This window comes from Eucalyptus grandis, chromosome 7 (genome assembly GCF_016545825.1).
Source record: "Eucalyptus grandis isolate ANBG69807.140 chromosome 7, ASM1654582v1, whole genome shotgun sequence".
Taxonomy (NCBI): Eukaryota; Viridiplantae; Streptophyta; class Magnoliopsida; order Myrtales; family Myrtaceae; genus Eucalyptus; species Eucalyptus grandis.
In genome coordinates, this window is record NC_052618.1 from 29,800,845 (window position 1) to 29,945,023 (window position 144,179).

A 144,179-nucleotide genomic window follows, 5' to 3' on the forward strand; every position below is an offset into this window, starting at 1 on the left:
ACTAGAGGTCAATGGTTTGTCCCGTAAAATTTCACACATTTTTTTCTTTTCTTTTCTTTTTTTTTTTGTGCACAAATCAATTTCAATACTTGAGAAAACTTTTTGCAGTGTAAGACTGCGTATGAACTCACTCACCTCTAAGCATAAAGCTGATGCTGACAGCTGGACAGTCCGCCGGCATTGGAGGACTGGACTGGATGGCATCTCGGGAAATCAAAAATTAATGTCGCTATAGATGGGCCCGAAGGGGACGCGCGCGGGCGCGGGCGCGGGGGGTTGTGTTGTGTGTGTGACATAGTAACGCTGCCCCATATATCAAACAAACTTGAAAAATTGTCAACTCTCATTATCGATGATTGCTTGGCACTTTCCTATTTTAAAAGGCTTGGTGAAGTTGAGGGACCTGCAAATTACTAAGTGAAAAGGCCCCATAAGGACACCTAATCTGTCGTGCTACAACCCTTGGACCCCTCTCAATTACAAAGACCTATTGAGACTCAAGGTTTGCAGGCGTTAGGATCTTTGTTGCACCTAACAGTTTCCTATTGTGATTCAATCGAAAGATTACCTAATCTATGCAAGTTGGGTGTGTTGAACTGAAGGATTGTCCCAAGCTATGAGCCATGGAAAGCCGCAATAGCCCAGAGTCTATAGAGTACTTGGAGACCAAAGGTTATAGATCTCTCGAAATCTCGAAATGTGCCGCCCAAGGTGTCGAGATTGACCAAAAGAGAGACGGATTAGATGTCTCTAGGAGCCACCACCTAGAAGGTGCAACTTATGAAAATTGATTCCTCACGAGGTACGTCATCAGTTTGATAGTTGATCTTAATTTGGACATATTCTAATTAAGCAAGTCTAAATTGTATTCATGGTATGAACAGAAAATATAAGAAGCACAAGTAATGCATAAGCAACTCAGTGGAAGAAATTCATATATTGACGTATCTATCTACTCTTGGGATTAATATTTAATAACATGTTTATCCTTGAATCAAAATTGGTGATTGATGGTAAGAAAATGAGGTAATGGTTCTTTGGTGGTGGTGGTTATTGTCGTCGTTGTAATTGTTAATAATGGGATAATTGTTCAAAAAGTGTTAAAACTAGTGTACGACAGTTAATTTAGTCATAAACCTTTCAATTATACCAGTTTAGTCTTAGTTCTATTAACGATTTGTCAATATAGTAATCTTGACCATTTTAGATCAGAAATCGATGAGGTAATGGAAAATTCCTGCAGTTTTTTTTTCTGATTTTTATTTATTAATCTCTTAAATTGTCTATGTGTGGAACAAATGTCAAAATCAGGTGGGAAGAAAGATATTCTCCAATTATCTCGAAAGTAGAGCCTGGCAATGTTAAGTTTCAAACCAAACTCTATAGAAATGATCTGACCGATAATGAACTATAGTATAGTTCTGATGAAGCGAAGTAATGGATAGTGGCCCTAATTGAGGTGGTGCATATAGCGTTACTTGCTATTGAGTGTTGAGCCACAAGGTTTAAACTAAATGCAAAATGGCCTCTTAGCTAGAATGTGTCGTTATCCGATTTCCATAGTTTCTAGAAGTTTACAAGTATTTATTTGAGTGAATATCACCTCTTTTGCAAAGCAACAACCACATTATAGACAACTCTAGGTACAATAAAAGTCAATAGCTGAACAACCTGTTACACGTTTTTATTCAATTTTCTAAGGTCACCAGAGGAGTCGATGCCCCATCGTACCTTATCGAGCCGAAATTTAGTATTGCAATCTCTGCACAAGTGTCATACCACACAAACAATTAGAGATTTTCAATCATAGTTGTTCATGTGGTATGACAAATTATTGTGTTCAGTAACGGATAAAGCTTATAAAGAAGAAAGTCAAATTCTCCTGAGGATGGGTAGAGCTTATTATATCCGACCCCAGTACTCGAAGATTGTGGAGAATTGCATTGCATTGCGTGTACAGGAGATACCATTGCACTTTGACTTTCCACAATTCAAGTTAAAATACAATATTTTCTTGGATGTTGTATAAAATGTTAATTTTTTTGGTTCTCCAGTTGACTTGTTTTGGCAATTCTTCTACTATTGTGCAGCTATATTAAAGCTGATACTTTAAAAGCTCGTGATGGGACTAAGGTTGGAGAGCATTCTCTGAATCGGAATCTAGACTATACTATTGAATGTATGCCCTAAAGCTACTATGTAATAGTTACATATTAGGGATTTCAATTGTACTTTCATTATTATTATTTAATTAATAGCAATGACGTATTCATTCATTTGTCCAATTATTTTATATTTATGAATGATTCCATAAAATCAGTTGCAACTAGACCTATTCTTGAGACGTCAAGAATATATGTGACGGGTTCATAGTTAAATTGAATCTTTAAATCGTTCCCTGTTGATGGATTATTGAGTGGATATTAATAATCATGTTGAGATCGGTGTGTTCATAACTTCACCATTAAGTATTGGATACTTTAGGGAATGATGAGTCACAAGTTATTGGGTATTGTGATGCCTGAGTTAAGAACACAAGTGTTTGTAGACAAATTCACTGAATGTGATGCATATGGAATGATTAGCGATATGGAAGCTTTTAGCGTGGTCAATGTCTAATTGTTCATGCTTTGGTCTTGTGTAAATAATCCTTATACCTAAGGCACAGTGTTAACTAGTGTGTCGAACAACTATGGTTCACAAGTGCACGTAATGCCGGGTCGTTGATCCGTCTTTATACCTGATTACCGTATTTTGTTCATATACGAAGTTGCACGTGTGCGCAATATGAAATCTGTCTCATTGTTACATGCAATGTATAATAATGATGTCCTATGCGATCTAATTATGACACTACATTGAAATCCTCGGCCGGAGTTGTAACTGAGAATAAATTGTTTATGTCTCAAATAAAATGCATGTCAATTAGATTTGTGCATATGATTGAATTGGTGACTTGACAAATATTCCATGGTCTTTGTTTGATCGGGACATAGTAAGATATATGGATTGAATTACACTATAGCCAAAGCTGACAGGTTCATTATGTTCTTAAAATATTCACACCATCTGGGTAGTCATGACATATTGATAGATGTTAATCATGGCTTGTAGGACCTAAAAGATTAATTGGGACAATTAATTCTTTTGGGAGTACTAATGTGTTAGTACAAGTCTTACTACCAGCTTAGTGATGAACCTAGGAATATCACACACCATAAACAATTAGGATAACGTGGAACAAGAGAGAAATTATATTGCAAATGTATTTGCAATTACTGCAATCGAATTGTCTCGATTTGAAATTAAATTAAATGAGATTTAGTTTAATTTGTATTATAGTCACGAGCCTATTTGCATATGATGCACATACATGCCCATTGTAAATACATGTTAATGTATTCTCAAATGTACATATAAAGAGTATGTTCTTTTTTATTTTTAAAAGGGATTGATTAATTAATTATTTATTCATTTAAAATTAATTAATTAATTAATTCATTCATTCATTTTAATAACTAATAAAAAACAAATTGAGCTTCATGCATGTGCACGAATTCGTGCACATGCACGAAGCAATGATTGCTGACCATCATGCCAAGATTGTGCATGAGCAACCGCTCATGCACGAACATGCACGATTGTTCGTGCTTAGCGGACGATCAGCAACGGTTGCTGATCGTCCATCAATTAGCAACCGTTGCTGATCGGTTTTATTTTTTTTAAATTAAAAATGCTGTTTTGAGAACAAATTGAAGGGCTGCTAAAATAGAGAGAAATGGGGTTTTTGTTTGGTGTTTGAGAGACGCGAAAACGAAAAGGAATTCTCTCTAGTTTGGGCCGTGACTAAAACATCAAGCATACGACGGATTGTCTCCACGAGATTGCTAGCACGATCATGGTGGTGATTATCTGAAAGTTCTCTCTTCCGTTCGACGCCTATTGTTAGTGTGTCTGAACTATAGGTCCGACGCTTGTGGGACTCGAATTGTAGAACATCCGAACCGACTTGTTTAAAGCGCGCTTCGAGAGGTAATTCGTTTAACACCCTTTTATATTCAGATTTTTAATTAAAACGCACGAACAACGCCTTTGGAGAATCATGTATAAAATATATTTTTGTTTCCGTTGCGTTCTTTTGTTAATTTTACCTATACATGATTAATGAAACCCCAACAGTGATATTAGAGCCAACCTTAGGCGTTTTTCATGCGTTTAATTGATTTATAGTTCAAATATATTTTTGCATTCTAATGGCCAATTTATTTTTGTTAAGAGAATTGGTTCTCTTGCTCTTATGTGGCATATAGAAGTTGATTAATTTATGTGATAAATTTAATCAAATAAGCAAAAATTAGAACTAAATCAATTTTGAATCAAAAATCCGTAACTTGTTATACTTTATGTTTATATTTTGCGAATGATTCATGATTGTGAATTTAAAGTTGACAACGTAACTTCCATTCGGAATCATGCTCGTGAAATTTGTTTCATCAATATTGATTTCTTGATATGGTTTGCGTTGTTCGACTTTAAATTTGATTAAATGCAGAATTTTATCTTTACCTTCCAGAGCTTTAAATTTTGAATTTATGGCTCATAAGGAAGGGTGGTGATCATGGAAAAATCCATAATCGTTATGATTGTTGTATGGATGAATGTATGATAATTATAGGTATTCATTTTTGGGGTTGTAATTATTAAATGGAGGCTGCGTCCTTCCTTTTATATTTATTTTTATGAAATGTAATTTTAGTATAGTGTAGTATTTCAATTATTGATGTAAATACTACAAGAGAGGAGAAGCCATTGGAGGAGCCATTAAACCGGTGAGCTCTCTGGGTCTAGTCTTTGAAGAGTTCAAAGAATGAAGAAAAAGTGAAGATCAAGTCCATATTATTAAAACATTAAAATGGCTAAATGGGTCTCTTTGGCTCGAGACTCATTGAACCATAATTCCATGATCACCACGTAGGATAGATGTTTATGTGATATCCATTTATTTATTGTGTTTATGTTATCGTGCATGTTAAACCTGTTAATGTGCAAAGTGAGACCGTTAATAACGACCAAAATCTCATTATTAATAATATTAAGTCGAAACGGGTTTCGGACTCGTGGCCTTCCATCATCGTGGTTTGATCCAATATTATAGTGGTTAACTGACTGGCTATGGATACATAGGGGTTAATTACCATTCATAATATTGGACCACTCCATTATGCATGTGATGCTATGGGGTTGGAGCCAAATGATTTCTAATAACTGTTAGGTGAGAAAATCGTTTGTGTTTTCAATACTTGCATGAGACGATGGGCATGACTTAACTATGATCATAATGCCAATAACTGTTAGGTGAGGCTTTCATGGTCTAAAGGCTGAAGTTATGATTGGGACTCGCATATGATGCGTTGAACAAGTTGGTTCACTCACTAAGTTCATAGAACACCAATAACTGCTAGGTGAGGTGGGCTTTGGATTAATGGGACTCCAATCCCCACTAGTAATCTTTACCCTACAAAGATTACCACTTCCCATCTTAAAGAGTATGGGATTCGAATATAAATTTAGTGGGAGGATCTATTTCATTTAAAGGCCAAAATGAAATAGTTATTTTGAAAGATACAACGGCTAACAATTTATTTTCCGGAATAGATATACTATTACTCTAAAAATGGTGACCACAAACCCACTCGCTTCCATACTTGACAAGAATTGTTTGACTGGACCCAACTTCACTGAGGTGAGGAATTTGAGAATTGTTCTCAATTCAGAAAAAATTGGGTATGTGCTTGATGAAAAGATGCCAACCTCTTTTCCTAAGGGTGGGACCCAAGAGGAGCGTGTCACTTATGATAAGTGGCATGACGATGACTTAAAAGTTAGGTCATATATGCTTGCTTTGATGAATAATGAATTACAAAAGAAGTATGAATCTATGGAGGATGCTAGGTTGGTTATTTTGCATTTAAAGGAATACTTTGATGAGAATGGTCAAACCTCTAAATATGAGATATCTAAGGTATTGTACCGTATGAGGATGGCTGAAGGATCATCAGATAATGATCATACTTTGAAAATGATCTGGCACATTGAAGAATTGGCTATGCTGATACTCGTTATGGACAATGAGTTAGCTGTGGATTTGATCCTCCAATTTTTATCCGATTCCTTCTTTGGTTTTGTCCAAAACTTTCACATGCATAAGATGGAGAAAACTCTTGCTGAGTTACATAGCATGCTGGTAGTTTATGAGAAGGAAATGCACAACACGAGACCAAATGTAGTGACTATGGCTAAGGCTTATTCTTCAAGAGGCAAGACTATTTTAAAGAAAAAGAAATGGAAGAGGCCTATCAAACCTGTTGTGCAACCAAAACCCAAGATTGATAAAGGGAAATGTCATTACTGTGGTGTCAAGGGCCACTAGAAGAAGAATTGTAGGAAGTACCTCGCAAGCTTGAAGGTCAAGCCCAAGGACCAACCTTATGAAGGTATGGTGTCTATGCTTATTGAAACTAATCTTATGGTTAGTGCTGAATCCAGCTCATGGGTTCTAGATTCTGCTACAACTTCACATATTTGTATGTCTTTGCAGAATCTAGAAATAAGCAGGATGCTAGGGCGCAATGAGATTGTCCTGACATTTGCCAATGGAGCAAGAGTTGCTGCATTAGCTATAGGGACTTTTCATTTATGTTTGCCTTCTAGACATGTATTGGCTTTAAAGAACTGTTTGCATTATAAGAATGCTGTTAGGAACATCATCTCTATACCTGGTTTGGGTAAAGAGAATTATGAATTTTCTTTTGCTGATGATGTATGTTCTATTTATCATGATAGAAGATGTGTTGGTTCTAGCTTATTAACCAATAATCTTTATACTATTATAATGTCCGGTAATGCGATTACCGATGTCAATAAGCAAAATAGAATTGATATAAATGCCATAACTAATAAACGCCCTAGAGATGGTCCAAATAAAAAGTATGTTTGGCATCTCCGATTAGGTCATATTGGAGAAGACAGAATTAACAAGTTGAGTAATGATGGATACATTGATCCATCAAATTTTGAGTCATACTCAACTTGTGAGGCATGTCTTCTAGGAAAAATGACCAAAGCGCCCTTTTGTGGGACAAAGTGCGCGAGCTACTGACATATTATGATTAATACATACAGATGTATGTGGACCAATTAATGAAACTGCTAGAGATGGTTATAATTACTTCATTACCTTCACTGATGATCAGTCACGGTATGGTTATTTATACCTCATGAAGTATAAATCTGAATCATTTGAAAAGTTCAAGGAATTCAAGGCCGAAGTTAAGAAACAAACAGGAAAATGTATTAAGGCTCTTCAATCAGATCAAGGAGGTGAATACCTTAGTATTGAATTCCTGGACTATCTTAAAGAGAATGGCATTTTATCACAATGGACACCTCCTGGAACTCTAGAACATAATGGTGTACCTGAACGAAGAAATCGTACTTTATTAGATATGGTGCGATCTATGATGAGTTACACCGATTCGCCAATATCCCTTTGGGGATATGCCCTTGAGACAACTGAATATATACTTAATAGAGTGCCATCCAAATCTATTCCAACTACGCCCTATGAGATATGGCATAGTAGGAAACCTAGTCTTAATCATATTAAGATTTGGGGTTATCTAGCTTTCGTGAAAAAACTGAAAATGGAAAAATTGGAGGCAAAATCTGAACAAGGTCGCTTCATTGGATATCCAAAGGAAACTCTTGGATATTACTTCTACTTTCATTCAGACCAAAGAATTTTCATAAGCAAGCACGCTTCTTTTTCGGTGAATCAATTCGTCCAAGAAGGTGGTGCTGGGCGGAAAATAGTCTTACAAGAAGAAAATAATGAAGTACCAAACAACCGAGTTCATATACCAATCTCTAATTCAGTGGGAGCTTCTGATACACAACCCCTTAGGAGAAGTACGAGGACGTCTCGCCCACCTACTCATTATAGACACTCGGTTGATCATATTGAACCATTATTCATTGTGAATGATAGTGATCAACATGGTGATCCTAAAACCTATGAGGAGGCGATGTCAGACATCAATTTTGGTAAATGGCTAGAAGCCATGAAATCTGAAATGGATTCAATGTATTCCAATGAAGTTTGGACCTTAATTGACCTACCTGATGGTATTATACCAATTGCCTGTAAATGGATCTTCAAGAGGAAGATGAATGCTGAAGGTCAGATTGGAACTTACAAAGTATGGCTGGTGGCGAAAGGATATCATTAGAAAGAAGGAATTGATTATGACGAAACTTTCTCACCTGTGGCCATGCTAAAATCCATTCGGATTATGTTGATTATAGCTGCATACTTTGATTATGAGATATTCCAGATGGATGTCAAAACGGCTTTTCTAAATGGTTTTCTTGATGAGGACATCTATAGGGAACAGCCACGGGGTTTTGAATCCAATAGTGAAAAACAGAAGGTGTGTAAGCTTAAGAGATCCATTTATGGACTCAAACGAGCCTCCAGAAGTTTAAATATCCGTTTTGATGAGGTAGTCAAATCGTTTGGCTTCATCAAAAATCCGGATGAACCTTGTGTATACAAGAAGATCAGTGGGAGTGCAATTGCATTTCTAGTTTTGTATGTCGATGATATACTTTTGATTGGAAATGATGTACCAATGATATCATTGATAAAATTATTCTTGTCACAGAAATTCTCCATGAAAGATTTAGGAGAGGCAACCTACATTTTAGGTATCAAGATCTATAGAGATATATCAAGACGATTGATTGGCCTCTCATAGTCTACTTACATAGACAAAGTGTTAACACGGTTTAACATGCAATGTTCCAAGAGAGGATTATTACCTTTTAGGTAGGGGATCCGTCTTTCTAAGGAGATGTGTCCAAACACTCCTGAAGAAAGAGAGCAAATGGCAAAAATACCATATGCATCCGCTATTGGAAGCATAATGTATGCTATGCTATATACTAGACCTGATATTGCACATGCTGTAAGTATTACTAGTAGATATCATTCTGATCCAGGAGAAGAGTACTGGATAGCAATCAAGAAATTCTTAAGTACTTGTGAAGGACTAAGGATCTATTCTTGATATATGGAGAAAGAGAATTTAAAGTTGTAACTTATACTAATTCCAATTTTCAATCTGATCCTAATGATTATAAGTTTACGTCTGGGTTTGTCTTTATATTCAATGGTGGTGCAGTTAGTTGTAAAAGTTCCAAACAAAGCATAACTGCCAATTCCACCACTGAGGCAAAGTATGTAGCCGCTTCTGAAGCAGCAAAGGAAGCCGCTTAGATGAAGAATTATTTCTGAACTTGGAGTCGTTCCTTCAATTGAGCAGCTGATTACATTATTTTGTGACAACAATGGAGCGATAGCTCAAGCTAAGGAACCAATGTCTCACCAGAAGTCCAAGCACATTGAGAGACGCTTCCATCTCATCGGAGAAATTGTTGGGAGAGGTGATATTGCCTTGCAAAAAATTGCCTCAGCGGAAAATGTGGCAGATCCCTTCACTAAGGCCTTACCTCAGTCTTCTTTTGAAAGGCATATTGACAAAATGGGTTTGAGGTACCAAACAAGTTGGCTTTAGTGCAAGTGAGAGATTGTTGGATGTATGCCATAAAGTTACTATGTAATAGTTATATATTAGGGATTTTAGTTGTACTTTCATTATTATTATTTAATTAATGGCAATGACGTATTCATTCATTTGTCCAATTATTTTATATTTATGAATGGTTCCATAAGATCAGTTGCAACTAGACCTATTCTTGAGACGTCGAGAATATATGTGACGGGTTCATAGTTAGACTGAATCTTTAAATCGTTTCCGGTCGATGGATTATTGAGTGGATATTAATAATCCTGTTAAGACCGGTGTATTCATAACTTCATCATTAAGTATTGGATACTTAAGGGAATGATGAGTCACAAGTCATTGGGTATTGTGATGCCTGAGTTAAGAACACAAGTGTTTGTATTAGACAAGTTCACTGAACGTGACGCATATGGAACGATTAGCGACACGGAAGTTTAGTGTGGTCAATGTCTAATTGTTCATGCTTTGGTCTTGTGTAAATAATCCTTAGACCTGAGGCACAGTGTTAACTTGTGTGTCGAACAACTATGGTTCATAGGTGCACATAATGCCGGGTCGTTGATCCGTCTTTATACCTGATGGTCGTAATTTGTTCATATACGAAGTTGCACGTGTGCGCAATATGGAATCTGTCTCTTTATTACACGGAAGGTATAATAATGATGTCCTATGAGATCTAATTATGACACTGCATTGAAATCATCGACCGAGGTTGTAACTAAGAATAAATTGTTTATGTCTCAAATAAAATGTGTGTCAATTAGATTTGTGCATATGATTGAATTGGTGACTTGACAAATATTCCATGGTCTTTATTTGATCAGGACATAGTAAGATAGAGGGATTGAATTATACTATCGCCAAAGCTGACAGGTTCATTATATTCTTTAAATATTTACACTATCTGGGTAGCCATGACATATTGCTAGATGTTAATCATGGCTTGTAGGACCTAAAAGATTTATCGGGACAATTAATTCTTTTAAGAGTACTAATGTGTTAGTACAAGTCTTACTACTAGCTTAACGATGAACCTAGGGATGTCACACACCATAAACCGTTAGGATAACGTGGAACAAGAGAGAAATTATGTTGCAAATGTGTTTGCAATTACTGCAATCAAATTGTGTCGATTTGAAATTAAATTAAATGAGATTTAGTTTAATTTCTATTATAGTCACAAGCCTATTTGCATATGATGCACATACATGCCTATTGTAAATATATGTTAATGTATTCTCAAATATACATATAAAGATTATGTTCTTTTTATTTTTAAAAATGATTGATTAATTATTTATTTATTCGTTTAATTAATTAATGAATTCCTTTTAATAACTAATAAGAAACAAATTGAGCTTCATACATGTCACATGCACAAAGCAATGATGGTCAATGGTTGCTGACCATCATGCCAAGATCGTGCATGAGCGGTTGCTCATGCACGATTGTTCGTGCTTAGCGGACGATCAGCAACGGTTGGTGATCGTCCATCGATTAGCAACCGTTGCTAATCGGTTTTATTTTTGTAAAATTAAAAATATTGTTTCGAGAACAAATTGAAGGGCTGCTAAAATAGAGAGAAATAGAGTTTTTTGTTTGGTGTCTGAGAGAGCGAAAACGAAAAGGAATTCTCTCTAGTTCGGGCCATGACTAAAACATTAAGGATACAGCGGATTGTCTCCACGAGATTGCTAGCACGATCGTGGTGGTGATTATCCAAAAGTTCTCTATTCCGTTCGACGTCCATTGTTAGTATGTCTAAACTAGAGGTCCGACGCTTGTGGGACTCGAACGTAGAACATTCGAACCGACTTGTTTAAAGCGCGCTTCGAGAGGTAATTCGTTTAACACCCTTTTATATTTAGATTTTTGATTAAAACGCATGAACAACACCTTCGGAGAATCATATATAAAATATAATTTTATTTCCGCTGCGTTCTTTTGTTAATTTTACCTATACATGATTTTTGAAACCCCACCATATACATCGGTCCTTAGTGGAGATTAGTGTCTCGCTGCTACAAAATGCTGGATCTAAGCATGTGTTAAACGGTTGATGGGTGATGATAGCGTGTGGCACCCCTCAACGGTCCCCGATCCGATTAGGGTCGCCACAATTCGCTTACCATTCACTTTTCCTAATAACATGTCACTCTAATACGATTTCAATTGCAGCGGGTCCATACAACCTAGGGGTTTACATCTTTTAGATCGGTCCCTTACGCAATTTATATACGGAAGCATATCCAACAACTCCCTTCACTATATTAAGAAAACGATGCATACCAACTAAACATTTATAGGTAAAAGCCACACACTTTTATTTACTTAAACCAGATGGACATCATTCATCGGTACATCAAAATGCCGCAGTCTTCTATACTCGGCTATACTTCAAAAGATGACCAACTTCTCCTCCCACAATCGTATGCTTAAGGTTCATCAACCAGTGTCGGCGTCCAAAAGTTCCCTCCTTTGCTATCCTCCTCCTCGCAGTCATATCCAACCGCTCAATCCATCTACTAATCTAAAATGTTGGTCCCCGAAGGGGTGAGTATAACCACTCAGCAGGTAAAGGACCAATAAACCACTCAATGTATCATGCCACACAATCATCACAATCATAGCATTACATGTTATTGAAGTATCCATGCACAATTTACCTTGATATCATGCACATGTCATCATACCTCATGTACATACATCATCATATAGTCATCACCATCATGTCATACACTTACCATCATCATGTCACATGTACCACCATGCCATAGGTGCACATACATCCATGCACTTACCATCATCATGCATCCATGCACTCATCATCATCATATCACATGTACCATCATCATTGCCATGCATCCATGCACATATCATCATCATATCACATGTATCATCATCATTGCCATGCATCCATGCACATATCATCATCATATCACATGTACCATCATCATTGCCATGCATCCATGCACATATCATCATCATATTACATGTACCATCATCATTACCATGCATCCATGCACATATCATCATCATATCACATGCATATACCATCATGCATATTTCAATTTCAATTTCTCAATTTCATCCTTTCATATTGGACCGCCACATTTCTCTTTCCCGGGACCAATGTTTGCATCCCACATTCATCACTTGCGCCCAATCCTGGTGTCGCGAGAACCCTCCGACACAATACCTGCCGGGCATCCGGCACCCCCACGCTCCGGGCATCTCGTACCCCAACTGGCATCACGAGGACCCTCCGGCACAATACCTGCCGGGCAACCGGCCGTACCCTTCTAGCCAGGCATCTCGCACCCCAACTGGCATCGCGAAGTATCCCTCGGCACAATACCTACCGAGCTTCCGGCTCCCCATGCTCCGGGCATCTTGAAACTCCCGAGGACCCTCCGGCATCCGGCCATTCCAAGCCATCGAGCAACCGGCCGTACCCTTCTAGCCAGGCATCCCGACACTCCCGGGGCATCGTCGGCTCACACCTCCGACGGCCTTCTCATTTATCTCAATTCACATCTTCAATTATAGTTCAATTTTAACATGGCATGTGATGTGATGGCAATCAAGATCATTTTCATCCTTTGAATTCATACATGCATCTCAAATCATCATCATACATGCAGCAAGACACAATCACTCATAACAATACAATTCATGGAGTCCATGCAATTTAGAATAGTCCATATCACATGCCTTTTGAAGTTTACTAAATTCCAGCTTGTACCATTTTAGAAAATATTTAAATTAAATATCCATATGATTCTCAAAAATCATGAAATCAAGACATGTCATAGACAAGTCAATAAGATAACAATTTCATGAAGAACACATGCCCAAAAGAGTTTCACACAAGAAGGTATAATTCACACAAATACAGTATGCAATTTCGGATAGAAACAGATTGTGCAGTTTTTGAAATAATTCAATTAAAATACCCGAATGACCTCTGAAAATTATGATATTTTACCAGGTTATAGATAAGACACTAAATTAGATTGTTCATGAAGACATCTAGGCGATATTTGTTCTAGATAATTTTCTATATGCGTCCGAAGCTCCTGATTCTAGAACCAAAACGTCCAGTATAGCTATCTCCGAAATATCAAGTTTTCACCCACTTATTCTTCTTTTTTTCCTCTGAAATTTGGATATGTTTTACTTCACGAGGTCCCCTACAACTTGCATCAAGATATCTAAGCAAAATTTCCAAATAATAGTCACCATATGGGTCCAAGAAGTCTCGGGTGTCCAGTACCGTGTTTCCAGATTGACCGTCTTCAAATGTAAGTCGATTCACTAGGCTAAACTTGCTTATTTTACCTCAAATTTGAGTATGTTAGTCTTTAGGATGTTCTCTACAAGTTGGATGAAGAAGTCGAAGGGAAATTCTCGGTAAAAATCAACATGCAACCCACAAAACTACCAAAAGGTCAGTAAAGCAGTTCCAGATCTAGTGTCTTCGTAGGAAGATAGTTTTTCCCCTTAAATCTCAACCATTTTGTCCCAAATTTTAGTATGTTATATTTTGAGATGTTTTCTACAACTTTCATGAAGGAGTCGAAGTCGAAATCCAACTCGAAACATGCATGCAAGCCTCCACAAGTTTCTGGGTCAGGCGGTTTACACGAGATCAGCAAGCATTTTCAAAAACAAACCACACTAGCTTCGGTTCCTTGCCTCTAAACATCCAAGATTTCAACCACACATGCAAGACATACATGAAAGAGTAGAAATTGATCCTAACTTGCCTCCAAAATCGAGCAAACAACGGCACACGGATGGCGACGAACAAGCGGATGGACGGCGACGGACGAGCGGACCTCCTCCCTCGCTCGGCTTCTCCCTCTCTCTCTCTCGGTTCCTCACTCTCTTGCAACTCTCTCTCTCTCTCTCTCACTCTCTCAAAACCAGCCACTCCCTCTCTCTCTTTTGGCTTGGCCGAATTCTCAACCGGTCACTCTCTCTCTCCCCCTTTTGTTTCCCCAAAACTCCATCATTGGCAATCATGATGTGCCTCTCCACAAGCCAATGCATGTAATCCTCTTTTGCCACTTGGCAAAGCTCATGCAAGGTGGGCTTGGGCTTGGGCTTGGAAGAAGTGGGCTGGCCGCTCTTCCCCTCCTTGGTCGATGGTCACCTCTTCATGGGCCTCAATGGGCCGGCCATTCGGCCCACCAAGAGCTCAAGCTATTGGGCCTAAGGCCCAACCTAATTAAAATCAATTTTAATCCCCTTTTTAAATACTAATTAAATCTTATTGAACTATAGGGTAAAATTAAATAACTAAACACTTAAAATTACAAATCCATAGATTCTAATTCACGATACATATGGCCAAAGATAAGTCATCCTCTTCCAAGATCTATCCATTTAAACTCGGCCATAGATTTCAATACAAGACACTAATTGGAGCACCCCAAATGGCTAGCAAGGAATTTCAGAATGCCACATAGCGGTAGACAGCCGTACTACCGTCGCATTCCCCAAGCAAAGTGGGCGAAGGCAATTTTACTACAAAAGAAATCGCGGAGTGGACCCACTTCTTTTTAATCAGCGTCTTTGAGGTCAAGCATAATCAAAGGGAGGCAATTCTTTCATTTGGAGAATTTATAGATGCTGTATAAGATATGATTAAGATGACAGCCCCGTACAGCCTGTGCACACAGGAGGACGAGAGGGACATTTTTGGGAACTAAGATAAAGTGACCGCACCTATATTAACGCCTCGCGCGATACACGCCTGCTGCTTGAAGCGCTCTCTCATTCACCTAATCTTTCGCGTTCTTATACTTGGAACGACCGTGTGTTCATCATATTGAATCTTTCCCTTTCTTCGGTCAGTTCGTTTCTGGATTCCATCAGTTTCACCTTCCTCAGCATATATAGATTCTTAACTTCCATTTCTCCACGAAGAAGAAGGGAAGAAAACCAGAAAGAATTCAAAAAGTGGGAAAATGGGGGATGTTTTGTCGGTAGCTTCCAAAGTGGCAGGGTACCTGGTGACTCCGGTCGGTCTTCACTGCGGCTACGTGATATTCACCAACAGCTACGTTGGCCAACTTAGGGAAGAACTTGAGAAGCTCCATGAAGTGAAAGTTGGGGTGCAGCGTTCCGTCAATGATGCTAAAAACAACATGATGGATATAAGACTCGAAGTTGATAGATGGAACATTGATGCAGAGAACTCTGCCAGCAAGGTGCGCGGCGTGCTGAATAACGATGGAAGAGCCAATGAAACTTGCTTTTGCGGGTGGCTTCCCAACCCGAAGGAGCGTTATTGTCTTGGCAGGGACGCGAGCAAGATAGCCCAGGCCATCTAGAAACTCATTCAGGAGGGTCGACTCAAGATGGTCTGCTACGAGAGAACTCCATCAGGGCATGCACCAGGTGCTTCCGACGGGAATTTATCGGCCACTGATGGGGGCGACACTATCACCAATTCCGCGAGCTTCCATCTTTCGGGACATAATGAAAGCTCTGGATGATGAGAAGCAAAAAGTGATTGGGGTCTATGGGCCTGGTGGCGTGGGGAAGACTACTCTGTTGGAGGAAGTCGAGAGGATGATATAGCTAGTATAAGTACCTAGAGGGGAGTGAATAGGTATATAAAAGATTTTTCTCAATAATTGCACAATACTAGACAGTTGATAGATTTGAGACAAACAATAATCAAAGTAAGACTGAGAGAAGGGAAGAGAAAATTGAACACGCGGTTTATAGTGGTTCGGCTTATTTCAAGCCTACGTCCACTCTTCTGCACTGACAGCCTATTGGCTGGATTCCACTATGAACAAAGAGATGTTACGGCGTTGTTCTCCCTTGATTTCTCGGTGTAGATGATCTACCACACTCGCTCAAGGTATCACTAAGTATAGACACTCTTTGTGTATACAATTTCGCTCAAAATGTATCGACTAATAATCAAGGTGCTTCGGACTGGAATTTCTCTATCGATCATGCACTAAAGCAACTAGAACGTCTTCCTTTTATACTCCTTTATGCCATCATACCCGTTGGCACATACCAAAGGAATTCCTCCAATCTACCCATTGGACGGAATCAATCAAGAAGATCATTCGAGCTATTAAAGGAACCTGACGATAGCCCATCAATCTTGTTCGCCCATACAACCAGGATCTTGGTTTCCAAGAATAGAACCTTCCAAGAATATTTCGTCGACCATCGGATCTTCAAACGATCTTGATTACGAATAAAAGAATCCGTTATATTTATCCAGCCAAGAGATCTTCTCCAGAGGATATGACTAAATCCTCAACCAAATACTTCGGCTCTGGATTGCCTTCGTCCTTTGGATTAGAAAAAACTGTCAATGAGTGCTTGAGTCTGGTGATCCGAAAGTCTTCGGACTCTAAACGAAGGTCCGCAATTATCCAGACTAGACTGATAGAAACGTTTTGCCAGGGTAACAGAAGATGCTTGTCCAGCATTCTTCAGGACTTGAAGTTCACAGTCCAGAGCATAGATTTCACCCTGCATTTCCAGAAGAACATCAAGGATACAACGAAAATCTGCTGTATTGTCTGTCTGTGTGCTCGCATTTTCTCTCTCAGATGGAGTGAAGGCAGACGATGGAACTTCGGTGTAATCGAGCAGATTTGGTGTTGACGTATCATGTCCTTCCTTAGGCATTTGAGAATCTTCTAGATTTGCTGGTGAGCGACTCACACCTTCACTGTTGACAGCATGTGGTGTAGTCCTTCCTTGCTCGCCATCTCCCCCTGTCTATAAGACCTCAATTGGGGAAGAGTGATGGTCATGCTCTTTAGCATCTTGATTCCCTTTCTCTCCGGCTTCATCTGCAGACTTTTCTTTCACTTTGTTTCTCCTTCTTCTTCAGCTTCTTTTTCTTCATCTTCTTTCTCTTTCTCTTGTTGCTCCTCTCCGCTTCTCTCGTTCTTTGATTGTCCCTCTTCTTCTCTCTCGTTCTTTTTCCTCTTTGCTTCTTTTCCTTTCTTCGTCGTTCGTTGATTCGGTGCGAACGTCCGGTCCTTTTCAATGCAAAGATAGTGAGATCTTCCTCTTCATCTTCATCCTCCAAGATAAGAGTTCTTTTCTTTTGGATGGAGCACACATGGGCTCCTTCCCTTTTCTCTTTGATGCGAAGATACCGGAGTCTTCACTTTGAACTTCTCCATTGCCTTATTAAGCTCGTCGGACGCATTTTTGTCAGCATTTTCAAACCCACCACCATTTTGTCGCATGGTCGAACACAAAGAGTATGTGGAGGTTCAATGTTCAAGTGTCTGAAGATCTTGGTCACAAGACCTGGATAAGGCAATTGGCCCTTGTCCTTCACCATTGCTCTGTACATGTGAAAGAGAATGGTGTGAGGGAGAGAGAACTTCTTCCCTGAATTGATCGCGTACATCAATTTCGCCTCGGAGTTAGACACGTCAGTCTTGGATGTAAACTTTGGCCTGATACAGTTGATCACAATTTTGTGCAGTAAGATGTTGATGGCATGCATTCTTGTGTAGGTAATTCTTCCCTCTGTATCCCTGTCTTTGACAAGCTCCAGTGTGGCACGAGCAATCGAAACTTTGATCGGTTGATAGCGTTCTCTTTCAACTCCAATTATATCTGCCAACATGTCCACATCTACCTCAAAGACTTGGTCTCGAACACTGAAGAATATTCTATTCGCATCTAAAAAGCTAAGATTCAAATAGAAGTATGCTGTCAATTGAGCATAACCGTCTGTGGTATCGGAGCAAAATTGCTCAAGTTGAAGCAGATTGAAATTCTCCCTTAAGTTCACATTAATGGCATCCAAGAAATCGAAATCAACACTCCTAGGGTTTATCACCCCTCGTTTCAACAAATCAAGAACAGATTCTCCTGTTCCTTCGATTTAAACAAATCCATCCTTTTTCCCTTCACCTTCGTAGCAACACCCATTCTAGGTTGAAATTCACTGAACATTTTATCATCATCGTTCCCGTCAGTCGGATTCAGTCCCGATACACGAGGGTCACTTGGAATGTTCGCAAGTGCTTCCTCAGCCTTTCCTTTCGGAGCAATTCCCAAATCGGGTCTGCATCCTCGATTATTTCTTCCTCCGGTTGTTGACCCGCACTTTGTGGGGTAGATGGTGAAGAGTGACGTGGTGGAGAGTGAATCGGGCTCTGTTGCTGACTCGGTAAATCTTCCTCTTCGGTGAGATCGAAATAGGTAGGCCCCTCCCTCATTCTCTATGGTCCCCTGTTCGCGATTCTTGAAGACTTTCTCGAAGAAGACATCCTTCATTGTCGTTGAAAGATTCCTTTATTTGCTTTCCCAAGAAAAGATGACAACTTTCTCGAAGATGAACACGAAGTAGAGACGAGTTTGGGAGGAGAATGCCTTTTTAGGGTTTTGAAGTTTAAGCGAGGAAAATCTGTATATATATAACTCGCTTTAAAAGGAAAAACCAATCGGCACAAAGGAAAATGAACAGACGCCTCTTTTAAAATCGATAACTGCCAAATAGAAGTTAATCTTTTTGAAAAGACAAGATTCCGTTTTTCACGAAAATTATAAATTAACTGAACTAATGATCGTACCTTTTCGAGATTGAATATAATAACAACTTACGGTATATAGCCATGAATGTCTGAGTCTGAGGGTTGGAGAGTCTCTAGACTTTAACTTCCTCAAGCTTCAAAATGTTGAGTTTGGAACGGATAAAATCGAATTGATTTTTCTCCAAAGGCTTTGTGAATATATCCGCTAGTTGATTTTTTGAATCAACAAATTGAATCGAGATTTCTCCATTTTGAACATGATCTCTAATGAAATGATGTCGAATCTCTATATGATTTGCTCTTGAGTGAAGGATTGGATTTTTAGTGAGATTGATTGCGCTGGTGTTGTCACATCTAATCTCTGTGCATGAGTCTTCAATTCCAAAGTCTTGTAGCTGTTGTTTTATCCATAGAATTTGCGAACAGCAACTTCCAAGAGCTACATACTCGCTTTTGTTGAGAGAGCCACGTGCTTTGTTTCCTTGAAAACCAAGACACATCCCCGTTCCAAGCAACCGGCAAGTTCCCGAAGTGCTCTTTCTATCAACTCTGCAACCGGCCAAATCTGCGTCAATATCCCCGGAAGATTAAAGTCTCCCTTCTTAGGATACCAAAGACCGATGCTTGAAGATGAAGCAACGTATTTAATAATACGTTTCGCAAAGACCGAGATGGGATTCTCTAGGATCGATTGAAACCTAGCACAAATGCAAACACTCAACAAAATGTCGTGTCTAGAAAGGTAAGATAAAGAAGTGAACCAATGATGCTCTGTACGGCTTTTGATCAACTTTCTTCCCTTCTTCATCTTTGTCTATCTTCAAAGAACTTGACATCGGTATGTCGGTCTTTTTGCACTTTTCCAGTCCAAACCTTTTGACAAGATCATTAGCATATTTTTCTTGATAAATAAAATTTCCTTCCTTCAATTGTTTTACTTGAGGACCAAGAAAGAATGTTAACTCTCCCATCATACTCATTTCAAACTCATCCTGCATAGACTTAGAAAATTTCTTGCACAGACTTTCATTAGAGGATCCAAAAATAATATCATCCACATATATTTGAACAAGTAAAAAGCTTTTGTTTTCCTTTTTGATAAATAAAGTAGTATCTACTTTACCTTTGACAAAATCATTATGTATTAAGAACTTACTTAGTCTGTCGTACCAAGCTCGAGGTGCTTGCTCTAAACCATACAAGGCCTTTTTCATTCTGAAGACTGAGTCTGGCTTCTTTGGGTCTTCAAACCCTAGTGGTTGTTCCACATAAACTTCCTCATGGATAAATCCATTTAGGAAGGCACTTTTGACGTCCATTTGGAATAACCTGAAATTTTTATAACAAGCAAACGCAAGTAATAGTCGAATAGCTTCTAACCTTACTACTGGTGCGTAAGTCTCATCATAGTCTATTCCTTCTTCTTGCGTATATCCCTTGGCCACGAGTCTTGCTTTGTTTCGTACGACTTTTCCTTTCTCATTCATCTTGTTCCTGAACACTTATTTAGCTCCAATAACAGTTTTACCTTTTGGTTTAGATGTCAATTCCTAGACATCATTAATGTTGAACTGTCTGAGCTCTTCTTGCATAGCTTCAATCCAGCTTTCATCAGATAAAGCTTCTTCTATGCTCTTTGGTTCAATTTCATAAATGAGAGCCACAGCACTAGACTTTTCACGCCTTTTGGATCTGGTGCGAATTCCTTCATTAATTTCGCCGATAATGAGATCTTTGGGATGACCGGACTTATGCTTCCATTCTTGGTTGATTTGTCTCGTTGATGATCTCTTTCTTTATTTGAATCTTCACGAACAGCTTGATGTTGGTCTTCCGAGTCGAGATGCTTCTTGAGTTGTAAGCTTTGGAGGGTGCAGGAGCGAGTTCGGACTATTCATGATGAGTCTGACCGATTCATCTTGCGTAGAGTCTTGAAATTTGACATTCATTGACTCCTCCACGACTAGCTCTTCTTGTTATAGACTCGTAGGCTTTGCTTGATGTAGAATATCCAAGGAAGATGCCTTCATCTCGATCTTTCTTCAAACTTACCAACTCGATCTTTTGCATTTTTCAATATAAAGCATTTGCAACCGAACACATGAAAGTATGAAACAATAGGCTTATTACCTTTGAATAACTCATAAGGGGTTTTCTCTAGAATAGGTCTTAAGAAGACTCTATTGATGATATAGCACGCTTGTTGAAACGACTTCAGCCCAAAATCGTGAAGAAATCTTACTTTCAATTAAAAGAGTTCTAGCCATTTCTTGAAGAGATCTATTCTTTCTTTCCACAACTCCATTTTGCTGAGGAGTATATGGAGAGGAGAACACATGCTTAAAGCCAAATTCATCACAAAATTTTGTAAAACCTTGATTTTCAAATTCACCTCCATGATATGTTCTTATACTTGAAATAACACATCCTATTTCATTTTGAACCTTTTTAGCAAATTTTTCAAAGTACGAGAAGGTTTCGGACTTACTTGCAAGGAAATATACCCAAGTAAAGCAGGGAGTAATCGTCCACAATTACTAGGCAATATTTCTTACCTCCTATGCTCTGGGTTCCGGTTGGTCCGAAGAGATCCATATGTAGCAACTGCAATACATGATTAGTAGAGACATGATTTATTGGCTTAAATGCATTTCTTACCTGCTTTCCCAGAATACATGGAGTGCATGGATCAGACTTTTGGTATGGTAATTTGGGTAGACCTCGAACAAGCTGCTTTGATGAGATTTTGGCTAATTGCTTCATGTTGACATGACCAAGCTTTATGTGCCATAAGCTTGCTTCGTCTTGAATTGAGATTAGGCATTGCGATTCATTTGGTTTTACATCCAGAAGATAGATATTTCCATGTCTTCGACCCATGAAAGACTCGAGTAGAGTCTTTAATGGTTTCAACATGTTCCTTCTTGAAAGAATATCTTAAAACCAATATCACACAATTGGCTAATGCTGAGAAGATTGTAATTGAGTCCTTCCACTAGGGAAACATTACTTATTGTGAGATTTCCAATTTTCACAATTCCAAATCCCACAATACTTCCTTTGTTGTTTCCTCCAAATGAAACTTTTCCACCATTTACTTGAACAAGCTTTATGAAGCAATTTGAGTCTCCCGTCATGTGTCTTGAGCATCCACTTTGTCAAGATACCACTTTACATTTTCTTGACGGAGACCTGCATTTAAAAGAGAGTCTTAAGCTTTCTTTGGTACCCAAATTTTCTTGGGTCCTTTGGTGTTAGTAAGATAAACAATATTAGCCCATGTTTTCTTAACAGGTTTCCAAACCATAGGACACTCTTTTTCAAAGTGACCCGGGCTATTGCATTTTGAACACCTGAGAGCATTTCGACCTACGGACTTTACAAAAACTTTCTTGAAATGATTTTTGTAAGCCTCTCTCGATGGTCTTTCCTTAATTCTTTCTTTTACTTTAGGAAAATCAATCAAGGGAATTGTTTCTGCTATCATACCTAGACCGGACTTATTGAAGTAAAGTCTTTGAGCTGAAAGAATTTTTTCAAGTTTTTCGGACCCTATTGAAAATTTCTTTGAAATATTTGATAAGTCAGTTTTTAAAAGGGCATTTTCTTTCAAAAGACTATCTTCATTTTCTTTAAGAGTGGAAACATTCAAGTCTAAACTTTTAACTCTTTCTTCTAAAACGTTTTCCTTTTGTTTTAGAGTTGAGTTTTCCTTTTTAAGTTCGGAAATTCTTTTGAGAGAAGTCTTAAGACTAAAACACTGTTCATCAATGTATTTAGAAACCTTGATAGGAATTTTAAAATTATTTACCTCAAATTCACTGTCGAGTCCGATTCGAGTGCGAGTCCGAGTCGATTGCGCCATCGACATATGTTGGCATATTCATCATCACTTTCTTCACACTCTGTATCACTCCAGGTTTTGGCTTTGAGAGCTTTTCGAGACTTTTCAGCTTTTCCTTTCTTCTTCTTCAGAAGAGGACAATTGGGTCTGATGTGTCCCTTTTTCTTACATTCAAAGCAAACTACATCTTTGTTTGGCTCCTCATCATCAACAGAATTGGTCTGATGTCTTTAAAATCTTTGTTTCTTTGAGTTGAACCTTCTTCCTTTTCTATTCAGTTTTCTGAATCTTCTTATCATGAGAGCAACTCCTCATCGTCCATATCATCTTCGAATCTGTATCATCGAATCATCATTTGATTTTAATGCAATTGATTTCTTACCTTTTGGATCTTCGTCTTCATTAATTCGTTCCACTTCATAAGACTGAAGAGTTCCAATCAGCTCGTCGACAGATAGTGGCATAATTCTTTGTGTCTCTCTTATTGAAGTCTTTATGTGATTCCAATCCTTGGAGAGTCCACGCAAAGAGCTTGTTTACCTTCATGGGATCAGAAATTGTTTGTCCTTGATTCTCAAGACCATTGACAATATCTATAAAACGGCTAAACATGTCGGTTATAGATTCTCCTAGTTTCATTTTGAAGGCTTCATATTGACCGAGGAGAATGTTAATTCTGGTTTCCTTCACTCGATCTGTTCCTTCATAGGTGATATGTAATCTATCCCAGACTTCTTTTGTTGTAACACAAGAAGATATTCTGTTATATTCAATTGGTGACAAAGCACAATATAAAGAGTAAATTGCTTTTGCATCGAGTGCTTGTCTCTTGATTATCTCTTCCTGAGTCATTCCGCTGGTCTCAACGGTTTCTTTCCCTCTTTCGGACTGATGCAGTAGGAGTAATTCCTTTTTCTACAACGTCCCATTCCGAGAGAATCCTTTGATCGTAGGAAAGCTTTCATCTTGTTCTTCCGGATGTTGTAATCCTTTCCATCAAAGTAGGGTGGTCTGGTATTGCTTTGCCCTTCCACCAGCCCTGGTGCTAACATACTAGCCATGGATCTTTTACTCTGAAGTAAAACACTTCAAATAAAGTGAGTACACGAGCTCTGATACCAATTGATATAGCTAGTATAAGTACCTAGAGGGGGGTGAATAGGTATATAAAAGATTTTTCTCGATAATTGCACAATACTAGACAATTGATAGATTTGAGACAAACAATAATCAAAGTAAGACTGAGAGAAGGGAAGAGAAAATTGAACATGCGGTTTATAGTGGTTCGGCTTATTTCAAGCCTACGTCCACTCTTCTGCACTGACAGCCTATTGGCTGGATTCCACTATGAACAAACAGATGTTACAGCGATGTTCTTCCTTGATTTCTCGGTGTAGATGATCTACCACACTCGCTCAAGGTATCACTAAGTATAGACACTCTTTGTGTATACAATTTCGCTCAAAATGTATCGACTAATAATCAAGGTGCTTCAGACTCTGGAATTTCTCTATCGATCATGCACTAAAGCAACTAGAACGTCTTCCTTTTATACTCCTTTATGCCATCATACCCGTTGGCACATACCAAAGGAATTCCTCCAATCTACCCATTGGACGGAATCAATCAAGAAGATCATTCGAGCTATTAAAGGAACCTGACGATAGCCCATCAATCTTGTTCGCCCATACAACCAGGATCTTGGTTTCCAAGAATAGAACCTTCCAAGAATATTTCGTCAACCATCGGATCTTCAAACGATCTTGATTACGAATAAAAGAATCCGTTATATTTATCCAGCCAAGAGATCTTCTCCAGAGGATAGGACTAAATCCTCAACCAAATACTTCGGCTCTGGATTGCCTTCGTCACTAGATTAGAAAAACTGTCAATGACAATAGTCTTGAGTCTTGAGTGCTGAGTCTGGTGATCTGAAAGTCTTCAGACTCTAAATAGAATGTCTGCAATTATCCAGACTAGACTAATAGAAACGTTTTGTCAACTTCAAAATATCCTGGAAAGATTTCTCCAACAGAGGAAACTCAGGAATCTCAGGAAAGAAGAAAGACCGTTCCACATGATCGTCAAAGCGAATGTATCGCAGACTCTGGAGTTGAAAAAAATCCAAGATGATATTGCTTACTTCTTCGGTCTAAAACTGAAGGACGAGCCAAGTGAAGTAGGAAGAAAAGATCATTTGTGTCAGAGATTGCAGAAGGATCCGAGATCATTTGTGTCAGAGATTGCAGAAGGATCCGAGTGAGAAGATTCTCATAATATTGGACGATCTGCGGAATAAACTTGATTTGAAGGCAGCCAGAATTCCTTCGGGAGACAAGAGCATGAAATGCAAATTGCTGCTAACATTGAGATATAAAGATGTGCTGGAGAAAGAGATGGGTACCGATCGAACATTTCTTCTTCAAGGTTTAAGGGACGACGAAGCTTTCAGGCTATTTGAAAGCGAGGTCGGCGACCAGCTCAATGAGGAATTGAAACCACTAGCGTATCAAGTGGTCAAGAAGCTCGAAGGTTTGCCTCTTTTGATTATCTCTGTCGCACGCACTTTGAAATATAGCCAATTGCCCGCATGGAGAAACATGTTGATAAAAATAGAGGACTCAAATATAGAAACCATAGTGCAGTTGAGTTACGAACATTTGGAGAGCAAGGATGCTAGGTCTTTATTCTTGCTCTATGGTCTCATCGGCGGGACCATTCCGGTTGAACTTCTACTGGGACTAGGCATGGGCTTGGGCTTGTTTGAGTGTTACAGTAAGACTATAAAAGATTCAAGAGATAGACTGAAAACTACGCTCGATAGCCTCCATTCCATTTGTTTGTTGCAGGATGGCGACGATGACAAGGAAAACGTGATCATACATGATCTTTATAGCGAGGTGGTTGTCTCAACTCCATTTAGCGATCAGAATTCTTTAATGACGAACAGCAAATATGGCTTATGGTCAAAGGAAAAGCTTGAGAAATGTTGGGCTAGATTCCTAGCTGATGTTGACAAAAAGAGGCTTGATGAACTAATGAAGTGTCAGTTTCTTTACTTGAAGATACTCATGTTGTCTCAACCAGAAGACTGGTTTCGGGTGCAAGAAGATGAACATGAAGTGGAAGATTGCTCGGAACTACTAGATTTCACATACATGAAGGAGCTCCGTGTCCTATATTTTCGCTCCATGCATATCGCTAGTTTACCTTCCTCGATTGGAATCCTTGGGGACCTCCACTCTTTATACTTAGACGATTGCAATGTGGAGGATGTGACAATTCTTGGCAAGCTCAAAGCATTGCAAATTCTCAGCTTCGCACGATCCACCATTCCTAGGTTGCCTAAAGAAATTGGGAAACTTACAAATCTGAGATCGTTGAATCTACGCGAATGCTACAAGCTTAAAACAATTGAGTCTGGTGTCCTGAAAGGCTTAACCAACTTGGAAGAGTTACATATTTACAGCTTTTCTCAATGGATGGTTAAGGATCGTATACCATCAGAATCATGTAATGCTAGGCTTGCCGAGTTGAAGAGCTTGACTAAGCTATCCGCTCTGGCAATATCAATCCCTAATCCAACCATACTCTTGAAGGATGGTGACCTGCCATTTGGGAACCTGGATAGATTTGAGATCAACATAGGACTTGTTGTCGGGTTGAAATTTAAAGATTTAAGAATCATGGAACTCAAATTGGAAGGTTGTGAGAGTATTCTTTCAAAAGAATGGGTTCAGAAAACTCTGCAAAAGACTCAGCACTTAACTTTATGCAAGTTGAGTGAGTTCAAAAGGAGTGCTCACGAATTGTGCACCCAAGGATTCGAAGAACTGAAGTACATCAACATTGAAGACAGGCCCTCAATCAAGTACTTTGCCAATTCATCCGACGGCCTCCCACTCACTGCTTTTAGGAAGTTAGAGTCTTTGATGCTCAAAAATCTTATTAAGTTGGAGAAGATATGCAATGGTCTCGTCACACTAGAGTCCTTCAGCAAATTGAGAGTCATTGGGGTCACACAGTGCGACCGATTGAAATATTTGTGGTCTCTTTCAGATTGGCAAAGACTTGTACAACTGGAAAAAATTGAAGTGTGGAAATGTAACTCAATGCAATCCATTGTCACACATGATGTGGGAGAAGGTATAGTTTCTACCAATAACAGAGTTGAGTTGCCTAAAGTACGCCATCTGAACTTGTTTGAGTTACCAAATTTGACAAGTTTTTGCACCAAAGTTGAAATCACATCAGAGGATACTCCAGTCCAGGTAAGTTTTTTTTTTTTTTCCAATTTTTTTTCCCTCTGTCAATTTGTCAATTTGTCATGTTAGGATGATATTGGTATTCACTCAACGCCAGTACATATTGCATTTAACTTTGACTGTTTGTACAATTTGATTCACGTTTTGATTTACAAGTGAAAAATCCTCTCAATTAGAATAGAGACATATTATAGTTAAGGGGAAGCCTCTTTCCACGACTGATACTTTAATTTTTTTAATTTTTTTTAACATTAGATATTTGCACTGCTAACTTGGGTTTCTACCGTGACTAATTTATTACTGATTTAACATTCTTAATGAAATGAAAAAAAATAGTATGCTAAATGAATGAAAGTGAGAATGAATCTTGAATGAGTAAATAAATTTCAATAATTTCAAAATGAAGAAAGCGACATCCAGAGATTCAATAAATGGAGATTCAATAAATGGATGACGAGCGACGAGCCATGTAACAAAGAAAGTCCCCATAAGTCATGTCCCGCCTAACATGCAATTTGCAACTAATTCCAACATGTCATGCGAAGTTGCCAACGTCACCGTGTTTGTGCAATTGAGCTGCATTGACAGCATGATAGCAGTGAAGATTTCCTTATGAAGATGATTTCACTTATCACAAAAGAGAAATTCATTTTTCTTTTTTATTTCAGCCCGAGAGTTCCACTTATTTTATTGTGAATTTAGCTTTACTTGTAACAGACTCACCTTTAATGAGCTTCATTGTGGTGCCACGTCAGGTTTCATTGCCTCGCTTGGAATCCTTGACAACGGTTGGGCTCCTTGGCCCATAAAAGATACTCAACAGTGAACCTTCATTAAAATACAGCAATCTAAGATCACTAGTGATAGAAGAGTCTAAATCCACGCCGAAGAGTATTCTGAAATTAGATTGGATATTGAAGTTGCCGAATTTAGAATCAATGTCACTTGGGAGCTCTCCATTAGCAGAAGTAGTTTTTGACCTGGAGGAGCTAAAGGTCACCGGAGATGTCGAGATTCTCTCTCAGCTAACTAAAATTGACATTAAAGCAGTTACCAAACGTAAAGTGCATGTGGAAATGAGATGTAAAATTACAAGGAATATCGATACTTCAAAACCTGAGGAAGCTCGATGTCTATGGAATGGGGCTATCATCTCTCTTTTCGATGTATGTGGCTAAATGTTTTAGAGAAATTAGAGCCATTGAGGTGTCGGACTGTCCAAATATGAAGGCTTTCATTGTGGATGAAGGAAGAAATGAAGGGACATATGATACTATAGAGTTCCCACTGCTGGAGTATCTATCTATAAAGCAATGTCCCATGGAGAGATTCTTCTCATATCCTTGTGGAAAGAAAGAGCCACTAACCACTACTTCAGATTCACAAGATGCTAACTCCGATTCCTTCTTTGATTGAAAGGTACAAATCCCTTCTCTTGAGGTTATACCTATACTACAAATTTTTATTCACATTCAACTATAAGTCAAGGGAGGCCTCTTTCCACGACTGCTTTTTTATTTCTATTTTTTTTTCAATTTTAAATAATTGCACTAATTAATTGGGCTCAAGGGTTTCTAATATGACTAATTGATTACTCATATAACATTTCTAATGAGTAGAAGAAACAGTGTATTGAACGAATGAACCTTCAAAGAATGAACGAAATAAGATAATTTCCAAATGAATAAAGCAACCTCCAAAGATTAGATTAACGGAAGGCGAACGAAGAGCCACGTGACAAAGAAGTCCACATAATTCACGTCCCAACTTCATGCAAGTTGGAACTGATTCCAACGCATCATGCCAAAATAACTGTGTCAACGTAAGCTATTTTGGGGATATTTTGGAGATATTTCCTTCTCCATTTTTTCAGGCTCAACAGAAGATTTTAAGCTTTCGCTTTCCATTCAATTGAGTTATAAATATTTGATATTGATTGATTAAGTTTTCGACGTTTTTAAAAACAATAAGCCCATTCGTACACTTTGGGTCCATTCATATTCTTTCAGGCGGAGATTGTGGATGAAGGAGGAGGAGATGAAGGGACAGAGTTAGTAACCACCACTTCAGATTTACAAATACTTATTCAGATTCCTTCTTCGGTAGAATGGTAAACATCCCTTCTCTTGAGAATTTACCTACAATAGCCGTAGATACTCGGTTTGCTAGGGCAGGTAACAATATCTCTTTAAAGATTCTTATTTGGTTTTATTTGTTAAAATGTGTTCACAATATAACTACATTTGTCGGAGAAACTTAATTCTTCCATTGCATTAGATAGGTGGTTCGGATAAGGCCAAATTGTCAAAATTTTCATAACCGTAATCTAACGCATAACTCTTATGAGCAGGTTAGTTTACCAAACTTGGAGGACTTAGAGTTTGACTCGATCGGATCCTTCAAAAGGATATGGCATGATGAACTTTTCGAAAGTTCCTTCTACAAATTAGCCACCATCATCGTTGAAAATTGCTCCGACCTACTCCACATCTTCCCTTTGACAATCATAGGGAGATTGCACAACCTAAAAAAATGTCAAGGTTAAAAAATGTCCAGCCTTGAAATCATTGTTTGATTGTGGATCCTTGGATTCAAATACATAACAAGCAACGGTGTTGCTCCCCATATTGGTAAGCATTGATGTTGAAAGCTGTCCCTCTTTGGAATCGTTGTTTAATTGTGGGTCCCTTGATTCAAATGTGAAACACAAAATTATATTGCTCCCCAAGTTGGAAAAAGTGAGAGTGAGTGGAGCAAAAGGGCTAAGATATGTGATCATGAGCCACTCCCAAATAGTTTTGGGTTTTCCTAGTCTTGAAACTGTCAGTGTTGAGAATTACTCTGACCTAAGATATCTCTTCCCCAGTTATACAGCCACAACTCTAGTGAAACTAGAGAGTATAAAATTACTAAATGCGAACATATGAAAGAAGTGATTCCCAATAAAGAAGTTGGTCAATCAGAGGCAAAAGTGATGAGTTTCCCTTGCTTAAGTGTATTAACACTTGAGGAACTTGATAACCTGATTTGTTTCAGCTCAGGAAGTTGTTCATATGATTTCGCCTCCTTAGAAGATCTAAAAATTGTGGGGTGCCGTAACTTTGGAGCTTTCATCCTAAGTCCTACAAATGTCAAGAGACGGTTAGGCGAGATGGCTGAAGAAAATGATGAATTGCCACAACTGTTGTTCAATGAGATGGTTCGTTCTATCCTTTACTGTGATCATTTGTATTCTCACATTATCATGTTTTATAATGAAGAATGTAATAAATTTGTTCTACTTATCCTCCTTTCTCACATTATCCTCATGCAGGTTACATTTCCTAATATAACAAGTCTAGAAATTAATGGCCTTCGATGCAAAGAGCTATGGAACAATCAAATTCCCCCCGAATCCTTTCAGAAGTTGGAATCTCTTGAGTTGAATAACTGTGATAATCTCCAACGTATTGTCACTTTTTATATATGGAAGAAGCTGCAGTGATATCTTGAGGAACTAAAAGTGATTTCATGCCGTTCAATTGAGATCATATACGAAGGTTATGAGATGGGTACAGTGTGACATCCTGATTTTCAGGTTCTGATTTCAATCGGATAAGTCGGGCCTTTCATCAACGTAACTATAGTGTTCTTCTCTGAGATGGCCACTCATGAGATAACTGACCTATCAGATGAAGCCGTTAAGGGATTCTAATGCAATAGACTTGAGAATTCGACCAGGAATCGACTGTTCGACCGTGCTAGTCTGCAAGGGTCATTGTGGCACAATTAAAAATCGATCAGAGATCGGAGATAGGTCGATTCGACTAAGATGGTGATCAAAGTGTGGGTGATGCCACATGATTGCAAAATTCTCATCGATTGGCACTAAACCAATTTTTTGTCGTTTTGGGTACCCTGTGTCTGTATTTGAAACCTTGAGATTTTCGCGATCATTGAGAGTCGCCAATGTGTCGGATGGGCTCATTGTGGTTCGAAGAAAATCGACCACGGGTCAATTGTGTTGGAGAAATCCTCTTGAAGTGTTTTGAAGTTGACAAAAACGTTTCATCGAGTCCCATCTGAGGCTTGCGGACTCTGCTATTTAAAGTCAAGACCTCCTGGACAGCCCGACTCAAGACTCAAAGTCTATCCTCATTGACAGCTTTCTAATCCGTTGAAGAAAGGCTATCCATAACTGGATGTTTCATTAAGGATGTGGCCTTATTGACTGGAGAATATCTCTTGGCTGGATATGACATAACGGAATCCTTTGTTTGATCATAATTGATTCAAAGATTAAGGATCCGATGATTGGCAAAGTATACTTGAAAGGTTCTACTTATGGAAACCGAGATCCTGATTGTATGGGTGAACAAGATTGATGGGCTATCAACATGTTCCTTTAATAGCTCGAATGATCTTCCTAATTGATTCCGTCCAACGGGTAGATTGGAGGAATTCCTTTGGTAAGTGCCAACGGGTATGATGGCATGAAGGAGTATATAAGGAAGGCGTTCAGGTTGTTCGAGTGTGTGCACGATAGAAGAATTCCAAAGTCGAAGCTCCTTGTTCTTAGTCAATTCATCTCGTTGAGCAAAATCGTGTAAACAAAAGAGAGTCTATATTCGTGAGAAACCTTGAGGAAGTGTGGTAGAACATCTACACTTTGTGGAATCAAGGAAAAGCTGTGCTATAACTTCTCTTTTGTTCATAGTGAAATCCAGCCGGTGGGGCTCGGTGCGGAAGAGTGGACGTAGGCTTGGAATAAGCGAACCACTATAAATCTTGTGTTCAATTTTCTCTTCCCTAACCTTTACTTTACTTTGATCGTATTTTCCTTTCTATCGTTTGCCTAGAATCGCTTCCGTATCTCGAGAAATTGTTTGTGCACCTATTCACCCCCTCTAGGTGCTTATACTAGCTATCTCAAATTGCACAAAAAAATTCCTAAAAGCTACCCAATAGGTAAGGTCACACTAAAAGTGCGTTTGATTGAAAATAACTGTGAATTTGAATTCGATTTCAGAAATTGGAAGTCCTATCGTGTCACGAGTCATTCTGGGAATGTCAACTCACCTTATGAGGAAATTCCGGCAAGTTCGAGATTTTTACGGAAAACCGGATCGGACGATGCGAAAAACGAATGGAGATTCAGAATGGCCGATTTAAAGGGATTTTTGACATATGGTGTTAGTGAATTAGTAAATGAAGTTGTTTGGCTTTTTTGAATTCAAATTGGACTTCGACCGGATTTGTCTGTTCAGAAAATCGGATTCCGAAAAGAAAATGAATTAAAATTCGGAATTGAAGAAAATAGCCGTTTGTTGCCCGAAATTTATTGTTCGAGGGAAATTTGATGCAAGAAAGCAAGTAAGGATCAAATACCTTAGCCTGAGAATTTTCAGAGATCAAATTGGACTAAACAAAAGCAAGTGAGACCAAATTTGAATTAGTTTGGGAGGTTTTATATAATTTGTCTTCCTCTCCTTCGGTCCCACAGGCACTTTCTCTTTCCCTCCCTCTCTCGCACACGTTCTTCCCTAGCCGACCATCCCCTGCGAATTGGTCTCCATTGCTTTTCAGTTTTGATTTTTAGTTTGATCTTATCCCATTCCCTGTCTCATCATTTCTCTCTCATTCGTCTCTCTTTCTCGCAAAGCCTCTCTCGTCTCTCTCAAAGACCCACGCGAGAAGGCCCCACCACCTACCGACAGCCTCTGCTTGGTCTTCAAATGCCTCATCTTCTTTTACTGTACATTGCATTCTTATCTTCACTTTTGCTTTTCAATTTCACACGTCTCCTCTGCCTTTGAACGACACCCCCTTCCTCACTCTTCTCTTTCATTTTCCTGCGTTTCCTTTTGATTCTTTTGGGTTCGGTCGATGAAGCCTGCACGCTTCCCTTATCACCACCGACAGCCTTCTGCCCCATTTCCCCACCGATTCCTCTCTGCCACGTCCGAGTTTCCTCCAAGCTCGGTCGACCGAAGAAGCGCCCCCCAGCCGTGTTGACTCCCCTGCCAGCGAAGCTCACCTTCGTTTGTCTCCATCCTCTGAGCAGCCCCGCACCTTCGGTCCCTCATCTCTGCCTCCACCGAACACCTCTCATCTCCTGCCATTGTTCGCGCCTGCCCACCTCACGCCCACGCGTCCACAGCTTCTACCTTTGAAGTCACCGTTGCCGATTTGTTGACCCCGAGTCTCCTCGGCCAACCGTTCGCGTGAGACTTCCATGGAGCAGCTCCCATCTTCACTCGTGGATCAGCCCTGCAATCCTTTCCGCTAGTTTGTTAATCGTGGATCTCCGCTCGTCCAGCGTCAAGAGACCGAATCAGCCGCGTCTTCTCTCTCTATCGTCCGAGGCAGTCCCTGTCCGTGTCTTCGAGCAGCCGTCTTCAGCACGTCCATTTCAGCCCATAAGAAGTCAGCCCAATTCAGCAGCTCCATTCAAGCCCACGAGCCCAAATGAGTTCAGTCCATCAAAAGCCCAGCGAAATTTTGAGGCCCAAGCCCGTGAAGTCAGGCCCACCGAATCAGTGGACTCAGCCCAGCTCGAGCAGCGAGCTTGTAGGCCGATTTCGGCCCCGATTTGACCCCGGTTGGCGGACCCGCTTCGGATGGGATTGACCCTTGTCGCCTGCTCGTCGATTTGGTCCGATTGGCTCGTTAATCAAGTGAGTTTTACTCACTAATGCTTTATTAGTTTGCTAAATATGCTTAGGGGTTGGTTAGATTTAATTAAACGCAATTAGGTGGTTAGATTAGTTTAGATCAATTAAATTAGAGACTTAATGATGCATGTTAGGTGGTTAGAAATAGACATTAGCAAGTAGGCATGCCATGTTATTTATGGAACGAGTCCCGGTAATTTTCCGGGCTCGTCTCGGCGTCCAATCGGGCAATACGGGCCTAAATTGGATTTTTAGTATTTATTTATTTATTTTTCGAAATTAATTATTTATTTATTTATTTTTCCGGAAATTCAACCTAGATGGCCGGTGACCGGAATTTCGTGCGATTGTCGTGGTGCAGTCCGTTTATTTAATTGAGCTTCAATTTATATGGAATTGATTTAAATTGTGAAATTTGAGGATTTGTCCTAAATTGAATGAAATCGAATAATTGATTGGTTGATGGCCGAGTATTGTTATTTAGCATCGATAATGCTGTAATGATCTGTAAAGCGAGGGAACTGTGAAAGTGAATTGGGGAAATTCTCACTGAAACCAATCGAGAACGATGTAATGAGACATACGTGGTTCGGTGATTAAAAGATATCACTGGTGAAAACGGCGCCTTAAAGAACGCACGAATGCTGTCTATTACATGCAGCAGTATGGACATACGTGGTTCGGTGATTAAAGGATATCACTGGTGAAAACGGCGCCTTAAAGAACGCACGAGTACTGTCTATTACATGCAGCAGTATGGACATACGTGGTTCGGTGATGGAGGATATCACTGGTGAAAACGGCGCCTTAAAGAACGCACGAGTGCTGTCCATTATACACGTCACCTTGGCGAAAAAGACGCCCGAGAGCATTAATGAGGCTCTGTGACTAAGTGTACTGCTGGAGATTATCGTGATCGGTAATTGGTACGTCACCTTGGCGAAAAAGACGCCCGAGAGCATTCATCTGGCTCTGTGACTGAGTACCCGAATGGAGATTATAAAGTATGGTGTTGATGTGACCAAGAGGTGGTCCGAATGACATGTAATCGACTAGGTCGATTGATCATTGTTTTGATCTGATGTTGTGAATTGGTTGATTGAATGGGAATGGCCGTGAGTGGTCTTGTTGGCATGTGATCGACTAGATCGATTTGATCAATACTTCGATCTGTGATGTGATTGCTTGGGTGCCTATTGAATTGTGCTATTGAATTGTGCTAATATGCAGGTGAAATCTGAGGCCAAGGTAAGTCCTCTGACTCACGTTGTGCATAGGCAGCCATAAGGTGTATTAGTTTACTAATCGGGTCTTAGGGGGTAGAACTTGTTGAGACGTAGTCTCATCCCGGTTTGGGGAAAATATTTCAGGACTCTGATGAAGAACCTGAGGAGAAAGAACTCGAAGAGGAGTATCTGAAGGAGAACCCCGAGGATGATCTAGAGTAGGATCCTGATGACTGTTGCTGTAGAATCTAATTGAGTGTAAACCAACATTTTTAGCATGGTTTGTATATGTACATGTATGACTGAGTCATTGTAGGTCTACATAAGGGTGTTGGTTTTCATGTTCAATTTTCTAGTCCTACTTATATATCCCATTGCTTTATGGTCTAGGGGTTTTTATAACTGCTTCCGCATGTGCTATTAAAAGTAAAGGGTCAGCGATTTGTAGTCCTGGGATGTCGCATTTTAAAATCGACCAAAGGTAAGGGATGTGCGCGTGCCTGAGGATCGGGGCGTGACATACAGAGAGTGGTAAATTGAGGTTGCTGGTTTTGCGTGATCTCGAAAACTTGAGGTGCATTTGGTAGTCCGATAGTCTTCGAAGCATCCCGTTCCCAAATTTGATAGATGTAGAGGCCATGAGGTGCCCCCATTTGGAAATGCTTTTTCCTACCTTCACGGCGAGATTTCTCAAACAAATTGAAAGGCTGGTGGTGGAGTCATGTGAAAATATGGAACTAATTGCTGACCATGAAAAATGGGAAGAAGCGACCGATACAACAATCACCTTCTCTAAGTTAACGAGTTTGGGACACCTGGAGTGCCATAACTTGGCACGGAAGAATACTTAAGTGTCATAACTTCAGAAATGTATACTTAAGTGCCAGTTTCGGAGTAAAGTGGAACGCTTAAGTACCACTTCAGCCAAAATTCAGCCAAATGGCCGACGTGGCAATTTTCCTATGAGTTGAGTGCAAAAACGTTGTTTTGCATGCTGATGTGGCGAGAAAATGCACAAACGATGTCATTTCGTATCGATGTGTAAATATTAATATAAAAATTAATTAAATTAAATTTAAAATTAATTTTATCTAAAATATTCTAAAAAATAAAAACTTAAAAATAAAAAAAAAAAAAAACTTAAAAAATAAAAAAAATTAAATTAAAAAAAACTTTAAAAATAAAAAAATTTAAATTAAATAAATTTAAAATAAAAAAAAACTTAAAATTTAAAAAATTTAAAAATTAAAAAGTAAAGATTAAAAAAATTTAAATTAAAAAAACTTTAAATTAAAAAACTTTAAATTTTAAAAACTTTAAATTTTAAAAACTTAAAAATTCAAATTAAATTAAAATTAAATTAAATTAAATTAAAATTAAAATTAAAAAAAAACTTTAAATTAAAAAAATTAAATTAAAAAATCTTAATTTTAAAATTTAAAAAACTTCCATAATTAAATTTTAAGTTTTTTTAATTTTAATTTTTTTTTTTTGATTTAAAGTTTCTAAAATTTTAAATTTAAAAAACTTTAAATTTTAAAAACTTTAAATTTTAAAAACTTAAAAATTAAAATAAAATTTAAATTAATTTAAATTAAATTTAAATTAAATTAAATTAAAATTAAAATTAAAATTTAAAAAAAAAACTTTAAATTAAAAAAATTAAATTAAAAAATCTTAATTTAAAAATTTTAAAAACTTCCATATTTAAATTTTAAGTTTTTTAATTTAAATTTTTTGATTTAAAGTTTTTAAAATTTAAATTTTTTTAATTTTAAGTTTTTTAATTTTAGAATATTTTAAATAAAATGAAGTTTAAATTTAATTTAATTAATTTTTATATTAATTATTTACACATCGACAAAACGTCGTCATTTTTGCATTTTCTCACCACGTCGGCGTGCAAAACGAAGCGTTTTGCACCCAACTCGCCGGAAAATTGCCACATCAACCATTCGGTCGGATTTTTGCCGAGTGGCACTTAAGTGTTCTACTTTACTCCGAAACTGGCACTTAAGTGTACCTTTCCGAAGTTATAGTACTTAAGTGTCCTTCCATGCCAAATTATGACACTTGAGCTGTTCTTCTACCCTAAGTTAACCACCCTTAGCCTTCTCAAGTTGCCGAAATTCAGGAGGTTCTTCTTACCTGAGAAATACTCTATGATATTCCCGTGCTCCGAGGACTCCCCATCCTTGCAAGTCTTGAGAATACAGAGCTGTGGAGTAGAGCCAGACCAAGTCCTAGGTGGCGGGCGTTACTACGAAGTGAAAAGAATTATGGTATTCCTTCAATATTTCATTGCTTTGGTTTGGCTCTCTGTTCCTTTGAATCGAAAATTAGTTTGTATTATTAGCTAAGACACAATTCTCAATGGGAGCCACACGTGTTCTACATCACGTGGCCCTCTCTCTTCCTTTCTCTCTCTCTAGTTCTCTTTCTTACTCTCTTCAACTAGCGATCTATCTATTCCATTTTATCCATCCAGCAACAGTTGCCGCGGAGACTCCGTTTCAAGAAACAGAGAGCATCGAAGGCTCTCGGTGATTCTAGTTGAATCCTTTCCTCTCACTTGGCTGCTCGTCGTCACCGCTTCCCAATCACCACTTGTTCCACTGCCGCGAAGAAGTTCTATAATGTCGGAGTGCTTGAACTTCGGTCACGACTGCCTACTTCGACGATTCCATCCCTTGATGTTGCTTCTGTTATTTCTTTACTCATATCCGATCTCAATTACTATAGCTAATCGTTCTCTATTCAACTAAACCATATATGCTCTGTTTTTTCGTTCCTATTCTACTGTCTGTGTGCAAATCGACTATGATTGAAGGGTTGTATTAATAATTTGAAGCGGTGCTCCTCGGCCGAAATTAATGTGTGCAACCTGTTTGATGAAATTCCTGAACTAAGTCAGTGTGTATTTTTTATTCAGTTCTTGATCGAGAATTCCCTTGATTACTAGATTGTTGATCTATTCTGGTCATTTAAGCATATTTGAGTTTTGTTTTCTTCATTAAAAAAAAAAAAAAAAAACCATAGGTGTTCAATTTCAAACTTGTTTGGAATCTGCTGGAACCTTGTTGATACTTGTTGATTCGCCACTGTTACGGCCCTGAGCTAATGTCGATTGGTCCTTGATTTTATGCTATTCCACTTAAGTAAGCATGTGCGGTGATATTAGATTGTCTTATGGTGAATTTCATGTTTGCTTGGAAAAGAAATTATGTCATGAATGAATGAAATTCTACTGGAAATTGATCCGTGTATGCTGACCCTGTCTTGATATCCCTGATTGGGTGTGCTTTTGAATCCAGCTTGAGGCTAGTTTGGTTATGGGATCATATATGTTCATGCTAGGAAAGTAATAGGGTGAATCTCATGCCATTTAGCGAGAATTGGGTTCATCTCCGAACTTGAATATGCTAGAATGAAGTATTGCATGCTCACCGTGATTGTTTTGTGGCACTAATTTGGTCTTGGATTGATGTCATTTTGATCAAGTAGACTCATATGCACTTATAGGAAGATATGGCTTCTATTCATGGCAATAAGTCATCAAAAGATCATGATTTGTGGTCTTTATGCTCTGTTACAATTTTGAGCGTGTGTCGGAATTTTTGTCTTAGTTTGGTTGCCTTCTTTATTGCTCGTGGATAAGTGATATGCATGTGCATGATTAAATTGATGAGATGTGTGCTTGATATTGCCATGAGAATCTTGGCCTAATAAATAATTTAGACGAGTCTGATGTTAATTGAAGTTTAATTCCATAATTCTTGTGATTCCAAAGGAAACCCTCTACTAGTACACATATTTTGAAGGTGATCTGGTAGACTAGTCAGATCTGAGAAAATCTCTCAACAAAGCTAGTCAATGAGGCCCTTCGATATATCGCATGCATGATGCTTGCCAACAAAGTACATGTATTCTCTCCCTCTCCTTCGACGCTCATCATTCAAGGCTTATTTATAAGAGCTATTGCTTAAATCTAGTTGATCCTTCAAGTGTGTGTGTTTGTGCCAACATACCATGCGCAACAACAATTGCAGCCTACTCATTCATGATGTCTTTTCTTTCCTCGGAGTGTTCACTGGTTACTGCTGTTCAGAAAGATGTTTCAAAGATACACTTTTGTTTTCCTCCCTCCCCCACGGAATTGCAAAAGCATGTCACCGGCACTACTGGTAACCCTTGAAATCCATAAGGACCCTGCCCATATGTTCCACCAGGAGTTGGTCCCTAGCTCCAATTGTCCCTCCTATAAACTATTCTGCAATGGAGGTGCAGAGCTCCATCTATCTCCTTGCAACGGGTCTCTTTGTTGATGAAAAAGTTGATGAAATTATGACCCTGCTTATTGGAGGTCCCTTGATCAGAAAAAGTTGAATCTTTTCCCTCTTAAGAAGTTTATGCTATAAATCTTGAATGGAAAACACTTAGCCAAGAAGAATTTGATGAACCATATGAATTTATCTTTATGTCCACACAATAACATCAACTCATCCGACGCATTTTATACAACAATGGCATCGTGTGTCCTTTCCACAACTTACTTTAATTAGTAGAGAGTATCCATTTGTATCACAATTTTGTCCTGCTCATAAATGCTCATTCTACTCACATTTCTCAATTTCAGTTGCTCAAAACACTGTGATTTAACCCAAAATCACTTGAAATTTTTGTTACATATCATCGAATTTGCACACTCTCAGAATCAAATGCCACTAACTTTACATAGTGGATCATGTCGTGAGAGCATCGGGAAGAGTGGTGGGCGATCCGAGGATTCTGCCACCCACATCGGGAAATGTTTTGAAACCGGCCAAAGGACCAACTTTACCGTCTCTGCTCACATGGATGGGATACTGCATCAGGTGGCCTCTCATTTCCTTGGGATTATGTTGGTCCTCATCCACATAAGCTTTCCAATTCCGTTCGGCTATTTTGTTCACCCTCTTTACACATTCAATGCTTTGAGGTTCCCTGAAGCTGTCCTCTAAATCTCCCAAGTGCTCCGCCTAAAGCAACATCCTATAAACGTAAACCTGCATAGCGTAAGTCAACATAATTATACACAAACTTAAGTTTTTGAATGAATGTCGTTGCACTCGCTCGAGCATATGCTTTGTATATGCTATTCAGATGAGAGGCTAACCTGATGTAACTAACCTGGCCACGCGGATGTCTCTTTTTCCCAGCCCAAGTGTGACGCGGCTGATAAGCTCTCATTGCAATTTCGGTGTCTCTTGAGCCATCCAGAGATCTTTGGTTGATATTTGCCGATCCCATGATCACATACTCATCATCTACTATCATTCCTGGCATGCACATATATCTACGAAAACTTTTGAACCGACACCTGCATGGATAGAAACAACAGCACGCTTCAGCCAAGAGTCTTTTTACCACTCATGCTCTTGATGACTTTTTTCATTTTGTTTTTTTAACGGATGAATCAAAGGAAGAATCCATGAAAAGAGTCTAGACATATACTGCGGCGTTATTTTCGGATTGTTGATTCATTGCTTGGGATGAAGACTTTGAAGAGGACCAGGGCTCCCGCTTGCCCAGTTAGTAGAAGTTCAAGTAACCCAAGGGATGGTACTTGTGTGACAACCCAGCTTTTTCGAGAGCTTGGGCAATAATTTCATACATCATTGTCATGGTTTGTCCCTGTCCACATTATCAATACACATACAAGAATAGTGAATGTTAATCTTTTTACATCATCATATCTCCTGGAGAAAAATAATAAAATGATTGAAACGGGGTTGAGTCCCAAATTTCCCCTTTAAGTAGCTCGGCTTAGTCTGCTTGGATCACTTCATTTTCTGCTTAATTCCATTGGCATGTTATTTAGTTTTGACTTGCTTGGACATCATCGATTTACATGTGTCATCACTATTTCTTTACAAGATGAAAGAGTTTATCCTTGATCTGACCTGCCAGAAGAGAATTTCCTGCACTGTAGCACTAGTAGGGACACCCTCCGGCCACATCAGTATCACTTTATACACAGACGTGCTCGTCTGCATTGATCTTGCTTTCGATCTTCAACGCTAGCTCCATCAGCACTAAATTATTTGCAGCTGCATGTCAAAACCAAATCAAGCATTGGTTGCCATCAAAAATTGAACTCAAGATAAAGCATTTAAAAAGTTCGGAGAGTCGGTCTTAAAAATATAACATATTGAATCAGAATGCAGTCTTCATGTTTTATACAGTGAGTTCTAGCGATTATTAGCTGATACACAATCCCCAGAGGGAGCCAAATCTGTACACTCTTTACTGGAGGCGTTGTTGCTCGCTCAACTCAGTCAGTCAAAATGAATAGAAATGGGCAACTTATACCTGCATTTTTGTATGATGGCCAACAATAGCAAGAGCCGAGAAAATATTGGTTTTCAATGTAAAGGAAGTGTTGTGCCAATCTAATTGCTTTCACGTACGCCGTGTGAATACTCTTGTCTACTTTCAAGTTCTTTCCACATATAAGATTCTGCAACCATGAAGAGATTGAAAGAAGCAACATTATCAATGTGGAATTCAATCTCTACTCAAAAACACTAAAAACTCTGCATAAAAAAAGAAGAGTAACTTTCTAATGTAAGAACACTTTTCAAGTTATACACATATAACAGCCAATTGCAAATCTACCAGCATGGTATTAGCAGCTAAAACTTACTTGGTTTGCAGCTTCTTCAACGCTCTTCGGGAATCAATTTACAGAACCTAGATCAATCGATCTAAAGACCTACACCAACATAAAATATAAATGAAAGACGGTTGTTACACTTCATTTGTTTACAATTGAAGTCCCTTGAAAATGGTAATTAATTTGAAGTAAATTCTCCCGACTTGCACATGCCAATTTTCCAGGTCGTCGTCGTCACTGACTTATTCTATTTTGTTGCCATTGGGGCTTGTCGAGGGACAAAGTATCCACGAAATCCTGTCGAGCCTTAAGAGAGCATTCTCATGCCAATGCCTAAAATTTTTCAGCTTAAACTCGTGCCACTTTGCCGCCTTTCTCCATCTCTATGCAAGATTCTTCATTTTGTCGTACACAGCTTGTCCCTCAACTTTGCAATGTAGATCATGCCACGTTGCCTTGGGACATTGACAGTGGACTATAATCAGCACAAAAAGCAATTTCTTCTTATGATTAGAACATAACATATACATGTTATTACAATGCTAAAGGTAAACATTAGCATACTATCGTGAACGCGGGGCTGTGAATGTTATTCTTAAAGACGGTATCAAGATCGCTATAGAGTTTGTGCTCCAGATTTATATCGGCCATTGCATAGGTCTAGCTGGCCAATGAATGCTGTTATTTTGCACTTGTTTCTTGAGGCTTGAGTGTCAAGAACCACGCACTTTTGGTGGTGCGAGTACAAGGTCCCCACCACTTGGACTACAGAAGATCCATACACCAATAAATCAAACCAAACATTTTCGTAGATTTATCTTGGATTTCAATCGAATGGGTAGCCTTTGCAATATTGTAAAATTCCCTTTTAGAACTATCCTAAATTCATGTCATTAGGTTAGAAAACACTTAGGTTAGAAAACACATGATATGATCTAGGACAGCATGTGATAGATCAATGAACTTTTGCGGATCGCCCGATGAGAGAAAATCTTTCCTATAAAATTATACCCGATTGGAATAATCAGGTAATATACAACAAAAGCGGTGCTTTTGATGCAATCTAACGATTAGATTTTGATTAAGAACTGACCTAAACATTTAAGGATACATATCTGTTGCTTGAAAATGTTGAGTTTGGTACTTTCGTAACGAGGACCAAGCACACAATCGACGCCAGAGTGTGGGATACATATCTGTTGCTTGAAAATGCTGAGTTTGGTACTTGCGTAACGGGGACCAAGCACACAATCGACGCCAGAGTGTGGGACAAACTTTTTCGTCTCTTCGTCATGAGTTTGCATCACGCCATCCTGCGCCACAACATGGCACATGCCAAGTCTCAGTGATGGGAGATCTCAATAAAGAACTCTCCTTTCCTAAGTCATGGATTTGAAATTTTTTGGCCAAACGGTGCATTGCACCATAAATGAGGATACTTATTCAAGAAAGAGCCATTATATAACATATTCTCCAATTGCATCTTGGAAAGGCAAGCCGAAAGAAAGAACTATTAGAGGTCAAGAATTTGTGTAAAAAAAAAACAGAAAACTTCTTATATTGTAAACGTTCATTAAGCCGACAGAGTGACGTGCGGGTGACGGAGGAGGGTGTGTCTGTGCGCACGCGGGAGTGGGGCTGTGAGCGACGAGCCGTGACGAGAGCGAAGCCAACGCCTTCTAAAATCTCAGAGCCACGGCTGATCGACGTCGTCAGCTTCCTCCCGAGCACCATCCGCTCGTAGCCGTTCATCGTCGTCGCTGGCCCCATCTTCGGAGAACTCTAGACGCGCTCTGTTTTGCATTCAAAAGCGCACGCCATTTCTTGCACAATCGGTTCTCCGACGGTATCTAGATTCATGGTCGATTCATGTCCACTTCATTAGTTGTTGAACTGAATCTGAATCTGTGTTTTTCCCTTTCGTTCATGTTGTGCTCTTGCGATTCCTTGTGCTGGTCGTCTATGGACACGAGTTTGGAGTTGCTATTCTCAACCTCGTCGCCAGTGATGCCCACCGCTCGAGGCCGCCAAGTCAGTGCATTCTTTGCTGTTTTAGTATGCTTCCTGTGTAATTCTTATACTGTTTTAGTGTTTTGTGCGATTTTGGAGCTCATAATTTCCTTGCCAGAGTGGCTCGGTCTTGGCCGGAGTTGTGGCTGATGGGGGAACATTTGGACGTCAGGTATTGTCGTCGGACCGATAGGGATTCCGGCGTGAACTTGTGTACTGTAGTTCAATCGAGTTCGTCAATGGTGGTTCTATACAAAGGAAATATGGATTGTTGCGAGGAAAGATAAAACGTTCGAGAAAGAAGAGAGCGTGATCTGAGGGAAAATGACAAAATTGGGAAAAAGACAAAAAGGGAAAAACAAACTGTGATTCAATTGAAAGATTACACGAGCCCCGCAAGTTGAAGAATTTAAGGTGTGTCAAACTAAAGGTTGTCCTCAGCTAAGAGCCATGGAAAGCCTCAATAACTTCAAGTCTTTGAATTGCTTCGAAACCGAAGGTTGTAGCTCTCTAGAAATGTTTTGCCCAATGCGTCGAGATCGACCAAGATAGAGACCAAACTGTAACAATTGTAGTATGTGATGCGGTTGTGGTAGAACTTGCAGTATTTTAATTAATCTTTAGGTGTCATAGACTCCACTCTTTCATCTTAGGCATCATCTTCTTAGCAAATGCACACATTAAAAACTCAGTTGGGTTATTAATAACTTGACCGATTCGAATTCGCAAGTGTTTTTGCTTAAGTATTGAATGATGAATCGGGAAATTTTTATCTTGTGTCGTCAAAATTCAGATATTCAAAGTTAAATTTGATTTTTTGGTATAGCAAATTGAATGTCATAGCTTCATATCGAATATATACCTCTTAAATTAGAAATTTTATTGTGTCCGCAGTCCATGGAAGAACAACTTCCCTTGTGGCAATACACTATTTATAGGTGCATGTTAACTATTTGATAATATCAAGCTATTTAAATTTTGGATTATATGGATACGTATATTTTACCATCGATTGAAACTATTTTTCATTCAAGGTGATCGACTAAATTAATAGGTTGTTAGTTTTTTTAAGAATATTGTTACTGTTATTTGTAAAATAATTGATATAAATTTGGGACTAGATATATAATCATTATATGGTGCCCACATTAACATGATGAAGTGAATATTAATCTTCATATAGAAGGAGTTTGAATGACACATAGGACAAAGCCGCATGTTAGCTTTCACATTTATGGAGTCGAACTACAATTTGGAGCGTGACGTTGATATAACCCAATTCTTGATAATTGCTATGTTCGGTTATGAAAATTGAATTAAGTCATGAACTACCGACATCAAAGCAGATACATATTAATAAAGGGTATCTACTACTAGAAGTAAATATTTGCTTGTGTATGAAGTCACTCACCTCGATAGTACTACCAATACTATCGGTTAAGTTTCTCAACTCAGGCTATGTTTTTCATCAACATTATAGCTCGTCATTCACTTAGGCCCATCAATCTATAATAAGAAAAGAAGAAGTAGAGATGAGTGGTGAATGATTTGCATAGACAAACAAAGTGGACGAACGAGATGTCTTTATCCCATGCACGGTGCATGGAGATGTATTATATAGGGGTAGGAGGTTTTCTATCTATCTAATTTCACTAATTAATATCTTCTAATTTATTCTTATGCCACCTGTCTTTGGTGTAGCATTTGAATATCACAGCTACATATAGAATATATACCTTGTAACCTAGAATTTCTTTTACGCCTGCGGTCAATAGAAAACATCTTCCATTGTGGCACCACACTATTTATAAGTGCATGTTGACCATTTGATTGTATCAGGCTATTTAAATTTTGGATTATAAGGGCAAGTATGTTTTACCATCGATTGAAACCATTGTTTGTTATGGGTGATCAAATCGAATCAAGAGGCTGTTATCGTTTTTTTTTTTTAAAGAATATATTATGCTTTTATTTGTCAAATAATTGGTAAGAATTTGCAACTCGATATATAATCATTATATTGTGCCCACTTAATCTGATGAAGTTAATATTAACATTCATATGTATGAAGTATGAATGACAAATAGGATAATACAATGGAGTTGTGTCCCCCACCAATTCACCGAGGCGTCATATTAGCTTTCGCGTTTATGAAGACGTACCGCCATCTGGATCGTGAGGTTGACATAACGCCAAGGTTAATAATTGCTTTACTCATATATTCAAAATTGAATTAAATCATGAACTGCCCATGTCAAAGCGGATATATACTAATAAAGGGTCTCAACTACTAGAGGGCAACATTCACTTTTATAATCACTCACCTTGGTCATGCCTTGGACATAGGCGGTCGAGCCCAAAGGCAGTTTTAGTACCAAAGAAATGGTGGAGTGGGCCTCTTTGTCTTTTACTACGGAGTACAGGACATAGGACTTCAAAAAAAAGGGTTTCCTTGTGACTATTTGCAATTTTTAGTTGGAAACGTCCGTGAATGTTAACCAACAAATTAAAGTCAAACAATGATAATACTTTATTGGGATAATGACTTAAATGATTTCTAAATTTTGGCTTAATATACATTATGATCCATGAACTTTAAGTTTGTTTAACGTGGTCTTTAAACTTCAACTAAATGTGTAATATTGTCCTTGAAATTTTAATTTATTTAAAATTATGTTTATGTTATGAAATACATGAATGAATGAAATACATGAATGAATATATTCATCTTATCTAATGTACTTATTATGGTACATTTGTATCATACATTCTAAGTACATCTCCCTATACAATGAATGTTCATCTCCCTATCAAATACATGTATCATTCGATACATTGATATTAATGATAAGTATATTCTTGTTTTTCTATAAATAGGAGCTTAGTTTTTGTTGTGAACAAGAACGGTGATATAACACTCATATACTGGAAATAAAATTCTCTTCTCTGACTTTCTCTACGATCTTGGTGTCTAATTTTCTCTATTCAATCTATCTATTCTTTCTATTATATATTTGCAACGCAATATTTTACAACACGTTATCAGTACGAAGATCTACCGACTAAGTAAGTAATTTTTGCAAGGTAGGTGTTCTTTTATTAATCAACTTATACTTCATATTTTTCTATCAATTCTTCATTTTTATTTTTCTTGGCCCGAAGACAAATTTCAAATCTAAAAGTATCATTCTGCTCCTGAAGTAGCGGTGGATATTTAGAAATCATTTTAATTAATAAGGATTTATTTTTGCAAGGATTATGACAAATATTGAAAAGCCCAAATTCCACATCTTGGAAGTGAGTGGAAAGAATTATCTATCCTAGTGCCTTGACATGGAAATGCACATTCAAGGGCAAGGTCTCACTAATGCAATTACAAATGATGGAACCTCAAATGAAAAGGATAAAGCAAATGCACTAATTTTTATTCGCCGTCATTTGCATGAGAGCTTGTAGACTCAATATTAATCCGTTCAAGACCCTCAGAACTTGTGGAGGAGGTTGAATGTTATGTATGATCATACCAAGACTGTTATCCTCTCTTAAGCACATTATGACTGGTAAAATCTCAGATTGCAAGATTTTAAATCAGTGTCTGATTATAATTCCGTTTTATTTTATATTATTTCTCGGCTTGAGTTATGCAGTATCAAACTCACTAATGCAGAATTGTTAGAGAAAACTTTCTCTATCTTCCATGCTTCGAATATTGTATTGCAATAGTAATACCGGCAGCGTCAGTTTGCCACATATTCTGAATTAATTTTTGTGCTCCTCATTACCGAGCAAACTAATGAATTATTGCTCAAAAATCATGATCTTAGACCTGCTGGTTCAAAAGTATTGCCTGAAGCACATGCTAACTTTGAGAAAAATACTAGTCATTTTAAGGGCTATGAGTGCAGGCAAGAACATAATCCTAAAAGGGATGGTAGGAAATTTAACCGCCCTAGGAAATCTAACTTTGGCCTAAATCATGGCAAAGAAAAGAAGTCAAATAAGGTGATTAATGAAAGTATTTGTCATTCGGTGGCATGACTAGGCATTGGTCACATACTTGTCGCATGCCAAAGTACTTTGTTGACCTATACCGGGTATCTTTAAAAAATACGGGCAAGCGTGGTGAATCTCATGCTATTGAAATCAATCCTACCGCCATAACCACTGTTGAGACCAACAATATTTCCATTGGTTGGACTCCTCTTGCTCCTAAAGTAGCAAATGCATCCCTGGATGTCTCTGATTTCTTTGAGGACCTCTGATTACTTTGATGAGGCATCAGATTGATGGATGATAATTTGAACTTCGAACTTTATGATTCTAATAATTTTTTTTTTAGTTGTTCCGCTTTAAATGTATTACTTTTTATTGTTCTTTCATATGGTTATGAAATGCTTATGAACCTTATATAATATTTATTTGATTCTATAACTAAGATGCAAGATTGATTAGCCCTAGAAGTAGTTATATGACTCAATTGAGGGGGATATATTATGAACTATGTATTGCAGCATTGGTATACGGCGAGTTCACAAAATGCAAGATTGATTAGCCCCAGCAGTGGCTATATGGCTCAATTGAGGGGGAGATAATAAGAACTATGCATTGCACTCTTATTTCTTTTTGTCCAGTTTTTTTTACAGGATTCTTCCGGCTTAAAGTTTTTAACGGGTCAATTAATGCATTTATAAAGATACCATAAGATGTGTGTTATGCACTCTTTTTCCCTTTTGTGTGATTTTTGTCCCACTTGGTTTTTCCGGCTTAAGGTTTTTAATGAGGCAGTATCATTCGATGCACATTCGTAATAAATACAATGAATATTCAAGATGGAGTGTTATGAAATACATGAATAAATATTCATTATATATATCTTATCTAATGTACTTATTATGGTACATTTGTATCATACATTCTAAGTACATCTCTTTATACAATGAATATTCATCTCCCTATCCAATACATGTATCATTCGATACATTGATATTAATGATAAGTACATTCTTGTTTTCCTATATGATCTTTGGAAATAAGATTCTCTCCTTTGACTTTCTCTATGATCTCTGGTGTCTGATTTTCTTTACTCAATCTCTCTATTCTTTATATTATATATTTGCAACGCAATATTTTACAACACTTTAGAACTTTTTGTATATGTTCAATTTAATCCCTAGAATGTATAAAGATATTTAATACTATTTTTTTTATTAATTTAAGTTCAGTGACAACATTAAATATTTTCATTAAATTAAACTTGCACTGAAAATTCTTGCCATCACTGGCAAATGTTTGATTGGCAATGACCACGAGCACATGAAATTATTATTATTTCCCTCATGTAACGAGAGGGAACCAGATAAGCAAAAATCATAAAATCAACAAAAACTCCAGAAATCTTCAAGTGAAATTAAACGTTACAAAAGAAATTGAAAGTAACGGGAGGGGTGGAGTAATTAGTGGAGAGTATTTGAGAGGCCACAAAGGAATTCGCTACCTCGGTGTAGTGGATGCCATCCCAGTTCACGTGGCGTGATGACTCCTCGCACACGGTGCCGTTGTTGTAGCACGCCATTAACGGGTTCTCAAATCCTACTCATATTGGAATGCAAAAAACACACAAACTTAAGTAAATCGAATATCATTGTAAGTTTGTAACCACTCCTAGGGCACAAAACAAATGAGGAGCAAGATACTCTCGCTAACTCTTGAGTTTCAACTTGACAATCGGCCCTAACAAAACTTGAGGGGACTCAGATTAGAGGCAATGGAATCCGTACCATGTATAGTGTAATTGGCGATGAGATCGTATTTGATCGCGAAGACGTCGACGTACACGATCGTGGCATTCTTCATCTGACTCCTCAGTTCTTCGCAAAGGGACTGCAATAGCCGATTGAATTCCCGAGCAGCATCATTGCGAGATCGGAGGCATCCGAGCTCATCAATGTCGCTCGCATCATGGGCGGTGGTGACCAATATATTAGGCAAACAGCCCAATGGCCCAGTGTTGTGCACCCAGAAATTCTTCCCTCCGCTTTGGTATATGCTCTACAAAAAAATTAGATATACTCTACAAAAAATTAGTTATATAAATTAAATTTACATAGATGGGATTATGTCTAATCTTTTGGTAATTGTTGACTGACCCATATGGCGAATCTGATTTCTTCGATGAAGATTGGGATGTTCCCGACGACCTGCAAATACGGAAGGTTGGTGAACTGAGCTGTGAGGTCGTTTTGGCCGATGTCAATGGTGTAAGAGCGTCGGCAAAGCCATCCTTGCCGACCAAATTTGCATGGCCTGAAATTCAGGACACCAGATCGAGATATCTTAATTTTGCCTTCTTGTAGAGGTTAATTTTGGTCCTATGCAAGACCTTAAAAGGCTTTGACCACCGAGAAAGTCCAGGTAGAGACCGAGATCCGGGCCTCGATAAATATACCGGCCCATAGGGTCCCGTTGCACAGGCCCCCCTAAGGGATGGGCCAGGGGAACCCCCTCGGATGGTCGCGATGCCGATCCCGGGTATAAATTCCCGGCAAGGTACAACCAAATGAAGAGGCCCGGCTGGGGAAACTCGGCCATCCTTTGGTAATTGTTGACTGACCCATATGGCGAATCTGATTTCTTCGATGAAGATTGGGATGTTCCCGACGACCTGCAAATACGGAAGGTTGGTGAACTGAGCTGTGAGGTCATTTTGGCCGATGTCAATGGTGTAAAGAGCGTCGGCGAAGCCATCCTTGCCGACCAAATTTGCATGGCCTGAAATTCGGGACACCGGATCGAGATATCTTAATTTTGCCTTCTTGTAGAGGTTAATTTGTCTAGTTAAAGGATAGATTACCTCTCGAGAGAAGCAACGGAGAGCGAGATCAGAAAAGGAGGAACTGGTGGAGTTGGACACCCAAGCTGAAGGGCTGGTCGCGAGGGATGGTGGCTGCGCCGGACACAGCGAAATTGGTACCGTTGCTGAAATTTGGGCCCAATGATTCCAAGTATGGACTCAAGAAGCTTATGTTCAGGCTCTCACCTATTTTGGATTTCATGCAAATCTCAACAAAATCTCATAGTATGTACTTAAGACACTCCTGTTTTAATAGATATAATCCAAAAAGATTTCGGCATTTACATGATTTGGTCCTCCAATGAAGTCACCTAACCTTTTGGATTTATGCGATTTGATCCTTAAATTTTTATCTTGCGTAATCTAGTAATGATTCCTATCTCTAGCTCAAATACTTTTTGTTAGACCTAAAATTAACATTACAAAAAAAGTATTTTTTTTCATGTATTTCTTCAAAGAACATCGAAAGAAATGGTTCGAACTAGTACTCATCATGCGTTGAAGCCCCTCCTCCCTAGGGAGGACGCCTCGGGAAATCATAGGATACAGAGAGCGAGAACTCACAGAGGAAATCAATGCTCAACTGCCTGTCGCATAGCCAGCCGGTGGCCTCATGAAAGAAGGTGTGCCCGTTGGGCAATGCGACGTCGATCCCGAGCCCCGGTGACCAGCCGCCGATGTCCAAGTTGGAGTCGCCGAAGTTGAAGATGACGGGCTTCCTCTTGCACGGAGAAGCAGCCGAGCTTGGAAGGCCAAGACAGAGTCCAAACATCACGGCGTAGCACCTCAAAGCACGGAGGCTGGGAACGCAGGAGCCCCCTCCTCTCTTCTTTGCCATTTTCTCTCTCCTCCCCTTTCTTTCTTGTCGCTAGATTGACTGTAAAGGTGCAAGAGAGAAGCTGTTCATGTAAAAATTCAGAGGGCTCTAAGTTGTGGATCTCGAGACCGGGCAGAACGGGTTCTTGCAATTTGGTCCCATCCCTTCGTGGAAATCTTGTGATCGTCTTCTACTGTGATTGCTGACAATTTGAATTGTCCCACCAGAGACCATCTAGAAAAGAAAATATCTTGGGAGTTCATTTTCTTTTTTGACAACTTAAATGGAGAAGCAAAAAATATTGACTAGTCAAAATCTAAGCAAGTTGGTCCATGAACCGTGTTCATTTTCATTAGATGAAACACGTGACTGTTGACTAAGTAATATCGACATCAATACGTGACACAACACGCCACAATACGATACACCAACACGTCGTTTCTAAAAAATCAAAGAATTTTGATACATTGGGACACGCTGTGTGTGTGTGTGTGTAATAAATTATCATTTTTAAGATTATTTCAATCAAATTAATTTAATTCAAATTCATAAATAAATAAATAATATAAAAAAATTCTATAATGAATTTACACTAATAATATTAATCTATCATTTATTAATATCATTTTGACAAATTCAACTCCATTCCAATAATCTATAAAATTTGAAGGAAAAATACAAGCAATTCACATTTTGGACTCATGTGTCGATATGTTGGAAGAGAGAAAAAAAAACTTGGTGGTGAATTGTGTATCACGAGAAGTGAGAGTCAGAGAAGAGAATACTAGGTTTTTTTTTCTTTTCCAATTTATTATTATTATTATTATTATTATTATTATTATTATTATTATTATTATTATTATTATTATTATTATTATTATTATTATTATTATTATTATTTATATTTATTCACATATATATCTTGTATGTCAAAATCATGTGTCAAAAACTCGCATGTCAAAATTTCAACTCGAGTGCTAAAGAGTGTCGATAAGTTAACTAAGTCTCGGATTTTCCAACATGTATTGACCGAGTGTCAAAAAGTGTCCGAAAGTGGTGGAGAGCGTTTGACACGTGTCGGAGCGTCCGACATAACACAAAGACTCTCGAGAGTGTTGATACTTCCTAAACTATTGACACCTTATATTGGTTACTTACCAAAAAAAAAAAAAAAAAAAGGTAAAAAAAGACCAAAAAAAGCTATAAGGTAATAAAAAGAAAAAGGAAAGCGAAAATACTATAATTGCTAACAATTTGAATTGTCCTCACTAAGGATCATCTAGAAAAGAAAATGTCTTGGGAGTTCATTTTCTTTTTTGATGACTTCAATGGGGAACAAAAATCATTGACTAATCAAAATCTAAGCAAGTTGGTCTAGAACTATGTTTATTCCCATTAGACGAAAGATGTGACCGTTAACACCTTATTTTTGTTACATAAAAATAAAAATAAAAATGGTAAAAACGACAAAATAAAAAATAAAAAAAGGAAGGCAAAATACTACAATTGTTGATAATTTAAAGGGAAAATTTCAATTAAAGGCCTAAAGTGGAACCGTTTTCTCAAAAAATGACCTGAAGTGACCAACTTAGTTTCAAATAAGGGCCTCAACTTAAAAGCCAACCAAATCTTTTTGCATCTAGGGGTATTTTGTCTAAAGACTTTTTTTCCTTCTTTTTTAATTTATTTTCTCATTCTCTTTCTTTTCTTCATCATCATCGTGCCTTCGCCTTTTTCACTCTTTAGATCGCGTTCTCCAAAGTCCATCTCTATCTTCCTTACCGAATTAGCCATCAACACCCTCAACCTCATTTGTCATTGCCCTCAACAATAATTCCAGTACCTTTGTTGAAAGATGGAGGTCAATCCAAGCCCTAGATCGAGCATGAGTGGACCAAGATGTGACACTCAGCTCGATTTGATCCCCATATCTTGTGGTCGTGGTCAAGCACGATGCATGATGAGGTGTAAGCCATTAGCTTGCTGCCCTCCTTGTCATCGATGCTTGAATTCAAATCGGTTCTCACATAGGTTATGATCGATCTTAGTGAGGAGAAGCCAAATTGAAGTGCCTAAGCCAAATTTATTAGAGGTTTTTGAGGAATCTATGTGATACTCATGCGCATTGATTTGTTAAGTGAAATACGTGGTTTTGGGAATTTCTGAGCGATTTTGCACTTTTTTTATCTTGTTATTCTCTCTCAAATATTTGTAGATAATATTTCAAAGTTAGAGAGGCAAATTTGTTTGAACATGTGTAGACCGAGTCATTGGTTTTTTAGATTGGGTGGTGTCTGTTTCGAATCGCCACCAAAGGTAAGTATCTTCAATCACGGGTCAGAATGATTCAGCGGCTTTTGAAAGTAAGCAACATGCACGACACAATTGGACCCTCTCAAGAAGCCACATATTCCACCTCAATGTAAGCTGCGTCTATGAATGTTATGAATAATCCAACCCGGACCCAATAAAACATTCCCAAGAAGCTACGAGTGAAAGTTATCATGGCATAGGCAATTTCATTGGCGGGGAGAGCATGAAATTGTTACTTTAATTGCCATAATAAGTTTTTACAAGCAAATTGAATAAAAACAAAATCCACTTATGGATATTTCTTGATTTTCAAGTTCATTATCGTCATCGGAGAAGGTGAGTGGTGGCGAATAACTTAAAAACCGGCTTATGCCGAAATCGATGAGTTCTTGGGTGAGGATGCAAAATTGCATAATGTAGAGAGCATGTGCTTTGAAGTTTGCTGATGGGGAGGCCGCAAAAATGAAGCACGCAATTTGCAGTTTTGCAAAACTACATAACTTCTTGAATATCTTTTCATTTTCTTCTTTTCCTAAATTGTTCAAATTGTTTTGCACCTATGCAAGCTCGTGCGTGAGGAGTCTGATGCATTTGTCAAGAAGGAGGTGAGCAAGATGAAAAAAGAAATAAAAGAAAAAGAAAAAAAAGTCTTTAGATGAAAATACCCCTAGCTGCAAATAAGATTTGACTCGCTTTCAAGTTGAAACCCTTATTCGAGACTAAATCGGTCACTTGGCCCTTATTTGATACAATGTCCACATTATGCCCTTTTTTGAGAAAACGGTTCCACTTTAAGCCCTTAATTGAAATTTTCCTAATTTAAATTGTCCCCATCGAGGATCATCTAAAAAAAGAAAATGTCTTGGGAGTTCATTTTCTTTTCGATGACTTCAGTGGGGAGAAAAATCATTAACAAATTGAAATATAAGCAAGTTGATCCATGAACCGTGTTCATTTCCATTAGACGAAACACATGATCGTTGACATCTTATTTTTGTTACATAAAAATAAAAAAAAGGTAAAAATGATAAATAAAAAAAAATTATGTAGTAAAATAAATAAATAAAAGGAAAGCGAAAATACTGTGATTGCTGACAATTTGAATTGTCCCCATTGAGGATCATCTAGAAAAGAAAATGTCTTGGGAGTTCATTTTCTTTTTTTGATGACTTCAATGGGGAGCAAAATTGTTGACTAATCAAAATCTAAGCAAGTTGGTCCATAAACCATGTTTATTCCCATTAGACAAAACATGTGACTATTGACACATTTTTTTTTTTTTACTACATAGAAATAAAAAAAAAATGGTAAAAACAACCAAAAAAAACTATATAGTAATAAAAAAAAAGGAAAGGAAAATACAAAAAGGGGGGGGCTATAGTACTAAGCATGGATAAATAGAAGAGAGTAGAAATTTTTTTGATAAAAATTAATATATAAAAAAAGTAAAAAATAACAAAAGCACTAATAAAGCTTGGGTGGGCCATTTATACCAGGCCCGTTTTCTTTGGTAAAATTTTCAGTCCAACTTTCCGATTTTCCTTTTTTTCTTTCAGCCCACAATTTGAGCCCAAAAAGGTGAGAAACAGAGATAAAAAAAACTCATGAAACTCGTCCGATCCAGAGTACTTTGCCGGAGTTTCTTTGAATTTGGCCGGAAATAGCTTTGAATCTTTTGGTTGCCGGTCATCGTATCTCTTCACGGCCGAGCGACGTAGATACTTTCTGAAGCCGTTCGCCCGATGGACGACCTTGTGGAGCTCAGTTACCTTGATCCTTCGTTCTCAGTCTTGCCCAGGTAAGGCGAGCTTCCTCTTTCTCGAACATGCTCTGTCTTAGCCCTGTCTTTCAAGAGCCTGAACTCGATCGGCAAGTTAATAAGTAAATCATGATAAGCTGGGATCGATTGGCTGCAAGTGGCATTGATCTAAGTCTCTGTATACCATGATTAGGCCGAGAGCCGCTGGAAAATTAAATTGGAAAATCATTGTCGAAGTTGCACGTCACTTGTTCGATAAAATGCTTAAGTGAGATTTTGATATAGATTGCGTGTGATTCGCTTTTGACTTTATTTTAGTCCGAATTTGATCCCTTTTCATTGTATTGCTTGCTCATACTGACGTTGTTGCCTCGTTTTGTTCTTTTTATGTTGCCATTTACACATCACCGAGTCGGCCATGGACGAACTTCTTGCCAGAAAATCCATACCCTTAGCTGCAGTAGTCGGTCCTTTATTTTTGTCTTGTGGTAATGCTTCTGAAATGGTTAGACCTGGCCTTTTATTAGCTGAACAGTTGCTGTTGCCTGTTGCCACTTAACAACCTGGGACTACTCTAATTAAAAATCGAAAAAAAAAATTGCAAAAGTATAATCCCAAAAAAAATTGAGATTTTTGTTAAGTAATCAAATAAACAAAAAACTCCAAAAATCTTCAAGTGAAATTAAATGTTACAAAAGAAATCAAAAGTAATGGGAGGGGTGGAGTAATTAGAGGAGAGTATTCGAGTGGCTACAAAGGAATTGGCTGCCTCGATGTAGTAGATGCCGTCCCAGCTCGCCTGGGGCGATACCTCGTCACACACGGTGTAGCCACTCTGACCACAAGTAATGTTGAGATTGTAGTTGTACGGTGGCTTGCCATTGCCGCAGCACGCCATTAACAGCTTCTCAAATCCTACCCATATTGCAATGAGAAAATATTATGTGGGTGAGATGTGCCACGTCATCGTGCACCCACCCAATCAAGATGCGACACGTGTCGCCATGTGGTTCCACCTCGAGTCGGGGCCCACCATTATTTTTTCAATCAAATTTTTGTTGCTTCTCTCTCTCGTTAAATGTTTCCTCCTTCTCTGCATCATTTCTCTCATTCGCACGCAAGGAAGCATCCCTTCCCCTCCCATTTTCTCTTTCAAAATTGTTTCTCTATGTTATGCATCTTTCTCCATGAAAACCGCTATGCCTGCTCTCTCTTTGTTTTTCAAAAATCTCCCTCAACCAAAGGCCTGCCAGTCGTCTCCAAGATTGGCCACTTTTACTGTCGCCGTTAGGAGCCACTTGCTCCCAAGAACCCTGCCAATCGTGGCTGGGTCCCAAACTCTGACCAACTCCACCTCAGCCTCTTTGGCGAGCGCGGACACCCAAAAGCCCACTAGTTGCCTCCAAGCTCGGCCGCCTCCGCCATCACCCCAGGAGCCACTCGCTCTGAAGAGCCTTGCCCATCATGGTTGGGTCCCAAGCTCTGACCATTTCCGCCTCGGCCTCTTCAACGATCGAAAACACCAAAAGCCAACCGGTCACCTCCGAGCTCAATCACCTCTGCCAGTCGAGCCAAGCGTGGCCGCCTCTGCTGTTGCCGTCAAGAGCCACTCACTCCCAAGAACTCCGTCGATCGTGGTTGGGTCCCAAACTCTAACCATCTATGCCTTGGCCTCTTCGGCGAGCATGGACACCCAAAAGCCCGCCACTTGCCTCCAAGCTCGACCGTCTTTGCCTTCACCACCAGGAGCTACTCGCTTTGAAGAGCCCTGCCGGTCATGGCTACGTCCCAAGCTCGACCATCTCCGCTTCGCCTCCTCGGTGATTGCGGACACCCAAAAGCTCACCGGGTGCGTCCGAGCTTGGCCGCCTCCACCGTTGCCACTTGCTCCCAAAAACCCCGCAGGTTGTGGCTAGGTCCTAAGATGTGATCATCTTTGCCTTGCCTTCTTTAGCAAGTGCAAACACTCAAAAGCCCACTGGTCGCCTCCGAGCTGCAAGGCGGTAGGTGAGTTTACACAATTGTGCCTGTGGTTTATTTAAATAAATAAATAAATAAAACTTGCAACATTTTCTATCATGTATTGCAATGCATTTTTAGCTTGATCATATTTGCACCTCAAGAGGTATGCATGGATCCAAGACATGTTAGATAGCTATGGCAAAACCTTGTACATCATTCATGTGTCATGACACTTCCACATTTTGGGTGATGCAAACAGAAAAACAGATGAAAAAAGAGTCTAATATCAAGAAGAATTGAAAAAAAAAAACTCAGGCTTGCAATTGCATCTCGACATTCTTATATAAACAACCATTTACTGTTAAATAGAGAAAGATTGGGCTTTTCTAAAATGCCTATGGTGTTTCTCAACAAACTAAAATACAGCCAAAAGAAGTTATCAATGGAAGGAAAGAAACAAATCATATTCTGCAAATTGCTTCTTGTCGCACATTTCTTGGACAAAAATGAAAATGATCACATGATATGTTTCCATGCTGCTATAAGGTGCTAAAGAACTCAAAGTGAGTAGCGACGACATTGCGATCGCTATTGTGAATGATTTTCAGCTTTGACAGATCTTGATGTTGTTGGACAACTTGACTAAATGTTAACTAAGAGAACAATATGTTTGAACATTAATGTTTGTTTCTTATATTTTATCTTGTTCCCTTGATTAAGATGCTTTAATAGTATTGTTTTATTAAAGTTTCATATTTTGAATGTTTATGATTTTTAATGTTATTTGGTTTGCAATGCAGATTAAAATGGACTTGTAATTAGTTCTTGGAATATTGTGGAGGTTGAGCAATTCCATTTTAAACTCATCGCGACTGACATTCAGGTTAGGTGCTTTCATTTTTCTTTATTTTCTTGTGCCATAATGACTCCCAAATTAGGTTGAGCAATTCCATTTTAAATTCTTTTTTCTTTTTTCTTGAATGATGTTGTTGGTTCCATGTTATATCATTTAGAGCATCTTGTGGATTGTTAGGTATCAAGGAAGTCCAAACTAAGCTTGTTGTATACCTCTTTAACACCAATTGATTATTTAGAATGTGTTGTGAAATTTTCGTTTAATATTAGGAAATTGGAAATGTCTATATCAAAGTAAAAAGCATTCTATTGTTTGTGATTACATTTACACCACAGAATCATATCCTCCTAGATTAAACAGGTGGACTGCAATAATATTTTTTTAGATATGAAATTTTCGATTGCACTTAATAGGGGGAGGTTTTCTAATCTATCCAAATTTTAAGTCACTAGAATCTCGTTGGGTTGACATATATTTATAGGTCTACAATTAAATTCTTTGTTTTTCTTTTGTTATAATATCTTCATTTGAAATGACCTTCTCAAAACTTTGTTTACCATGCTTATCATGTTATGATGGATCATGAAGATCTCAAAAAGCTCCATAATTTTTAAACTTTTTTTAGTTTCTTTTTTGTTGTTTCTACTATTTTGTGGAGTTTTATTTTCTTTTATTGGTGGGTAATTGCACAAGTTTAGCTATTGAGTTGGTAGTTTTGTCCTTGAGTGTCTAGTGTTGTGATTTTTTGGAGGTTTGCTTTGTCTATGACGGCACTGAATTCCAAAGTTCAATCTCTCTTCAATTTGGCAAAAACTCCAACGGACAAAGGTTTGCTCGTGATCAGTCAATTAATTCGCATGTGTAAGGTTATTCGATGGCTGAATCGGAGGTAATCTTGAAGTCATGCTATGTAAAAGATATTTGCTTTTTCAAAAATGGATGGGATGTTATTTACTTGTAAAAGTATTGTGTTGATCATTTTTTGTTCTTTGTTTGCAGCATGAAACTACTCATCTAGCACATGTTATTCGTGATTTGAAAAAATATTTTGAGTTTACAATAGGAATGGTTTTTGCAAATGAACTTGAAGCATATCATAAATATGTGGCTTATGCTATAGGTAAAGGGTTTGGAGTGAGGAAGTCTAAGATTAGAAAAAACGATAAAGGAGAAATGACTCGACGCACTTTTGTGTGTAATTGTGAGAGATATTCTATCAACTCATTCGATCAAGAAAAAAAATATGAAAGACTTGAAGTTAGATATGGTTGCCCTGCATTTATTAGATTTAAAGTTGAGAATGTCGCTTATGAAGTCATAGACTATGTTCCTAGGCATAATCATGAATTTATGTCGGAACATCAAAGACATTTGATAAGATGTAGAAGAATGATTTCTAACACTTGTAATAGTGTTTTAGTTGTCATGGAAAAAACTGGCATTGTGGGTACTATGGCATATAAGTTTTTGGCAAATGAAGCAAGAGGAAGTCAAAACTTGAGTTCCATCTTACGTGATTGTCAAAATCTTTTGCAAAGTTAAAGATTAAATTATATAGATGGGGGAGATTGTCAAAGTCTTCTGAATCATTTTCATTGCATACAAATGCAAAATCCAATATTTTTCTATGCACAACAAGTAATCAAGATACTAAATTGACCAATATGTTTTGGAAAGATAATTTGTCCAAATTTGATTATGATTGTTTTGCTGATGTAATGGTTTTTGATACCACATTTTGTACTAATAGGTATAACTTGATATGTGCACCTTTTGTTGGAGTTAATCATCATTGGAAGAACACTTTGTTTGGTTGTGTGTTTTTGTTGGATAAGATTGCAAATTCATTTATCTGGTTATTTGAGGTGTTTATGAAGTCTATAGAAAATAAGGCTCCAAAAACTATTTTCACTTATCAAGACCAAGTCATGGCAAAAGCTATCGAATAGTGTTTCCGAACACTCAACACTACTTATGCACTTGGCATATCGGGAAAAATGCCAATCAGAATGTGAAGAAGTGACTAGTAAGACAATCACCTTCTTTGGGTTAACTACTCTTAGACTTTACAATTTGCCAAAATTCAAGAGCTTCCTATCAGAGAAATATTCTGCGGAATTCCCATCCTTAGATGTCTTGAGTAGAACAGAGCTGGACCATGGCAACCGAAGTGCGGGGGAAAGTGAGGACGAAATTGAGCAGTTAGAATGCGCAATTGAGAAGGCAGACCACGAAATTGACGTGGAAAGAGAGGGGGAATAATTAGTTTTATGAAGTGAGCCACAAAAGTTTGTGAATATTGCAATGAATGGTGTCTGGCAAAACAAAATGGACGTGTCTGGTAATATGAGATTTTGTTTTTTTCTTCTGTATTCTCTTCTACACTACCTGCGAAGTGTGTGTTTGTTTTCTTGGCTATTCATTTCTTTGGTTTGTCTCCTAGGCTACAATGATGATATTAGAAAATGTATGTGCTATAAGCATGTTCAACAAAACCACAAAGTTCTTCATATTTGAAAAAACTTTATACCTGTCTAGTTTTTGTGAAGAATCAAATTTTCATGATGATCATTGTCCACACATGCATGCCCATCCCCCAACCAATAAGTTCTCCATTATGAATTTGCATTTTGGAGGGAAAGAAACTTATATTTAGAACTTCTAAGAGTCCTTAATTTGCCCCTCCAACGTTGACACTTTAGTATTGGACAATGTTGTAGACAAGGATTAGACATTAGTCAATAAACTCTGAAAATTTTAGGACTCAAGCACATTATTGTGACAATTTTTAGAATTTGTGCTTTAATTTTCCCTTTTTGTTTACATTAAGTGAAACATTATTATAGCAACCTTTGGCACGAAATATTGTAAGATGAAAAGGAGTTAGATTTCCGCATTTAGCATTCTCGTGCTTTCACATTCTACAACTTGTTTGTACTTTACTTCAATATATTTCAATGAGATGAGTGCATCAGAAATTCTAAATTTTATTATGAAAGTTCATTTGAGCTCAAAACTTTCACCCTTTAGTTTCATTAAGTTAAATAACGAAAAATGCTGATATGATTTTTATTAAAAATATAATTTTTTAAATAAAAGAGGCTTGTTATATATATATATATATAATACATGAGTTCCAACTTCCAGCAACGGGCTTTGACGGTGGGATTTGCTCAGCGAGATACTGATCCCCACTCTTCCTTCCCGCACTCCTTCACGCTCATCCAGGCCAACGCCGCTCGGAGCTTCTCGTTCCACCGCCCTCCAACCGCAGGCACCGCCACTGCGGGCGGCACCACCGCGCAGCCGCTGTCGGCCCCGGAACTGGTGCCCAAGGCACATCTTGAGGCCACACGCCTTGCACGTGCTGGCGTCGGAGAACGTCGGCACCTCCCTGCACCGACAGTTGGGGCACACCGACGTCTTCTTCTCCCTCTCTTGCCTCCGCAAGATCGTCTTTCCGTCTTCCCCAGTGGTCCCGATCGCAGTCAAGCAGGCTTCGCAAGTAACGAGCCGCTGGTTCAGGCGGTCCGAATTCGGGCACTTGAGGCACATGTGGATCATGATTTGTTTGTTTGTATGTAAAAAGGTGTGATTCAGGGTCGAAAAATTATTGAAGAAATCTTTCTTTCCATACAAATTTATAATGGACTGGCCACCAAAATCACAAACTAGATTGCTTCATGACCCGACGACAACCGTCACAGGAGGAAGAAGGAGATCAAGGAGATTGCAATCTGGGAAAGCCCATGTTCCTCCTCCCATCTCTCTCTCTCTCTCTGTGACAATTGATTGAGGCTGAAACCGTTTGAGTTTGACGGATAGTGTTATGATTTTGAGTTTGGCGAAGGTTCAATGTGAGTTGGAATCGGAGATGACGAGGATTTCTTTGAGTGGGTTGAGTATTTGAATAATCATGATTCTCATCAAGGTAAACTTCGCATGCTAGAGGAGGGACCAAATGCTTGATTCGGCTGGCGTGAAATCCGCTTGAGTCCGAGACTGTCCTGATGAACTCACACATTTTTCGATGATTCAGTGATTTTTTTGGATACGAACCTTTTCCTTATCATTGTATTTAGGTGCCCTTTACTGAAACGCCTACCACTTGTTTGATTGAATTCCTAAACGGCACATTTTGCAAGTATTCTTGCATCATGATGATTGTCTGGTAATGGCGTGCTTAAAGTGAGAGTTCTCCAGTGTATATGACAAATTATCTTTGTTAATGTTGGTTGAACTTCTAAGGCTGTGCTCAATGCTCTCACAACTGAGAATTTGAACATGCTCTGTTGGCTTAATTTACTCAAAATTATGTTATTTATATCAATCTACGATGTTTGCATATGGCTATTCTAACATTTGAGACAATTACCGTCTTTGAATTGGAAATGGTGAGATCCTTCTTTGAAATGTGCATCATGTATTGTGTACTTCAGTGAATTCCTGTCCGAACTTCATCCTTTGCTTGATCTCGAAAGTAATTGGTTTAGTATGCTTGGATGATTATGCCTTGCATTTCTTGATCCGTTCATTGATGCCTCAATACCTTCTCACTGTCAATGATATTTGGCTCTTTCTTTTTTGGCGAATGCATAGGCCTTCAACTATTTGATTTTCTTCGTTTACTAAAGATTCTGAAGTTCATTCCTCAATGTCATTTGCTTGTATCTTTTCTGTAAATGGCATGCGAGTCCCTGTCAAAACTGACATTCGATGGCTGAGTGCATAATGAGCTGTTTATGCCATGACCGAATGCTTTGCTCGATTCATTGTCCACATTGCCAATTTGTATGCATGTTCAGTTGTTGCTGAACAACTCTCATCCATGGGAATTGACAGTAGAATGTGGCTCAATGCTGTTTTCCTGTCTTTATGTTGCTATGCGTTTCGGTTTTTGCAACATGATGTTCTTTGAAAATGTCTCTGCTGGAGCCGCCCATGAGCAATTAGAATGTGGTCTTTAGTATTTGGTCCCTAGAGTTCCTGTTGTGTAAAATCAAAGTTGTTTCCAAGTTATTCAAGTCACATTAGCAATATATGTTGGATTCATGTCAGCTCCATGTTGAATTCTTATAGAGTTCAATGTGTTTTTTGCATCATATGTGGGCTAGGAGTGGATTTGATAGATCTTGGTTTCATAGGAGGGTTAATTTGGTAGCACATCATGGTACATCGACATGCAGATGACGTCTCATCATTTTTTAGTTACTAGAGAGTCTCTGTCTATCCAAATCACACAACTTACTTGGTCATGCTCATGCATCATCATTCTACTCCTCTTATTTCTCAATTTTTAGTAGTTGAAATAACCTCGATACCTTGAGCCATATTGCTTTAGAATTGAATGCAACTAATTTACATATTTGATCATGTCTTAATCGTATTGGGAAAAGTGGTGGGTGATCCGAGAATTTTGCTGCCCACTTGAGGAAATGCTTTGAAACCGCCCAAAGGACCGACTTTTCCATCCCTGTTCACATCGATCAGATATTGCATCAGGTGCCCTCTCATTTCCTTGGGATATTGCTATTTTGTTCACCCACTTCATGCATTCAAGTTGGATTATAAAATTCTACGAAAGACCTTTGATTGTATGCAACGACATGATACTCTCCGACGGCTATGTTCGCAAACCTTCAGGGGGAAGCTGTGCAGCTAACTAACGCGAGACAAAGGATGCAGCGTTCTGTCGATGAAGCTCAATACAACATGAAGCCAATCGAATCCAACGTCTAGAAATGGGAGGCAGACAGAGAAATCCTCGCTGATGAGGCGCGCGGCATGCTGGAAAACGACAAGAAAACTTGCTTCCGCGGGTGGCTTCCCAACCTTAAGGCGCGTTATTGTCTCGGCAGGGAGGCAAGGAGGACAGTCCACGCCGTCCAGGCACTCGAATCGCAGAGTGAATTCCAAAACGTCTACCGTGAGAATCCTCGGCTATATATCAATATATAAGGACTTAAAAGATGGTTTTAATCCTCATGATGTACTTAGGGATTTTTAACTGACCATATTAAAATAATAACCCGTTTCTTTTAGAGATAGTTGTTTAGTTCATCACCTACGAGACGATATTTTAAAGCTTTGGCTATCGAGGGCGACTGATTTGTCAGACCTCAATGAGTTTCTCAGGAAAGTCTGTCTCTATTGGTAATCTTTTGCATGTACTTAGTAAATTCTTAAGTAAAAGTAACTTTTATTCGGCATCTGTAGACTTCATTGTTCGCTTTAAGTTTTCTCTAGATAAGTTGTGGAATTCATGACAAGACTAGATTTCCTATTTGATTTTTCACCTATACTTTTGATTTGCTTGCAATTTCAGTTTTCCAATGATAAGTCTCTTTAAATGACGGAGGTTGCAATTCTTATTTGTCTGTTCAATTTTTTACCTGCATTGCTTGAGCTAGTTCAATTAAGGAGGATTGCTTTTGGGGTATGGACTGACAGATGGCACTATTGATTAGTAATTTAGACAGTAGCTAGTTTACTTTTTATCTACTATATTTTGTGGATTCGCGAAATCTGGTCAATAGCGCAGAATGCGGAGGTTGTGTTATATTGCAAGTTAACATATTGAAACCTTACTTTCTTGCATAACTGAGCTCCACGGTTTCTCACTTTGCCTTATGTTGTCCTTGGCAGATTCCGGGAAATACTGGTTGCATTGCAAGGATAAGTGCTGCGTCGACCATGGACTTGCATCTTGTTGGGGTGCTTAGTTTGTCCAACCACTCGAGCTTTTCTTTTGTGTACTTTGAAGGCATTCCTCAGTAAAACACATGTTGACAAGCCGCTGATGATTTGTGATCGTTGCATCACCATCTAGTTTCTTTTGATGCCTTTAAAGTAGTGAGCCATGTTTTAGTAATATATTACTACTTGAATTCTTAATCATACCAGATAAAAGTATCATATTACTACTTAAAATCCAGATCTTACCACAATGGTGATGAAACTATTAAAACTTTGTATGGAGTATTGTCAGGCCACAGGCTATCTTGGATAAGTGCTGGCATTTAGTATGTATAAACCACTGCTATAAGAACAGTACTCATCGATGCATCACACGTAACAATAATCATGGACGCGACATTTCGATATAAGCAAGATCATCTAGAAGCAGTTTTTCAAGGACCGTATAAGAAGCAACGGCAGGACATCAGTTGGAGCTTGAATCCATGGAAACAAGCGGCGGTGTCTGCATCTGGCGCACCTGAAAGTCTTCCGGACAGAGACATTGCTAGTCGGTCAGGTCGATTGTGACGTCCAAGCTCAGCGTCAAGGCAGAGCGAGCGGCTCCTTTCTTCGGTCAGGTCGATTGTGACGTCCTCGCAAGGCGGAGGAGAAGGGGAGAAAAGGCCAGGCCAGGGGAAAAAGCTGAAATGTTGGGGTGATGGGCTGATGGGTTTGGGCCGTGGATAAAACCAATGGGTTTGCTCTTGTTGGCCGTGCCAGTTGGACCAAATTGTCCTTTTCCATTTGTTATTTATTTATATTTTTTATTATTCTTTTCATTTTGTTCTTTTTACTACCATTCATTGTTTTTATGTTCTTTTTTTTTAATTACAAAAGCGCATGCTTAATTTTTGACTAAATTTCAGGGGTCGACAATTATGAATATATTTACCTTAATATATGAAGAAAAATACCATTCCATCCGAACAAATTACAAGATGTTGTATGCTGTATTGCGTCAAATATTTAATTACCAAAGGCCATATTCGTTTCTTGATCAATGGGAGAAGTGGGCCTAAAAATATGGCACAACCCAATTGAGTAGAACATATATGCGTTGATGAAATATTGACCCATTTAAAATAACTTGATTTATGAACCAGATTCATATTAAGCCTAGAACTTATTTTGTCCATTTGTGGGGTCAAAGTCCCAGAAATCGTTGTGCAAGATTAAACAAAAAGCAATACAAGTGAAGAGAGAGATTGAGAGGAAAAGAGAGATGGCAAAGATCTTTAGTGAAAGGTGATTCTCTCATCTTTTTCTTTCCCTCTTTCAAGGATTCTTTTTACTTTACTTAGAAGGTTCCGAATTGAAAAACTGATGAAAATATCAAGAATTTAAATTTTATTTGGAAAATATATGACTGCTAACTTACTTATTAAATCACCCTCAAGTAAGTTGTCATTATTATCAGGATCTTGTCAATGTCTAAACATAATAGTAAATTATCTCTTCTTCTGAAATTTCACGAGCGTCTTTTTCTTTGTTTATATATTAGTAATATGATAAAATTACCTATATTTCACTACTACGGTGATTGATCAATTTCTTTGAATTTTTAAAACTTTTTTTTGGTAAAATACCAATTCAATAAGGAATCTACCAGCCTCTCAATAAATCAGCGAATTATCAAGTTTTTGCTAATTATTAAACTAACAAGATAATATATAAAAATAAAAAAGGAACAAATAAAGATGAGATAAGTAGGATAAAGACATGGAAAAGAGTCCTGGAAAAGGCAAATATGTAGTGGGCCCACGGAGTCGTGTAAGGGAAGAAGTAGGGATGAGCGTAGTTCCCGGTAGAACTGGCAACCGGAGAACTGAACCGGAGATTCGGTTCGGTTCTTGGTTCTAAAGGGACCAGTTCCGGTTCCCATAAGAACCGGAACCGGCACTGGGAACCGAAACCGGAACCGGAACCGGTCTGGGCTAAAAAAGCCCCAAATTACTCTCACGACACTCAGTCTCACTATCTCACGACATTTAGTTCTCTCTTCACCCTCTGCTCAACGCCACCAAGTAGCATCCCTGCCGCGCCTCGCCTGCAGCCCGCACCGACGTCGCTCCTGCTCCGCCCGCTGCTGCCTTCGCCGCGCCTCGCCTGTGGCCCGTGACGCCGCTGCTCTGCCTTCGCCGTGCCCCGAAGCCCACGACGCCGTTGCTCTCCCTTCGCCGTGCCCCGAAGCCCACGACGCTGCTGCTCTGCCTTCACCATGCCTCGAAGCCCGCAACCCATAGCGCCCTCGCTCAGCTCCGAGCTTTCCCTGAGCGACGCTGCTGCAGCTCGCCACTCGCCCTAGACGCTACCGTCGCTCGCCCTCGACCACCGCCGCTCGCCCTCGCCACTGCTGACCTCTTCTTGTGAGTGTTCTTTCTCTGTCTTTCCTTCCGATTCAGCTAGTCGAATGCCCTTAGTCTTTCCTTCCCTTTTTGGTTGATATAGTCCCCTTTATGCAATATTCCATCAAGTCTTTTTCAAGCACACGAGCAAATGGTGATTTTCCATTGCCTTTGCCAGCATGTCTCTAATGTTTTATACTATGCACAGGTTTTTATTTGACAAAACCTGTGCTGATTACAAGTACTATGAATTCCGGCTTGCTCAGGAGGAAAAAGCCCTTTCTTTACAGAGCAAGGAACCCCAGAAATCTCGCAATGGTTTGTGCCATCCTGCTTGAATGTTTTTCTTTTTTTGTAGTTGAATGTTATTCCATTATCTTAGCTGGTTTGATGTCATGGATGCGCACAAATGATTGGTTTCCGTACTTCCATTGCTTTTGTTCTGTTTATGCCGTGAAATGGTGTAGATAGATCAGATTATATTATTTCACAATGTTTATAGGTTAAGAACATGAATCTCAAGCATGTAATTAAGTGTAAAATTAACTTCATACGTGTGAAGATGAATTTTTCTTGAAGTATTTTTGTATTTCAAGAACTTAACTGAAAATGAAATCTAAACATAAAGTTGGAACGGCAAAAGTTGCAAAAAACATACTGGAATTGCTATTGGAACTCAAGTTGAAGTGTTTCAACTTTCACCTTCTGCTATAATCGCTGGTCGAACGCTCTATAGCAGTTGTAGCGCCTATGCAGGGAAAAAGCTCCCTCAAGCACCCACTTAGCCCGACCGTTCAATCTCATGTTGTTGAGCACTTTCTGTTTGATTGTTTTGCTATATGTATTATATAGTAGAGAGCACACGTGGAGTATCATGTACGTTCTGGAGTTTCAGATCGTTGTAATTGTTGTATCTTTGCTAATGCAAAAGTAGAACGTCTGTGTACTATCTTTGCTAGAGCAAAAGTTGAATGTTTTTGTGCATGGGATAGAAAAAGAACGAGATGTGCAAGTGAGCTGATTTTAGATGATAATATCAACGATAGAGCAAGTAGGAGTAAACGGATTATCATGGATTATTGGACCAGTCAAGAAAACCAGTCTAAGAGACCTCTCCTGAAAGTTATGAGGTGGTTTCTTTGCAATTTAGATTTCATGTTTCAGGCTGATACTGCTTATTTTGGCTGTGCCTTTGCATTTCTGTATTTGCAGCTTACATTATTTGCTATCAGTGCATCTTCCATTCTATAAATGGTTGAATGTTCCTTCGCAAGTCATCCAGAATCTAACTGAGTTCTTTTCTATCTCATTCTTGTTTTTGTTGGTTATTTAGAATTCTTTGCTGTAAATTTCTTTAGTTGTTTTAATCTCCTGTTTACCTTTTGCAGGCGGAGTAGGTATACTAGAGTCAAGATCGAATGCTGCCTCCCAAAGGATCAACAGCCAGGCCAACCGCTCAAATTACCAAACTCCTACTTCAGCATTGTATGAAGCTACAGATGGTTCTGGAGTTGCTTCGGATAGGAATGGTGATTACACATTCGTTTCACTTGCCATGTCATCTGATTTTGGCTTAATTTACTTATATACTTCCTTCCAGATAAGTGACAAATATGATCATCTGATGTTTGTATGTAAGAGAATAAAGTAAAATGGAGCAGCATCTGAAAAGCTGAATGTACTAAAACCATTGATTGCTTCGCTTACGTTATAATTATGCAATGTGGTGCCTTGTATCACATTCTAAAAACTTGTTAGATGTAATCATTGTCTTTAAATCAAATTGATTTCAGGTTGTCTTCGAATCTAATGATGTTATTTTACTTGAAACAACTCAAATTCATTGACTAGTGAGTGGTGTTATTATTTGAAAATCTATGTGAGTACTTTGTGGTTAAATTGCAACATGCTATAGAGACATTTTGTGGTCCATGCTTTTTTGGCATTTTTAAGTGAGCACGATTAAACATGTTTGATCAAGTTTTGTTGAACACAGGCGAGTCAGGTTCCACAGCAAGTGCAGATCCTGTAGCAACTGATGGAATTTTACATGAAAAAGGCTGCCTAGGAGGAGAGGAGGAGACAACCTAGACAATCAAAAGACGAAATGCCTCCACCTCCTTCTCTTCAAGGTTAGCTTTTCAATTCCTTGCGAGCGGGCGTTAATTCTGTTTTCTTGTGTCTTGCTATATGCATCTTAGTTGAGATGACATATTTGTGTTTTGTTTCATAGGACCCGCCAAGAAAGGTCATCACATGGGCGACTTCATTCCTCCGAAAGAGCTTGAAAGGTTTTTGGCTTCATGTAATGATTGCCTCTGCCCAAAAGGGCCATAAGCTCTTTGATGAATGACAAGTTTGTTTATTATTGATGCATTCATTTCCATTTTTTAAAAATGAAAAAAAAAAAAAAAGAACTTGTTGGAACCTCTTTGAACCTAGAATTGACCCCCTGGAACCGGTGATAGGGTAGGTTTCGGGTTCTTTGCGACGGTGGTAGGTTCCGGGTTCCTAAAAATGAGGAATCATGCTGACAGATGGTAGGTTCCAAGTTCAAAAATCTGTAAAACCGGAAACCGCTCACCCCTAGGAAGAAGGAACTCATTTTGCATTTCCCGTTCTTTTATCCCACTTTTTTTTTTTTTTTTTTGAGCAAAGTTCTTTTTTCCCCACTTTTACGAGGAATATATTTTGTGGGCCCCACAGGAACAGTTTTGTCTACCACTCTTTCCACTCCCCTCGCTCTTGTTCTAGCCCTACAAGGCCAGCATTATTTCCATGTTTCTTTATTTACTCCCTTTTAACCCAAGTCCTAAAACCCGCTTTACTCTAGGAAATTACCCGATTCGATTCTATATGGGTCATGCCATCAAACAAAGGGGGACAATCAACTGTTGAATAGAATCGAATATGTGTTGATAAAATATTGACCATTTTAAAATGACTTGATTTATGACCCGAATTCATATTAAATTTAGATTCGATCTGACCTATTTGGTGGGTTGAAGTTTAAGATATCACGATGGAAGATTAGACTTAGAACAATACAAGGAGGGGGGAGAGATATGGGAGGTGAAAGATGATTCTTTCGTATTTTTCTTTTTCCAATTTGAGGATTCTTTTTCACTTTTTCAAAGTTTTCCAAGGTGAAGAAATGATGAGATGCTTGAGAATTACAATCTCGTTCATAAATGGATCGAGAAAACTATTCAAAAAGTTCTAAACTTATTATATTTTGTCAATTCAATTCTTAATTTTTTTAATTTTACTAACAAATTCATTAACCTTTTGACAATTTGCCAATTGAGTCTATCCAAGCGACTGAAATTGCAAACATGAACACTAGGCATCATGCTTCACACGTAGTCATTAGAGTGGACATTTTTAATAACATTTTTGAACATTTTTTTCCCATTTCTTTGCTTTCTTTTTTATTTTTGGAGTGATGGCCGGCCAAAGCATGGGTGTGTGAGCCCTTGCCTATGCAAGGGCTGCCAAACCTTTGCCTAGGCTAGATCTAACGAAAGTGTCATGGCATTCATTAGATCTAGGTAAGGGCTCATGAACTCTCGCTTAGTGTCGAGGACCTGGCCTAGGCTTTCAACAGCCATGGTGAGGGCCCATATGGCCATTGAGGATTGCAATGCCCTCACCCAAAACTAGTGAGGATCGCCAGCCATCACTCCAAAAACCCAAAAAAAAATAAATAAAATAAATAAAATGAAAAAAAAAAAGAGGAAAAAAATTATAAAAAGTTCAAAAAAAAAAAAAAAAAGCTATTTGTCATCGTTGATAGCAATGTGTGTTAACTTGACTATATATGCTATGATAAGAACGGAGAAATAGAGATGAGCTGTTAATGGTATGCGTAAAGAAACAAGGTGGATGAACGCAATGACTTCTTCATCTTTTGCAATGGCGCTGGAGATATTTTATATAGGAGCGAGAGGTTGTTTTGATTTCTTTCGTTGATCAATATCTTGTAATTGTTTATCTTACATTACCTGTTTTTCAATATAGAACTTGAATATCACGGCTACAGATGGAAAATAAACCTTTTTAACTAGAATTTTTTACTAGGTTCACAGTTGGTAGAAAAATCTTCTGTTGCAGCATTACAACAATTATGTGTATATGATGTCTATTTGATTATATCGGGTGATGTAAATTTATGGATTATATGTAAGTATTTTTTCCCATCGATTAAAACTATTTTTGCTTTGGATAATTGACCGAATTAAATGGTTGTGCACACATTAACGTGATGCTTTCTAGCTTTTTCCAGCAATTCCTTTTGAATTTCTATTTTACCGGGAGTACAGGTAGATACATGTACGTTTTTTCTTTTATGTAGTTGGATTGAAGATATCTTTACTCTTATTTTCTGATGACTGAGCTTTGACTTCTTTCTATGCAATTGACTATATGCTTAGAGATGTAGGGGCTAAATAATTTCATAAACTTTTTTCTTTTTTAATTTCATAAACTTTTCATATGTCATTATCTTAAATTCGCATCTAAGTAAAAGAAAGAAAGATATTCAAAGTCCTTAGTAATTGTCATTCAAATGACGAGGTATGGTCAATTAAAATCTAACGATAAAATTTTTGGATCACTAGCTTGGAAGAACTTGTGATTGAGGGTTGTAGCATAATTAGCTTAAATATTAAGATTGATAGGAAAACTGAGAGCGCAACTCTCGTGGACCTTATCTTCATTATGTTTCATCAAATAAATTGGGTGTAATCAGCTGTGCAATTGATGTAGCCGCGTACCCCCGTCGGCAGCTTGAGGTTGACATAACACAAAGCTTTAATAATTCCCAAGGGACGGACGACGGTGAAAAAGCAACTTAACTCCACCCTGGTTAACTTTTAGCCTCACTTTGCGCTGTCTCCTCCACCACCTCCTCCTGGTCTGTGTTTTAGAGAGAGAGAGAGAGAGTGGTCCCATATAATCCATGAAATAGGATGACATTATCGAGTGCAAGCAGCACCGATATGGAGTCCATGATCCCCTCAAACATACATATAATTACATAAAAAATACTTCATATTAACTAGATCCATGGTGTGATCAATCAATGAGATTGGGTTCTTTAGAACTATTAAATCAAGGTTTCAAGAAGTAAATGATGATTATAACAAAGGCATCTTCCATGAACTTTCAATTTTTCTCAATCAGATGGAGGCATTTGCTCTTTTGGAGATTCCGTAGATGTTGTGTAAAGATGATCATATGAAGCATTACACTATCCATGTAAGGGCGGCCACCGTGCATGCATTAACAAAAGTATGAAATGGAGCCCAGGTTCGCAGAGTCCATGTAAAATAAATACAGGTAAGTTCACTGTTACCAAGCTTTTGATGAAAGAGAGCATCATATTGATAAAAGATCAAAAAAACCTCAATGCAAGTAGCCAGATTTTCTAAATGTGAGAGGGAAGTTCGAAGTTTTATATATGATATGTGTCGGCTGGCCTTTATTTAGTTTGCAAAAATGGTGGTCTTTTCAGTTCATGCTTTTATCTAAGAACGATTAGAGATTCTTCTATAAAATTTCATATGGTATTTTATCCAACAGTTTATACTTTTAGAACAGTTCATATTATATTTTATCTGATAGCTTAAACTTTTAAAACACTTAACATAATGCACTAAAACTTCGATAATTCCCAAATGACCACTAATGGTCAAAAGGCAACTTTACTCCACCTTGTTAACGTGTTATGTAGGGAGAGATAGAACAGTTCATATTATATTTTATCTGACAACTTAAATTTTTAAAACACTTAACATAACGCACTAGAGAGAGAGAGAGAGAGAGAGAGAGAGAGAGAGAGAGAGAGAGAGAGAGAGAGAGTGCACCGAAACTTTGATAATTCCCAAATGACCACTAATGGTCAAAAGGCAACTTTACTCCACCTTGTTAACGTGTTATGTAGGGAGAGAGAGAGAGAGAGAGAGAGAGAGAGAGAGAGAGAGAGAGAGAGAGAGATTCCCAAATGACCACTAATGGTCAAAAGGCAACTTTTTCTCTGAGAGAGAGAGAGAGAGAGAGAGAGAATTCCCAAATGACCACTAATGGTCAAAAGGCAACTTTACTCCACCTTGTTAACGTGTTATGTAGAGAGAGAGAGAGAGCATGTGGTAGGAACCTGTTATGTAGGGAGGGACACAGAAGCATTTGGAAGTCTGTAGTGAGAAGTTTCAGCTTTGTGAACTGTTTCGTTGCTTTTGCTTAGAATGAATCGGAAAGAGGATCATTCCGTGGAGGTTAATAGCAAAGAGGTCATAGAGAGAGAGAGAGAGTCCCATATAATCCATGAAATAGGCTGATATTGAGTTAATGATCCCCTTTAACATACATATAATTACATACAAATACACTTCGCATTTATTGGATCTATGGTGTAATCAATCAATGAAATATTACCTAGAATTATTAAAGTGAGGTTTAGAGAAATAAATGATGATTATAATAAAGGCATCTTCCATGAACCTTCAGTTTCTCTCAACAAAGCTGTGTATGTTGCTCTAAACCTATGCATATTCACCAGATTAATAAATAGGTGTCTTTTAGTTACCAATGGAGTATCTATGACCTCTTTAGTTGTGTTTGGCAATCAAGATCGGATTCAAGATAGGATAAAATTTATCATATATTGTGTTTGATGCATGCTTAAGACAGGATAAAGTTGAATATAAAGAGATATAAATCAAATTAAATTATCTCATGGGGAGGTAAGATAAAAGTGGATAAGATTTCTAATATCCATAATAGGAAAGTTATTTTTTATGAATAACAAACTTCTTAAATTAAGAAATTAAAATTCTATTTAATATAGTTAATATTTGAATTCTAATATGAGAAGTTCAAAATAACAAAAAATAATAATTTAGTTATTTTATTTTAATCTTATTTTTATTTATATATTCGAATTTAATTATATTTTATAATATAAATTCAATATATAAATATAGATATACATTTATATTTATTACATATTTTAGGTATATTTGTACGCTTTTACTATTTAATAAAAATTTATTATAAAATGATGGAAGGGTAAGAAAAAATAAAAAGAAATTAATTAAAAAAGAGAGGAAAATAAAATAAGAAAGTAAAAAGAGTGTCCCGAAAGACTTTTAACATATTCATTTGTAAAATTTTTAGTTCATTTATACTAATATGTCGTTTTTACTAAACAATGTATATGATATAATATGAATATATTTGACTTTATCACTACTGTTGACACCTACATTTTACTATTTTGTTTATAACTTAATTGCATACAAAATTAGGAATTAGTCAAAAAAATTAATTAAAAAATTATTATTAACTATTAATAAAAAAAAAGACGAACGAAAGCAATCGGGTCGGGCCGGACTCGGCCTTGGCCCGGCCTCGCGCTCCTTTTCTTTTCTCTTACCCCTCCCTGCGCCGGGCCCGGCCTGCCCCATTTTCCCTTTCAGCCCTCCCGTGAATGAGGGTCTTCTCCCTCTGGTTGGTCTTAAAGACTTGGCACGCACAACGTAAAACAAAGTAGCACAAATGGCGACAGGAGTAGCAATGGAGGAGCAGGCGAATCGGGATGGCAGGCAGCCACGGGTCGAGATTAGCCCGGCCGGTAGTTGGCACGGCAAGAGGACGACCCGCAAAAACAAAAGAAAAAGAAGCGAGCAAGCACAGAGGAGAAAAAAGACAAGAGAGAAACTGGGGGTAGGGAGAGACAGAGAGAACCGAGAGGGAGTAAGCCGGAGAGGGAGCCGAGGAGCCCCCGGAACGTCCAGCTGCCACCGGTGAACTGCCGATTGCCACTGTAGTCCTCGGAGCCCAGCAGCATAGAGAGAGTCGAGAGCGAGCTAGAGAGGGCGTGAGATCGAAAAGTCTCTGGCCGTTGCTAGAGGCCCGGCCGTCAGTCGCCATCCGTCGCTACGTGTCTCATCCGAACCAGGTAGACCTTTTCGAGCTACATCTGTTCATTTTTTTAGGCACCGGGCCAGAGCTCGTTTTCGACCAGTTTGCCCGAGCTCTGGTTTATTCGATCCTTGGGTTGTGGCAGAAGCTATTTGTCCTTCCTTCGCATCTGTTCTAAATGCGACCAACTAGCCTCTCAGTTGATTTTGAATGTTGCTCTCGCATGTCGTGTTTAGGGGTGAGCGGTTCCCGATTCCTTACAGCGGTTCCCGATTCCTTACAGGTTCCGCTTGGAACCTGGAACCTATCCTCAAGTACAGTTCCTCATTTTTTAGGAACCTTGGAAGCTACCCGTCGAGCCAGAACCTGGAACCTATCCTGTCACGCATTCCGGGTCGGTTCCGTGTTCTAACAGGTTCTTCTTCTTTTTTTCATTTTTAGTTAAAAAATGGAAATGAATGCAGCTATAATAAACAAACTTGTCATTCATCAAAGAGCTTATGGCCCTTTTGGGCAGAGGCAATCATTACATGAAGCCAAAAACCTTTCAAGCTCTTTTGGAGGAATGAAGTCGCCCATGTGATGACCTTTCTTGGCGGGTCCTATGAAACAAAACACAAATATGTCATCTCAACTAAGATGCATATAGCAAGACACAAGAAAACAGAAATAATGCCCGCTCGCAAGGAATTGAAAAGCTAACCTTGAAGAGAAGGAGGTGGAGGCATTTCGTCTTTCGATTGTCTAGGTTGTCTCCTCCTCTCCTCCTGGGCAGCCTTTTTCATGTAAAATTCCATCAGTTGCTACAGGATCTGCACTTGCTGTGGAACCTGACTCGCCTGTGTTCAACAAAACTTGATCAAACAACATGTTTAATCGTGCTCACTTAAAAATGCCAAAAAGCATGGACCGCAAAATGTCTCGTAGCATGTTGCAATTTAACCACAAAGTACTCACATAGATTTTCAAATAATAACACCACTCACTAGTCAATGAATTTGAGTTGTTTCAAGTAAAATAACATCATTAGATTCGAAGACAACCTGAAATCAATTTGATTTAAAGACAATGATTACATCTAACAAGTTTTTAGAATGTGATACAAGGCACCACATTGCATAATTATAACGTAAGCGAAGCAATCAATGGTTTTAGTACATTCAGCTTTTCAGATGCTGCTCCATTTTACTTTATTCTCTTACATACAAACATCAGATGATCATATTTGTCACTTATCTGGAAGGAAGTATGTAAGTAAATTAAGCCAAAATCAGATGACATGGCAAGTGAAACGAATGTGTAATCACCATTCCTATCCGAAGCAACTCCAGAACCATCTGTAGCTTCATACAATGCTGAAGTAGGAGTTTGGTAATTTGAGCGGTTGGCCTGGCTGTTGATCCTTTGGGAGGCAGCATTCGATCTTGACTCTAGTATACCTACTCCGCCTGCAAAAGGTAAACAGGAGATTAAAACAACTAAAGAAATTTACAGCAAAGAATTCTAAATAACCAACAAAAACAAGAATGAGATAGAAAAGAACTCAGTTAGATTCTGGATGACTTGCGAAGGAACATTCAACCATTTATAGAATGGAAGATGCACTGATAGCAAATAATGTAAGCTGCAAATACAGAAATGCAAAGGCACAGCCAAAATAAGCAGTATCAGCCTGAAACATGAAATCTAAATTGCAAAGAAACCACCTCATAACTTTCAGGAGAGGTCTCTTAGACTGGTTTTCTTGACTGGTCCAATAATCCATGATAATCCGTTTACTCCTACTTGCTCTATCGTTGATATTATCATCTAAAATCAGCTCACTTGCACATCTCGTTCTTTTTCTATCCCATGCACAAAAACATTCAACTTTTGCTCTAGCAAAGATAGTACACAGACGTTCTACTTTTGCATTAGCAAAGATACAACAATTACAACGATCTGAAACTCCAGAACGTACATGATACTCCACGTGTGCTCTCTACTATATAATACATATAGCAAAACAATCAAACAGAAAGTGCTCAACAACATGAGATTGAACGGTCGGGCTAAGTGGGTGCTTGAGGGAGCTTTTTCCCTGCATAGGCGCTACAACTGCTATAGAGCGTTCGACCAGCGATTATAGCAGAAGGTGAAAGTTGAAACACTTCAACTTGAGTTCCAATAGCAATTCCAGTATGTTTTTTGCAACTTTTGCCGTTCCAACTTTATGTTTAGATTTCATTTTCAGTTAAGTTCTTGAAATACAAAATACTTCAAGAAAAATTCATCTTCACACGTATGAAGTTAATTTTACACTTAATTACATGCTTGAGATTCATGTTCTTAACCTATAAACATTGTGAAATAATATAATCTGATCTATCTACACCATTTCACGGCATAAACAAAACAAAAGCAATGGAAGTACGGAAACCAATCATTTGTGCGCATCAATGACATCAAACCAGCTAAGACAATGGAATAACATTCAACTACAAAAAAGAAAAACATTCAGTTGCTCCGTAAAGAAAGGGCTTTTTCCTCTTGAGCAAGCCGGAATTCATAGTACTTGTAATCAGCACAGGTTTTGTCAAATAAAACCTGTGCATAGTATAAAACATTAGAGACATGCTGGCAAAGGCAATGGAAAATCACCATTTGCTCGTGTGCTTGAAAAGACTTGATGGAATATTGCATAAAGGGGACTATATCAACCAAAAAGGGAAGGAAAGACTAAGGGCATTCGACTAGCTGAATCGGAAGGAAAGACAGAGAAAGAACACTCACAAGAAGAAGTCAGTGCAGAGGTCAGCGGTGGCGAGGGCGAGCAGCGGTGGTCGACGGCAAGTGACGATGGTGTCGAGGGCGAGCAGCGAGCTGTAGCAGCATCGTTCAGGGAAAGCTCGGAACTGAGCAAGGGCGCTGCGGGTTGCGGGCTTCGAGGCACGGTGAAGGTAGAGCAGCAACGTTGCGGGCTTCAGGGCATGGCGAAGGGAGAGCTGCGGCGTCGTGGGCTTCGGGGCACGGCAAAGGCAGAGCAGCGGCGTTGCGGGCCATAGGCGAGGCGCGGCGAAGGCAACAGCGGGCGAAGCAAGAGCGGCGTCGGTGCAGGCTGCAAGCGAGGCGCGGCGAGGATGCTACTTGGTGGCGTCGAGCAGAGGGCGAAGAGAGAACTAAGTGTCGTGAGACAGTGAGACTGAGTGTCGTGAGAGTAATTTGGGGCTTTTTTAGCCCTAACCGGACCGGTTCCGATTCCAGTTCTGGTTCCCAATGCCGGTTCCCAGAAAAGGGAACCGGGAACCGAAACCAGTCCCTTTAGAACTGGGAACCGCGCTCACCCCTACCATCGATTGGAAAATCTATGGTTCCAATCAAAGATGCAAAGACTCGTGCATTTGGAAAAGATTCAAATATGTAAATGTGACTTATTGTAAGCCATTATCACATATGATGCAGGAAAAGTAGAAGCTGCCGCTGATGACATAGTTGAGATGCCTAATGTACGTCATCTAGATTTGCGAGAGTTACCAAATATGACGAGTTTTTGCACGGGACCTAAGGGTGCTCCAATTCAGGTAATTTTTTCGTTTTTTGGGTATAAGTTTCATGAATTCTTAATCTTGCAAACAATACCTAGGTCATACTATTAAAGGGAATTTAGGATAAGATGATATTGGTGTTCACCGAACCTTAGTGCATATTGCGTTAAATTTGATTATTTGTACTTTTGGGTTCATAAATAAACAATCCATTCAAAGAAAACATAGACCATACATTTTTATTCACATTCAACTATAGCTTGGTGGAAGCCTCTTTCTACGAATGATTTCTTTTCGATTCATTTCAGTGTTAGATAATCGCACTAATTACTTGGGCTCTAACATGGTATTGTATTATGGCTAATTCATTACTCATTTAACATTTTTAAAGAGAATAAAAAATGTTGTACTTAACAAGAATGAATCTTGAATGAGTGAACGAAATTCAACAATCTCAAAATGAAGAAAGTGAGAGATTAAATACATGGAAGGCGAACCAAGAGCCACGTAACAAAGAAAGTCCACCTAATTGATGTTTCACCTACATGCAAGTTGCAATTGATTCCAACACGTCATGACCACCTCACCGTGTCAACGTTGTTCTGCATTTGTTATCCCTTTCTTCAGCTACTAAGGGGATATTTCCTTATGCATTCTTGCAGGCATGACAAAAAAAATACACATTCCGCCCTTAAAATTAAGTTTTTCACATTCTTAAGAGACATCGAGCCCATTCATGTATTCAATGTCCATTTGTTTCATTGAAAATTCATTATTGTTGAAAAAAATTCTTGGTAAATCCTTTTTCTAGAAAATGAATTGTTTTCCTGTATTTGGTTCTACCGAAACCGCAATTTGAAAAGATGTTTTATGATGTTTATTAACGAAGTGCAAAAATTTACAAAGTGAAGACAAAAACTGTTATGGACCCTTAATAGAAACAAGCCCAAATAAGTCATTTTACTTGTTCTTAATGAAAAATAATAAGTTAACAAAAAATTTATGAAAAATTGAACTTTGATACGACTTTGTTGTCAATTTTGAAGTTCAAAATAGAAAAAACAAAAGAAAAGATAACCAAATTATGGTAGTTTTTGAAGACCGGTAAATGATTTCAAAAGAAAAGATTAAAAATTATGGTCATAGTTTTGAAGATCAGCTAAAGAAAAGATAAAAAAAGAAATATGATGACAGTTGAGAGAGAGAGAGATAGAGTTGTGCCGTAGTGCTGCATTTGCGGCATGATAGTGGTGAGGATATCCTCATGAAAATGATCCCTTTTCACAGAAGAGAAATTCATTTTTTTTCTGTATTTTAGCCCAAGAGTTTCAGTCATTTTCTCGTATCAATGAAAAGTTTGAAAGCAATTTCCTGAAAATAGCTTTTTACTTGTAAGAAACTCACCTTTAATGAGTTTTATTGTGGTGCTTCGTTAGGTTTCATTGCCTCGCTTGGAATCCCCAGTGATGGTTGGACTCCTTGGCCTAGCAAAGATACTCTATAGTGAACCTTCATTAAAATACAGCAATTTGAAATCGCTAAAGATAGAGGAGTCTAAATCCACATCGATTATTCTGAAGGATTGGATACTTAAGTTGCCGAATTTTGAGTCAATGAAAATTGTGGGAACTCCATTTGAAGAAGTAGTTTTCGACCTAGAGGAGCTAAAAGTTATCAAAGAAGTGGACATTCTCTTTCGGCTAAGTACATTGGAATTATCTAAGTTGCCAAACCTGCAACGCACGTGGAAACAAGATGTACAACTACAAGGAATATCAATGCTTCAGAACTTGAAGAAGCTTTTTATTGACAATACAGGGCTGTCATTTCTCTTTCCGCTATCTGTGGCTAAATGTCTTAGAGAAATTAGAGTGATTAAAGTTGAGGATTGTCCAAACATGAAGGCGGTGATTGTGGATGAAGAAGGAAGAGATGTCCCAAAGTTCCCATTATTGGAGCAACTATGTATAAGTCGCTGTCCCACGGAGAAATTCTTCTCATATCCTCAAGGAAAAAAAGAGTCAATAACCACTACTTCAAATTCACAAGATAATTATTCCGATTCTTTCTTTGATCAAAATGTACAAATCCTTTCTTTTGAGATTATGCCCATAATAGTCATAGGCACGCGATTTGTGAGGACAATAATAATATTTCTTTGAAGATTTCTTATTTGGTTTTACTAGTTAGAATGTTTTTATAATTTATAGCTACACTTGTCAGAGTAAGGCCGTTACTAAAAATTCCTTCCTCCACTACATTAGATAGATTAGTATAAGATTAGGCCAAATTATTAAATTTTTCATAGCTATGATCTAATGCATAACTCTGATGAGCAAATAAGTTTACCTGGCTTGGAGAAGTTAATACTTGAGTCGGTAGGAACGTTAAAAAGGATATGGCACAATGAACTTCCCAAAAGTTCCTTCGACAAATTAGCCAACCTCACCCTTAAAAAGTGCTCCAACCTACTTGATGTCTTCCCTTCGACAATCATGGGTAGATTGCACAACCTTGAAATAGTCAAAGTTTCAAAGTGTCCCTCCTTGAAATCGTTATTTGATTTTGGATCCTTGATTCATATACGGAACAAACAATGTTGCTCCTCGAATTGGAAGAAGTTGAGGTTTTAAGCTGTCCCTCCCTGGAATCGTTGTTTAATTGGGGGCCCCTTCATTCAAGTACGGAACACAAAATTGTATTACTTCCCAAATTGGAAGAAGTGTCAGTGATTGGAGCAAGAAGGCTCAGACACGTGGTGATGAGTGACTCCCAAACGGTTTTGGATTTACCTAGTCTAAAAACAGTCTATGTTTACAATTGCTTTGAGTTGAGATATCTCTTCCCCAATTATAGGGCCACAACTCTAGAGAAACTCAATGCCTTGGGGATTATCAAATGCGAACAAATGAAGGAAGTGGTTCCCAAGGGAGAAGGTGGTCGATCCAAGGTAGAAGTGATAAGTTTCCCTTCCTTAACTTATTTAGTTATTTGGCGGTGCCCTAACTTAAAAGCATTCATTTGGAGTCCCACAAGTGCGGAGACGCAGCTAGGCGAGATGATCAGAGAAAATGATGAATCGCCCCAACTGTTGTTCAATGATATGGTTTGCTCTATGCCTTAGTGATCGTCTTTAATCTTGCATTATCATGTTTTAGAATGAACAATGTAATAATTTGTCCTACTTATCCTCCTTTCTCACATTATCCTCATGCAGGTTAGATTTCCCAATTTAGAAAACCTGAATATTGGAGGCGTCCTGTTCAAAGAGTTATGGAACAATCAAATTTCTAATGATTCTTTTTGCAAATTGAAATCTCTTATATTGAAAGATTGTCACAATCTCCAACATATTGCCCCATCCCATATGTGGAAGAGGCTGCAAGATTGTTTGGAAACCTTAGAAGTGAAATCATGCCGTTCAATCGAGATCATCTACAAAAGTGATGGGACAGTGGCAAAAAGTGGTAATTTGAGGACGCCGGATTTGCGTGATCTGGACAACTTGAGGGACATTTGGCGGTATGACAATCTCCCAAATATCCCGTTCCCAAATTTGAGAAACATAAAGGCTGTGAGGTGCTCCCGTTTGGACATGCTTTTCGCCACCTTCACAGCAAAATTTCTCAGGCAAATCAAAGAGCTGGTGGTAGGATCATGTGAAGATATGGAACTAATTGCTGGTCATGAAGAATGTGAAGAAGTGATTGGTAAGACAATCACCTTCTCTGGGTTAACTACTCTTAGACTTTACAATTTGCCGAAATTCAGGAGCTTCTTACCAGAGAAATATTATGCGGAATTCCCATCCTTGGATGACTAGTAGAACAGAGCCAGACCAAGGCAACCGAAGTATGGAGGAAAGTGAGGGGAAAACTGAGCAGATAGAACGCGAAATTGAGGAGACGAATCACGAAATTGAGGTGGAATAATTAGTTTTATGAAGTGAGCCACAAAAGTTTGTGAATGTTGCAACGAATGGTGTCTGGCAAAACAAAATGGACATGTCTGGTAATATGAGATGTTGTTTTTTTTTTCAGTAGTCTCTTCTACACTTCCCACGAAGTGTGTAACTGTTTTCTTGGCTATTCATTTCTTTGGTTCGTCTCCTGGGCTACAGTGACGAGTGGCCAGTCATTGGACCATAAATTGTGGGGTTATGCTGTATAAATTCTAATCAAGTGCATTATCGTGTTTATAAATTTTCCCGTAATATTAGAAAATGTAGGTGCTATTATATTAAGTAATCGAAGTCGTGATGAATTACCTCATGACAACCGTCGCAAGAGGAAGAAGGAGATCAAGGAGATTGCAATCTGGGAAAGCCCATGTTCCTCCTCCCATCTCTCTCTCTCTCTCTCTCTCTCTCTCTCTCTCTCTCTCTCTCTCTCTCTCTCTCTCTCTGACAATTTATTGAGGCTGAAACTGTTTGAGTTTGAGGGATAATATTATGATTTTGATTTTGATTTTGATGAATTGAATGTGAGCTGGAATCGGTGATAAAGAGGATATCTTTGAGTGGGTTGGGTATTTGAATAATCATGATTCTCATCAAGGTAACTTCGCATGCTCTGATTCTGCTGGCGTGAAATCCGGTTGAGGCCAAGACTGTCCTGATGAACTCATACATGTTTCGATGATTCGGTGATTGTTTGGATACAAACTTTTCCTTATCATTGCATTTAGCTGCTCTTTACTGGAACGCCTACCACTTGTTTGATTGAATTCCTGAATGGCACTAGCATGCATATTTCGCAAGTATTCTTGCATCGTGATGATTATCTAGCAATGGTGAGCTTAAACTGAGAGTTCTCCAGGGCATAGACATATTATTTTCATCGACATTGGTTGAATTTTCCCGGTTGTGCTCAATGCTCCCATGACAGAATTTGAACATGCCGTGTTGGCTTAATTTACTCGGAATTATGTTATCTATATCAATCTATGATGTTTGTATATGGCTATTCTAACATTCGAGACAATTACCATCCTTAAATTTGAAATGGTGAAATCCTTCTTCAAAATGTGCATTGTTACTATGTACTTGGGTGAATTCCTATCCGGACTTCATCCTTTGCTTGATCTCGCGTGTAATTGGTTTGTATGCCTGGATGATTATGCCTTGCATTTCTCGATCCATTCAGTGATACCTCAAGACCTTCACACTGCCAATGATATTTGGTTCTTTTTTTTTTTTTTTTTTGGCAAATGCATGGGCCTCTGCCTGTTTGATTTTCTCTATTTACTGAAGATTCCGAAGTTCATTCCTCGATGTCATTTGCTTGTATCTTTTCTGTAAATGGCATGCGAGTCCCTGTCATAACTGATATATGATGACAGAGTGCATAATGAGCTGTTTATGCCATGACTGAATGTTTTGCTTGATTCATTGTCCAGGTTGCTGATTTGGATACAAGTTCAGTTGTTGCTGAATGAGTCTCAACCATGAGAATTGACTTTAGAATGTGGCTCAATGCTGTTTTCCTGTGTTTATGCTGCTATGCGTTTCGGTTTTTGCAGCATGATGTTCTTTGAAAATGTCTCCGCTGGAGCCGCCTGTGGGTAATTAGAATGTGGTCTTTAGTATTTGGTCTCGAGAGTTCCTGTTGTGTAAAATCAGAGTTGTTTCCAAGTTATTCGAGTCACATTAGCAATATATGTTGGATTCGTGTTATGTGCATTTTTTAATGTTTTAGTAGTGATTTGCTTGAATAAATAGAGGTCACATGCTATTGTCCGAACCATAGACTACAAGTATCGGACTCCTCCTTAATTAAATAACGTGTCCCAGGTTAGTTTCTGTAGTGGACATGATCGCAGGCCGTGTTCTTTAGTTTACCAGATCATTTCGTGCTTATACGTCATACGTTTCTCCTTGGAATGTCATTTATCGATCGTCATGTAGGGGATATTTATTTAATAGCTTTGAAATAGAATGAATCTTGCGTTTAGCTCATGGGGATTCTTGTCCCAGGGCTAAATAATGAGGCCATGTATATTAATTACTTGACATCGTATCGGGTTTATTCTCTCGCACTTTACCTTTATTGCATTGATTATGATTGGTTACTTATTGATTGTGCACCCATGCACATACATCGTTTAGTGGTGTATGATAATGCAATAGGAAAAAATCGCATAAATAATATATTTGAAAGATTGACAATCGGTATTGAAAAGGTGATCATTCGATAATTAGCATAATCAAGCCCTCGATCTTAGATCTATGATTTGCAGGAGTGAAGCATATTACTGCGCTTCACTTGGCTCTTAATTGACCCTAAATAGAGTAGTGGCGATTCTAATTAAATAAAATTTCTTTGATTAATCAATTGAAACTCAAACGTCACGATAGTTAGAGTTTAAAGAGCTCACGCTAAGCAAGAGTGAGCACCTCGAGCAAAGGCATCGCTCATTTCGGTTCGACAAATCGTGATACTCGCCCCCTCTAAAATTCCTTAGAGAGGGTCACAACAATTTATGAGAGGGAGCTTTTGAAAATTAGTTATGGCAATACGTGTTATGGTGACCGGAGGAGGAGGGTTTACGGGGCTTGAGTTTTTGGCACATTTCAAGACAAATGGTGTCATCAATTAAATCTCTACTCCACGTGCTCCGAAACCAAATGGGGTCGTCGACAATTTGCTTTAGAAAATTTGGATGCCCATGCTGATTCTTTTTGGCATTCCTGTGCTATCTTTTTCATTATTTATTTTTATTCATCATTACAGATCTTTTTTTTTTTTTTTTTTTTACAAAATATCTCCATCCTTATTGCTAACGTTTGGTTTTCTATCCCTTAAATATTTTCAACCTTTCCTTGCAGGGTAGCCACCTATTCAGCACGTTTGTCTTTGTTCTTGTGATAATGTACTTAATGTTGTTAACACGGATATTATATGTACCTTCATCTATGTGAATGGTAAGCTTGAGTTGGAACCTTCTAAATCCCTCGTATTGAACTTTCATTCTTATCTTGTTTGTTCTTCATAGATAAACTGCGATCGATAAATGTAGGCAACTAGTGAGTGTTTAATATAGGATGAATCTTTAGATATAAAATTAATAGGCAAAACCACAAATAATGAATTTTATGAGAGAGAGAGAGGGGGGAGGGAGGGAGGGAGATCATGAAATTAAATGAAGGCATATAAATGAGGAATTAATGAAGAGGAAGTAAAAAGAGCTGTTAATAAAAAAGTGAAAAAAAAAAAAAAACATTTTATCAGAGGGAACTTCACCTCTAAGATAATATAAAAATAACAAAACTCATGAAATTGATTTGAACAGATTAACTATTAAGAATATTGACATAATTATTAATCAAAATTTATCAACAAAATTGAAGTGAATAGTTTAATCTAACAATTTAAAAAAAAAATAGTGGAAGAGATTCATATCTGCATTGACTTTAAAAGGAGGATTTTTGTATTTTTAATCTTATAAAATGTGGATTAATAAAAATGATCAAAATGACGTCATTTTAGCCTTATGTATCAAATCACTCTATATTTATCAAACAGCTTATATGTTTCAAGGTAGGTCAGCTCAATTGTTCATTTCTGTTAAGAGATCAGTATTCATTAAGCAACATTAACTCTAATTTTATATCTTACTATGTGTTTTATTTGAAGGAATTAAAATAATTTTAGTAAGCGAAATCAATTTTCTCTCTAAAACATTACATTTGTATCTATATGACATCACATGTTGTGCATGGAGATTCCCAAAATAAAAAATGAAATATTCAAGTGATTGCGAAAATGACTATTAGGTGCAGATAATTCTTTTTTTATTGGAATTTATAAACATTAATATTTTCTCGTTCTCTTTAACTATTTACTACTTAAGAGTTTTCGGATGTGATGTTTAAAATTATCATTTTGGAAAGTTACACTTAAAATTTTCTTTGTTCATAAAGTCAAATTTACTTGTTATTAACAAGAAATTTTGCTCTAACCTCATTAATAGTGAATGCATTTAGTAAGCAAAAAGCACTTTTATTATAATATATTACCAATAGATTTTCCTGCTATGCCTTTTCTTTTCTTTTGACGAAGCTCTTCATATTTTATTTGGAAAAGAAAAGAATCATTTTATTAAATAAGAATGCATTTAATGTGCAAAAGTAAATTTTCCTGTTTTATACATACTAGATTTTTAGGCTCTTTCAAGAATTTCACAAGACGGACCAAAGAAAAACAAAGAATTTTATAAAATAGATTTTAACGAGTTCACTAATGAAATTACAATTATAATTTCGTCTTCCCTCCCGATCGAAAAGGCTAACAAGAAATCCTACAACCATAAACCTGAACAGCATGCGCTAAACATTATCAGTCACAAGCTTTAAGTTTTTGATAAATGCCGATGCACTCAGCGATGGTGTTCACCTACTTGAACTCTATACACAATTCCATAGTTGTACCCTTCGAATCGAAAATCAATTTGCATGAGCTAATACGCAACTCTCGGTGGGACCCACGTGCACTCTCCATCATGCGGCCCTCGACAGAATTCCACGGCTCTCTTCCTTTCTCTCTATACATCTAACGATCTGAGTCGATTCCCTTTTAAGCTCAGGCTCGGTGCACTCTGCGGAGGGCGCCAGAACAAGAACAGAGCCACCTTCACACACGCAAAAGGAGCTGTGCAAATTCTCTCTAGCTCTCAGTGATTCCGATTCCTTTGATCTTCATTGCCCTCTCCGTCGCCCTCCATCCACCAACTGCCGCTGCCACGCTACACACGCTGAGAAGGGGCAAGAACAGAGACAATTGGCAGAGGGGACTCGGGTGATTTTTGAGCATCCCTAAGCCACTGTCTCGGTGATTTCGATCGATCCCTTTCCTCTCACTTCGTTGGTGGTCATCACCGCTTCCCGATCAGCTAACGGTTCCGCTGCCGTGAAGAAGGTCTGTGATGCCGAAGTGCTCAAACTTCGATCATGACTGCCTGACTCGACGATACCATTCCTTGACGTTGGTTCTGTTATCTCCTAACTCATATCCAAGGTCAATCGCTATAGCTAATCATTCTTCATTCAACCAAATTGCATATGCTCTGTTTTCCATTGCTTTATGTACGAAGCAGAGGCCGGGAGCTATTGCTACCACCTGTGTGAAAATGGACTGTGATTGAGGCTGTGTTAATGATTTGAACTTACTGCATTTCCTTTGCAATGATATGGATGTGAATCATCGCTTTACTTTTGCATATAAGCTCCCTGGCCGGAATGTATACCACCTGTTTGATGAAACTCCTGAACTAAATAAGTGTTTATTTTGATTCAAGTCATGACGAGAATTTCATTCATTACTAGATTTTTCATCGTTTTTGTCATATTGGCCTAGTTGAGTTCTTTTTCTTCATCGAAAATCATAGGTATTCCATTTTGAACTTGCTTTGGATTTGATGGAACCTTGTCCATCCATGCCTATTCGTAATTGTTGTAGCCCTGAGCTGATGTCCATCGATCCTTCATTTGATACTATTCCACTCAAGTAAGCATGGGCAGTGATATAAGATTGTGTTATGGTGAATTTCATGTTTGCTTGAAAAAAGATATTATGTCATGAATGAAATAAATTCTATTGGAAATTGATCCTTGGATGCTGACCGTGTTTTAATATCCTTGATTTGGTGTGCATTTGATTCTAACTTGAGGCTAGTTTGGTTATGGGATCATATATGTTCATACTAGCAAAGTAATATGGTGAATCTCATGCAAATTTTGTGAGAATTATGGTCATGTGATTTTGTTTAGATTTGGTACTAATTTAATATTGGATTGATGCCATTTTGAACAAGTAGACTCATATGCGCCTGTAGGAAAATATGACTTCAATTTCATGTCAGTCCTGTATGCTCTGTTACAATTCTGATTGAGTGCTGGAAGTTGTAGATTAAGCACGAATTAGATGGATTTTGTCTTAGTTTGATTGTCTTTTATATTGCCCATGGATGAGTGATATTCTGTGTTCAGGTTCCTTGTTAATTTCTCATGTTCAGATGGCGTTGGTTACATGTTAGTCCCACTAGACACATATTAGCAAAGGGTCTCGACTCCTAGGGATCAACACTCACCCATGAATACTTATGTTGGCCTAATTCCCCAAAAAACACAAATTTTGGGTCGACTTTTGATTCTAACTAAAACTTTCTTTTTGTGTAAAAAGAATCACCAACTTTCACTTGAATCTCGAATTTGATCCATGATAAATTGCTGTCGAAAATCGACCTTAGAGGTCTGACAAGGTAGTCAACAATAAATCAATGTCAACTAACTACTCTCCAAAATGATGCTTTTTTTTTTTGGTCGAAAGATAACTTATATTATATCAAAGAGTCATACAAGCTGTCGCCGAAGTGTCCGTAGAGATAATAGAAAGGAAAATAGGGGGAGGGAAGAGGAGCCAATTTGTGGGTGGGCCTTGGTCCCTGTGGGCTTTAGCAGCCCAGCCAGCTGCTAGGTTAGCTTCTCGCCGGATGTGTCGAAGCGAAAGGTTAGGGCATTGTTGAAGAAGATCGCGGAGAATCGCGAATAGGTGTTGTTCCTTCCACGGCGGCTGATGTTTCGTTCGGATGATCTCCACCGCTTGCAAGCAATCGGATTCGATCTCAAATTTCGAAGATGGATTCCCTTCGGATTATCCGTTGAAGAGCAGAGAGATAAGGGCATAGATATCGGCTTGGAATGCCGACTGGACGACACGATCCGGTGAGTACATCACCAAACGACCTTGTCTGTCTCGTAAATGCAAGCTATTGAACCTTTGTTTGAATCCGGCGAAAAGCCCCATCAATATTGCACTTGATAAGACCCTCTGCAGGTGGGTTCCAACACTGTTCTAAACTTGCCTGTGCGTTTTGAATCTTCTTTGGCAGGGGTTGGAGAACCTTGAAGATAGTTCTTTGAGATAGAGCGTCAGAGACCACAAGGAGAGGATCCATCGGTAGCTGACGAAACACAGCGTTATTGCGGTGTCGCCAGATCTCCCACAGGATATGAGCGATCGCTTCAAGATTTGGAGACGCTTGTGGGAGGGAGATTCTTGTCAACTACCTGGGCATCGAATCGACTAACCGAGGTTGGTGAAATACTTACTCGAATGTCTTCATGATTCCAAATAGCAGTAGTCCAAAGGCAGAAAAAAAAACATATGCTCGAGTGATTCTAGCTCGAATTATTGCATAAAGAACAGCTTGGGATGAGGGATGATATGTCGCGATAGAGATTGAGTTTTGTAGCAAGGGCGTTTTGGCAAGCTGACCATAGAAAACTTTAATCTTAGGCACCGTATGCATCTTCCAAATTGTCCTCCATAACAGTGGTGGGTTAGTATAAGAGGGAGAGGGCTTAGAACTCGGTTTTTGAGATTGTAAAGATAGATAATGATGACAACTCTTTACTGTGTAGGTACCAGAAGGAGTCTCTGTCCAAACCAGCTGATCATGATGGAGAGACGGATTGATTGGGGTATTTAGGATTGCTGAACTAATTGGGACATCGAAGAATTCAAGAATGAGGAGGACTTCCATACGAAAAGCTGGGAATCAATGAGATCAAGAACAAGTTTTGGTTCTCCCTCCCGGTAAGCCTCCTATTCCGCCTTGTGGTAACCAATTATCATCTCTAATGTGTATCTCGCAATCCATCCCCTACTAACCAACGTAGTTTAGGAGCAATTGCTTCACGGCCTTTTAATAAACTCGCCATCCCCAAGAAGGACGATGTCCTGGGAAGCAAGATCAAAAGATGAAAATCGAAAGTATAAACCTTTAAAGAGCTGACTCCGATAGCTTGAGGATGCTGAAAGAGACGCCATGCTTGCTTGCCAAGCATTGCTGTATTGAAATTGGTTAAGTCTCGAACCCCATCCCCCGAATCTTTAGAAAGCTTTAATTCGACCCGCTTTTCCAAAGAATGCCCGAATGACTATTTTGTTTACTCCACCGTAATGCCGAGATCTTCTTTTCGATCAATGCAGAAAACAAATGAAGCTTGAAGATAGACATGGCATACTTGGTAAGGCCTGTATTACGATTTCAATAATATTTCCTTGCCACTCTTCGAGAGAAATTTATCCTGCCAACTTGCTAACTTGGTATTGACTCTTGCCAAGATCCAGGAAAACATCTCCCTCTTGGAACGACCCCAATCGGATGGAATGCCCAGGTATTTTCCATATTTACTGAGGATGGGAACCCTTAGTTGTTGTGCTAGATTATGTTGTAAAGAAAGAGGACAAAGATTTGCTAAAAACACACCGGATTTATTTCTATTAATGAGCTGGCTCTGTGGCATAACAATATTGATGGAGTAGATTGGCAAGATTTTGGCATTCGAAATAGTGGCTCGAAGGAAAAATACTGAATCATCGGCGAAAAATAAGTGAGATAACCTTGGGCGCCTCTATTAAATTGAATTCCCTTAATGTGACCTATGTCCACAAACTTGAGTAAGAGTAGCGAGATAAGGCATTGGCAAGGAAAATGAATAGATATGGAGAGAGGGGATCACCTTGGCGCAGCCCTCTAGTAGGCTGAAAATAAGGAAGTTGTTCACCATTAAACCGAATACTAAAGGAGACTGTTGTAACACAAGCCATTACACGAGTAACCCAGCTGTCATGGAAACCCAAATGCTTCAAGTATGCTTCCAAAAAGTCCCATTCAACCCTATCATAGGCTTTCGCATATCTGTTTTTTAAAATAAGGTTGAAACGTTTCTTACATGCTCGCACTTTGAATTGATGCATGACTTCTTGAACCACCATAATGTTGTCCTGTATCTGTCTGTTGCTAATAAATGCTGCTTGCTCGTGGAAATCAAATTTGATAGCTATGGTTTGAGTCTGTTGGCCAGAATTTTTGAAATGATCTTGTAAGCAAAGTTACAAAGACTTATAAGACGGAACTGCTCAATACTCTCTGGATGCTGAACTTTAGGAATTAGGGCTATGATCGTTCTGTTTAGTCTTGTTGGCATAATACCTATATCGAAAAAGTCATGAACTGTTTGAATAACTGTATCTTTAATAACCTTCCGGTGATGCCGGTAGAAAAGGTCGGGAGACCATCGGGCCCTGAGACTTCGAAGCTCCTAACCGGCAAGTGGCTAGGTAAATCTCCTCCTCTCGTTACTCTACGCTGCAAGTTTGCATTCATATCGAGTGTTACTACCGAGGGCACTGTTCTAAGAAAGGACGGAAATTCATGTAGCCCTGAGATCTGTAAAGCTGAGAGAAGAAGCCCTGCGCAAGATCTTTTAACTGATCTGGTTCTCTGATCCACTGATGGTTAGTATCTAAGAGCATTGTAATTCGATTGCGTTGCCTTCTTTGCATAGTGTATGCATGAAAAAACTTGGAATTATGATTTCCCCATTTTAACCATTGTATACGAGACCGCATAGCCCAGAATTGTTCCTCTTGAATCCATACTTTTTGAATTTCACATCTAAGAGCATTAGCCTGCTCCTTATCTCCTTCCTGATATGATGTTCTATTGATAATGGTCTGCAGTTGAGATTGTAAGTGTGAGATGCGTTGATGACCATTGTTGAATCGGCCTCGCTCCAACTTGCTAACCCGGTGGCAACCGCTTGTAATTTGGATAACAAGGAGGTACAACCGTTTTCCCATGCCTGTTTTACTATGTGATGACACTCTTTATCTTGATTCCAGAATGCTTCGTATTGAAAAAATTTTACACACTTGACAGATATTGAACGAGATGTCAACAACAGGGGGCAGTGATCGGAGCCAACAGGAGGTAGTGCAAAAACTTCTACAGAAGGGTGAGATGTCAGCCATTCCAGTGAGCAGAACACCCGATCAAGCTTCTCCTTTACCAGAGCATCCCCTTCTCGGTTATTGGACCAGGTAAATTCACAGCCTTTACTTTGTAGTTCTATTAACTCACAATCATTAATCATATTACGAAAGGATGTCATACGAGAAGTGGATGCAGGTCTCTGGCCCATCTTCTCCCATGGAGAAAGGAAATCATTGAAATCACCGAGACATAGCCAAGGTAAATGAGTTGCAGCATAGAGGATTCGTATGGTATCCCAGAAGTCTTGATGGAGTTGATAAGTTGGAGGGGCGTGCAAGCAAGTAATATGAGTGGAGGCTGATGTCCTATGATCACAGGCAATGAAATCCAGAAAGTGAGAATCCGTATGTACAAGAGTAACATCAAAACTGTCATTCCAAAACAGAGCTAGACCACCCTTGAGGCCCTCAGGTTCCTTCACAAAAGAGTGAGTAAATTTAAACTTGTGCTGTAACCGATTCACAAAAAGTTGATCATTCTTCGTTTCCATTAGAAACACGATATCGGGCTTATCATAGTCTACCATAGCCTATAATGCTTGAATTGTCAGGGGATTGCCCAATCCCTGACAATTCCAACTTAGGAGTTTCATTGGTAACCCGGTGGCTGTTTAGGGCCAGCCGCCAAAGCCCAAAGATCATGGATAGCTGCCTCCAAAACAGGGGCATCCAGAAGGAGAGACTCATCAAAAGCTGCCGATGAGGTGAGTTTAACATCATAGGGCGAGTATCTTTTCGGTTTTTTTCGGTTTTTTGTTGATCTTAAAATTTGGGAAAATTTGAAGCAGTTAGAGCTCGATTCGTCAATTCTGCGGCCGGGAGTCTTCAAATTCTTGTGCTCGCGAATCTTCAATTCATTGAACAGACTCACCCTCGAGAGAGTTGGTTTGTTGAGCTTTTAGTTAACCAATTCTGTAGCCCGTGGGTATCGTGATCCCAGGGACTGGGGCTCGACCAAAGACAGCATCTTCTGCAGGATCATTCTCAGCAATTGCCCGCATTCAAGGTACCTGATTTATTTTGATTCTGGTTCTTTTGAATCGAGGATGGATAGCTATCTTCTTCAATGCCAAAGCTCATTTCAATTCAGAATTTTGCATCTCGTGCGTTATTCCTGCTGAAAGATCCGAGCTTGATGTCCTGTTGGGGTTGGTGCTTGTGTGCGGAAGAATGACATCCACATATTGTATTCAACATTATCAGAATGTATGACTGCTAGAATGATCGGATCCTTCTTCATTCATTCGATCTATTCATTTTGTACTTCCAGCTCTGTGAAGATGAGAAAGTGCCTGCGCATACTGGACTCGGGTCCTGTTAGAGTAAAATGAGCATCAATATGTTATATACGTGGCCTTGACTGATGAGGCAAAACAGGTCACTTTAGCTTTCATGATTAACTTCTCCGTTGTTCAGCCAAGATTCTTATAGTCTCATCGAATCACTCTCTCTAGATTGCGTGACCTTGCTTCATAAACCATAAATTAATAAATCAAGATGAATTCATGTGTCTATGCGTGAAGTTAACATTTGCGCATGAAACTATGTTGCTGTTAGTTGCAAATGCTACCACCTGGTTTTAACGTAATGACCCAAATGCTTGATTATAGCATCCTAGATGATGAGTCTTGGCTTTAACTTGACGACAATTTTCCTTACTAATGACGACTTTCTTGTTGTCGGCTTAGATCCTATCAGTTGTTCTCATGGCCTAAAGAATCCACATCTTAATCATAAAAAAATTCTACGTGCGGATAAGCTACGTAGCAGGGAAAAGCGAAGGTGCAGCAGTCTCAATGCCAAATAGGCAGCTACCTTTTGTCCAATGTGGATGCGCTTCGATAGAAGATAATAGTGCGGGACAGTTTAACGACTCTAGCATTTTGGAGGAAGTAGAGCCCAAAGGCAATTACAGTACGAAGAAATGGGCCTATTTATTTTTAATCAGCGGAGTACAAGATTTTGCCAATTGCATGGTCAGTCTGCAGGCCGGCGATTGTGCTCTTGCGTCCAACGGCACTTCGACCACCCTGAAGACTCTCCGACGGTTACTTTGATTGCAATTCTATAAAAAAAGACTCAAAGCTTGCTGAAGGATTTGGTTATCAACTTCTTCGATTTTACAAATAAATTAGCAAATTACGTACTTTTCTTTTATAAAATTTAGAAGTGTGGTTCGTAAGATATTAACAATGTAATTAATCTGCTTATATCAAATTAGTTTGTAAGCAATTTCTTAGCCTAGTAGGTTAGAATCTCACCCTGAGATTCAGGAGGTGAGGAGTTCAAGCCCCTACCCTTTAACTAGTCTCACGAATTGAGGTGTGTGTTTGGTGATGCTTTGATTCCACCTTTGGATGCCAGGTTTGAATCCTTCAGCACTTACTTGATGTCAGGATCCTCGTTTAATTTCTTTCGTTGATTGATATTTCAATTTTTTGTCCTAAATTATCTATTTTTCTGTATGGAATTTGTATATCATGGATACACATGCAATACATACCTATTTAGCCATAATCTTTATTATATCAACAATCAATACAAAACAGCTTCTATTGCAGCACTACAATATTTGTGCATGTATGCCGACTATTCAATTATGTCAAGTTATTTAAATTTTGGAGAAAATATGTAAGTATGTTTTACCATCGAGTAAAACAATTTTTGTTTTTGCTGATTGACCTAACTAAGAGGACTGCTTTTTTAAGAATATTTGCTGCTATTAGTCGTAAAACAATTTATACAAATTTGGGGCTAAATATATAATTGTGTATGGTCATGCACACATTAACATGACGCTTTCAAGCTTTTTTTTCAGCAATTCCTTTTTAATTTCTATTTTACTAGGTATCATATACTTGAATAAAAAGATATTCTTTACTTGAATAATATTAGCATTCACATATATGAAGTTGCCCTGACAATTCAATTCTAAATGTAATTCAAAACCTATGCACTATCACAAGATTAATAGATAGATGTCTATTTAATATCAATAGCGTCTAGAACTCTCTCAGCATCCAACTAATCTCCATATGGTGTAATGGTCCCTCCATCTCACACATATCAGATAATTACCGGAGACTCGCAAATACATGCTTTGGGAGTTGGCCGCAAGAGAATGTCCAAGTGTAGTGATTCGATCACAAGCTTTGAACGAGAAAGATAAACGCACGTACCGCTTGAACAATCTCTTGGGGTTAAAAGCTAAGTATTGCTTAGTTTTCTTGGAATTAAATTGATCTAATATAAAGTGAAATCTCTTGATATTTTCCTTATGAAAGAATTCTTCATTTCCCAAGTGATTACTGTCATTGTGATCGTGGTTTTATGGTAGCTACTTTTGAAATTTTTTTAGTTGCCACACTTGATTTACGTGGGAACCAAGCCCTTCTTCTTATTCTTTATAATTCCAGGAAAGACTAGAGAATATTTCTTATGTACTAGAAATTATTACTTATTTAAATTTTAACCGTAGTCTCACATTATGTATTGGTTTTACCATGTGAAAGAAAGAATTAAGATGTAATTTGTGCATCGTTAGTAATGACGAAGTACCTGTGACAGCAGAAATAACTAGTTCGGTCAAGGTTTAGATTCAAACAATGGAACGTGATTACTCAAAATCTTATTTGTGTTGTTGCTCCGTCCTCTGGATTAACTTAATCGCTGGTCAATATTCAACAGTCACCGAAGTTTGATCCATCTTTCCATTAAAGCTGGTCCGGTCGAGCTTTGGTTCTCTTCTTACAACAACCAAAGAACTTGTCATCTAGAAGTCTGAGAAAATTTCCGAGTACGTTAAGTGAAGATGCATTGAAGTTCTCTTTGTATCATGACGCTCATTGAAGAGAAAAAAGGAACTTCCTGGATAAATTGGTTTTTTATTTTTTTGTTAATTCCTGGATAAATTGGTTAAATGGCGATCGTATGACAATTTTTAACAGAAGGTCTCGTAAAAATTCACAATTCTAGAAAATACATGTGCGCTCAATTTTTTCCCGGGATTTCAATGGTAAAAAATCCAATTGAATTCCTTAATTGTGTAAAGCAAAGTGAGTCAAGTTCGGAAAGATCAGGAAAACGGGATGCTTTGTCCTTCCACCACCGCAAAAAATCAACATTGTTTTCCTCGAATTCTCAAATGTACTTCCCATCATCCTTGTTGAGATATGTCACCTCACCAGCAATCGACACCGAAGTGCTCGAGGCTTGCCCTTTTCTTTTGGGGGGGATGGCAGGGGGTGTATGTGGCCCGAGAGCACAGGTCCGAACGAGCACAGCCCATTAGACATCTTAACTAAAATCTATCTATTTGGGCTCATGAACACTAGGAAGAACCTTAGAATATTTTCAAATAGCTGAGGATCCTTCGCTCAAATGTTGCCGGCACCTTCTTAGATATTTTTGGAGCTTCAATTATGATTGCTAGAAATAAGGTAGAAGTTGATAAGACGAGTGCATGCATTATTAGACAAGGACATGCCAAATAGCTTGTCCCATTTCTTGAGACAGGCTCACATGTGACTTTTGTCGGTCGGTGCAACTTGGCTGTGCCCTTCCAACTCTTACTTGGATTTTTATGGACTGGACAACGTGTGAAGAGAGAGAAAAGATGGTACAGTGGAGCTGGGTCCCAAGACGTGAGGTTTGACACGATGACAAGCTTTGAATTGCCATGTGACCATGTATCAAGTCATACTCTCATCTGTAAAAGGGGTTTGACGTAGCACGAAGCTTCAATAATTGCAAAGCAACCGACAATGGCCAAAGGGGACTTGACTCTACGTCGGTTAAATTCTTAACCTCGCTTTGTCCTGTCTTCCTCCTCTTTGTCTGCGTTTTAGAGAGAGAGAGAGAGAGAGAGAGAGAGCAATATGAAAGCAGAATCAAATCGTGGCTGCTTTTCTTTTTAATGGCGATTTCGTAGATGTTGTAGATAATTAGATGACACACCGTACAACCTGCGCACATTGACAATGAGCCAAGAGATGCTGGTGATGGTCATTTCCATATTTTGGTAACTTAACATTCGCTTATGACTCGAATAATCCGTTCCCTAATATTAAAAGTGCACTTTAACAGCAATATTGACGCGGATAAGCATGTCACCATCCGCCATGGAAAGAATAGGAAAAAACACGACAGTTTGGCCTTCCACCATAGTAAAAGGTCACAACTTTCACAATGTAGTTGTTGCCATCTTCGCTTGGATATCCATTCACCTCACCAGTAACCAACACCAGAGTGCTCGAGCACTTGCCCCCTATCGGCTTGGGAGCACGGGTCTGGACTAGCTCGGCGCACTGGCTATCCTAATCGAGATCGATTTGGGTTCATGCTCATTCAAAGGAACCTTACAATTCTTTCCAAAGCAGGGGATCCTTCGCTGAAAGCATTACCAACACCTTCATAGATACTTTTGGAGCTTCAATTCGTCTCATTCAAACATCTGTCGCATGTCCCACCTTGTAATCATAGAGAGTCTAGAAAATGCAATACATATTACGGTCCCCACTGAACTCGTCAATCCAAGGGATGAAGGCACTCATTTTTGCATTTCCCTCTATTTTCTCCAATTTTTTGGAGGAAAATATCTTGTGGATTTAAGACTTAAGCAAATCCTTAAAAGACTTGAGAAGAAAATAGGTGGAAGATCTTTTCTAGGGTGAGAGATTCTGTGTTGTCCTTCATATTCCCTCTCTATCAAGAAAATAAAGATTGACAGAAAATTAGGGGGTCCTACGGTGGAAAAGGTAAACTCCATGTAGGGTGTGTTTACACATGTTGGCTACCACCAGCTACCCACGCTTGAGGTGAATAGGGGTAGGTGAAATATCTATTGTAGAGCTAGCACGCCTTACGACACTATTCACAACCATAGGCTAACTCTATATCCCCGGTTGTGAACAGTGCCAATTCAAGGTAAGAAGGCACTCATTTTTGCATTTCCCTCTATTTCTTCCCCTTTTTTGGAGGAGAATATCTTGTGGATTCACAAGAAAATCTTGCTCCAACGTTCCCATCTATTCCTTGGATTTTTATTGCCTCCCCTCTTTTAACCCAATTCCTAAAACCCACTTCGGCCCAATTTGGCTTGATATGGATCTTGCTCTTAGAAGCAAAATTGAAAGTTATGGCTAATATATAAAAAAAAAAAATTACTAGATCCACAGTCAATAGAATATTGGCTCCCATTGTGACACTATAATAATCTATTTGATTATACTGGATCATTTAAAATTTAAAATTATATTTATAAATATGTTTTCTCATCAATTAAAACTGTTTTAATTTTGGGTGATCCACCGATTGCTTTTTTTGCATAATATCTATGGCTGTTTTTCGTAAAACAATTTGTACGAATTTGGGACCAGATATTTAATTCTATGTAGTTCTGGACACATTAACTTAAAGCTGGAAAGGACGACATGCAGAAAGAGAGGACGGTACGGTGGAGTTGGTCCCCTTGGGCGTGAGGTTGACATAACAGGTAGCTTTAACGATTGCAACGTGACCCACGAAACTTTAACAATAGCAGTGACCGGAGATGGCCAAAAAGCAACTTAACTCCACCCTTGGGTTCCTCCTCGTCTGCGTTTGAGAGAGAGAGAGAGTGCAGCACAATAGCAACGATGGCAGAAGTGTCAGAGAGGGAGAGACGCAATAATTTGGGAGTTTGCAATGAAAAGTGTCGGCTTTGTGAACTGTTCACGTTCCTTATTTTTTGCAGAGAATTAATAGGAAAGAGGGTCATTGCGGGAAGGTTATTAGCAAAGAGAGGTCAAAGATAGAGAGAGAGATGACTAGAGTCAACCATCGAATAACGTAATAAATTTAATATACGTATAATTATACACAAATACACTTCATATCTACTAGATCCATTAATGAGGGGTAACAAATTAAGAAAGTTGGGTTTTTTTGAAACGATTGATGCGAGGTTTTGAAAAGATAAATGATGTTTATAATTAGTAATTTCAATACAAAAAATGAAAAGGCATCTTTCATAAACCTTCGATTTCTCTCTCAGGGGAGTTGTGTATGTAATTCAAAACCTATACATATTCGCACAATTAATAGATAAGTGTTTATATCAATGAAGTGTTTAGGATTCTTTGAGCTTTCAACGAATCTCCATCAGATATGGCGATCTCTCCATTTTATACACAGCAGATAATTACCGAAGACTCATAATTATATAGTACATTCTTTTTAAAATCTGTTATTTGCTGCACTTCCTCTTTTTTATCTCAATTTCTATTTAGAGTTGATTTTGGCAGCTTAACATTCTAAATTGTGGAGCTGAGCTCCCTTTCCTTTTTCTTTTTTTTAATCTTTTTTAACTCCTGAGAAGGTTTGGTGGATATTTTTTCTATACTAGGAACTATTACTTATCTAAATTCTAACCTTAATCTCACATTATATATGTTTTTTTTTCTAAACTCTAGACTGAAATAAAATGTGGCTTGAAATGTATGAAACTATTACTTTTTTTTTTTTTTTTTTTTTGGGTAAAGGTAATAAAGAAACTATTACTTTTTAATCTTGCCTTAGTCGTTGAAACTCTAGACTAGAATTAAATGTGGCTTGAAAAGAGAGGTACAATTGGCAGCAATCGGGTGGAGAGGTTAAAAATACCTAAGAAGTTGAATAGAAGGAGAAACAACAATTAAGAACATTGAAGAAACTTAATTACATTATATATTATGGATGAATGGATTATCAAAACAACAATTTATAGTGGAAGGACACAAATATTTGATTATGAATCAAAGTAATATTGATAGAATATGAACCTAATAATATGATATTAGGAAGAAAATAAAATTTGCAAATCATGTTGTAGAAGAATATAGGTCTCATCAATGCAAAGCTGGTCTGACCACCTTGCGTCCTCTCATTTCCTCCTTTTCCTCCCACATTTAATAGGAAATATTTTGTGGGCCCATAGGAAAATTTTTCTCTTCCACTCTCTTCACCAGATCAACTAACGCGTGGTTTTCTCTAATACCGTCCTTAAAAAAAAGAAGGAAATGAATGATTTCTTCTAGGGAGAGATGAAACGAGATATATATTGTCAGAATAATTTTCCATATATTCCATTCTCGAACCAAAGATATTTATGATTATGTTAAGCCCTAAGTTTAGGGGAACCGAATTTCAGCCAGAAAAGTACAGTGTTTATCCAATATCGCATATGCCTGGAGGATTTATATATATATATATAAGTAAATCAAGATTACTAGGAACAGGCATGTAAGGTAGAAAAGGATAAGACGAGCACATGCATTAGACAAGGACAAGTCAGAAAGCTTGTCCCCTTTCTTGCGACGGGCGTTCATGTCACTTTTGTGGATCGGGTGCAGCTTGGCTCTGCCCTTCCAACTCTTACTTGGATTTCTGTGGACTGGACGTGTGAAAAGAGAGAGGACGGTACGGTGGAGCTAGGTCCCTAGACGTGAGGTTTGATATTGAGAAGCTTTAAATTATCATGTGAGCTACGATGGCGAAAAAGTAACTTTACTCTTAACCTCACTTGTTTCTATCTTCGCGTTTTAGAGAGAGAAAGAGAGAGAGCAGTATCAGAGCAACGAGTGTGGACGCGTGTGGTTGGTACTTATTAGGGAAGGAAAGACACGTAAGGATTTGGAGTTTGCAGAGAATTGTTTCGTTACTTTTGCAGAGAATTGGAAAGAGGGTCATTACGCGCAGAGAATTGCAAAGAGAGGTCGGATAGAGAGAGAGAGAGAGAGAGAGAGAGAGAGAGAGCGCTAAATACGAATACACTTTTTTTTAAACAGAAATACACTTCATATTCACTGGATTTCACAAGGTGTAATCAATCAATGAAATTGGTTTGTTTTAGAACTCTTAAGGTGAGGTTTCGTGAAATTAATTATTATTATTAATGAAAGTGTTATCTTCCACGAACCTTTAGTTTCCCTCAATTGAGTACCTATGTATATGCACAAGATTAATAAATAGGTATTTCTTAGATATCAATAGAGTATTTATAACTTTTTGAGTATTGACTAATTTTTATAAGGTGCTGCAGTCCCTTCATTCAACACATATCTAATAATTTTCATAGACACGCAATTTTTATATCACAATTTTTCTGAAAATCTTTTAGTTGCTAAATTTGATTTTTTTTTTTTTTCTCAATTTCTGTTAAAAGTTGATTTGGCAGCTTGACATTCTAAATTTGGGAGCTGAGCTCCCATTCCTTTTCTTTTCGGGAAAATTCTAAATAAGGCCCGAAGTGAGCCAACTTTTTCAAATGAGTGTCCGAAGTGAATCTTTGTGTTAAATAAAGATGTGGAATGGCCACATCTGTCTCAAATAAAGATCTCACCTCGCCGGCCAACCAAATGTGAATTTTCTGGCTATCGGTGGGTATTTTTGTCATAAAAAAATATATGAATAGAAAAATATAAGCCCTAAAATTCAGAAAAACAACATATTGGGCAGGACGGGTCTTGAACAATCCGACGGTAGAAGAGATTAGCACGAGTCGCGAGAGCATTCTGGCAGACGGACCAGAGGAAAATGCGGACTCTGGGGGTGATCTTCATCAACCATATTTGGCGCCAGAGCTGCTGATTCGTCCGGTTAGAACTTAAACCCTGTAACTCTTGATGTGGCTGGGCTGAGTGTTTAAGTGCATGATAGTTGCTTTTAACCGTGTATGTACCAGTAGATGTAGCTGACCATATAAGTTTATCTTGGGAAAATTATGGCCTGATAGGTAACAATTGTATTTGTTGAACGACCTGTTCTTCAAAAAATTGACGAATAACAGACATCTTCCAGGATTGTGTCTGCTGATCAATAATGTCTGCGACTTTAAGTGGTTCCTCACGAGCAGTGGGTCCGTAGATGATTCCCATAGGTAGCCAGTGATCACCCCGAATGCTTATAGAAGCTCCATTGCCAACAGACCAGCGTAAATTTGGTAGAAGAGTATCCCGTCCTTTTAGAATGCTTTGCCACCCCCATGATGGCCTACTTCCTCGGACAGCCGTCAGAAAATTAGAAGATCGAAAATACAAAGCTTTAAACAGAGTCCCCCATAGCGAATCAGGATTAGTTAATAGACGCCATGCCTGCTTCCCCAAGAGTGCCTTATTCATAGATAACAAATCACGAAATCCCATACCCCTTGAGTTTTCTGAGTTTGCAAAACATCCTTACTCTTCCAATGCACCCCTCCCCTGTGTAAATTAGTTCTCCACCAGAAACGCGCAACACACTTCTCAATAGATGAACAAATGGAAATAGGCAACTGAAATATCATCATCGCATACTGTGGAATAGCCTGGATAACAGATTTAATTAGGATTTCCTTACCCCCCTTAGAAATGAACTTCTCCTTCCATCCCTCAAGCTTAGCGTTAACTCGGGCAATGATCCATGAGAACATTTCTTTACGTGACCGTCCCCAATCCGATGGCAGGCCTAGATATTTTCCTGACCTCTGTAAAATTGGAACTCGAAACTCCTCAGCCATACAATGCTGTAAGGTGATAAGACAGTGCTTGGAAAAGATCAGGCCAGATTTGTTACGATTTATCAACTGACCAGTTGCCATACAATAGATATTCAAAAGTTCTGCTAGATTGTGACATTCTGAAGTCGTTCCGACTAAAAAGAAGATGGCGTCGTCAGCAAAAAATAAATGTGATAACGTAGGACACCAGCGATTCAAACGTAAGCCTTTGAGATGGCCAAAACTGATAGCTTGAGTGATGAGCAAGGATAAAACATTTGCAACTAGAATAAATAGATAGGGTGAAATGGGGTCACCTTGCCGCAGGCCCCGAGTTGGAGAGAAATAGGGTAGGATTTCTCCATTAAATTTAACACCGAGGGTTGAAGTAGTAACACAAAGCATGATCCAACCAACCCATTTTGGGTGAAAACCTAGCTTGAGTAGGTAATCTCCTAAGAAATCCCATTCAATTCTGTCATAGGCTTTTTTCATATCTGTTTTCAGAATAGCATTGAAAGTAGTGGTAGTCTGGTGTGTGCGAAAATGATGGAGTACTTCCTGTACAACGAGAATATTATCTTGGATTTGGCGGCCTTGGACAAAGGCTGATTGTTCTTTAGAAATGAGATCATTCAATAATGGTTTGAGTCGATTGGCAAGCACTTTGGAGATAACTTTGTATGCGAAATTGCATAAACTGATGGGACGGTATTGGTCCAGAGTTTCAGGTTGGGGTATTTTAGGGATGAGGGTGAGGATAGTTTGATTGAGGGTTGGAGGCATATCCTGAAATAGCATAAAATTCTGGACTAAGGCAAATAGGCTGTCTTTAACTGTTTCCCAATGCTGTTGATAAAACAGGCCCGTTAAACCATCCGGTCCCGGAGCTTTGGTGGCTGCCATTTGGAAAGTGGCCTTACGAACTTCATCTGGGGTAAGGGCGATGGTCAGCTGGTGGTTCATCTCCGGTGTTACAACTGCACTACACCGATCAAGGAGCGGGAGGTAGTTACGAGAACCCTCTGAAGTATAGAGTGTGGAAAAATAGGAGAGAGTCATATGCTGAAGGGCTAGTATGTCTCGTATCCACTGCTGATTTTCATCTTGTAAAACAGTTATATGGTTGCGTTGTCGACGCTGAATAGTGGATGCATGAAAGAAACGAGTATTCTTATCTCCCCATTTGAGCCACTTGATTCTAGAACGTAAGGCCCAATATTGTTCCTCTCTCTGCCAGATTTGTCGGATTTCTTCTTTCAAAAGTGATATTTGTTTCTGATCAACTGGAGACGTCTAATTGATAAGGAGTTTTAATCTGTCTTGCAGGATCAGTAGTTGCTGATGACCATTAGAGAATTTGCGACGACTCCATCTTTGAAGTGCTACGGTAACATCCCTGACATTCCGAGGAAAATCAGCATGTTGTGAGACAGGTAAAGTCCATGCTGTTGAAATAATTTGGCTGCATTCTGGGTCATCATTCCAGAAGGCTTCAAAGATAAAAGATCGGCGCACTTTGCGGATGGTAGGTATTAAGAACCAGGGGACTGTGGTCAGAACCAACTGGTGGCAGAGCAATCACTTCAGCTGCAGGGAACAGTATACGCCAGCTCATCGAACATACCATCCGATCAAGTTTGGCTTTGACCAGCTCCTCACCATCTCGATTATTTAGCCAGGTAAACTTGCAACCTTTGCCTTCTAGTTCGGTGAAAGCACGCCATCTAACATGGTTCGAAATGACTGCATTCGTTGTTGTAAGGCAGGTCGCTTACTAAACTTTTCCCAAGGGTAGAGGACATCATTGAAATCACCAGCACAGAGCCAAGGTAAGGTATTGTGGGAGTGAATGTGTCTAAGGTCATCCCAAACTGCCTGGCGTTGGTGAAAATCAGTAGGAGCATGGAGAAAGGTAAGACGAATTTTCCTTCTGTGCCAGCCTAGATCGCAAGACATGTCTAACCAGTATTGTGTGGCTGTGATAATCGTTAAAGATATAGGATCATTCCAAAGAGCTGCTAATCATCCCGCCAGACCAACTGGATCAACTATATAGGAGTGTGAAAATGATAGAATTTGTTGCACTTGTTTCAGCTTTGCTGTAGAATTTTTTGTTTCCATAAGTAGTATAATATCAGGCTTTTCTACGGTCATCAAGGTCCGTAGTGCTCGAACTGTCAGGGGATTGCCCAAACCCTGACAGTTCCAACAGATGAGCTTCATTTGTGAACGGGTGGCTGTTTAGGGCCAGCCACCAGTGCCCGATCTCCAGCTTCCTGTGCTAGGAAGAAAGGTGCATCCAGCAAATTAAGGTCAGAAGGTTCTGTAATGGTAACGCTCTTAGATTCATATGGGCTGTATCTTCTCTGTTTTTTGGCTGATCCAAGAGGAGGTTTCAAGCGAATATTAAGTTGCTTTCTGGATATGTTGTTGTCCATAGGTGAGGGTAGAACAGCCTTTTGCTTCTGATCAGCTACTACCAGGGCTGTGCTTTGTATTCCCACTGGAAGTTGAAGTGATACTGAATGTACAGCAGACTCAACTCGGTAATCTGTTACTTCCCTGTTTGAATTTTCATCCATTATCATAGAAGGAGAAGGCAGTAATTGAGTTGTAGCTCCTTTTGTAGGGGGAGTTTCAGGAATAATTTCCTCTGTTGACTCTGGCGAATCTGGTAAGTCATAAAAAAGTTTCCAATAAGGGCTATGTAGTCTAACTTCAGCTCGGAGCCAGGGCCCATAAGCCATCTTTGCGCTCCCCTCATGTTTACCGTCTGTGTAGGGAACATCTTGATAGTACATGGCATAATGGCCAAGCTTGCCACAAGAGAAACAGAAATGAGACAACCGTTCGTATCGAAAGTCCAGCCAAAACGGTTTGCCCTGTATTCGTATCAGTTTTCCAGTAATTAGAGGTTCATTCACATTGAGCTGAACACGAACTCTACCTGTCTTAGAGGTATAGCCATCCTTGGAATCCATCTTCACCTCTTTGATCTCACCAAGGTGCTGGACAGCTTTTCTCAGCATGCATTCAGAGTACCATTCAAGAGGTAAGCCAATTACTTGTATCCAAAAATCACAAGTTGAGAAATCATAGCAATGGAGAGGGGTGTTAGGGATCCATTGTTTAAAATTAACCAAGTGGCCATTAAAAAGCCAGTGTCCACCCTCGAGAATTTTGTTCATATCTGCATGGGTCTTCAACTTAGTAATGTAAAAACATGACTCCGTCTGTTTTATCTCTGCAGTATCAATACGCCATGCCCTCCTAAGCGTGGTTTGAAGTGCTGGAAGGTTAATAGAGGGATCTGTCAGAATTTTTGCAACGAGAGTGAGTCGGCATTCCTCTACCGTATCAGCAGGTGGGTCTTCATCCCAATCTTCAATAATATGTTTTGTCGTGAGTCGACTCAGACTAGAACAGAGAGCGGCTAGGCGTGATGATGTGGCTGAGTTATGGGAGTCCATCTTGAGAAGAATCTCATGGAGTTAAGCGGAGAAAATAACAATGTAGCCACTGGAAGTGCAATAGAGTAAGAAGAAGCTACAATTCGGTCCCATGCAAGGCAATCTCCAAGAAAAGAAGACATGCAGTAGCTAACCCGTGACGATCGGCGTCAAATTGTGCGGAGGCGACATGATTCCGAGTCAGACCCACAAGAAAGATGAAACCGATGCCGGAACAAAGACAAAATCTTCAAGCCATGCATGTCGTCGCAGGAGGAAGGAAAGCAAGAACAGCAGAATTGGGAAAAGTGGAAGGTTTATCAAGTCGATGGCTAATGGTGTAGTTTCTGGGTTGGGTAGCTTGTAGAAATTACTGTTGATATTCAATAGATGGTGAAGGATGAGGATTGAGGTGGAGGGTTTGAAAAGAAACTGCCATCTGAGGTAGAGAGAGCTCGACAAAACGAGAGAATGTATTGGTTCAATCTAAAGTGAAAGTAGACAAATGTGGGATTATAGATAAGTATAGTTGATGTTAAGTTGGATTATTTGGAGAGAAAAATCAAGGACCTTGTGAAGAAGCATTTTGACTTACTCAGTTGCCCCATTTATGAATATGCTATGGGGCAATTGAAGGAATATGATGGGAAGAAGCTGGTCTCAGTCCCTAATGAGGGACTGAAACTTGACGACAAGACCGAAGAGGAGAAGAAAAAGAAGTCTTGCAAGAACCTGTGCAAGACCATTAAGGACATTCTCCGGGACAAGGTGGAAAAGGTTGTCATCTCCGACAGAATTGTGGTCTCGCCTTGCTGCCTGGTGACTAGAGAGTATGGGAGGCAAACATAAAAAGAATCGTGAAGGCTCAGGCCCTCAGAGACAACTGCATGGGCTCCTACATGTCGAGCAAGAAGACTATGGAAATTAATCTTGATAATGTAATCATGGAGGAGTTGAGGCAGATACCCGAGGCTGATAAGAATGACAAGTCGAGGAAGAGAATATTCACTAAATTTTTTATAAATCAAGATGTATCTTTTGGATTGGGAGAAGTGATGATTATGCCAAGCTCTATCTATTGATGTTTACATATCTTCCACCTTGTGAATTAGTGTTGCAATTACTGAAGTTCCCTATATCTATTTACCTGAGGACCTTAATAATTGTTTTTCGTCACATCTGTAGCATCGATTCTCCATTTGTAATTTTTCAGATTTTGGCCTATCTGACAAAGAAATCACATTAACACAGACAATAAGGTGAACCAATTATGGGTTGTTCATTTGTTGACATTGCCCGAAGCTAGCTTTTTTCTTTGTCTCTGTACCTTGCTTGAATTCTTCAATATTAGTAACTTGGACCAAAGCGAGAATGCCCAGAAATGAGCAGAGCAGAGCAAGACAGTTTGTGTATGAGCAGTGGCAATGGCAACAATCAAATATGTTATTGCCAGAGAAAGCAAAACTTGTATACAAAGAAACTTAAAATTGTACAAACCGACATTGAGATCCTATCTGAATCAGTGAAAACTCAGTTAGGAACTCCAGCCTATATGCTGTCTATCTAGGCAACTATATAATATAACCCCATACTGTTCCTTCCGGTAACATACATACAAGGATGACCCCATATGTAACTATAAATAGACCAAGACCGTGATGGGCTACTCCCCACAACTAAATGATAGAATGTCCCGACAATCTTATAACCCCATAATGGACGCTTTTGGTTTGCTGGCCATGGGTGTGCAAGCGACTGGCGATCCACCATTGGCAAGGACTAATTGATCTCCCTTTTTACATCTCCCTACTCAAATTACACGATAATGTTGGGTTGATCATTGCAAGGGTGCGCTCTACTGCCAATGTGAGCATCTATCTCATAAGTTGACAGCAACCACCTCTGAAACAATTCAATTAACATAGGTAAAAACAGAGTTGCATGCCAACAGAAGGCACACATTTCACAAAACTCATTAGTATCATTAATTGTGCCAAGCAGAAAAATTCAAAAGCAGTTTAACTGGAAACCATATTAAAAACCACTACTGAGGGTCTACAACAATATAAGAGAATTTCAAGTAAATCATAATCCAAAAAGTATGAATGTTCATCAGTAAGTACCCCAGACCAAAAACAAATAAAATACTCAAATGTGTCTGTGTGAGTTGTGTTTGCCGCGTGCACATGTGGCATATCCTAAAAATCTGAGCTTGGAATTAAATGTTTATTTTTTGGCAGAAAACAGAACCACATAAATGGTATAGGCATGCACACGGTCAGATCGAGATGTTTAAAGCCAAAAGACAAGTAATTAGTCCTCCAGGATAAGAAGCTTAAAGATAGACAAGTTAGGGCGAGGATATTGCCCATACCCCATTAAATGTTTTCTGCTTTTCTTAATTCAGTCATTTCCTGGTTAATTTAGAATTGCTAATGTGAGATACTTGATTTGCCTCCAATTCATTCCACACGCCAGAAACCTTGAACTAATCCGCTTCACACATTCACTCTTTAACCTTGACAGTTTAGCTGTTTCTCACTAAATCTTAAAGGTCTTATAGTTCATATAAAACTTCTGTCTAATTATCAACTAGAACTCTAGTCCTAAGAATACAGGCATCACAAATTGCTAACAGAGCCTTAACTCCTGGTTGAGGAAGTGACCAACAAAAGAGGTCCCAAAATCTGGAAGAGCAGAAGAGCACATACTATTTTAACTTCTATATGACCCTTATAATAAGACGCATATTTTTCAGTTTCTGCACATGATCAGAGGTGTTCCGGTCAGAGACACTGCCAATAAAATTGCATACCTGTTAGTCTAAAATGCAGATGAATGAAACTGCCAACATAAGAAGCTTCGACTCCACATTTAGGATGCAAAGACCTCTGGTTGAGCAAGAGAAAGAGTAATTATGAAGCAAGAGAGTGGGTGAGTGAGAACGCAGCAATTGTAAAGAAAGGAAGAAGATCGGAACATACGAAGACTGGGAAAGGCCGGTGAGGGCAGTGAGGGTCTCATGCGCATAGGTGTTGAGGAGGTTGAAGGAGCTAGTCGCACTATCTAGCGGTGAATCCGACACCGATCAAGAAGTATCTGAAGAGATACGGCGGTGACGGTGAACTAGGTCGCGCGTATGGCATCGGAGATCATGGATCATTGGTGTTCTCCGAAGGTAATGAAGAAGATGGGAAAAAAAGAATAAAACAAAGTAATTTGTTGTTTTTCTGAATTTTAGCGCTTATATTTTTCTACTCGTACATCTTTTTATGACAAAAATACCCACGTTTCAATGGTCGGAAAAATAACATTTGGCCAGCCGGCGAGGTGAGGTCATTATTTGAGACATATTTGGCCACTTAACACAAGATCCACTCCGTACCTTCTTTTGAAAAAATGACCCCATTTCGGGTTTTTATTTGTAATTTTCCCTTTCTTTTTTTCATCTCCCGGCAAGGTTTTGTGAGTATTTTTTTCTACACTAGAAACTATTACATTTTTAAATTCTAAACTTAAATTCACATTATCTATGTTTTTTTTTTTTCATGTGAAAAAAGAACTAAAATGTAACTCTTGCAAAGGTATGAGGCTGAAAATAGTTTTATTAAAGATTAGATCTAAATGATAAGGTATGATTACTAAAAATCTAACGGTAGAAGTTTTGGGGCACGGACTTGAAAACTTTTGGTTGATGGTCGCATTATAATTAGCTAAATAACAATAGTGAAATTTAACAGAACTCTCCCGAATCTTATCTTTATTACATTTTGTCGATCAAATTGAGCGTTATAGGAGACGCAATACCCACTGACTCTCGTCATCCATGAATCCTCGGCAATACTCCTTCCTGTCTCGAAAGGCTTGCTGAAGTTAAAGGAAATTACAAATTATTTAGTGCAAATGCCTCACGAGGACACCTGATCTTTTCGTGGTTGAGGAATGTACGATCCTTGGAACTTCCTTATTTAGAAAGAGTTGTCGAGGTTTGAGATTTGGGGGAATCAGGATCCTTGTTACATGTGATTCTATTGACAGGTTACTTAACCCATGCAAATTCAAGAAGCTAAGGCGTGTTGAACTTAAAGGTTGTCCTAAGCTATGACCCATGGAAGACCGCAGTAGAGTCTTTAAAGTACGTGGAGACCAAAGGTTGCATATCTCTGGAAATGTGTTGTCCAATCTGTTGAGATCAACCGAGATAATGACGGCATTGTAACGATTGTAGTAGCTAGTGTGATACCGTGACATGTGATGCAATTGTGGTAGACTTGCAATATTTGAACTAATCTTCAAGTGTCGTGGACTCTATTGTTTCATCTTATGTATCGTCTTGTACAATATATGTATATATTACAAAGTCAGTTGGATTATCAATAACTTGACCTTTTCATATTTGCGAGTAATACTACTTAAGTATTGAATGATGAATCAATATTTTGATCTCGTTTCATCCAAGTTCAAATATTCTCATTTGAATTATATCATGAACTTCTGACATTAAAGTAGATACATATTAATAAAAGGTCTCAAATATTAGAAGTTAATGTCCACTTGTGTATGAATTCACTCACCTCGATAGTACCGTCAGTAATATCGATGAAGTCTCTCAATTCAAACTATGTTTTGCACTGACATTATAGCTTGTCATTCGATCTACTATAAGAAAGAAGTGGAGATGAGCTAGATGGTTTGCATAGAGAAATAAAGTGGACGGACAATTCAACGTATTAACTCTCCGCAATGGTGCGTGGAGACGTATTATATAGGGGCGATAGGTTTTTTTATTTTATTTAACTTCGCTAATTACTATATTCTAATTTAATCCTATGCCACCTGTTTTTGGTATAACGATCCACATCAAATATATGATACCTTCGTAATTAAAACTTTTCTTATGTCCGCAGTCAATAGAAGAACAATTTCTATTGTGGCACTACATTATTTATACGTGCATGCTGACTATTTGATTATGTTGGAATATTTAAATTTTGAATTATATGAGCAAGTATATTTTACCATCGATTAAGATTTTTTTTTTTGGTGATTGACTGAATTAATAGGTTTTGTTTTTACCAAGAATATTTGTTGTTGTTATTCGTAAAATAAATTGGTAAGAATTTGGGACTAGATATGGTTGTGTCCACATTAACGTGATAAAGTTAATAGTAGCGTTCATATGTATGAAGTCTGAATGACACATAGGACAGTGCGTGTATGAAGTTGTACTGCCAACTAGAGCATGAGGTTGATATAACGTGAAGCTTAATAATTGCTACGTGCACGACGAAGGCAAAAAAGCAAATTGAAAGTTACCGTGGTTAACTATCAACATCACTTTCTTTTTGTCTTTATTTTGATTCGGCATCACGTCTGTCTTTCTGTTTATTAAGTTGAAATCGTGATCGATACTCTAGATTGAAATTGAACATAGCCTGAAATGAGATGTGCAATTAGCAGCAACATAGTAGAGAGGCTAAAAATAATAAAGAAGTTAAATCGAAGGAATAGACGCAACAACAATTCAGAACATCCTTAAATGAGATGTGCAATTAGCAACAACATAGTAGAGAGGCTAAAAATAATAAAGAAGTTAAATCGAAGGAATAGACACAACAACAATTATGAACATTGGAGACTTAATTACATCTTACGTAATGAAGCGATGATTAAAACAACAATTTATAGTGGTAGAGCACAGATATTTGATTATGAAGTAGAGCAATGATGATAGAATATGAACCTGACAACATAATATTAGGAATTGGCAAAAAAAAAACATAATATTAGAAAGAAAATAAAAATTTCCCATCAATGTTTTAGAAAGAATATAGGTCTTGTTAATATAAAGCTGGGCACAATTACTTTGGATTTTCTTATTTGCTTGTGTTTTCTCTCACAAGTAAGAGGAAATATTTTGTGGACCCACAGGGAATTTTTCTCTTAAAATATTTCCTCTTCGGTTCTCTTCTCGAGATCAATCAACATGGAGAATGTAATTAATGCATTGTTTTCTCTAATACCATGCTTTAGAAAAGGAAAGAAATGAATAATTTCTTCTAAGAGAGATGAAATGTGGTGAAAAATGTTAGAATAATTTCCATAAATTGCAATCTCTAACCAAAGAGCTTAAGTGATTATGTTAAGCCTTAGGTTCAGGGTGCACCAAATTTAAGCCAGGAAAGGACAATGATTATCTATGTACCATATGCATAGAGGATGTATATTATAATTATATTTTTATTCCACCGATAGAACATGGCCATATGAGTTGATACCATCACTATCTAGAGAAAGGTGTTAGGTTGAATAAGTAAATTAAGATTAGTAGGAAGCCGAGTATGTAAAGATTGGAGAGGATAAGACGAGCACATACATTAGATAAGGACAGCCCAGAGAGCTTGTCCCCTTTCTCGAGACCGGCTAACATGTCTCTTTTGTCGATTGGTGCAGCTTGGCCGTGGATTTTTCTGGGACCGGGACAACGTGTGAAAAGAGAGAAAGGACGGATGGTGGGGCTAGCTCCCGGATGTGAGGTCTGACATGATAACAAGCTTTAAATTGTCATGTGACTCGGGATTAGGGGTGTGCAAAATACCCGGGAACCGCCCAGACCGCCCGGAACCGGCAGTTCTTGAGAGAACCGGTCCGGTTCCCGGTTCCAATTTTTCGGAACCGGTGGATACCGGTCTGGTTCCCGATTCCATGGGCGGATCCGCCCACCCTGACCTGGACCAAACCTTTTTAATATTAAAAAAAAAAAATTACTAAAAGAAACCCTAGATTAGATCTCATCTCCTCACTCCCTTTGTCTTCGGTTCTCTTTCTCTGTCTCTTCCTCAGTTTCTCATAATCCTATCACCATTTCGATTCCTCCCCAAGCGTCGACGCCACCGCCGCCGCTCCTCTACCGCTGCTGTTCGCCCCCTCGCGTCGACCGCCACCTGCCATAGCCACGGAAAATTGTTTCGCGACCGTTCTATGTTGAAACCCGACCATAGACCTCCTCCCTCCTTCCCAACTCATGACCCGACCGTTCATGTTGAAAACCAAAATTGTTTAATCAAGATCGGCCCACAGCCCATCCGAACCGGACCGACCGGTCCGGTTCTCAGGTGGATCCACGCAACAATGGGTGGGTCTTGCCCACTTTTTCGAAATCGGTCTTTAGTGGGCGGTTCCCGGTTCTAAGTCGGGAACTGCTAGTCCGGACCATGCACACCCCTACCCGGGACGATGTATCAAGGCGTACTCCCATGTGCGTCTGCAAAAGAGGTTGACGTGACACGAAACTTTAATAATTATGAAGTGATCGATGATGCCTAAGAGTAACTAAACTCTACCCTGGTCAAACTCTTAACCTTCCATTGTTCTGTCTTCCTCCTCCTCATCCTCATCCGCACTTTAGAGAGAGAGAGAGAGCAACTTGAGTGGTCGAGTGTGGTTGGTACTTGATAGGGACTGTGAGAGACCCGTGAGGATTTGCCGTTTGCAGAGACATTTGACGTTACCTTCGCAGAAAATTGAAAAGAGGGTCATTACACGGAGATTATTAGCAAAGAGAGGTCAGAGAGAGAGAGAGATAATTACATACCAATACACTTCATGTACACTAAATCCGTTAACAAGATGTGATCATCAATGAAATTCAGTTGTTTTGGAGCTCTTGAAGTGAGGTTTCGGGAAATAAATTATTATTATAATTAGTAACTGATATACAAAACAGTGAAAATGTATCTTCCATGAATCTTCAGTTTCTCACAATGGAGTACCTATGCAAATGCACAAGATTAATAGATAAGTGTTTTTAGATATTATTGAGTGTTTATAAATCTTTGAACATCTGACTAATCTCTATCAAGTGCAATGGTCCTTTTATTTGATACATTCAAGATAATTACTAGAGATCTATGAAGATCGACACTCTTTGAAAACTTTCGTGTCGTCTCGGACACTAAGATATGTGTCCTAACACTTTCGACACTCTCGGACATTATTCAACACCCTAGGTCAATATGTGTCGAAAAATCCAACATCTTATCAACTTTCTCGACACTCTCTAACACTCAAATCGGAATTTCGATATGCGAATTTTCGATTCCAATAAGCGAGATCAATTTTAAAAATTTTCAATTAATGAGGGGTTAAAATGTATATTTATATGAAAAAATAATAAAAATCTAAATGAGGAAAGAATAAAAACTTATTATTCTTTTCTCTTTTGACTCTCATTTCTCATGACACAAAATTCACATCCCAAGTCTCTCTTTTTTTTTTCCCGATACATCTAACATATGAATCTAGGATGTGAATTGCTTGTTTTCCTTCTCTAAATTTTATGAATTATTGGAATGGAGTTGAATTTGTTAAATTGAAACAAAGCATCATATTAATAAGGAAAAAGAGTACCCAAAATTCTAAACTTTGCTCAAAGTGACAAATTTACCCCAAACTTTTTTTTTGTGACATGAAAAATCCCAAACTTTACCAACCGTGATACATTTACCCCAACATTTTTTTCGTAAGATAAAAAAAACTCTGAACTTGTATATGTGTGACACATTTACCTTAAATTATATGGCATTTTCATTTTTTTCATTTTTTTCTTCTTCTTCTCTTTTCCTCTGCCATGGCCGGAGGAGGGAAGCTGGACTTAGCGGCGTCAGGGGAGGGTGGCCCTCACCTGAGTCCGACGAGGTGTGCCCTTGCCAGGCCCTCACCTAATGCCGATGAGGCGCCACCCTCGTTAGTATCTGGGGGGGCCGCCCTCACCGGTGTCGCGAGGCGAGAGGTGCCCTCACCGCATTTGGCAAGGGAGGCCCTCACTCGACCCACCGAGGGCCGCCTAACACCGGTGAGGGCCGCCTCGCTTGAGTCCGGCCAGCAGAGGGAAGAGAGAAGAAGAAAAAGGGGAAAAAAAGAAAAGAAAAAGGAAAAACATTAAAAAAAAAAAGATGAAAATGCTCTTGGTGGGGTAAATGTGTCATAGATAGCAAAGCTTGTGGTTTTTCATGTTACAAAAAAAGTTTGAGGTAAATTTGTCACTTTAGGTAAAATTTGGATTTTTTATGGTTTTTTCTCGGTAGATTAATATTTTTAGTGTAAATTCATTCTAGACTTTTTTTATTATTTATTTATTTATGAATTCAAATCAAATTAATTTGATTGAAATAATCATAAAAATGATAATTTATTATGTATATATAAATATATACATTTAATATATAACGTGTCCCTAACATGTCGAAATTTTTTGTTTTTTGAGAAATTATGTGTGGCGTGTTATGTCCCGTCATGTCGTGTGCTAATGCTACTTAGCTAGAGATCACAATTTTCATATCACATTTTTCTCTGAAAATCTTTTAGTTGCCACATTTGATTTTTATTTTTATCTCAATTTCAATTTGAAGTTGATTTGGCCGCTTGACGTTTAAAATTTGGGATCAGAGCTCCCATTCCCTTCTTTTTTAATCTCCCGAGAAGGTTTTACGAATGTCTTTTTTTTTTTTTTTCCTTTTCTTTTCTATATAAACTATTACTTATCTAAATTCTAAACTTAATCACACATTATATATGTTTTTTTTCACGTGAAAAGAGAACTATGACGCTAAAAAATAGTTTCATTAAAATTTACATTTGAACGATAGTGCATGGTTGCTTAAAATCTAACTGTAGGAGTTTTGAGTTGAGGCATGGGCTTGGAAGGACCCTTGGTTGATAGTCACCTCTTGATTAGCTTAACTAACAGTAGGGAAATTTAACACAACTCTTGTGGATCTTATCTTTAGTATATTTTGTCAATCAAATTTTGCATTATCGGAGATGCAATAGTTGTTGACCCTCGTAATCAATGAATCCTCGGTAGTACACTTTCCTGTCTAGAAAGCCTCGGCCTCACGAGGACACTTGCTCTGTCATGCTTGAGGAATGTACAATCCCTCGAACTATCTTATTTGGAAAGAGTTGTCGAGGTTCAAGGTTTGGGGAACCGGGATCATTGTTGCATGTGACTCAACTGAAAGATTACCTGACCTACGCAAGTTGAAGAAGCTAAGGCGTGTTGAACCGAAAGGTTTTCCCGAGCTTAGACCCATGAAAGGCTCCATAGCTTACTGTTATTAAAGTACTTGGAGACAAAAGGTTGCAGATCTCTCGAAATGTGTTGCCCAAGGTGTCTAAGATCAACCAAGATAGAGATGGAAGTGTAACAATTGTAGTAGCTATTTTCGTAAGAAAACACCATGATATGTGATATGCTTGTGGTAGACTTGCAATATTTAAACTAATCTTCACATTGTCATGGAATCTAACTTTTCATCCTGTACGACATATACATGAATTTGATTTGAATCAAAAGTGATTAAGGTCTAATTGAAAAGAAAACTTAGCAAAATTCGTATGCCCATAGACCCAACATTTTGAATTGTCTAAGGGTTTCTAGAAGGGGAATATTTGTCAAAAAAAAAAAAAAAGGTGGGTGGAGGACAGCTAGAGAATGAACCGCCCCCCCCAACCTTCTCTTTTTCTTCCTTTCTCTTCTCTCTCCCGTCGACTCTCTCTCCCTCTTCTTGCTGCTCGTGCCATGGCTGTGCGAAGACCAGAGCATTCGAAGCAGCAGGTCCTCTCGCCGCCGTCGTCGCTCACCGAGGTCGGAATCGTCGCCGCCGTCCACCGTCCTGCTGCCCTCGCGCAGCTCCGCCCCACCCTCTCTCTCTCCTTCCTCTGGTTCGAGCAAACCCGACCAGCAGAAGCAGAAGCAGCAACTGGCGACGTTTGAAGGAGCTGCAGCCACGCCGGAGCTGCCGTCGCCGTCGTGCCGTCGTGCCAGAGCACCGTCGCCGCCGTTCGCCTCACGCTCGCCCGCCGTACGCCGTCTGCCCCTGTCCGATCGAGCTGCCGTCCAGATCCTGCCGCCTCTGTTCAGCGTTGTTCGGCCACCTCAGGCCGCCGTTCAGCTCCGTCCGGCCACCGTTCGACCTCACCGGAGCTCCGCCTGGCCCTAGCCACTCTTGCCTCGCCATCTCAGCCCCAAATCCGCCCTCAACCAGCAGCAAGCAGTGAGTAGGAAATGGGTATGGCAGCAGCTTTTTGGCCCGTTTTGGCTGGCTTCCCGAGCCCGAATGCTCGGCCCGCCTTGAGGAAAGTCGATCCTCGCGTCGATCCGGTCGTTTTGGTCTGAGCGGCTCGTAAATTGAGTGAGTTTACTCATTAATGCATTCTTAGTTTGCTAATTATACTTAAAGGTTGATTAGTGTTAGTTTAGTATAATTAGGTAGTTAAATTAGAATGGATTAACAATTATTAGTTAATTGCATTACATGTTTGTTAGGTGGTTAGTGTATTTAGATAGAGAATTGCCTATAGTATTTATTGGATACTTCTTGGGATTTTTCTGACCCTTATCGGGTGTTAATTAGGCAATTCGGGCCTAAATGGAATTTTTAGTAATTAAATATTAATTATCAAAATTAATTATTTAATTATTTCTTTTCTGGAAATTCAACTGGGATGGTCAGTGACTGGGATTTTATGCTAATGATCGTGGTGCAATCCGTTTAGTTAACTGAGCTTTATATTGTGCTAAATTGAAATTATTGTGTTTATTTATTTAATTTTTGAAATTAATTATTTAATTATTTATTTTTTGGAAATTCAACTGGGATGGCCGGTGACCGTAATTTCGTGCTGATTGTCGTGGATTATTTCTATCAAGCTTTCAAGGAAAAGAAATAAGATATGTTTTTGCTTGATTATACTGCTTAACTTGTCTCTTCCCTAACAATGAATTTTTTTTCATTAGTAGATGCTTCGTTTTATTTCAGATCAAATTCATGACTGAGGTGGTTCTGGAACAGTACACTGATGATGTCCACAAATGGAAAAAAAATGTCTTCCATCAAATGGAGCAAAAATTGGAAAAAAAAGTTGACCATGTTCTTGAATTGGAACAAAGTCAATCTGGTTGAACGGAGGAAAGAAAGGAAATTAGAATTGATGGGTAACCACCGCATTGATGCACAACAGCCCTTTGTTTTGACAATATAGTAAGAAGCCTCCATATTCATCGCCAGCATGAGCTTGATAATCTCTCTAAGAAAGAACCTGACTTACATACATGTAACAAAGCAGAGTCGGTAGTGGAACGAGTCCCAAAACTAGAATCAAGAAAGCCCACAAATTGCTCTCGCCTCACCATATGAGGCTACGAAACATTGACCTCCAAAAATAGAGACATGGAAAGACCACTCCCAAAATAGGACGAGTTCTGTTTGTTTTGTTGAGTACAGCGGTTGCAGTCATTTTCGTGGTTGTCTTATTTAAGTCGATTAGTGATCATCATAGGTAACAATGATCACTACTTGTGATGATTAATGATCGACTTGAATAAGGCGACCACGAATGACTGCAACCGCCGTACTAACAAAACAAATGTAACTCGTCCTATTTTGGGAGTTGTCGCTCTATGTCTCTGTTTTTTGAGGTCAATGTTTCGTAGCCTCATACTGATGAGGCGAGAGCAATTTGTGGGCTTTCTTGATTCTGGGTTTTGGGACTCGTTCCAATGCTGACTCTGCTTTGTTACATGTTTGTAAGTCAGGTTTTTTTTAGAGAGATTATCAAGCTTATGTTGGCGGTGAACATGGAGACTTCTTACTATATCGTCAAAATAGAGGGCTGTTGTGCATCAATGCGGTGGTTATCCATCAATTCTAATTTCATTTCTTTCCTCCATTCAACCAAATTGACTTTGTTCCAATTCAGGAACATGGTCAACTTTCTTTTCCAATTTTTGCTCCATTTGATAAAAGACACTTTTTTCCATTTGCGACATCATCGTGTGTGCTGTTCGTAACCACCTCGTCCATGAATTTGATCCAAATAAAACGAAATATCTGCTAATGAAAAAAAAATCATTGTTAGGGAAGAGACAAGTTAAGCAATATAATCAAGCAAAAACATATCTTATTTCTTTTCCTTAAAAACTTAACAGAAATAATCCACGGCCTTCTTACCATAAATGGCCTAACGGTAAGCAAAAAATCTGTTTACTGGTAGCGTTCGGTGCATAATTATGTTTGCATCTTGCGGACTCGAACCGACCGAGGCAAAAGATGTTGTTCGGCCTCACGTGTGCGGCCGCCATTACAACGTATCAGAATTAAAATGAATACAAATCTTTACATATTAGGATTAATTTCTAATACAACATTGAGACACGGCTCTAACACGACATGAATTTGTTGAGACACCTAAATACTAATTTGAACACGACACAATACGATGCAGTCAACTTGAAATCGACACAAATGACAAGCTTTCATAAATGACCATTGGCCGCTCCCGTCTCATTGATATTTTCTCTTAATTGACTAGATACTTTTGAACTATTTAGGGTAAGTTTAATAACCATTATGTTTCGGAAGATAATTTTTTATCAGAAATGGTTTTTTCTGATTCTATTACTGGAAACAATTTCTTAGCAAAAGAACACACTTGATAACTATCCAAAATTTCTATTCCAGGGATAGAAATGCGTTTGGTAAAATTCTTAAATTCTTTTGTTTCTTTTAATTTTTTAATACTTTTATTATATTTTTCTTTTTTCTTTTTCTTTTCTTCCTCTTTCTTCTTTGCCGTGGCCAGCGAATGGTGGGCAAGGTTCAGTGAGCTCGCTAGAGCCTTGCCAGGCCTCGATAGCCGACGTGAGGCTCGGCCTTGTCGGGCCACCGTCAGGCAACGCCGACTTGGAGGTGGTCCAGTGAGGTTGTCGACCCTTGTCCGGTCAGTCGCCGGCCATAGTTGAGGCGGGCGATCGACCAAAGGGAAGAAGAAGAAAGGGAAGAGAAGAAGAGAAAAGAAAGGAAAGAGAAGAAAAGAAAAAATAAGAACCGATTCTAGGAATTGTTCTCGGAGTAACAAGTTATTTTTTTCTATTTCTTATTTTTGTTTCAAATTAATTCTTGGGAACAAAAAAATAGATTTTTTGTTCTTGGGAAAATAATTTTTTTACCAAAATAGGGCCTTAATAACTTTGACTAATTGGCCGAGTAGAAAATTTTGTCCCAAAAAGAAATGATCTGACATATATTTGTGAGGACGATAAATCCCATGTAAATTATCATATTGAATATGAACTTATAGAATCATCATATCGGCAATGAACTCAAATATCGATTAAGTTCTTACTGAATAAAGATTTGTTTACCATCCTTATTGATTTCATGCACTACGAAAGTGTAGATCATCAAGATGTTACATCATGTATGTTTCGAAATGAGGGACAAAACTAGAAGTACTTCAAAAGTAGGATGCATCGTGCAACAACAAAAGGTAATGAGAATCCGTGCCGTAGCTTTTGTAAAGCATGCATTATTTTCTCCTTTTCGTAGTGCAATAGCATTCGATGAAAGAGAGAACCCTAATTTCTACTGCATGAAATTTGACTTAATTGTTCTCTTGCAGCACCTAGTCGCTACACACTTTTACAAAAAGGTTTAGGACTTCTAGTACAATTATTCGTTTCTCATTGACATGACTTCAACCTTAGTTGTTACAATGCACTTCGTAGAAACTAAAGAGATGACAACTCTAGAATCTGATTCAATAAGTAGTTTAGCTTGTACTTGACTTCTCCTTTTGAGTTTCTGGTGCATCTGAAGTGTGTTTTGTGACTAGATTGAATGTTGCAATAAAATGTTACATTCTTCTTAGATTTGTTTGTTCTTTCCCCTTAACTTTGAATTTGGATTTGTCTATTGTGAGCAACAACAGCACATCATAGCTTCTTCTTCTTCTTCTTCTTCTTTTCTCGTACTTAATAGGATGGGATTAATTTGTCAACACAAAAGATGAAGTTTTTTGGAAGGATTTATTTTGTCGGTAAATGATGCTTTTATTTTGTCGGTAAATGATACTTACACGTTTTACGTACCTATAAGCCTAGTCCATGAGTCCCACATTGTATGGGGGTGATCCATTCTTGAATCCTGGGTCCAGGTCCTCTTCGTGAGAACTGCACCGAAGGACCTCGTTTCTAGTTTTCATAATCGTAGACTAGATTGGCCCGGTTTGGTTCCCGAGTGATCGAAAACTAGAATCGGACCAAAACTCTGCGAAAACCACATACAACTAGTTGATTTGGTTTGGTTTGATCTTGTTTATGAGCCGGACTTGATGCACATCTTTTGTCAAACTTCGAGATCTTAATTTAATTAATTAAACATGCAAATCAATTTAATTTAAAGTCATCACTAATTTAATATTGATAAATTAGAAACCCAAATAAAATGTGAAGAAATATTTTACTTCTACGAATAAGAGATGTCATTTTCTCATAAAAAGCGACCTTTGATATTGCTGTACGCACTTTTGTAACTTTTCGTCGCTTTCGTGTAATGACCCAAAGAATCTTTACGTCAATTTAGGCTTACCTAATGCCCGAACCCGTCTCTTTCGGTTTTTCCATGACACAATGTTGGATGTTTTCTTGATGCGGTTCTTGTCGTAAAAAGAAGAAAAGATGTGTAGTTGAGTCAGTCACTGTCTAGTCGAGTTTCTATATGAAGTAGCCGGAGGATAATGCCGAGTTGCGTGCCGCTTAGTACAGAGTCTTGAGAGTGATGGCCATTGGCCAATGCGACTTTTAATGAGACTTGGGCTTGGCAACACCACCGCCACCTCCTTGACAATTAAACAAACTTAGGTTATTGACGAATGGGGAGCTAACTTCACTAGATGAGATAAAAAGATTATGGATTGTAATACCTATGGAACTACATAAATCGTGGTTTGGGGTTTGGGGGGGAGTTAGGATCTTTTGAATTTAGGGAATAAATTACACTCCCAATTTAAACTTAAAGCTTACAAACAGAAAAAAGTCACGTCAATAACAAAAGAATTTGCACAAGATGAATTTTGGAAATTTTCTATTGAGAAAAGATGACCAAAGAAGCACATCTAGGAAATTTGAAGTAAAACTCAGCATTATTTTTTACTAGTCGATTGTTGTACTTTTGCAAGGTGTAGTTGTTTTACCATTGACAAACCGAAAAAAAACTCATTGGGCTATTTTGCTAAGGAGATCGATCTGCTTTCTACACACTTCGGAGTTGTATCCGTGCCTACTTTAGTTTTTCATCGGGCTTTTGAAAATGGGAAGTGGTCCTTCCTCAACCCAAAACTTATGATTATGCAATTTACTTGTTGATTATTGTACAAATCAGGCATGCCCAGCAAATATCTCTGATTTCAACAACATCTATGAGTATCTTGATTTCTCTGTGTGCATTGGAAATTGCTTGCCTGAAATTAATTCTTCACTAACAAGATCAGCAAGTTTCGGAGGCAAAATCGGAAGCCTTGTAATGTTAAGCTTCCTAATACAAACCCCGCTTTCAAATCTCTGGCCAACCCACCTTTTTACTTCCTAATTTTCTTTTCCTGCTCTATCTCCCTCTTTTTCTCTCTGCGTTGCGTGAGGAAAGAAAAGCGGAGGGAAATGCCTCAATGAAGGCTCCTAGACTACATTGACAGCAAAAAGCACGAGGATAGGAAGATAAAAAAAGAAGAAAAAAGCAGAACCTAGAAACAGAGAGGAAAGAGGAGTAGAGTGGAGCTCGAGAGAGAGTTGGAGGGAGGAGGGGAAACCGAGAGAGCAAAGAGCACCGCCGGGAGAGAACAGAGATGGAGGAGAAAGAGGGGAGTTCACATGACCTCCACCGGAGAGATCCCCGACGGTGAGCAAGCTAGAGAAGGAGAGACGCCGAGCAAGCCTAGATCTGATTGTGGGAGACAACGCTGCTTCGCCGTCACCTGCCGTTGCCATTTCAGCATCCCCGATGACTGTCACCGCGTTTGGGTCCCCACTGTGTCGCTGCCGTCCATGACCTAACCCCTTGGCCAGACACCGTCCCCCGAGCTGCACCGTCACCATTCCCGACACTGTCACTACACTAGATCCCTATCGAGCCGCCGATTTTCGCCACCAATGACCCCGTCATAGCACCAACTTAGCACCATCGTTTAGCCTCTCACATCGTCATCCTCCACTTCGCCATCACCCGTTACCCGTCACCAAACGCTGCTTCGTTGTCGCCCGCCACTGTTGTTTTGGCCACTACCGTCCGTCTGCCCAGCGACACCTTAGCCGCGAGCAAAGAGAGGGACGTCCATCAGGTCGAGACCGATTAGTGTTTCGCCAAAAACCTGGCCTAAAAGGGTCACAAACCGTAGGGTTTTGAACAATTCGAGCCTGGTTATTAGGGCCGGGTTTGGGTCATTTTCATTCATGGGCTTATGGGCTTTCTTTTTTTTTTTTTTTTTTTTATAAAAAAGGAGGTTGCTCCCTCACTACGCGCCCGAACCGCACGTGAGGGGAGTCACTAAGTTCCAACCGCCGAAAATGCGACGAAAACATAAGGAGCTGTTGGGAGGGGAAGTGGGCTTCCAAGTCTAAGTCTGGCAGTGCGTGGCGCGCGTGTGCATCTCTGCCATAGCGTCCCCCTCCGTTTGCCCAATTGAAGCCATAACGCGTCGCTTCGCTCGAGACACAAGCACGTCCCACCAAATTCAGTTGAGAAGCGTTGGCTCAAGAAAAGATGAAACGTTGTCGAGAGGAATAAGCACAACCCCTCGCGTCACTCTCATTGAAGTACCTACTCGGTTTTCGTAGCACATTTGACCCGCCTTGCTTCTTTGCTCCGGAGGCAAAATCGAAAGCTTTGTAATGTCAAGCTTCCCTATATAAACCCCGCCTTTGAATCTCTGGCCAACCTATCTTTTTGCTTCATAATTTTCTTTTCCTGCTCTATCTCCCTCTATTTCTCTTTGCGTTGCGTGAGGAAAGAAAAGAGGAGGGAAATGCCTCAACAGAGGCTCCTGGACTACATTGACAGCAAAAAGCATGAGATCAGTGAGACAAAAAAAAGAAGAAGAAAAAAGCAGAACCCAGAAACAGAGAGGAAAGAGGAGCAAAGTGGAGCTCGAGAGAGAGAGAGAGCTGAAGGGAGGAGGGGAAATCGATAGAGCAGAGAGCATCGCCGGGAGAGAATGGAGACAGAGGAGAAAGAGGGGAATTCACATGACCTCCGCCGGAGAGATTTCCAATGGTGAGCAAGCTAGAGATGGAGAGACGCTGAGCGAGCCCAGATCTGATCGTTTCTACTTAGATCTCAGAGACAACGCTGCTTCGCAGTCGTCTGCCATTGCCATTCCACCATCCCCGACGATTGTCACCGTGTCTAGGTCCTTGCCATATCGGGCCGTCCACGATCCAACCCCGCGCACGCCGTCCCTTGAGCCGCACCGCCGCCATCCTTAACGCCGTCGCCGCACTAGATCCCTATCGAGCTGCCGCTACCGTTCAGTCACCAACGACCCCATCGCAGCACCAGCCCTACAGCCGCCCATCTTGACGACTACTGCTGATCCTGTCCATACTACGTCGAGCCATCGCGGGATCCAACCCCTTCGCAGCACCAACTCAGCACCGCCGTTTAGCCTCTGATGCCGCATCCTCCACTTTGCCATCACCCGTCGCCCGTCACCAAACGTTGCTTTGCCGTTGCCCGTCGTTGTCTTTTCCGCCACTGCCGTCCATCCGCTCATCGACGCCTCGCCCGCGAGCAAAGAGAGGGACGTCCATTAGGTCGTGGCCGGGTAGCGTTTCGGCCAAACACCTAGTTAGGCGCGGGTCATGAACTGGGTAGGGTTTTGAACAATCCGGGCCGGTTATTAGGGCCAGGTTTGGGCTGTTTTTGTACATGGGCTTGTGGGCTTCCTTTTTTTTAAAAAAAAAAAGGAAGTTGCTCCCTCACTCCAGTTCGAACTGCACATGAAGGGAGTCACTAAGTTCCAACTGCCGAAAATGAGACAAAAATAGAAGGAACCGTTGGGAGTGGAAGTGAACTTCCAAGTCTAGGTCCGACGGTGCATGGGGCGCGTGGGCGTCTTTGCCATAGCGTCCCCCTCCCTCTGCCCAACCGAAGCCATAATGCGTCGCTTCGCTAGAGACGCAGGCACGTCCTACCAAATTCGGTTGTGATGCATGATGGGGTGAGTGATTTCAGAATGGAAATTTTTCAGAGGTGATTTTTGTGGTTAAGTGTATGAAGTAGTGTAAACGGGGAAGAAACAAAGGGGAATCAGAAAGATAGAACGATCTCCTTCCAAGGTATAAAGGCCAAGCCACCAACCGAGAATGAGGATCGAGATCTACGAAGTTCACCACCAAGGCCTAAAGGTTCCACCGGTCGAGGATAAAGGACTTCGGGATAGGAGAAGCTCATCACCAAGGCCTAAAGATTCCACCAGCCAAAGATAAAGGGGTTTTGGCTCACCACCAAGGAGTGATCTACGTTCCAAGGATAAAGAGACCGAAAGCAGTTATCCACTCTCCAAAGGAGGTCACTCAAGCAGAGGAAATCTCACCATTTTCATTGATCAAATTCGTATCTCCCATACATTGGATAGTTTTCCTCTATTTATAAAAGGATTTTAGACTTAGGAAATATAAAAAGATAGACTTTAATGACCTAGGAACTGAAACCTTCAACTCTTGAGCTACATAAAAATAAAGACACCTAGGAACTTAAGAAAAGCCTTTATTAACACGAGAACTAAATGCCTTTAATCTTCGGCCTTCCACATTCTTTAACCTTTAGCTTTTCGTATTCTTGAACTGCATTTTGGACCCTTTGGCTTTCCCTATTCTTAAACCGCATTCGTGAACCTTTGGCTTTCCATATTCTTAAACCACATTCGTGAACCTTTAGCCTTCCCAAAATTCGTGCTCCTCCCTTGACTAGAAAATAATCCTCCTGAAACTTCATCAATTGGTCACAACATTTAAAATAACCTCCCATTGATACTTATCGATATACCACAAAGTATCGATAAGAAATTGACATTATTTATTCAAAATGATTCATCGAAGCAATAATGCCCAATTTCTTTCTTGGCTTAGATAAGCATCAATGGTTCTGAGTTGGTCGATGGAGCTACGTTGGATGCTCCCGCATCAGGTTGAGAAGTGTCGGCCCAGGAAAAGATGAAATGTCGTTGAAAGGAATCAGCACAACCCCTCACGTCACCTTCATTGAAGTACTTTCTCGGTTTTCGTAGCACATTTGACTTGCCTTGCTTCTTCGCTCCGAAGGCAAAATCGGAAGCCTTGTAACGTCAAGCTTCCCTATATAAACCCCGCCTTCGAATCTCTGACCAATCCACCTTTTTACTTCATAATTTTCTTTTTATGCTCTATCTCCCTCTATTTCTCTCTAAGTTGCGTGAGGAAAGAAAAGAGGAGGGAAATGCCTCAACGAAGGCTCCTGGACTACATTGATAGTAAAAAGCACGAGGACTGGGAGACAAAAAAAAGAAGAGGCAAAACCTAGAAACAAAGAGGAAAGAGAAGCGTTTCGGCCAAAAACCAGGTCAGGTGTGGGTCATGAACCAGGTAGGGTTTTGAACAATCCGGGCCAGTTATTAGGGCTAGGTTTGTGTTGTTTTCGTACATGGGCTTGTGGACTTCCTTTTTAAAAAAAAAAAGGAGGTTGCTCCCTTACTTCAGTTCGAACTGCACATGAGGGGAGTCACTAAGTTCCAACTGCTGAAAATGAGACGAAAATAGGAGCCGTTGGGAGTGGAAGTGCGCTTCCAAGTCTAGGTCCGGCGGTGTGTGGGGCGCATGCGCGTCTCTGCCATAGCGTCCCCCTCCCTCTGCCATGTCTGATGATAAATAATCCATCAATCTTGTTTAATCATACATTTGCTTATGTATTCTTCCAATATATTTTATATGCTAGAGAGTTATCTTATGTGCATGAAGTCTGTTGATTCTCATCTTTCGAGTTTAGTTTGATGCTTGGTTTATTTCTTTTGGATGGTGAGAGTCAATGTTTTTCTATGTTTAGGGGATTTAATTCCTAAGCTTGACAAACAAGCTACCCTTGAAATTTTACAAACAATTCAACGTTGTCTTTCGCCGTTGTGCTACTCGTTGACGTTGATGTGTTCTCGCTCCTATGCTCATGTGTGCTCTTGGAGTTGCTAACTCAATGCTTAAGCAGTAAGATTTTGCATTTGCAGCTCTGTTCAAAATGCCCGTTTACAAATACTTGTGTTTCTTGGTACCATTGTTGTTTTAACGGTAAAGTAGAAAGTTCTCTTTATCATAATGACTATTACTATTCTGCTTTTAGTATGGAGTTGCTGCAGAGCATGTCCTTCCATTACTTATACTGCTTCTCACTATGCAACAAGTGAATGTCCAAAACTTTGCGCAACAAGTGAGTGTCCAAAACTTTGCGAAAAGGAAGTGATGGAGCAATGACAACCAGGAGGTGGGCTTGGAAGCATAATAGCTCACTGGTCTAGCTCCGTGGCACTGAAAATGTATCTGGGCTCAAGTGATTCACTGAAGAGACCTTGAAAGCTGCTTTTTTCAAGTGTCAGTAGAAGGTAAAAAAAACCTGCTCGGGGGCTAAAGATCCAATCTGAATGAGTAAGAGCTCGAACTTGAAGACTAAGTTTGTAAAGGATATATTGAGGTATAGCTTTAGTATCAGCACTCTCCCTCTTGCTCTCTTCTGCGGATGTATTATCATTTTGTTTGTTCTTTTATGTTTATCCTGTTATGTTTATGCCATGTCACATGAATATGCAAGATAACAAGGAGTTTCTCTTGGTGATTCTAGTACTAAAGTCTAAGTCATCTTCGGTTTCAACAGCTAAGCAAGCATGTATGTTTCATGCGCTTATGAGATATATTAGATCCACATTTTAACATTAACCATGCAAAATAAAGAAAATCACCAATTAACTCACTGTACAATTAAATTGTCAAATGCATATTTATCCACTTCATTTCGATCCCTTCTCCGTTATTATCCAGTCACAAATGCATTTCTGTTGAGTTTCGCCGTAAACACTAATTTCATTAAATTAACCACCAGCATCAAATATGCAAGATAAGTGCTTCATAGAGAATCATCATCTATTCTTCATCAAATTATGATGCTAAAGTTGAATAATATGTCTCTCTACCCAAATGATTTAGCCCCTTAGCTAATTAAATTCAGCATAATCACCAATTATAAAATCCATGAGCCAAACATCAAGCACATAGAGGTACCTACAAGAAAAAGAAGAAACCAAACATTTTTTTTTTTTTAACACCATTCTTTCATTCTTCCTCTTTTTCTCCGTCTCCTCCACACACAATCTAGCTGTTGATATTATTAAGGCATCTCAGACATCCATATCTTTTAGACACCATACTATACTCAGCCACAAATTTCCTTAACCATGCCTCTGAAACATATTCCTCTTCCACAGAGTGAAAAACAATTCCTCACAATTCTAAAAATAAGATCAAAATTATGTTTCCCTATTTTAAAATGACCAAGAATTTAAGGCTCATGTCGGAAAAGGGTAAGCATTAGTATACCCTTTCTACTTTCTAGCGTGATTTAAAGAGGAAAATCAATAGAATGGGAATGGGGACATGATTTTTTACTCCTCATAATATTATTATCTTAGAGCTACTAAGCTCGAACTGAGAATCACTTCAAGAAAGAAAAGGCTGATAATTATCAATTTTACAAACCAAAACAAGGGAAATCAAATCAACAAAAGACCAATACTACAACCAATGCCTCAATTTCTTCCTCTGTAAAATGACCATGGAGCTCGTGCATCTTCCATCCCGATTCTAAATCGTCCCATCGTTCCTCTTCCTTCTAATTCCATTATGGTTCCTCTCCCAAGAATAGGATGCTTTCTTCTTTCTTGTTTCTATGCAGTCTCGACTAGCTCCAGTTTGGTGGGCTCCATTTCAAGATGAGAGGTCATGTACCGAGGTACTTATGATTTTTTATTTTTATACTTTCCTGCCGTGTCTTTGGCCAATGATAAACTCACGCTTCAATTTATCTTTTTTGAAATATTAATTACACTAAAAAAAACAAAAAAGCAGCGGAAGTATCTTGAGATTGCAAATAATAAATAAATAATATATCATAATTCATTAGCCATAGAGAAAAACCTCAACAAAATTTAATTCATCTAACTTGCATAAGATTTTCATTAATTTGACAAAGGAGCTTGTGCATCTATTTATTCCCTCCAAAGATACGTATTCATAAAATAAAATAATAACAGAAAAACCTAGTCAATAATATTAGACTTATTGATTAAGTAAAATATTTTCTTTAATAAAAACTATCAAACTCTGGCTAAAATTAGCCTAAACCAAACTAAAAGTTTTAAGATTAAATTGATACTAGTTTGAAAGGTTTATGACTAAATTGACACCATTAAAATTGAAGATTAATGGTGTAAATTTAGGGAAAACGCTTGTCTTGAAATTTAGGGGAAAAAAAAAGAAAAAAAAAAGTAAAACGCTTGTCCTGAAAGGTGAACAAGTCGAAAGGAAGAAAGATGGATGAGGTAAATTTACTAAAAGGAAAAGTGGATGTAGTAGTATTTTCAAGGGTTTTAATAGAAAAAGATTTAGGAGTCTATGCTGATGACATTCTATTTTGGGCCTAAGGCACACACGATGCCCTGAATCAACTTCCAATGCGTTGGCGCCCCAAAGACCCCAGATTCAGCTCTTCCTTAAATTTCTGATTCACCATGAATCAACACTACGAATGTGGAAACAGTGGCGCTTTAACATTTGACCAGGAATTGATGAGTGTACGTATAGATTACTGTGTACACGTATCTACAATTTATCGAAACCAATGACTTGAGAAAGTGTCGCCCGCAGGAATCCTGATCAAATATAGTGAAACCAGTGGATGAAAAGTGAGCTGAGAAGTCAAATCTCTCCCAGTCTTTTTATTTTCTTTTTCCTACTTCTTTTGATCGAGAAAATCCGGTTTAAATCTTTTCCTTTTCGCCATGAAAATCTTGATTCTTAGAGGTCAACTGCAGGGTCAATTGATTGCCATGCAATGATAACCTCATTGCACATGGGAAAATTGCCAACCTATTATAATTGTGCTAATTTGGTTTTAAACTTTTTAATTTAATCCTAAACCTTTTGAAAAATTGTCAATTTAATCTATTCGATTAATTTTGACTAGAAATAAATAACTTGGATGCCTCATGGCCGGTGGCCTCCTATTGGCCCTTACAATAAAAAAAGAAAAGAAAAGAAAAGAAAGAATATAAGAGAAAAGAAAAAAAAAAATCAATAAAAATTCAGAAAAAAATCAAAAATAAAAATAAAAATTTTCAGAAATTCCCACTTCGTGTTACATAAGATGACCAGCATCCAAGTTATCAATTTTCAAGCAAAATTGGTTGTATGTACTATATTGACAATTTGTCAACAGACTTAAGACTAAATTGGCCAAAATGAAAAGTTTATGATTGGATTAGTACAATCGTAATAAATTTATGATTTTTTAGGTAATTTTTCAATTGCCCTTGCATCAACAAATGTTGGTTCCACGGCTAATTGGATTGCCACGACAGTTCATGTCAAATGTCAATGGGACCAAGTTAACTGGAAAGACAAATCGATTTGATTCCAAGAATATAAGGACTAAATCGAATAAAACTAGAGTTTAAGGATCAAATTCAACGTGAGCTAAAATGCAGTAATAAGTGCACGGGTTGTTTTATTGCATTGTCCTATCGAAATTTGATGGATTGAGTGCTAGCAATTTGGACCCGTTAACGATTTGGGTTCTCTCTTTTGGTTAGTAAAAAGAATAGGATCTTCATCTACAAAGGGGGGGTGACGTGGCCAAATCTCTCCGTCCGATTTAGGCGCTGCCAAGATAAAACCCTGGCCGTTAGATCTCGCTCCGCGTCCTGGGCCGTCTGATCTAGGGATTAGATCCCGTCCGCCCATCTGCATTAAGGCTCTGGTATGTCCTGAGCCGTCGGATCGAAAAGCTCCCATTAAATCCTGTCCGTCCATTTGAAAAGTTGGGTTTTCTTCTTCACCAGCTCTTCCATGGGCGTTCCATCCGCTGCACCGGTGCATCTCCGTTGCTGCTTTTGCTGCCAAGACGACGCGATCTCCGGTCTTCAAGTATTCCGTGGAAGCAAGGCGTTGGGATTCTTCTTGGACGGCAAGTTGGTAAATGCGTCCAAGAGGCGGAATCGGATCCATCGCAAGGATTTTGGCTTCGGAACGGCAGGTACGTCTCGTTGAGAATGAGTAAAAACGTGTTGCCTTTTCTCGCTCTTTGATTGCTCGGTATTGAGCTAGAGTAGCTTCGGGACCCTCGAGCTTTTCCTCCACCATCTCCAGCTCGTTCCAGAGAGCAGACAATTTGTTAAAAATGGCTGTAATGGAGAGATTGCCCTGTTTTAATTCTGATAGGGCTTGTTTTATTCTCTATATGTATGAAGTGCTTTTATTATGCTCCTTCTAAGATGACAAGAGTCCACATTTCGCTTTGAAGTCGAGCGATTAAGCTGGTAGCGAAGTTGAATTTCAGTGGGGTATTTTTTAATCACATTTTGATGGACTTCTTTTGTCTACTTTCATGTGAATGGGGGACTTTGCCACCCTCGAGCTAATTTGAACTCTCAGTCACAAATAGAACCACCCTCTCCCTCCTCTCATTTTCCATTGTAAAGTAATCGTACCAATAGCTGAATTGAGGTGCTTCGATTTTGCTTGCTGAAAATGTCCAATTATTTGCAATTGTGTTTTGGAGTCCACACGTGTGCCAGTGGTGTTTGATCAATTATAATCAATGCATCCAAGCTAGGTGGTCAGTGCATGTTCACCACTCACGATAGATCTTTACTGTTGGTCTATGTCTTCATCTGTTCTTCCTTTGCCGAGACTCTTTTAAATTAAGTTGGCATTTATTGTTTAGGTTTATGTTTCTTTTAATTTGAAAACATTTTTTTTTTTCACCGAGAACGTACTCAAATGTCTTTATCCAACTATGTCCTTCAAATTGTGGCTGCAGTTCAGTTGCAGATCACACAAGCATCTCATGTAGTCATGTGATCCTCAACGTGAGTTGTTCTTGAGTATTTGGCCCTCTTCAAAAGTAAGTTAGTCAACACCTAGATCTTATTGTTCTTTAGCAACTTTTCATCTATAACTTCCATATTTAAATACAGAACTACTCTTAGAAATCATGTAACGATAAAAGCTGTGATGGAACAATGAACAACTGTGATGCTACAACTAGAGGAGTCTTTAATCATCTGTCTCCTTGGAATGAAATAATTTAATTTGCTGGCAGTAATCTTTATCAGGATTGTATGCTTCTTGGCGACCAAATGATAAGTAAAAGACTGTCAAGTAAACTTGTGTTTCAATCTGCTCCTTCCAATTCTCACAGTTGTATGGAATAGATTTAGGAAAACAAAGAACAAAACAAGATTTTGGGTTGACTTTGGCAGGCTCTTTGTTTGGCCCAAAATTATGCCGTCATTTCATTGTGCATAATAAATTTGTTCCTTTTTTTTTTTTTGGGTAGAGACTAGAGACTCTTGTGCTTCGAAGTACTACTTTTAGTGATTTTGTCCATTATGATTTAGGTTAAGATCATAAACTCTAGCTTGTTGCTTGCACAGTATGGTTGAGGCAGCAGCTACAGCAACAGCTGTTGAGGCATACAGGGATGGAAAAAGCTTAATAGCTTATGTTGGTCGCAAAATCAATTATGCGAATGAACTTGGAAAGAATTTTAAAAGGCTCACTGAGGAAAAAGAGAAACTCTTTGCTAGAGGGATGACATGAAGCTAAAGCAAACAAAGACAAGACAAAGAAAAAAACTAAACAAAGGTGAAGCCTGGATTGGTAGGGTTAAGGATATTGAGGATGACATTCAAGAACTAGAAAATGAATTCAGAAAAGGAAGAAAAGGTTCATGGAAACGGCGTCATGTTTTGTCGGCAATCTCGATGTAAAAGATTGGCTGAGAAGTGTGAGGAACCGCATAGTCTCTGTAGGGGCACAAGGAAGACTTGAAATGTAGCGCTTGTCGAGAGACCACCTGAACCTATCAGAACAATGCATGCACCAAAAACAGAAAATAAGCCATCAATGCACTGTGCTGTTGAAGGATCCGCGAGGTGAAAAGAATCGGGCTTTGGGGGACAGTGGGAGTAGGGAAGACAACTATCATGCATAATTTGAATGATGATGTGGAAATCAGCAAAATGTTTGACATTGTAATTTCTGCGTCGGTATCCAAAGAAAGTAGCATAGAGAAGTTGCAAAAGGCAATTGCACAGAGGCTTAAATTGAACACTGAAGGGATCAGTGATCCGAAGGAAATATCGTGGAGAATATCAGAAGAATTGGAGAACAAAAGATACTTGCTTCTTCTTGATGAAGTTTGGAATGTTTTTGATTTACAGGCATTAGGATTACATGATAACAACCGGGATAGTAAGGTTGTGTTAGCAAGTAGATACAAACATGTTTGTTCGGATATGGAAGTTGATGAGTTCATCCATGTGAAAAGGCTGTCCCCAACAGAGGCATGGAATATGTTCTGGGAGAAAGTGGGTAGGAACATTAATCTGCCTGATGTTGAACCGTTTGCCCGTGAAGTGGTAACTAAATGTGCTGGTTTACCACTTCTGATTGACAGAGTTGCAAGATATTTTAGGAGGAAGGATAATGTTAATCTTTGGAGGGATGGATTAAGAAGCTTGCAGAGATGGTCTAGTGTCAAAGATCGAGGCATGGACGAAGTTCTTGAATTTTTGAGATTATGTTATGACAAATTAGATGATGAAGGGCAAAAGATTTGTTTCTTTTATGGCTCACTGTTTCTTGAGGATTCTGATGTCTATGTAGATTACTTATTGGAGTGCTGGAGTGCAGAAGGCTTTCTGAGTGATGCAATTAATTTTACCGAAGCTCGTGATCGGGGGCATGATCTCATTGATGTTTCCTTGCTGGAAAGAAGTGAAAAAATAAAGCATGTTAGAATGCATAAGGTGCTCCGGAACATAGCCCTCAAAATTTTGTCAGAAGAAGGATTCTAAATTCTTTGGTGAAAGCTTGTGAGGGGCTGAAAGAGGCCCAAATCAAGAAGATTGGAAAATGGCAAACCACATATCTCTGATTGAAAATCAACTGTGCACATTACCGAAAACAGTAGATTGTTCTTCTCTCCTAACCCTGATGCTGCAGAAAAATAAAAAGCTAACATTAATTTCAGACTTGTTTTTTGGATCTATGGAAAAGCTCCAAGTTCTAGACTTGCATGTCACTCAAATCACATCCCTGCCAATATCAATGTTGTCCCTGATAGCTCTAAGAGCACTTTATCTAAATTCTCGCAGCCTTTTAACTGAACTTTCTACTGACTTGAAAGCATTGGTGAATCTTGAGGTTCTTGATATCCGAGACACTGGAATTGACTATTTGCCGGTTTAGATTGGGGACTTGCTTAATTTGAGATGCTCTCAGATTTTCTTATCCAATTCGTGTATGAGACGGATGATTGAGGGACGGTCAAGAGTCATGGACATTGGTCACAGTGTCATCTCTAGGGAAGAGCTTAGCATTGATGTGCATCCTAATAACGGATGTGGCTGTAGAGGCAATTACCCAAGAAGTGGCTACCTTGACATGCTTGAATTCTCTATCATTTTGTTTTCCTTCTGTTGAGTATCTAACAATTTTTGTCAGTAGCAGCTCACTCTTGACGAATACTTGCTTCACCTTCCAATTATGTGGTGGTTACCATGAGTCTACCAGATACCGAATCCTTAATCATTTTGAGTATGAAATCGGCAAGTGCTTAAAATATGCAAATGGGGTCAGTGTTGATCATGCAATTTCTGCTGTACTTGTTAAAACTCATGCCTTTAAACTTTTATGTCATAAGGGAATTTCAAGCATATCAGACTTTGGCAACGCTAATATTAACAATGCACGTGGTTGCCTGATTGAAGGGTGCTATAATATTGAAGCCATGGTTGATGGCAACCATTCCACAGATAATGCATTGGAATGCATGGAGAAGATAGTTATAAACGATGCCCTGAAATTGACATGCCTTTGGAATGGTCCCATCCGATCTAGAAGCCTAACGCAACTAACTTCGCTAAGTATGTGTAAATGTCCAAAATTGATGAAAATATTCTCTTGTGGCATGATTCAACTACTTTCTAAGCTTCAGTATTTGAGAGTTAAAGAGTGTAATGAGATTAGAGAGATCATCATGAAAGCTGAAAACAACAATTTAGACCCTAGTACACTTCCAAGTCTAAAAGACTCTTATACTTATCGATCTGCTTAAGTTGAGAAGCATTTGGACTAATAACTCCTTGTTGTGGCCATCACTAGAGGGCATTACTATAGAAAGTAGTTGAATCATACTACAGGAGAATATTTTCGTCAGTTTTGGACATTTACAAATACTTAGCGAAGTTAGTTGCGCTGGGCTTCCAGATCGGATGGGACAATTTCAAAGGCATGTCAATTTTGGGGCATCGTTTATAACAATCTTCTCCATACATTCCAATGCACCCTCTGTGAAATGGTTGCCATCAACCATGGCTTCAATATCAGAGCACCCTTCAATCAGGCAACCACATGCCTTGTTAGTATTGACGTTGCCAAAGTCTGATATGCTTGAAATTCCCTTCTGGCATAAAAGTTAAAAGGCATCAGTTTTAGCAAGTACAGCAAAAATTGCATGATCCACACTGACCCCATTTGCATATTTCAAGCACTTGCCAATTTCATACTCAAAATGATCGAGGATTCGGTATCTGGTAAACTCATGGTAACCAACACAAATTGAAAGGTGAAGCAAGGATTCGTCAAGAGTGAGCTGCTATTAACAAAAATTGTCGGATACTCGACAGAAGGAAAACAAAATGATAGAGAATTTAAGCACGTCAAGATGGTCACTCTTTGGTAATTGCCTCTACAGCCACATCCCACCACTGGTTATTAGGATGCACATCAATGCTAAGGCACTCATCTCAGCTGACCTTGGTATGTTCCTTGCACTTGCAGCTCGAGTGCACTTTAAATCTCTGGAAGTTAGCTAACCAAGGAGATTATTATCTCATTTTAGTTGTGAGGGCTTCAGGTTTTTCCTCATGAGCTTGATTTACTTATGGTGTAATGATGTGCAGACCTTGGAGAAATAAAGCTGGCCAAGTTTGATTTTGATGTGGCTGGGCATTATTCAAGGCCTGAGGTGCTTAGCCTGACCGTGAGGGACCATCCGAGTAACCCAGTTACCTTTGCATTGACAAGCCTGAAGGTTATGTTTTCTTTCACGGAGCCAGGTCCAAATCATGGCAATAACGCCTAGCAAATGTTGGTCCCAGAGGGAACCTTCTGATTGTTTGTTCAACTTTTTCGACTTAATGGGCTATTGTAAATTCTGATTGCAAGCAACATAGTTCATAGATACTTCCTGCTTGATAGTTGAGAAAGCAATGTTATATTTCAGCTGCACAGTAAACATGTCTATATCCTACGCAATAGGACTCTTGTAACTAGTCTGTCTCTTGGCAATGAAATAAGAACATTAATGACTTTTCTCATGAATTAATTCGATCTTTTCTTTCGGTAGATCAGTGATGAGTTCTTTTTTTTTTTTTTTTGGGGGGGGTGGTGGTTTTTGCCGTTTCAATATTTTCCAGTTCCATGAAACTGGTCTTATTTCATCAGGCGCTGTCTTATAACAAATGCTGGTCCTCATGCCAGAGAATCTGTTCGGCCAGTTGACGACGAAATGAGTTGTTAAGGAGCACATGGAATGATGAAGAGCATAGGTGGAATTATTCTCTCATGTTGATCATAACTCTCGTGGAAAAGTTCATTTTAAGTTCTTTCGGGCAGATGACACCGGTCTTGCAAACTGGGACAGCAGCAACATCAACATGGTACTTAGCAGCAAGAACTAAAATTGCAAATTGGGATGGTTTTTAACATCAGCACTAGACCAGCAACACATACAATTAGAGTATCAAAATTCTCGAATAGGACTAACGCGAGGACATCGTTTGCTAGCAATTTCTAGTATTCCCTGCCTGACATGGAGATGAGTGCAAAAGGAAGAAGGAAAAAAACTCTCTAATCCTGACTCGCTTCGATTTCGCATTCATTACTCTCCCACGGTCCAACTCTCCATGCCGTGATCTTGCAGAGGCAAGGACTGGCTCCATGGCCTGATCGGATTGGCGAAATTTGACAGCTGATGGTCCTTCAGGCCTGCGAGCGCTCTGTTTCTTCTGGTTTCGTCTTCCTTGTTGCTGTCCATTTTAGCCAGCGAGAAGAACTCTATTAGTATCCCTGCGTTGAACCCATTCAGGTTGTCATGAGTTCTGGCACCGTCGTGAAGATTCGCCCCTATAGAGTTTCCTCTTCTTAAGGAGATGCCCTCCCATTGAATTTTGTCGGATGAAGATCTCCTCCCATTGAAGTTGAACTCATTATCTACCGAGACCCATTTCGAGTTCTCTTGATTAGTATCGTCGTGCGTGTAGCTCCACTTGTAGCTCCTGGTGTTGTTGTCCATGTTCAATTCGATCGAATGAAGATCGCTTTCTGCGGATTCATTTCCTTTGCACTCCTCTCCATCAGCTTCTTTATTTTCTCAGAATAATTCGTTTTCAGCGCATTCAAGATTGATCTTGTCGCTCAAGAACGCTCGAGCTCCTTGGCTTTCTCTGATTTCGAGAATTCTCATCTTTACTCATTTTGGATCTCATGTAAGCCTCGAGCTGAGCCCTCAGCTTTTTGACGGCGGCATTCTTCTCTTCAAAATGGTACTTGCCTCTGAAAGTTTCGTCTGCACTCTCTCCTCGCGCAAATCATCCGCTAGCTGAAGTATTTCCCTCTCCTTCTCCACCTCTTCAAGAACTTTGGCGGATTCTCTCTTCAATTCTTCCACTTGCGCCCGGTCCTCTCCAATCCCTCTCGCTAACTCGTCGCAGACCTGCTCCAATATTTCCTTAGCCCTCTTCTCACTCTCGAGCTCTTTCATCGCCTTGGAAAGAGATGACTTCATGCCAGCAAGTTCTTGGCCAAGCTTCTTGTTTAGTCTCTCCGTTTGTCTTCTCAATTTCTTTTCCACGTCGACTTCCTCCGCCATATGCGAAATGGCAGTGCGGATTCGTTCCGCTCCTTTCTGCTCCAAGATGCCTTTTCTTCTGCGAAATGCTTCATGAGGAAATCAATCTGGTGAGAATGAGACCTCTCTTCATGGATCAACTGCTCAACCTGGATGATGGAACGATCGAGCTCAACTCCTAAGGCTGAGACGAGGGCTATAGTCGGTTTATGTTGCTTCTCGAGACCACCGACCCGAAAAAGAACTTTCAGAAGCTCCTTCGACGTGGTTAAACTACTAACGACGTCCTTTAGAGGGCTCAATGACAAGAACTAAGACCTCATAAACTCATGACTTCCATCAAATCTCTGAAAGGACAAGTCAGCGACCAAACTCCCAAAATTTCACAAGAAATGCCCAACTTCTCAGCACTAAAAGTTCTGCAAGCAAATGAAGCTAGCGACGAAAGCATTATAGAAGAAGGGGGGTTTTGAAGGGCAAAAAAAAGATTGACAATGCAATCCTATGTCACTTAGAGTAAAAATACGCGTTTTATCCTTTTCCTAAATGCAGTAACTTTCATAAATATGGAAGTAAATAAATGATGAAAATTTGATGGTGTACCAGCAAATCCATTATGTCGATGTATTTGAAACATTCACGATGCTTTCTAGTTGCTATGGTATATATTCAGAAACAAAAATAACTAAGGACTGTTATAGCCTCGTTCTCCAAGATGCCCATAATTGATATTTTGGTGGATACAACTGACAAAAAATTGATATTGAAGTAAATATTCCAATGCTTTTTGGAGTTATGTATTTTACTGAAATAGTTATCATATGCCACTTTTCTTGATTCATATGCCAAAAATCAAATTAAGGAAAAGAGAGAGCTGTAAATAAGTAGACGAAAGTAATGGAGTGAGTGGAGAAAGGGGCAAAAATTTGTAGAAGCTATATGCTAAAGTCCAATATTTTAAGGCTGGCCTGAATAAAAAGAGGAAAGTAAAGTCAAAAGTTTTGATACTGCCCTGGAAAAACATCCAAGTACAACCAGATATACTTATTGTCTAGCAAAGAAAATTGATCACATCTTATGACTTCTGTCGGGTATCATTGTAACTCAAAAAATCAAAGTTAAATCTGAATAGGACTTTATGTTATCTCATCACACCAATTCCCTGACTCCTAAACTTCCAAGAGAAAATATATAGTATCTACATCGTATGCTATTCCAGTTTACTTGAAGAGGACCAGCAGGATTGGTCTGAAGTTTGAACTAGGAAAGATACAAATGTTTTCCATAGAATGCATGCACATCATCAATTTAGAGAGGTAAATGCATTATACAAGAAAGTTTGGATACCTTCATATTTGATGCTATAGAGACCACATAACTCATTGGAGAGATCTTATCCTGATTGTGCAACAATCGTCTCCCTTACAGCTACAATCTTCACCGAAAGATTAAATTAGGATCCACACAGAACCTCTGACATTCATATTTAATCACACAAGATGAGGTGCTCATACAGGGTGGGTTCAGAATCCTTTAATTCCAATTCAAACTTGAATCACATTCACTCATTCCATGCCACTGCCATTTATGATCAATTCGACAGATTTAATGTACTTTGCAATTTGGAAATGCTATGCCTAATTTTCTAGTCACGTACGAAATGCAAAAATTTACTCATTCCTTTCTTATTTTTGGTGCAAAAGACAGATTTAAAATACCATTTTACCCATTTCAAAATATATTAGACATGGAAACATGTACACATGGTAGTGTCTGCAAGTGTGTTTAGTTATCAATGACAAAGATTAGAGAATTACGATCTCTTTCTTTTTTATTAGGCCTGTCAAAAACCAACCTTGATGCTGTTAAAATGTCCAACCCAAAAGTTTAAGCTGGTAAGTGTAAAGAGACCACATGAATATAAGACCCATATAAACCCAGTAGACATGCGATGTGAGTTACTTCAACAGATGCGTTATTCAACAGATGCGTTATTCTCTTTTAACACAAATGAGGTAGTGCTTTCTCATTTGACAAACTAAAAGCAACTATTCTAGTAAGAAAAGTACCCTCAACAAGCTTCTTGAACTTGTAAGCTTACATTATAATGCATTACCATGTTACGAAAGTCACAATCAAAGATAGAGCTGCAAGGACCAAAATTTAGATGACTTCCCTTCCATTGAAGCCCTAATGGATACATCTGCCAGTTCTACCCGTATTCAGAGTCATCCAATAAATTTTTTCTCCACATTTTGTAGAACTTTGGCCATGATGGAAACATCATCACATTTGGGACAGCTATTAAAGGATAGAGGGATGTTTAAGAAGCACAAGTGTCATCAAAAGGTTGATTTCTCGCAACTGTTGGAAGTTATTATTTATTTAACTAATACAATTGATAATGTATTAGTTAAATACATTATCAATTGTATTAGTTAAATAAATAATACAATTGATAATGTATTTAAATAAATACATTCTCTTCGCAAAGATGTCTTCCGGCGCTGCCAAAACCTAAAACAGACACAACGACATCTTGCCGACAAGGAATGTGCTTAGTTCGTCAGCAAGATTTTGAGGAAGCACAAGAATAAAAGGCGTTTATTTCTCCACATAGTAATCGACTAAGTTACAGACAACGACATGTGCAACCGATACTCAAGCCTCGATGGCACATGTCATCGCAGTGATTCAGATCTCCAGCTAAATAATCAGATGAATAGCTCAGCAATCGGGTGCGCATGCCATAAATGATTCAGATCAAGCATGGAGGTATCACATGGTGAAGATGAGACAGAGGATCATCTATCTTATGGATAATGAAAGGGGCATTAATTTTGCCTCTTAGGTGTGAAGAAACGAAGAACAGAGAAAACAAAGAACAGAGAACAGAGGACGAAGAACAAAGAACAGAGAACACAAGATGAAGAGGAAGGATTTCTTTTCTTCTTGAATCAACGAGAACCAAAACTCATACATTCAACTGAGAGCTTCGCTTTTTTCTCCACACCTCCCTTCTATTCTCTCTTCTATAGTTTTTATAATGAAGAGGAAGATATGAAAAACGAATGAACCGACTCAACACCGGTTTAACAACTTCGGTTTTACATAAAACAGACTAACTGCTCTAATGAATTATGACACGTGTATTTACTTTTGTTTTAAGTCTTCCAGCTCTGCAAACACGTGTGATGAGCAGACTCTCTCTTCAAGTCAGTCTTGAATTATCTTCAAATGCCTCTTCGTTTCACATGCATTGCCACAGAGCACTGTCTTCTTCAAGTCAGCTTCTTTAACATCCCCCCGCAAATTGGGAGGGGGTAAATATCCCAAGCCCAATTTGGTTCGAAGACTAAAATGTAGGTAGCGAGGTAATGATTTTGTAAAAATATCTGCAAGTTGACGAGCACTGGGAATATAAGAAACAATCAAGGATCCAAGCAACCTTTTCACGGACAAAATGAAAATCTACTGCAATATGCTTTGTGCGAGCATGTAGAACAGGGGTTAAGTGAGAGAGCAATAGCTGACTTGTTGTCACAGAAGAGAGATGTTGGAGCAGATAAGCCAATGCCGATGTCTCGAAGAACAAAACTAACCCATGTAAGATCAGCTGTTGCTGAGGCTAAGGCACGATATTCAGCTTCTGTCGATGAACGAGACAGTAGATTGCCGTTTTGCTGACCAAGAAATTAGATTAGAGCCAAGATATGTACAAAAACCAGTAGTAGATCGCCTGGTAGTACTACATCCTGCCCAATCCGCATCAGCAAAACCATACAGATGCATGAAGCTATTGGAATGAATGGTTAGTCCAAGAGTAACAAAGCCTTTCACGTGTCGAAGAACTCTTTTGAGCTTGTGAAAATCACCTAATGTAGGCTCTGCATCTTTTGACAGAAGATTAGTGGCATAAGCAATATCTGGACGAGTTATAGTGAGATGCAAGAAGTCCACCCACAAGACTTCGATACTCAAGGGGATGTTGTAATAAGATATCATCAGTTATGATGGCTGTAGGCCGTAATGAAAGAGGAGTAGAAACAGGTCTGCAATCTTTCATATTAGCTCGAGTAAGTAAATCAAGAGCATATTTGGTCTGAGAAAAAAATAAATCTTGTGTGGTTTGTTTAACCTCAATTCCCAAAAATAATGCAGAAGACCAAGATCCTTCATATGAAATTGAAGGCTTAGTAGATGAATTAAGTTGGAAAGTAAGTGAGGTGAACTTCCAGTGAGCACAATATCATCTACATAGAGCAATAACAGTATGGTGTCTGAGCCATGGTGAAAAACAAATAATGAAGGATCCGTGGTGCTGCAAGAAAACCCATTTTCAAGAAGAAAGATACTGAATTTATCAAACCATGCTCGAGGTGCTTGACGAAGACCATACAAGGATTTCTTAAGCAGACATACATGATGAGGCTTCTGAGGGTGTATAAAGCCTGGTGGCTGCTGCATATACACAGTTTCATTTAAAGTGCCATGCAGGAAGGCATTCTTAACATCAAGCTGATGGATTGACCAATGCTTTGTCACTGCCACAGAAAGAATAATTCGAATAGTAGCATGTTTAATGACAGGGCTGAAGGTCTACGTAAATCAATACCTTCTTCTTGATGAAACCCCTTAGCTACTAATCTTGCTTTAAGTCTATCAAGCTTACCATCTGCAGTAAGTTTAGTCTTAAACACCCACTTGCACCCGATAACATTCATGTGATCAGTTTGAGGTACTAATTCCCATGTCTGGTTTGTGTATAAGGCATCCATTTCATCTTGCATTGCTTGATACCATCCTCTGTCTGCCAGTGCAGATTTGACTGTTTTTGGTTCAAGAGGAACTTTATACTCGGCCAAGCATGCATATTTAGGATTAGGTTTGACTATTCCGGATTTTAATCTGGTTTGCATAGGATGAATAGACATAATACCTTGTGTATTGTCTGAAGAACTGCTTTGTGGTTGATCAGTATTAATCTCTGTCAATGTTGGCATAGAACACATTTGTTCCTCAGTATGCACTTGTAGTAATTCAGTAGAGTGTATATTTTCTGGAGAACTACTTTGTACTTGATCAGTATCAACCTCTAGCAATGTTGGCATAGAACCTATTGGTTCCTCAGTATGCATTTGTGATGCATGAATGTGAGAGTTCTGTATTAATCCAGTATCTTGCAAATACCCCATCTGTTCATTGGACATAGACTGAACTTGTGTTTATGTAGTTATAGAGTCTAGAAATGTTACTCCATTTATCCACTGTTTGTACAAGTTTGTACCTTGATGATACTCAGTTGGTAGTCGACTGGTGAAGGGAAAAACTGATTCATCAAACACCACATGACAACTTACATAGATATGTCCATTAGTGGGTAGAAGACATCGATACCCTTTATGTTTTTCACTATATCCCAA

At 38.9% G+C, this 144,179-nt stretch overlaps 5 protein-coding genes, 8 long non-coding RNA genes and 2 pseudogenes across 23 annotated transcripts in view; 10 read left to right on the top strand and 5 right to left on the bottom strand.

The window, feature by feature from the left end:
* The first annotated feature begins 25,110 nt into the window (after positions 1-25,110).
* Positions 25,111-30,782, top strand: LOC108955614 (disease resistance protein RPS2). The gene is made up of 5 exons (XM_039317695.1): positions 25,111-25,212; positions 25,274-27,304; positions 29,308-29,408; positions 30,335-30,497; positions 30,612-30,782. Exons 1-5 carry the CDS (start codon positions 25,111-25,113, stop codon positions 30,780-30,782), a joined length of 2,568 nt encoding a protein of 855 aa, XP_039173629.1.
* Positions 30,783-32,982: 2,200 nt separating this feature from the next.
* Positions 32,983-35,564, top strand: LOC120296302. Its single transcript, XR_005553220.1, has 2 exons — positions 32,983-33,954; positions 35,322-35,564. It is a non-coding gene; the product is annotated as an uncharacterized LOC120296302 (long non-coding RNA).
* Positions 35,565-37,033: 1,469 nt separating this feature from the next.
* LOC120296303 lies at positions 37,034-38,138 on the top strand. Its single transcript, XR_005553221.1, has 2 exons — positions 37,034-37,459; positions 37,666-38,138. It is a non-coding gene; the product is annotated as an uncharacterized LOC120296303 (long non-coding RNA).
* A 1,741-nt stretch (positions 38,139-39,879) lies between these two features.
* Positions 39,880-43,602, bottom strand: LOC104424033 (annotated as a pseudogene).
* A 5,559-nt stretch (positions 43,603-49,161) lies between these two features.
* LOC104423294 lies at positions 49,162-51,489 on the bottom strand (annotated as a pseudogene).
* Positions 51,490-55,386: 3,897 nt separating this feature from the next.
* On the top strand, positions 55,387-65,293 carry LOC104422926. 3 transcript variants are annotated; one of them, XM_039318207.1, is made up of 5 exons: positions 55,387-57,588; positions 58,344-58,426; positions 63,796-63,901; positions 64,043-64,325; positions 65,045-65,293. In XM_039318207.1, exon 1 carries the CDS (start codon positions 56,511-56,513, stop codon positions 57,495-57,497), a length of 987 nt encoding a protein of 328 aa, XP_039174141.1. In that variant the 5' UTR covers positions 55,387-56,510; the 3' UTR covers positions 57,498-57,588; positions 58,344-58,426; positions 63,796-63,901; positions 64,043-64,325; positions 65,045-65,293. The 3 variants fall into 3 exon arrangements, with proteins under 3 accessions (XP_039174141.1, XP_039174143.1, XP_039174144.1); XM_039318209.1 differs by having other exon boundaries at positions 64,043-64,318; XM_039318210.1 differs by lacking the exons at positions 63,796-63,901; positions 64,043-64,325; positions 65,045-65,293 and adding an exon at positions 59,228-61,491.
* Positions 58,453-69,878, top strand: LOC104422925. Its single transcript, XM_039317696.1, has 7 exons — positions 58,453-59,288; positions 61,547-61,972; positions 67,166-67,503; positions 67,691-67,800; positions 68,871-69,011; positions 69,479-69,614; positions 69,716-69,878. Exons 1-6 carry the CDS (start codon positions 59,274-59,276, stop codon positions 69,571-69,573), a joined length of 1,125 nt encoding a protein of 374 aa, XP_039173630.1. The 5' UTR covers positions 58,453-59,273; the 3' UTR covers positions 69,574-69,614; positions 69,716-69,878.
* Positions 69,879-75,864: 5,986 nt separating this feature from the next.
* LOC108954017 lies at positions 75,865-76,865 on the bottom strand. Its single transcript, XR_001981903.2, has 3 exons — positions 76,713-76,865; positions 76,109-76,244; positions 75,865-76,007 (listed from the first exon to the last, which is right to left on the bottom strand). It is a non-coding gene; the product is annotated as an uncharacterized LOC108954017 (long non-coding RNA).
* A 6,118-nt stretch (positions 76,866-82,983) lies between these two features.
* Positions 82,984-84,585, top strand: LOC120296370. Its single transcript, XR_005553305.1, has 2 exons — positions 82,984-83,573; positions 84,327-84,585. It is a non-coding gene; the product is annotated as an uncharacterized LOC120296370 (long non-coding RNA).
* A 7,431-nt stretch (positions 84,586-92,016) lies between these two features.
* On the top strand, positions 92,017-92,503 carry LOC120295277. The gene is made up of 3 exons (XR_005552630.1): positions 92,017-92,053; positions 92,154-92,230; positions 92,456-92,503. It is a non-coding gene; the product is annotated as an uncharacterized LOC120295277 (long non-coding RNA).
* A 6-nt stretch (positions 92,504-92,509) lies between these two features.
* Positions 92,510-94,068, top strand: LOC104422928. The gene is made up of 5 exons (XR_005552631.1): positions 92,510-92,557; positions 92,655-92,815; positions 92,904-93,195; positions 93,383-93,471; positions 93,556-94,068. It is a non-coding gene; the product is annotated as an uncharacterized LOC104422928 (long non-coding RNA).
* An 8,164-nt stretch (positions 94,069-102,232) lies between these two features.
* LOC104422929 lies at positions 102,233-107,857 on the top strand. Of its 6 annotated transcripts, none has more exons than XM_039316409.1 (11): positions 102,233-102,381; positions 104,124-104,267; positions 104,378-104,467; positions 104,589-104,695; positions 104,792-104,941; positions 105,029-105,593; positions 105,703-105,808; positions 105,892-105,936; positions 106,044-106,137; positions 106,219-106,314; positions 106,513-107,857. In XM_039316409.1, the coding sequence occupies exons 6-11, from the start codon at positions 105,591-105,593 to the stop codon at positions 106,697-106,699; spliced, it is 531 nt and encodes a 176-aa protein (XP_039172343.1). In that variant the 5' UTR covers positions 102,233-102,381; positions 104,124-104,267; positions 104,378-104,467; positions 104,589-104,695; positions 104,792-104,941; positions 105,029-105,590; the 3' UTR covers positions 106,700-107,857. The 6 variants fall into 6 exon arrangements, 5 of the variants coding, with proteins under 5 accessions (XP_039172343.1, XP_039172345.1, XP_039172342.1 ...); XM_039316411.1 differs by lacking the exon at positions 104,378-104,467 and having other exon boundaries at positions 105,029-105,174; positions 105,421-105,593; XR_005552708.1 differs by lacking the exon at positions 104,378-104,467 and having other exon boundaries at positions 105,029-105,574.
* Positions 107,858-108,136: 279 nt separating this feature from the next.
* On the bottom strand, positions 108,137-109,933 carry LOC104422930. Its single transcript, XR_721295.3, has 3 exons — positions 109,696-109,933; positions 109,527-109,602; positions 108,137-108,613 (listed from the first exon to the last, which is right to left on the bottom strand). It is a non-coding gene; the product is annotated as an uncharacterized LOC104422930 (long non-coding RNA).
* Positions 109,934-131,706: 21,773 nt separating this feature from the next.
* On the top strand, positions 131,707-137,228 carry LOC104422934 (probable disease resistance protein At1g15890). Of its 4 annotated transcripts, none has more exons than XR_001981773.2 (3): positions 131,707-131,871; positions 132,658-132,741; positions 136,808-137,228. XR_001981773.2 is itself a non-coding variant. In XM_039317274.1 (2 exons), the coding sequence occupies exon 1, from the start codon at positions 133,826-133,828 to the stop codon at positions 134,696-134,698; it is 873 nt and encodes a 290-aa protein (XP_039173208.1). In that variant the 5' UTR covers positions 133,658-133,825; the 3' UTR covers positions 134,699-136,664; positions 136,808-137,228. The 4 variants fall into 4 exon arrangements, 1 of the variants encoding a protein (XP_039173208.1); XR_005553117.1 differs by lacking the exon at positions 136,808-137,228 and adding an exon at positions 133,238-133,430; XR_001981772.2 differs by lacking the exon at positions 136,808-137,228 and adding an exon at positions 133,274-133,430.
* Positions 137,229-139,924: 2,696 nt separating this feature from the next.
* The window catches only part of LOC104422933, a 9,537-nt gene continuing 5,282 nt past the window's right edge, over positions 139,925-144,179 (bottom strand). The window contains exon 4 of the long non-coding RNA XR_001981774.2: positions 139,925-140,191. This is a non-coding gene — a long non-coding RNA (uncharacterized LOC104422933). The remainder of the gene's footprint in view (positions 140,192-144,179) is intronic.

Bases quoted from the DNA above. Each gene is read 5' to 3' on its own strand.
- LOC108955614 (XM_039317695.1), top strand. From the start codon at position 25,111: ATGATCGTCAAAGCGAATGTATCGCAGACTCTGGAGTTGAAAAAAATC. The intron at 27,305-29,307 runs GTAAGTTTTTTT...ATATTCTTTCAG, and splicing joins CAGAGGATACTCCAGTCCAG to GCGGAGATTGTGGATGAAGG. The intron at 30,498-30,611 runs GTTCGTTCTATC...ATCCTCATGCAG, and splicing joins AACTGTTGTTCAATGAGATG to GTTACATTTCCTAATATAAC.
- LOC104422926 (XM_039318207.1), top strand. From the start codon at position 56,511: ATGAGAAAATATTATGTGGGTGAGATGTGCCACGTCATCGTGCACCCA.
- LOC104422925 (XM_039317696.1), top strand. The intron at 67,801-68,870 runs GTTTGTGCCATC...TACCTTTTGCAG, and splicing joins ACCCCAGAAATCTCGCAATG to GCGGAGTAGGTATACTAGAG. The intron at 69,012-69,478 runs GTGATTACACAT...TGTTGAACACAG, and splicing joins AGTTGCTTCGGATAGGAATG to GCGAGTCAGGTTCCACAGCA.
- LOC104422929 (XM_039316409.1), top strand. The intron at 105,937-106,043 runs GTAAGTCATAAA...CCGTCTGTGTAG, and splicing joins TGTTGACTCTGGCGAATCTG to GGAACATCTTGATAGTACAT. The intron at 106,315-106,512 runs GTAAGCCAATTA...TTATCTCTGCAG, and splicing joins TTCAGAGTACCATTCAAGAG to TATCAATACGCCATGCCCTC.
- LOC104422934 (XM_039317274.1), top strand. From the start codon at position 133,826: ATGCATAATTTGAATGATGATGTGGAAATCAGCAAAATGTTTGACATT.